The following is a 144,179-nucleotide window of genomic DNA, read 5'->3' on the forward strand; positions in this document are numbered from 1 at the left end:
TCCGTCTACTGTCCTTTATCTCTTCCGCCAATCACCTCTCATCCCATCACCCACTCTCCTTCCCTTGCTCCCTCGGTCCAGTCTCTCCTTCTTCAGTCCTTTCCGCCAATCACCTCCCATCCCATCACCCCACTCTACTTCCATATCTCACTTGGTCCAGTCTCTCTGTCTTCAGTCCTTTATCTCTTCCACCAATTACCCCTCCGCCCATCACCCCCTCTCCTTCCCTTTCTCCCTCGGTCCAGTCTCCCCGTCTTCAGTCCTACCTATCACCTCTCAGCCCATCAGCCCCCTCTCCTTCCCTTCCTCCCTCTGTCCAGTCTCCCCGTCTTCAGTCCTTTATCTCTTCTACCTATCACCTCGCAGCCCATCACCCCCCTCTCCTTCCCTTTCTCCCTCAGTCCAGTCTCTCCGTCTTCAGTCCTTTATCTCTTCTACCTATCACCTCGCAGCCCATCACCCCCCTCTCCTTCCCTTTCTCCCTCAGTCCAGTCTCTCCGTCTTCAGTCCTTTATCTCTTCCACCTACCACCTCTCAGCCCATCACCCCCTCTCCTTCCCTTTCTCCCTCAGGCCAGTCTCTCCTTCTTCAGTCCTTTATCTTTTTCACCTATCGCCCCTCAGCACATCACCCCCTCTCCTTCCCTTCCTCCCTCTATCCAGTCTCTCCGTCTTCAGTCCTTTATCTCTTCTACCTATCACCTCTGAGCCAATCAGCCCCCTCTCCTTCCCTTTCTCCCTCGGTCCAGTCTTTCCGTCTTCTGTCCATTATCTCTTCCAACTATCACCTCTAAGCCCCTCAACCCCCTCTCCTTCCCTTTCGTTCTCGGTCCAGTCTCTCCATCATCAGTTCTTTATCTCTTCCACCTATCACAACTCCGCCCATCGCCCCCCTCTCCTTCCCTTTCTGCTCGGACCAGTCTCCCCGTCTTCAGTCCTTTATCTCTTCTACCTATCACCTCTGAGCCCATCAGCCCCCTCTCCTTCCCTTTCTCCCTCGGACTAGTCTCTCCTTCTTCAGTCCTTTATCTTTTCCACCTATCACCTGTCAGACCATCACCCCCTCTCCTTCCCTTTCTCCCTCGGTGCAGTCTCACCGTCTTCAGTCCTTTATCTCTTCCACCAATCACCTATCAGCCCAGCACCCACCTCTCCTTCCCATTCTCCCTCGGTGCAGTGTCTCCGTCTTCAGTCCTTTATCTCTTCCACCGATCACCTCCCAGCCCATCACCCCCTCTCCTTCCCTTTCTCCTTCCGACCAGTCTCTCCGTCTACTGTCCTTTATCTCTTCCGCCAATCACCTCTCATCCCATCACCCACTCTCCTTCCCTTGCTCCCTCGGTCCAGTCTCTCCTTCTTCAGTCCTTTCCGCCAATCACCTCCCATCCCATCACCCCACTCTACTTCCATATCTCACTTGGTCCAGTCTCTCTGTCTTCAGTCCTTTATCTCTTCCACCAATTACCCCTCCGCCCATCACCCCCTCTCCTTCCCTTTCTCCCTCGGTCCAGTCTCCCCGTCTTCAGTCCTTTATCTCTTCTACCTATCACCTCTCAGCCCATCACCCCCCTCTCCTTCCCTTTCTCCCTCAGTCCAGTCTCTCCGTCTTCAGTCCTTTATCTCTTCCACCAATCACCTCTCAGCCCATCACCCCCCTCTCCTTCCCTTCCTCCCTCTGTCCAGTCTCCCCGTCTTCAGTCCTTTATCTCTTCCACCTACCACGTCTCAGCCCATCACCCCCTCTCCTTCCCTTTCTCCCTCAGGCCAGTCTCTCCTTCTTCAGTCCTTTATCTTTTTCACCTATCGCCCCTCAGCACATCACCCCCTCTCCTTCCCTTCCTCCCTCTATCCAGTCTCTCCGTCGTCAGTCCTTTGTCTCTTCCACCGATCACCTCTTAGGCCAGCACCCCCCTCTCCTTCCCTTTCTCCCTCGGTCCAGTCTTTCCGTCTTCTGTCCATTATCTCTTCCAACTATCACCTCTAAGCCCCTCAACCCCCTCTCCTTCCCTTTCGTTCTCGGTCCAGTCTCTCCATCATCAGTTCTTTATCTCTTCCACCTATCACACCTCCGCCCATCGCCCCCCTCTCCTTCCCTTTCTGCTCGGACCAGTCTCCCCTTCTTCAGTCCTTTATCTCTTCCACCTATCACCTCCCATCCCATCACCCCACTCTCCTTCCATATCTCACTTGGTCCAGTCTCTCTGTCTTCAGTCCTTTATCTCTTCTACCTATCACCTCTCAGCCCATCACCCCCTCTCCTTCCCTTTCTCCCTCGGTCCAGTCTGCCCGTCTTCAGTCCTTTTGTCTCTTCCACCTATCACCTATCAGCCCAGCACCCACCTCTCCTTCCCTTTCTCCCTCGGTCCAGTCTCTCCGTCGTCACTCCTTTGTCTATTCCACTTATCACCCCTCAGCACATCACCCCCTCTCCTTCCCTTCCTCCCTCGGTCCAGTCTCACCGTCTTCAGTCCTTTATCTCTTCCACCTACCACGTCTCAGCCCATCACCCCCTCTCCTTCCCTTTCTCCCTCGGTCCAGTCTCTCCTTCTTAAGTCCTTTATCTTTTTCACCTATCGCCCCTCAGCCCATCACCCCCTCTCCTTCCCTTTCTCCGTCGGTCCAGTCTACCCTTCTTCGGTCCTTTATCTCTTCCACCTATCACCCCTCAGCCCATCACCCCCTCTCCTTCCCTTTCTCCCTCGGTCCAGTCTCTCCATCTTCCGTCCTTTATCTCTTCCTCCTATCACCTCAGCTTTTCATTTCATCCCCCACCTGGTCTCCTATCTCCCACTAGTTTCTATTCCCCCCCCCCCACTTTCCTTTCCTGTCCTGATGAGTGTCGCAGCCCCCAAACATCGGCTGTTTACTGCCCTCCAACGATGCTGCCTGACCTGCTGAATGCCGTCAGAACTTTGCCTTACAAAATCGTGAGGCGTTTGATGGACTGTTCAGAAATCTCATGGTGGTGGGAAGGAAGCTGTTAATAAAACGTTTAATATTTGCCCTCCGTTTCCTGCACTGCCTCCATGATGGTTGACCCGGATGGTGAGGGTCTTTAATGCTTCTTAGAGTGTCAGGAAAACTCTGTCCATGCTGGGGGTCAGCGAGAGACGAGGTGATTCACTGCCCCTTTCCTTTCCAGTCGTGATGAAGGCAATCGGCCCGAAAGATAGACTGTCCTCTCCGTGGATGCTGTCTGACCTGCTGAGTTCATCCAGCATTTTGTGTGAGTTACTCTGTCCATAGACACTGACTGACCTGCTGAGTTCCTCCAGCATTTTGTGTGTGTTACTCTGTCCATAGACACAGTCTGATCTGCTGAGTTCCTCCAGCATTTTGTGTGTGTTTCTCTGTCCATAGACACTGTCTGACCTGCTGAGTTCCACCAGCATTTTGTGTGTGTTACTCTGTCCATAGACACTGACTCACCTGCTGAGTTCCTGCAGCATTTTGTGTGTGTTACTCTGTCCATAGACATTGACTCACCTGCTGAGTTCCTCCAGCATTTTGTGTGTGTTACTCTGACCATAGACACTATCTAACCTGCTGAGTTCGTCCAGCATTTTGTGTGTGTTACTCTGACCATGGACACTATCTGATCTGCTGAGTTCCTCCAGCATTTTCTGTGTGTTACTCTGACCATAGACACTGTCTGACCTGCTGAGTTCCTCCAGCATTTTGTGTGTGATGCTCTGACCATAGACACTGTCTGACCTGCTGAGTTCCTCCAGCATTTTGTGTGTGTTACTCTGTCCATAGACACTGTCTGACCTGCTGAGTTCCTCCTGCAGTTTGTGTGTGTTACTCTGACCATAGACACAGTCTGATCTGCTGAGTTCCTCCAGCATTTTGTGTGTTTCTCTGTCCATAGACACTGTCTGACCTGCTGAGTTCCACCAGCATTTTGTGTGTGTTACTCTGTCCATAGACACTGACTCACCTGCTGAGTTCCTGCAGCATTTTGTGTGTGTTACTCTGTCCATAGACACTGACTCACCTGCTGAGTTCCTCCAGCATTTTGTGTGTGTTACTCTGACCATAGACACTATCTAACCTGCTGAGTTCGTCCAGCATTTTGTGTGTGTTACTCTGTCCATAGACACTGTCTGACCTGCTGAGTTCCTCCTGCAGTTTGTGTGTGTTACTCTGACCATAGACACTGTCTGACCTGCTGAGTTCCTGCAGCATTTTGTGTGTGTTGCTCAAGATTTCCAGCATCTGCACAATCTCTTAGGGTTAGACTGTTGCAGGCTGTGTTCCCGCAGATAAATCCTGGTTAGAAATTTGTAAAGAATCTGTGTTCAGTAATTTCGGTCCTGGACCTGCTCTGATTGGTTACTTCCTCCCAAACCCCACCTTCCCATAGGCTGCCCGTATTTTACCGACCGTCAATAGTCATTGTTATTGGCATTGTTGCTTCCATCGGCTAAAAGTCACAATCGTTGTATCCTGTTGGTTAGTTCTGGACCCAAACTACGCTTTTGTTGGACTATGGCAGAGAAATAATGCCAATGGCCTGTTTCCTGTTGATGAGCCGTGGTCGGGTGGCCGGAGCCCTGACCCTTTTCCACTGACCGCCTGGCCTGCTGGTGTATGTGGATGAGCCGTGCTCGGGTGGCCGGAGCCCTGACCCTTTTCCACTGACCGCCTGGCCTGCTGGTGTATGTGGATCAGCCGTGCTCGGGTGGCCCGAAGCCCTGACCCTTTTCCACTGACCGCCTGGCCTGCTGGTGTACGTGGATGAAACCAGCTCGGGTGGCCCGAAGCCCTGACCCTTTTCCACTGACCGCCTGGCCTGCTGGTGTATGTGGATGAGCCGTGCTCGGGTGGCCGGAGCCCTGACCCTTTTCCACTGACTGCCTGGCCTGCTGGTGTATGTGGATGAGCCGTGCTCGGGTGGCCGGAGCCCTGACCCTTTTCCACTGACCACCTGGCCTGCTGGTGTACGTGGATGAGCCGTGCTCGGGTGGCCCGAAGCCCTGACCCTTTTCCACTGACCGCCTGGCCTGCTGGTGTACGTGGATGAGCCGTGCTCGGGTGGCCGGAGCCCTGACCCTTTTCCACAGACCGCCTGGCCTGCTGGTGTATGTGGATGAGCCCTGCTCGGGTGGCCGGAGCCCTGACCCTTTTCCACTGACCGCCTGGCCTGCTGGTGTATGTGGATCAGCCGTGCTCGGGTGGCCCGAAGCCCTGACCCTTTTCCACTGACCGCCTGGCCTGCTGGTGTACGTGGATGAAACCAGCTCGGGTGGCCCGAAGCCCTGACCCTTTTCCACTGACCGCCTGGCCTGCTGGTGTATGTGGATGAGCCGTGCTCGGGTGGCCGGAGCCCTGACCCTTTTCCACTGACCGCCTGGCCTGCTGGTGTACGTGGATGAGCCGTGCTCGGGTGGCCCGAAGCCCTGACCCTTTTCCACTGACCGACTGGCCTGCTGGTGTATGTGGATGAGCCGTGCTCGGGTGGCCGGAGCCCTGACCCTTTTCCACTGACCGCCTGGCCTGCTGGTGTATGTGGATGAGCCGTGCTCGGGTGGCCGGAGCCCTGACCCTTTTCCACTGACCGCCTGGCCTGCTGGTGTACGTGGATGAGCCCTGCTCGGGTGGCCCGAAGCCCTGACCCTTTTCCACTGACCGCCTGGCCTGCTGGTGTACGTGGATGAGCCGTGCTCGGGTGGCCCGAAGCCCTGACCCTTTTCCACTGACCGACTGGCCTGCTGGTGTATGTGGATGAGCCGTGCTCGGGTGGCCCGAAGCCCTGACCCTTTTCCACTGACCGCCTGGCCTGCTGGTGTATGTGGATGAGCCGTGCTCGGGTGGCCGGAGCCCTGACCCTTTTCCACAGACCGCCTGGCCTGCTGGTGTATGTGGATGAGCCCTGCTTGGGTGGCCCGAAGCCCTGACCCTTTTCCACTGACCGCCTGGCCTGCTGGTGTACGTGGATGAGCCCTGCTCGGGTGGCCCGAAGCCCTGACCCTTTTCCACTGACCGCCTGGCCTGCTGGTGTACGTGGATGAGCCGTGCTCGGGTGGCCCGAAGCCCTGACCCTTTTCCACTGACCGCCTGGCCTGCTGGTGTATGTGGATGAGCCGTGCTCGGGTGGCCGGAGCCCTGACCCTTTTCCACTGACCGCCTGGCCTGCTGGTGTATGTGGATGAGCCGTGGTCGGGTGGCCGGAGCCCTGACCCTTTTCCACAGACCGCCTGGCCTGCTGGTGTATGTGGATGAGCCGTGCTCGGGTGGCCGGAGCCCTGACCCTTTTCCACTGACCGCCTGGCCTGCTGGTGTATGTGGATGAGCCGTGCTCGGGTGGCCGGAGCCCTGACCCTTTTCCACTGACCGCCTGGCCTGCTGATCAATGTGGATGAAATCTGCTCGGGTGACCGGAGCCCTGACCCTTTTCCACTGACCGCCTGGCCTGCTGGTGTATGTGGATCAGCCGTGCTCGGGTGGCCGAAGCCCTGACCCTTTTCCACTGACCGCCTGGCCTGCTGGTGTATGTGGATGAGCCGTGCTCGGGTGGCCCGGAGCCCTGACCCTTTTCCACTGACCGCCTGGCCTGCTGGTGTATGTGGATGAGCCGTGCTCGGGTGGCCGGAGCCCTGACCCTTTTCCACTGACCGCCTGGCCTGCTGGTCAATGTGGATGAGCCGTGCTCGGGTGGCCGGAGCCCTGACCCTTTTCCACTGACCGCCTGGCCTGCTGGTGTACGTGGATCAGCCGTGCTCGGGTGGCCGGAGCCCTGACCCTTTTCCACTGACCGCCTGGCCTGCTGGTGTATGTGGATGAGCCGTGCTCGGGTGGCCGGAGCCCTGACCCTTTTCCACTGACCGCCTGGCCTGCTGGTCAATGTGGATGAGCCGTGCTCGGGTGGCCGGAGCCCTGACCCTTTTCCACTGACCGCCTGGCCTGCTGGTGTATGTGGATCAGCCGTGCTCGGGTGGCCGGAGCCCTGACCCTTTTCCACTGACCGCCTGGCCTGCTGGTTAATGTGGATGAGCCGTGCTCGGGTGGCCGGAGCCCTGACCCTTTTCCACTGACCGCCTGGCCTGCTGGTCAATGTGGATGAGCCGTGCTCGGGTGGCCGGAGCCCTGACCCTTTTCCACTGACCGCCTGGCCTGCTGGTGTACGTGGATGAAACCAGCTCGGGTGGCCCGAAGCCCTGACCCTTTTCCACTGACCGCCTGGCCTGCTGGTGTATGTGGATGAGCCGTGCTCGGGTGGCCGGAGCCCTGACCCTTTTCCACTGACCGCCTGGCCTGCTGGTCAATGTGGATGAAATCTGCTCGGGTGGCCGGAGCCCTGACCCTTTTCCACTGACCGCCTGGCCTGCTGGTCAATGTGGATGAAATCTGCTCGGGTGGCCGGAGCCCTGACCCTTTTCCACTGACCGCCTGGCCTGCTGGTCAATGTGGATCAGCCGTGCTCAGGTGGCCGGAGCCCTGACCCTTTTCCACTGACCGCCTGGCCTGCTGGTCAATGTGGATGAGCCCTGCTCGGGTGGCCGGAGCCCTGACCCTTTTCCACTGACCGCCTGGCCTGCTGGTGTATGTGGATCAGCCATGCTCGGGTGGCCGGAGCCCTGACCCTTTTCCACTGACCGCCTGGCCTGCTGGTCAATGTGGATCAGCCGTGCTCAGGTGGCCGGAGCCCTGACCCTTTTCCACTGACCGCCTGGCCTGCTGGTGTATGTGGATCAGCCATGCTCGGGTGGCCCGAAGCCCTGACCCTTTTCCACTGACCGCCTGGCCTGCTGGTCAATGTGGATCAGCCCTGCTCGGGTGGCCGGAGCCCTGACCCTTCTCCACTGACCGCCTGGCCTGCTGGTCAATATGGATGAAATCTGCTCGGGTGGCCGGAGCCCGGACCCTTTTCCACTGACCGCCTGGCCTGCTGGTGTACGTGGATGAGCCGTGCTCGGGTGGCCCGGAGCCCGGACCCTTTTCCACTGACCGCCTGGCCTGCTGGTGTACGTGGATGAGCCGTGCTCGGGTGGCCCGGAGCCCGGACCCTTTTCCACTGACCGCCTGGCCTGCTGGTCAATGTGGATGAGCCGTGCTCGGGTGGCCGGAGCCCTGACCCTTTTCCACTGACCGCCTGGCCTGCTGGTCAATGTGGATGAAATCTGCTCGGGTGGCCGGAGCCCTGACCCTTTTCCACTGACCGCCTGACCTGCGGAGTTGCTCCCGCATTCCGGCGCTGATCCTATCCGATCTGAATGCCTATTGGTGAACGCTGCTCAGCTGGCCCGGTACTTCTCTCCTAAACCGCGTTCCTATTGGACAGCGCTGCTCAGCTGGCGGTGATGCCATTGGTGCCTTCAGACCCGCATCCGGGCTTTGCAAATGCCCGACCCCTATTGGCCTGTCGCTCTTCTGGCTCAGCCTACCTCTCCAAGCTCTGCCACGCATTGGCCAGCCGGGCTGTGATTGACAGAGAGGGAGGGGGCGGCTCCCGGACAGTGTGAAGCGCTGCGCTGTCCCTGATATTTGCCCGGTAACCCCGGGAGCCGACGGGGAGACGGTGTTGGGGTTGGGCAAATGAGTGGTTCGGCGCTGCTTCGGGTGCCGGTGCCCGAGGGAGGAGGAAAGGACGAAGAAGGGGAAGAGGAAGAGGGGGAGGAAGAGGATGAATTTAAAGTGCACCTGATTCCCAGGTCCTCACCAACTCCGAGGAGGAGAGACAGGAGCTGTGATGAGGCGGAGGACCCCTCCCTCAGCCGTAAAGTCCGCTTTGCAGACACCTGTGGGCTGGACCTGGTGCACCTGCAGTACTATAGTCAATTCGAACCTCTGGAGCCCCTGGGGACAGAGGATGAGGAAGGAGAGCACCGGTTCAGCATCCACCCAGACTTCGCCCTGCCCTCCTCACCCTGCCAGCTGCTGGAGCGGGTGGAGGAGCATGGTGTAGAGCTGGAGTCCATCCAGACGCTAGATGACCCGCTGTCGGTGCGTGGACTGGTCCGGGTGCTGAACCTGGCCTTCCAGAAGACGGTGCAGGTGAGGGCCACCCTGGATGACTGGGCCACCTTCTATGACCACCCGGCTGAGCACGTGGAGACGGCGGCAGATGGCCACACCGACCTCTTCGCATTCGTCTTGTCCTTCCCCTGGCCCTGTGCCCGCCCTGGGGCCAGGCTGGACTTTGTTGTGCGCTACCAGACCCCTGGCAATGTCTACTGGGCCAATAACGGGGGTGCCAACTACTCATTGGTATGCGAGGTCGAGGGGGTTGAGGAGAAGGGGCCTCTTTGTGCTACCAGCCAGGAGGGCAGGGGGCTACGCAGCTGCCTGAAGACCACTTCGCTCAGGTAGGAGGGAAAGAGGTCTCTGGGGTGGGAGGGTGTTTGGCATAGGTTCCACATCCACCCAGACTTCCCTGCCCTCCTCACCCTGCCAGCCTAAAGAGAGTGAGAGGCACAGCCCAGAAATGTGTCCTACAGACCAGTGGCCTACATTATCATGGGAGGGGGGAGACAGGACCTACCTATCTTGTGAAATTCAATCCTCCCCTGCCCTTTGGAATGGTGAGAGAATAGGCTGAGCAGATGGGCCAATTGGTCTGCTCCCCAGCTGTCAGAATGAAGAGCATGCTCAGGATCCTTGCCCAGCATGTTTCACCTCCACTCCCCCCCACCTCAACACCCCACCATCCACTTGTCTCGTTTGTTACTCACAGCCTGGAGGTACCTGCCAAAACTCACCGTTAATGGCCCCTTGAGAAGGTGGGGGTAGTCTTTGTGGGACAGTGTTTCTGGAATGGGGGTGATGGAAATTCTGGTTGGGAGCTTCAGCCAGTGACATGACCCAGAGAGAGGGGTAGAAAAGATTCATTCGAGGGCTCGAGTTACACTGGACAAGCTGGGACTGTTTTCTCCAGAGTGAAGAAGGCTGAGGGGGTGACCTTAAGGAGGTTTATAATATCACAAATGATGTGGGTAAGGTCACAGCCTTTCCCAGGGGAGGGAGAGTCTGAGTCTAGAAGGCACAGGTTTAAAGTGAGAGTGGATCAGAGTGGTGGGTAAGTCAGAGGGAGGGGTTGAGGCGGGTACAGTTACAGCAAATGCCATGTCTGTAATGCACTGTGCTGCTTATGGCATTTAAACACTGGGTATGTCTGCCTTCGAGAGTAACCTTCTACATGACAAACAGGAGCAGGAGCCGGACATATGGCTCATTGAGCCTGTTCTGCCGGTCAGTAAAACCATGATTGATCTGGCTGTGGACTCAGCTCCACCTTCCCACCTTTTCCTCATAACCCTGCTGTGCAAATTCGTTGAGCTGTCTGAACTCTGTTGAATGCAGTTTGCCTCTACTGCTTCCCTAGGCACAGAATTCCACATGTTTCACAGCGTCTGGGAAAAGCAGTTTCTCCTCGTCTCTGTCCTAAAACCTATTCCCCTGAATCTTGAGGCTACGCGCCTCGAGGTAGTGTAACAATTAGCGTAATGCTTTACAGTGGCAGCAATCACCGACTGGGGCTCAATACTCACCTCTCTGTGAGCAGTTTGTACATTCTCTCCCATGGCACCTGGGTTTCCTCCGGGTGCTCCGCTTTTCCTCCCTCAGCCCAAAGACATACCGTTTGTAGGTTAATTGGTCACTGTAAATTGTCACACGATTAGGCTAAGGTTAAACTGGGAGGGATTGCTGGGCCGGAAGGGCCTACCCCACACTGTATCTCAATAAATACATTGTCCCAAACCTATCCTCCTGAACCTCGAGGCTATGCTTCTAGAGGTAGCGTAATGGTTGGTGCTCCAATCTCCTCCCACATTCCAAGGATGTACCTGTTTGAGTCATGAGCATGCTATATTGATGCAGGAAGTGTGACGACACTTGAGGGCTGCCCCCAGCGCTTTCTCAAAGAGTGTTTCTTGTTGATGCAAATGATACACTTCATTGTACCAGTGTGAAAAATGAACACTGTTCCCTCTAACTCACTGAAATGCTCCCACACACATAACCCTTGTTGCTGTGCACTGGAATTTTCTTTTATATAGTGTTGTATGAAAGTGCCTCAGTTTTCAGGCTGTGTAGACAGTTTCCTGCTCACAGCAATAGTTGGTCTTCACAGCTGTTTTTAAAAAATAGAGGAAACATTGCACATAAGGTTATTCTTTTGTGGTTCTAGTCTCACCAGCAGGAAAAATTTTCCTGCCTCTATCTTAATCATTTTCATAATTTTATGTTTGTATAAGATCCTCTCTCATCCATGGATAGGAAAGGTTTAGTGGGATATGGGCCAAATGCAGGCAAGTTTGATGAGCTTGGGTAGACAGCTGGGTCAGAACAGGCAAGTTGGGCTGAAGGGCCTGCACCACCAGGGAGGCCAAGAGTAGTGGGCACAGAAACAAGCCACATCATCCTGATATGGAACTGTATCACTACTCCCTTGCCCTTCCAAGGTTAACACTGTCTCATCTTTCTTTGGCTGTCTCCAGTCTTGGACACCCCGGAGGTGTCCTGGCCAAGCTCCCTCACTCTGACCTCCATCGCCACAAGGGCATTCAGTACTTGTTTTGGTCCGTGTCCAGTCTGACACCCCCTCCCCCATGGATGGGCCTACACTCAGAAAGAGGCCTTTCGGCCTCTTACGTTTTTACTAACTCTACATAAAAGCACCCCAGTGCCTCTTGTCTCTTCTGCAAAGCCTTGCAAGTTTTCTCCTGTCGGATTCCTCTCCAACCTCGTGAACTTTACCATCAAAAGTCTCCCTTAGGCTCCCCTCTGCCCCGGCTACCCTTAACTCCAATCTCTCATTCCTGTTCCCAGCCGCTCATGGTGGGATAGCTCACTCCCTGTGTTGTGCTTGGTCTACCTGCTCTGTGTCCACCCCATCAATCCTCCTACGTTCACTTCGAGTGACCCTGTAAAAGAGTATAGTGGAGATTTACGGGACTTGAGGGCTGAGTTGTGGAGAGAGATTGAGCGGGTTGAGACTTTGTTTATTGAATGAGTTGTATAAAACCATGAGGGGCATAGTTACGGTGAATGCACATATTCTTCAAAAACTAGAGGGTATGGAGGAGAGAGGATTAATGGACTTTTTCACCCAGAGGGAGGTGGCTATATGGAATGAACTGCCAGAGGAAATTAAACCAAAGATATAGGATCATTTGTCCATTTGAGTCTGTTCCATTCCATCATGGCTGATTATTATCCTTCTAAACCCCATTCTCCTGCCTTCCCCCAATAACCTTTGATGCTTTGACTGATCAAGAACCTATCGACCTCCGCTTTAAATATACCCAATAACTTGGCCTCCACAGCTGTCTGTGACAGTGAATTCCACAGATTTGCCATCCTCTGGCTGAAGAAATTCCTCCTCATCTCTGTTCTAAAAGGATGTCCCTCTATTCTGAGGCTGTGCCCTCTGGTCCTAGACTCTCCCACTATAGGAAACAATCCTCTCCATATCCACTCTGTCTAGGCCTTTCAATATAATGATAGGTTTCGATTAGCTCCCTCCTCCTACATTCCTCTCCCCCCCCCCCCATACTTGGACAGGAAAGGTTAAGGTTCTAAAGGAGGGTTTTTCATCTGGGGTTCCACAGAACCCTAGCTGCCTGCAAGAGATTGTGATTTTAAAAAAACATTGTTTTTTGAACTTCACATAATGCCAATGCTCGCAGTGGTGGGTAGCGACTGAGCAGCCCCGTTACCAATCTCAGCCCAGTATGGCAGTGTGCAGTTGGACTGTGTTTATTTGGTTGAGTCCATTCTCAGTTTTTGAAGCCATTGATAATTGGTGAGCGCTGTATTGCACAGAGGGGAGGACAGTAGGCTCTTGAGCATGAAGTGCATTTTCCGAGCATTGAAAGACTTGTCCAACTTGGGCTGTGATGTCATACTCTCCTGTTGCAATTTCCCCTTACATGCCACTGACTGACTTAACAGGAGCAAACAAACTAACAGTGTAGTAGAAAATTGGAGGGAAGTTTGAGGAAATTGGAGGAAAGACAGTCCAGTGTGGTTATTTTTGAAGAGGAGGTGTGAGATGGAAAAGGAGGCTCTAGGCCTAGGCCTGCAGACAATTTGGATAAGGTTAATGATGAAGAATTACAATCTTCTGAGTCACTTCACTGCACTAGTGCAACAACAGACACAAAAAATCTCCATCTTTACAATGAAAGCTCTTCTCAGTGGATTGGTGATCCAGGTTGTCCGATTCCATTGTGCCCAGTCTGTGGGAAACAACTTACTAATGCAGCGACAACATTGAAAAGACACTTCACTACAAATCACAGCCAGTCACAGTCAGTAAAAGGGTCCAGGAAGCGAGTTATTTAGTAGCTTTAAGACCAGTTAACTCGAATGTTTAAAAAACAGTGTGAAAGCCTAAAACTGAGCACGCCAGTCTCCTGCTGCATGCAGAAAACTGGTGGCTTAGCAGGGGAAGAGTTCTCAACAGGTGGTTGAAGCTCAAAACTGAACTGCAGGATTATTTTCAAGAAAATAGCCAGATTTTGATGAGCGATTTGAAGACAAAGAATGGCTGCGGAAACTAGCCTACCTAACAGACATTTTTCATCATTTGAATAAGCCTCTGCAAGACCCTGGAGAAAATGTTTCAACTTCAAGTGATAAGATTCTTGGATTTAAATCTTAAAATGTTTCCACTGCTGGAGAGTGAGGAAAGATATCAGAAAGTCTCGAGTCTTACTGAAAACCACCTGGAAGAACTGCAGAACAAAATTAAACTGTAATTTTCCTCTCTTTCAACACTATTGTATGACTGGGTGAGGGACCCTTTCTTCTGCTCAGCCTGAGAACTTGATTTGAAGAGACGAGGAAGAACTTTGTGAGCTGCACCCTGATCGTGCAGTTCAGATGAGATTTACTGACTTGCTCCTGGATGAGTTCTGGATTTCTGTGAAAGAAGAGTATTCTGCCATTCATAGGAAAGCAATAAATATTTTGCTGTAGTTTTCAACTTCTTACACGTACGAGCAAGATTTTCCTTGTTTAACAAGCATCAAGAGCAAGGATAGAGTTTTCAGTTGAAGGTGAAATCCATGTGTGCTTATCTCAGGTTCGACTCAGAATTGAGAAATTTGTTGTGCTTACCTTATGAGTTGTTAAAATTTATGAAAAAGAATGAAAGATCTGTAAAGAGCTTTGACAATTATTTTTGGATTATTATATCTACAACTTACTGATCACACTAATGTACAGTGTAGATATAATAATTTTTACGTAGGGGTTCCTTGACACCTGACCATTATTTCCAGGGTTACTACAGGGCAAAAAGGTTGAGAAAGGCTGCTGTGGGCCAAACAGGAGATGGGAGGCTTGGTCAGTATATATCAATTATGCAGATGGGCCTGTTTCTGCCTTTAGGACTTTTTGACTTCACCCAGAATCCACACTATTTTTTACTAAGCAGCCCACACCAGTCCAAGTGACTGATTGTTCCCAAGCCTGAGGGTCAACACAGCACTCCATGGCCGCTAGCTTTACCCTGAAGGCCTCCATGGGGCAAGGGTGCAACTTTTCCCATGCTCCTCAGTCCCCAGTCACCACCCCCAGAGGGCAGCACTTCTGGAATCCTTGCCCTTACTTCCTTGGGGAGTATCCTTCTAGTGCTTCCGATCCCTCCTCGTGAACCCAGTGAGGATGCATGTACAGTCCTTAGCTCAACCCTCAGCCTCCCCTCTGGTTACTGACCAGTCCCTCTATCCTTTCCTCTCTGCTCCATCCTTGAGTTTGTGTGTTCCTTTTCTTCTTTGCTCGTGTTTCCTTCATAATTCCCACCCAACTCTGCCTGTGCTCCTCTCTCTGCCTCCCTCTTTTTCTCTCTCCAATTCTCCCTCGCTCTTCCTGTCTCCCCTCAGTCACCCCCTCACTCCTCTTTGCCTCTATCTCACATCACTGACCTTGCCCCGCTGCGCTTCATCTCGCCATGCTCCCTCTTTCCACCCCCCACCATCCCCTCCCTCTTTTACCCTCTCCCTACCTGGTCTGCCAGCTCCCCACCCCCAGCTGATCTCTCTCCTTCTGAACATTCCCAGGGAACTCGATCACCAGCTTAACTTCTCTTTAGTGGGACTCCAGCTGACTCATCTTCATTTTATTAAAGGTCTCCATGCCTCTGTCACTTTTTCCTACTGAGCATTGATCCTAGTTTACCCCTGCCAGCTCTTTTCTCATCCTATTCACACTGGCTCCTCTCCAGCTGAGTATTTTTACCCAAGGAGCGCTCTATATTCCACAGACACTCTCATCTCTGATGGTAACTGCTTCCTGCCCAGCAGCCAGTCGAGCCTCGCTCGCTGGAACAGAAATGCACTGGTGAGGAATTTCTCCTGACTCCAAATGCTCAATGCCCCCTTTGCACCTGAGTTTACAGGGATCTTTTTTTAAAGGTCCTCCACTGCATGATGTTTTCTCTCTGAAAGTGACTGCACAGGTTGATACATCGGTGGGGAAGGCATATGCCATGCTTGCCTTTATTAGTCGAGGCACTGAGTTTAAGAGTCATGTTGCAGCTTTATAAAACTCTAGTTGTGCCGCATCTGGAGGATTGCATACAGTTCTGGTCACCCCATTACAAGAAAGGTGTGGGGGTTTTTGGAGAGGGTGTCGAAGACATTGACCAGGATGCTGCCCAGATCAGAGGGCACAAAGGAGAGGCTGGGCTAACTTGCTTTGTTTTCTCTCAAGCAGTAAAGACTGAGGAGAGAACTGAGGGAGTTTCATAAAATTGTGATAAAGATTAGAGATTAACTAAATTTGTCACACATACGTTGATACGTATAGTGAAATGCATTGTTTACATTAACGACCAACACAGATCAAAGATTGTGCTGAGCAGGCCGCCATGTTGACAAGCTTCCGGTGCCAACAGCTCACTAATCCTAACCACTACGTCTTTGGAAGGTGTATCACCTGGAGGAAACCCACACGGACATGGTGAGAAGCCAACAGCAAGAACTGAACCCTGATTGCTGGTGCTGTACAGCACTACACCACAGGTAGAGTTAGATAGCTGGGATATTTTCCCAGGATTGAAATGACTGATACCAGAGGGCCTGCATTTCTGGTGATGAGTTAAGTTCAAAGGTGATGTGTAGATGGAGGTATGGATATGTGAGAAATGGAGGGATACGGACATTATTCAGGCAGAAGGGACTAGTCTAGCTAGGCATATATTACTAATTTAATTGTTACATCAAAGGTCCTGTTTCTGTGTTGTACTGTCTGCCTTGTTCCAGCACACACTGCAATCCCTGCCCACTTGCTCAACGTCCTGCCAGCTGGCCAGGGTCAGGTCTCGGTGATGCAATCACTCTGTCCTCTCTCTGAGGCACTCCGTATTCAGAGGCACCAGCCAGCCCCTCTCCAAATCACTGTCCACAAGGGCGTGTAAAACCAGTTCATTTCCCCACACCCCTCCCATCATATCCCCAGGAGTGTCCACAGCTCCATGTTGTGTAATCTGCCTCCATACACTCCCCCTTCCTGTCTGCTTCCGTCCAAAAACTTCCTATTACTGCTTCTTATTCCCAATCCATTAGCCTCTTATCCAAGACCTACTTAACTCCAAACCCGCAGCTCATTACTGAGCAGGACCCTGAAACCCCTCGCCATCTCTGTAATCTCTTCCAGCCTTGCACCTTACCCTATCTCTATAATCCCTCCCTATACTATACTCCCCATCTCTGAAACACCTCTGGCCCCTACATCCTTCCCCAATCTGTAATCCGCATCTCTATGATCCGTTCCTCCCCTACACCCCTCCACATCTCCGTAATCCCTCCCTGCCCTACACCCCTCCACATCTCCGTAATCCCTTCCACCCCTACACCCCTCCACATCTCCGTAATCCCTCCCTGCCCTACACCCCTCCACATCTCCGTAATCCCTCCCTGCCCTACACCCCTCCACATCTCCGTAATCCCTTCCACCCCTTCACCCCTCCACATCTCCGTAATCCCTCCCTGCCCTACACCCCTCCACATCTCCGTAATCCCTTCCACCCCTTCACCCCTCCACATCTCCGTAATCCCTCCCTCCCCTTCACCCCTCCACATCTCCGTAATCCCTTCCACCCCTTCACCCCTCCACATCTCCGTAATCCCTTCCACCCCTTCACCCCTCCACATCTCCGTAATCCCTTCCACCCCTACACCCCTCCACATCTCCGTAATCCCTTCCACCCCTCCATGTCTCTGTGATCCCTCCCTCCACTACACCCCTACGCATCTCTATGATCCCTCCCTCCCCTACACCCCTCCACATCTCCGTAACCCCTTCCTCCCCTCCATCCCTCCACATCTCCGTAATCCCTTCCTCCCCTAAACCCCTCCACATCTCCGTAACCCCTTCCTCCCCTAAACCCCTCCACAACTCCGTAACCCCTTCCTCCCCTTCACCCCTCCACATCTCCGTAATCCCTTCCACCCCTCCATGTCTCTGTGATCCCTCCCTCCACTACACCCCTACGCATCTCTATGATCCCTCCCTCCCCTACACCCCTCCACATCTCCGTAACCCCTTCCTCCCCTCCATCCCTCCACCTCCGTAATCCCTCCCTCCACTACACCCCTCCACATCTCCGTAATCCCTCCCTCCACTACACCCCTCCGTGTCTCTGTAATCTCTTCCTCCCCCACACCCCTTTGTGTCTGATATCCCTTCCTCCCCTACACCCCTCCACATCTCCGTAATCCCTCCCTCCACTACATCCCTCCGTGTCTCTGTGATCTCTTCCTCCCCCACACCCCTTTGTGTTTCCATAATCCCTCCATGTCTCTATGATCCCTTCCTCCCCTACACCCCTTTGTGTTTCTGTAATCCCTCCCTCCCCTACACCCCTCTGCTACTCTGTAATCCCTCCTTCCATTACATCCCTCCACGTCTTTGTAATCCCTCCCTCCCCTACAGCCCTCCGAGTCTCCATGTTCCCTTCCTCCCCTACACCCCTCTGCGTCTCTGTGATCCCTCCCTCCCCTACACCCCTCTGTCTCTGTAATCCCTCCCTCCCCTACACCCCTCTGTCTCTGTAATCCCTCCACCCCTCTCCATCTCTGTAACACCTCCAAGCCACTACACCCTTCCTCAATCTGTAATCCCTCTCACCCTTACACCCCTCCCCGTCTCTGTAATTCCACTCTTCCCTACACCTCACCCTCTCTGTAATCCCTCCCCTACACCCCTCCCTATCTATGTAATCCCTCTGCATCTCTGAGACTCCCTCTCTTCCCTAAGCCCCTCACTTCTCTGTGAACCCTATTGGCCCCTATACCCCTTCTGTTACTCTGTGATGCCCCCTTCCCCCTACACCCTTCCCCATCTCTATGACCCTCTCCAGCCATACAAACCTTCCCATCTCTCTAATCCTGTCTTGTAAATGCACCCGTCTCTTTGAACCTCTCTGGTGCATATATATGTCTCCATTCCTGTAAGTCTCTGTGGTCCCTACACTCCACTCCTTCTCTGTGCCCTCTCTCATCCCGACTCCCCTCTCCATCTGTGAACCCATCTGGCCTCTATACCCTCCGATTCCTTCACAACTCCCTGACTCTGCATCCCTCCCTGTCTGTGATCCCCCGCTGGTCCATGCAACCCTCCAAGTCTTTGAGAGCCTGTCAGGATCCTACATCCCACACCGTCTCTGTAAGCTTGTTGGGTCCCTGAGCTTCACCCTGTCTCTGTAAACGTCTCTGGTTCTTACATCACACCCCACCTCTTCAGTCCCTACACCCCTTAATGTCTTTGTAAGCCTCTCTGGGCCCTGCACCCCACACTGTCTCTAAGCTGTACTGGTTGCTGCAGCCTCATCATCTCTGTAAGCCTCTGTGGTTACACCCGTCTCAGTCTCTTTCTGGTCCCTACACATCATGGTGCCTCTGTGACCCCCACCGGCCTCTATACCCTCCCTGGCTCTGCAGCTCAATTTTGTTCTTGCAGAACTCTCCATCTCTGCAACCCTCCAACTGCTACAGCCTAGCCCATCTCTGTTCCATACATTTCAACCAGTCTCTGAAAGTCCCTCTGGTTCATGCACCCTACCCCTTCTCTGTAAGCCTCTCTGGCCCACACATCACTCACCATCTCTGTAAGCCTCTCTGGCCACTACGCTCCACGCTGTCTCTGTGACCCCCTGTTGGTCTCTTCTGGTTCCAACATAACTCTCTGGGTCAGCAAAACCCTCCCCATCACTGTGACCCACTCTGATCCATGCACCCCTCACTGTCTCTGTAAAACTCTTTAGTCCATTCATCCAATCCTGTCTCGGTAAATTCTCTGCTCCATACATCCCAGTGAAACTGTCTGGTCCCTATATCTCTCACCACCTGTGTAAACTTCTCTGGTTCCTGAGCATCACACTGTTTCTGTAAGCCTCTCTCATCCATTCAGTCCACTCCTCTGTAGCCATCTCTGCCAATCAATTTTGTCCATACACCCACCCCGTCTCTGTAACCCACTATGGTCCCTACACATCTCCCCATATCTATAACCCACTATGGTCCCTACACACCTCCCCATATCTATAACCCACTACGGTCCCTACACACCTCCCCGTATCTGTAACCCACTATGGTCCCTACACACCTCCCCGTATCTATAACCCACTATGGTCCCTACACACCTCCCCATATCTATAACCCACTATGGGCCCTACACACCTCCCCATATCTATAACCCACTATGGGCCCTACACACCTCCCCGTATCTATAACCCACTATGGGCCCTACACACCTCCCCGTATCTATAAACCACTATGGTCCCTACACACCTCCCCATATCTATAACCCACTATGGTCCCTACACACCTCCCCGTATCTGTAACCCACTATGGTCCCTACACACCTCCCCGTATCTGTAACCCACTATGGGCCATACACACCTCCCCATATCTATAACCCACTATGGTCCCTACACACCTCCCCATATCTATAACCCACTATGGTCCCTACACACCTCCCCATATCTATAACCCACTATGGTCCCTACACACCTCCCCATATCTATAACCCACTACGGTCCCTACACACCTCCCCATATCTATAACCCACTACGGTCCCTACACACCTCCCCATATCTATAACCCACTATGGTCCCTACACACCTCCCCATATCTATAACCCACTATGGTCCCTACACACCTCCCCATATCTATAACCCACTACGGTCCCTACACACCTCCCCATATCTATAACCCACTACGGTCCCTACACACCTCCCCATATCTATAACCCACTATGGTCCCTACACACCTCCCCATATCTATAACCCACTACGGTCCCTACACACCTCCCCATATCTATAACCCACTACGGTCCCTACACACCTCCCCATATCTGTAACCCACTATGGTCCCTACACACCTCCCCATATCTATAACCCACTATGGTCCCTACACACCTCCCCATATCTATAACCCACTATGGTCCCTACACACCTCCCCATATCTATAACCCACTATGGTCCCTACACATCTCCCCGTCTCTGTAACCCACTACGGTCCCTACACACCTCCCATTATCTGTAACCCACTATGTTCCCTACACACCTCCCCATATCTATAACCCACTATGGTCCCTACACACCTCCCCATATCTATAACCCACTACGGTCCCTACACACCTCCCCATATCTATAACCCACTACGGTCCCTACACACCTCCCCATATCTATAACCCACTACGGTCCCTACACACCTCCCCATACCTGTAACCCACTACGGTCCCTACACACCTCCCCATATCTATAACCCACTATGGTCCCTACACACCTCCCCATATCTATAACCCACTACGGTCCCTACACACCTCCCCATACCTGTAACCCACTACGGTCCCTACACACCTCCCCATATCTATAACCCACTACGGTCCCTACACACCTCCCCATATCTATAACCCACTACGGTCCCTACACACCTCCCCATATCTATAACCCACTATGGTCCCTACACATCTCCCCATACCTGTAACCCACTACGGTCCCTACACACCTCCCCATATCTATAACCCACTACGGTCCCTACACATCTCCCCATATCTATAACCCACTATGGTCCCTACACACCTCCCCATATCTATAACCCACTATGGGCCCTACACACCTCCCCATATCTATAACCCACTACGGTCCCTACACACCTCCCCATATCTATAACCCACTACGGTCCCTACACATCTCCCCATATCTATAACCCACTATGGTCCCTACACATCTCCCCATATCTATAACCCACTATGGTCCCTACACACCTCCCCATATCTATAACCCACTATGGTCCCTACACACCTCCCCATATCTGTAACCCACTACGGTCCCTACACACCTCCCCATATCTGTAACCCACTATGGTCCCTACACACCTCCCCATATCTATAACCCACTATGGTCCCTACACATCTCCCCATATCTATAACCCACTATGGTCCCTACACACCTCCCCATATCTATAACCCACTACGGTCCCTACACACCTCCCCATATCTGTAACCCACTATGGTCCCTACACATCTCCCCATATCTGTAACCCACTACGGTCCCTACACACCTCCCCATATCTATAACCCACTACGGTCCCTACACACCTCCCCATATCTATAACCCACTATGGGCCCTACACACCTCCCCGTATCTATAACCCACTACGGTCCCTACACATCTCCCCATATCTATAACCCACTATGGTCCCTACACATCTCCCCATATCTGTAACCCACTATGGTCCCTACACACCTCCCCATATCTATAACCCACTATGGGCCCTACACACCTCCCCATATCTGTAACCCACTATGGTCCCTACACACCTCCCCGTATCTGTAACCCACTATGGGCCCTACACATCTCCCCATATCTATAACCCACTATGGTCCCTACACACCTCCCCATATCTGTAACCCACTATGGTCCCTACACATCTCCCCATATCTATAACCCACTATGGTCCCTACACATCTCCCCATATCTGTAACCCACTATGGTCCCTACACACCTCCCCATATCTATAACCCACTATGGGCCCTACACACCTCCCCATATCTGTAACCCACTATGGTCCCTACACACCTCCCCATATCTATAACCCACTATGGTCCCTACACACCTCCCCATATCTATAACCCACTACGGTCCCTACACATCTCCCCATATCTATAACCCACTATGGTCCCTACACATCTCCCATTATCTGTAACCCACTATGGTCCCTACACACCTCCCCATATCTGTAACCCACTACGGTCCCTACACATCTCCCCGTATCTATAACCCACTATGGTCCCTAAACACCTCCCCATATCTGTAACCCACTATGGTCCCTACACACCTCCCCGTATCTATAACCCACTATGGTCCCTACACACCTCCCCATACCTGTAACCCACTACGGTCCCTACACATCTCCCCATATCTGTAACCCACTATGGGCCCTACACATCTCCCCGTATCTGTAACCCACTACGTTCCCTACACACCTCCCCATATCTATAACCCACTATGGTCCCTACACATCTCCCCATATCTGTAACCCACTATGGTCCCTACACACCTCCCCATATCTATAACCCACTACGGTCCCTACACATCTCCCCATATCTATAACCCACTATGGTCCCTACACATCTCCCATTATCTGTAACCCACTATGGTCCCTACACACCTCCCCATATCTGTAACCCACTACGGTCCCTACACATCTCCCCGTATCTATAACCCACTATGGTCCCTACACATCTCCCCATACCTGTAACCCACTACGGTCCCTACACACCTCCCCATATCTATAACCCACTATGGTCCCTACACATCTCCCCATATCTATAACCCACTATGGGCCCTACACACCTCCCCATATCTGTAACCCACTATGGTCCCTACACATCTCCCCATACCTGTAACCCACTATGGTCCCTACACACCTCCCCATATCTATAACCCACTATGGTCCCTACACATCTCCCCATATCTATAACCCACTATGGGCCCTACACACCTCCCCGTATCTGTAACCCACTATGGTCCCTACACACCTCCCCATATCTATAACCCACTATGGTCCCTACACACCTCCCTGTATCTATAACCCACTACGGTCCCTACACACCTCCCCGTATCTGTAACCCACTACGGTCCCTACACACCTCCCCATACCTGTAACCCACTATGGTCCCTACACATCTCCCCATACCTGTAACCCACTATGGTCCCTACACACCTCCCGATATCTATAACCCACTATGGTCCCTACACTCCTCCCCATATCTATAACCCACTATGGGCCCTACACACCTCCCCATATCTATAACCCACTATGGGCCCTACACACCACCCCGTATCTATAACCCACTATGGTCCCTACACACCTCCCCATATCTATAACCCACTACGGTCCCTACACACCTCCCCGTATCTGTAACCCACTACGGTCCCTACACACCTCCCCATACCTGTAACCCACTATGGTCCCTACACATCTCCCCATACCTGTAACCCACTATGGTCCCTACACACCTCCCGATATCTATAACCCACTATGGTCCCTACACTCCTCCCCATATCTATAACCCACTATGGTCCCTACACACCTCCCCATATCTATAACCCACTATGGTCCCTACACACCTCCCCATATCTATAACCCACTACGGTCCCTACACACCTCCCCGTATCTGTAACCCACTACGGTCCCTACACACCTCCCCATACCTGTAACCCACTATGGTCCCTACACATCTCCCCATACCTGTAACCCACTATGGTCCCTACACACCTCCCCATATCTGTAACCCACTATGGTCCCTACACTCCTCCCCATATCTATAACCCACTATGGTCCCTACACACCTCCCCATATCTATAACCCACTATGGTCCCTACACATCTCCCCATATCTATAACCCACTATGGTCCCTACACATCTCCCCATATCTGTAACCCACTACGGTCCCTACACATCTCCCCATATCTGTAACCCACTACGGTCCCTACACACCTCCCCATATCTGTAACCCACTACGGTCCCTACACACCTCCCCATATCTATAACCCACTACGGTCCCTACACACCTCCCCATATCTATAACCCACTATGGTCCCTACACACCTCCCCATATCTATAACCCACTATGGTCCCTACACACCTCCCCATATCTATAACCCACTATGGTCCCTACACACCTCCCCATATCTATAACCCACTACGGTCCCTACACACCTCCCCATATCTATAACCCACTATGGTCCCTACACATCTCCCCATATCTATAACCCACTATGGGCCCTACACATCTCCCCATATCTATAACCCACTACGGTCCCTACACACCTCCCCGTATCTGTAACCCACTATGGTCCCTACACACCTCCCCATATCTATAACCCACTATGGTCCCTACACATCTCCCCATATCTATAACCCACTATGGTCCCTACACATCTCCCCATATCTGTAACCCACTACGGTCCCTACACATCTCCCCATATCTGTAACCCACTACGGTCCCTACACACCTCCCCATATCTGTAACCCACTACGGTCCCTACACACCTCCCCATATCTATAACCCACTACGGTCCCTACACACCTCCCCATATCTATAACCCACTATGGTCCCTACACACCTCCCCATATCTATAACCCACTATGGTCCCTACACACCTCCCCATATCTATAACCCACTATGGTCCCTACACACCTCCCCATATCTATAACCCACTACGGTCCCTACACACCTCCCCATATCTATAACCCACTATGGTCCCTACACACCTCCCCATATCTATAACCCACTATGGTCCCTACACATCTCCCCATATCTGTAACCCACTACGGTCCCTACACACCTCCCCATATCTGTAACCCACTATGGTCCCTACACACCTCCCCATACCTGTAACCCACTACGGTCCCTACACATCTCCCCATATCTATAACCCACTACGGTCCCTACACATCTCCCCATATCTATAACCCACTACGGTCCCTACACATCTCCCCATATCTGTAACCCACTATGGTCCCTACACACCTCCCCATATCTATAACCCACTATGGTCCCTACACACCTCCCCATATCTGTAACCCACTATGGTCCCTACACATCTCCCCATATCTATAACCCACTATGGGCCCTACACATCTCCCCATATCTATAACCCACTACGGTCCCTACACACCTCCCCGTATCTGTAACCCACTACGGTCCCTACACACCTCCCCATACCTGTAACCCACTATGGTCCCTACACACCTCCCCATATCTATAACCCACTATGGGCCCTACACACCTCCCCATATCTGTAACCCACTACGGTCCCTACACATCTCCCCATATCTATAACCCACTATGGTCCCTACACATCTCCCCATATCTATAACCCACTACGGTCCCTACACATCTCCCCATATCTATAACCCACTATGGGCCCTACACACCTCCCCATATCTGTAACCCACTACGGTCCCTACACATCTCCCCATATCTATAACCCACTATGGTCCCTACACATCTCCCCATATCTATAACCCACTACGGGCCCTACACACCTCCCCATATCTATAACCCACTGTGGTCCCTACACACCTCCCCATATCTATAACCCACTATGGTCCCTACACATCTCCCCGTCTCTGTAACCCACTACGGTCCCTACACACCTCCCATTATCTGTAACCCACTATGTTCCCTACACATCTCCCCATATCTATAACCCACTATGGTCCCTACACACCTCCCCATATCTATAACCCACTATGGTCCCTACACATCTCCCCGTCTCTGTAACCCACTACGGTCCCTACACACCTCCCATTATCTGTAACCCACTATGTTCCCTACACACCTCCCCATATCTATAACCCACTATGGTCCCTACACACCTCCCCATACCTGTAACCCACTACGGTCCCTACACACCTCCCCATATCTATAACCCACTACGGTCCCTACACATCTCCCCATATCTGTAACCCACTACGGTCCCTACACACCTCCCCATATCTATAACCCACTATGGTCCCTACACACCTCCCCATATCTATAACCCACTACGGTCCCTACACATCTCCCCATATCTATAACCCACTATGGTCCCTACACATCTCCCCATACCTGTAACCCACTACGGTCCCTACACACCTCCCCATATCTATAACCCACTATGGTCCCTACACACCTCCCCATATCTATAACCCACTACGGTCCCTACACATCTCCCCATATCTATAACCCACTATGGTCCCTACACACCTCCCCATATCTATAACCCACTACGGTCCCTACACATCTCCCCATACCTGTAACCCACTACGGTCCCTACACACCTCCCCATATCTATAACCCACTACGGTCCCTACACATCTCCCCATACCTGTAACCCACTACGGTCCCTACACACCTCCCCATATCTATAACCCACTACGGTCCCTACACATCTCCCCATATCTATAACCCACTATGGGCCCTACACACCTCCCCGTATCTATAACCCACTATAGGCCCTACACACCTCCCCATATCTGTAACCCACTATGGTCCCTACACACCTCCCGATATCTGTAACCCACTATGGTCCCTACACACCTCCCCATATCTGTAACCCACTATGGTCCCTACACATCTCCCCATATCTGTAACCCACTATGGTCCCTACACATCTCCCCATATCTATAACCCACTATGGTCCCTACACATCTCCCCATATCGATAACCCACTACGGTCCCTACACACCTCCCCATATCTATAACCCACTATGGTCCCTACACATCTCCCCATATCTATAACCCACTATGGTCCCTACACATCTCCCCATATCGATAACCCACTACGGTCCCTACACACCTCCCCATATCTATAACCCACTATGGTCCCTACACATCTCCCCATATCTATAACCCACTATGGTCCCTACACACCTCCCCATATCTGTAACCCACTATGGTCCCTACACATCTCCCCATATCTATAACCCACTATGGTCCCTACACATCTCCCCATATCTGTAACCCACTATGGTCCCTACACACCTCCCCGTATCTGTAACCCACTATGGTCCCTACACACCTCCCCATATCTATAACCCACTACGGTCCCTACACATCTCCCCATATCTATAACCCACTATGGTCCCTACACATCTCCCCATATCTGTAACCCACTATGGTCCCTACACACCTCCCCGTATCTATAACCCACTACGGTCCCTACACACCTCCCCATATCTATAACCCACTATGGTCCCTACACACCTCCCCGTATCTGTAACCCACTATGGGCCATACACACCTCCCCATATCTATAACCCACTATGGTCCCTACACACCTCCCCATATCTATAACCCACTATGGTCCCTACACACCTCCCCATATCTATAACCCACTATGGTCCCTACACACCTCCCCATATCTATAACCCACTACGGTCCCTACACATCTCCCCATATCTGTAACCCACTATGGTCCCTACACACCTCCCCATATCTATAACCCACTATGGTCCCTACACACCTCCCCGTATCTGTAACCCACTATGGTCCCTACACACCTCCCCATATCTATAACCCACTATGGTCCCTACACATCTCCCCGTCTCTGTAACCCACTACGGTCCCTACACACCTCCCATTATCTGTAACCCACTATGTTCCCTACACACCTCCCCATATCTATAACCCACTATGGTCCCTACACACCTCCCCGTATCTATAACCCACTACGGTCCCTAAACACCTCCCCATACCTGTAACCCACTACGGTCCCTACACACCTCCCCATATCTATAACCCACTACGGTCCCTACACACCTCCCCATACCTGTAACCCACTACGGTCCCTACACACCTCCCCATATCTATAACCCACTACGGTCCCTACACATCTCCCCATATCTATAACCCACTATGGTCCCTACACACCTCCCCATATCTATAACCCACTACGGTCCCTACACATCTCCCCATACCTGTAACCCACTACGGTCCCTACACACCTCCCCATATCTATAACCCACTACGGTCCCTACACATCTCCCCATACCTGTAACCCACTACGGTCCCTACACACCTCCCCATATCTATAACCCACTACGGTCCCTACACATCTCCCCATATCTATAACCCACTATGGGCCCTACACATCTCCCCATATCGATAACCCACTATGGTCCCTACACACCTCCCCATATCTGTAACCCACTACGGTCCCTACACATCTCCCCATATCTATAACCCACTATGGTCCCTACACACCTCCCCATATCTATAACCCACTATGGGCCCTACACATCTCCCCATATCTATAACCCACTATGGTCCCTACACACCTCCCCATATCTATAACCCACTATGGGCCCTACACATCTCCCCATATCTATAACCCACTATGGGCCCTACACACCTCCCCATATCTATAACCCACTATGGTCCCTACACACCTCCCCATATCTATAACCCACTATGGGCCCTACACATCTCCCCATATCTATAACCCACTACGTTCCCTACACATCTCCCCATATCTATAACCCACTACGGTCCCTACACATCTCCCCATATCTATAACCCACTATGGTCCCTACACACCTCCCCATATCTATAACCCACTATGGTCCCTACACACCTCCCCATATCTATAACCCACTACGGTCCCTACACATCTCCCCATATCTATAACCCACTATGGTCCCTACACACCTCCCCATATCTATAACCCACTACGGTCCCTACACATCTCCCCATATCTGTAACCCACTATGGTCCCTACACACCTCCCGATATCTGTAACCCACTATGGTCCCTACACATCTCCCCATATCTGTAACCCACTATGGTCCCTACACATCTCCCCATATCTGTAACCCACTATGGTCCCTACACATCTCCCCATATCTGTAACCCACTATGGTCCCTACACATCTCCCCATATCTGTAACCCACTATGGTCCCTACACACCTCCCGATATCTGTAACCCACTATGGTCCCTACACACCTCCCCATATCTGTAACCCACTATGGTCCCTACACATCTCCCCATACCTGTAACCCACTATGGTCCCTACACACCTCCCCATATCTGTAACCCACTATGGTCCCTACACATCTCCCCATATCTATAACCCACTATGGTCCCTACACATCTCCCCATATCTATAACCCACTATGGTCCCTACACACCTCCCCATATCTATAACCCACTATGGTCCCTACACACCTCCCCATATCTGTAACCCACTACGGTCCCTACACATCTCCCCATATCTGTAACCCACTACGGTCCCTACACACCTCCCCATATCTATAACCCACTATGGTCCATACACACCTCCCCATATCTATAACCCACTACGGTCCCTACACATCTCCCCATATCTGTAACCCACTACGGTCCCTACACACCTCCCCATACCTGTAACCCACTACAGTCCCTACACACCTCCCCATATCTATAACCCACTACGGTCCCTACACATCTCCCCATATCTATAACCCACTATGGTCCCTACACACCTCCCCATATCTATAACCCACTACGGTCCCTACACATCTCCCCATACCTGTAACCCACTACGGTCCCTACACACCTCCCCATATCTATAACCCACTATGGTCCCTACACATCTCCCCATATCTATAACCCACTATGGTCCCTACACATCTCCCCATATCTATAACCCACTATGGTCCCTACACACCTCCCCATATCTATAACCCACTATGGTCCCTACACACCTCCCCATATCTATAACCCACTATGGGCCCTACACATCTCCCCATATCTATAACCCACTATGGGCCCTACACACCTCCCCATATCTATAACCCACTATGGTCCCTACACACCTCCCCATATCTATAACCCACTATGGGCCCTACACATCTCCCCATATCTATAACCCACTACGTTCCCTACACATCTCCCCATATCTATAACCCACTACGGTCCCTACACATCTCCCCATATCTATAACCCACTATGGTCCCTACACACCTCCCCATATCTATAACCCACTATGGTCCCTACACACCTCCCCATATCTATAACCCACTACGGTCCCTACACATCTCCCCATATCTATAACCCACTATGGTCCCTACACACCTCCCCATATCTATAACCCACTACGGTCCCTACACATCTCCCCATATCTGTAACCCACTATGGTCCCTACACACCTCCCGATATCTGTAACCCACTATGGTCCCTACACATCTCCCCATATCTGTAACCCACTATGGTCCCTACACATCTCCCCATATCTGTAACCCACTATGGTCCCTACACATCTCCCCATATCTGTAACCCACTATGGTCCCTACACATCTCCCCATATCTGTAACCCACTATGGTCCCTACACACCTCCCGATATCTGTAACCCACTATGGTCCCTACACACCTCCCCATATCTGTAACCCACTATGGTCCCTACACATCTCCCCATACCTGTAACCCACTATGGTCCCTACACACCTCCCCATATCTGTAACCCACTATGGTCCCTACACATCTCCCCATATCTATAACCCACTATGGTCCCTACACATCTCCCCATATCTATAACCCACTATGGTCCCTACACACCTCCCCATATCTATAACCCACTATGGTCCCTACACACCTCCCCATATCTGTAACCCACTACGGTCCCTACACATCTCCCCATATCTGTAACCCACTACGGTCCCTACACACCTCCCCATATCTATAACCCACTATGGTCCATACACACCTCCCCATATCTATAACCCACTACGGTCCCTACACATCTCCCCATATCTGTAACCCACTACGGTCCCTACACACCTCCCCATACCTGTAACCCACTACAGTCCCTACACACCTCCCCATATCTATAACCCACTACGGTCCCTACACATCTCCCCATATCTATAACCCACTATGGTCCCTACACACCTCCCCATATCTATAACCCACTACGGTCCCTACACATCTCCCCATACCTGTAACCCACTACGGTCCCTACACACCTCCCCATATCTATAACCCACTACGGTCCCTACACATCTCCCCATACCTGTAACCCACTACGGTCCCTACACACCTCCCCATATCTATAACCCACTACGGTCCCCACACATCTCCCCATATCTATAACCCACTATGGGCCCTACACATCTCCCCATATCGATAACCCACTATGGTCCCTACACACCTCCCCATATCTATAACCCACTACGGTCCCTACACATCTCCCCATACCTGTAACCCACAACGGTCCCTACACATCTCCCCATACCTGTAACCCACTACGGTCCCTACACACCTCCCCATATCTGTAACCCACTACGTTCCCTACACACCTCCCCATATCTATAACCCACTATGGTCCCTACACACCTCCCCATATCTATAACCCACTATGGTCCCTACACACCTCCCCATATCTGTAACCCACTACGGTCCCTACACACCTCCCCATATCTGTAACCCACTACGGTCCCTACACACCTCCCATTATCTGTAACCCACTACGTTCCCTACACACCTCCCCATATCTATAACCCACTATGGTCCCTACACATCTCCCCATATCTGTAACCCACTATGGTCCCTACACACCTCCCCATATCTAAAACCCACTATGGTCCCTACACATCTCCCCATATCTATAACCCACTATGGTCCCTACACACCTCCCCATATCTAAAACCCACTATGGTCCCTACACACCTCCCCATATCTATAACCCACTATGGTCCCTACACACCTCCCCATATCTGTAACCCACTATGGTCCCTACACACCTCCCCGTATCTATAACCCACTACGGTCCCTACACATCTCCCCATATCTGTAACCCACTACGGTCCCTACACATCTCCCCATATCTATAAACCACTACGGTCCCTACACATCTCCCCATATCTATAAACCACTATGTTCCCTACACACCTCCCCATATCTATAACCCACTACGGTCCCTACACACCTCCCCATATCTATAACCCACTATGGTCCCTACACTCCTCCCCATATCTATAACCCACTATGGTCCCTACACACCTCCCCATATCTAAAACCCACTATGGTCCCTACACACCTCCCCATATCTGTAACCCACTACGGTCCCTACACATCTCCCCATACCTGTAACCCACTATGGTCCCTACACACCTCCCCATATCTGTAACCCACTATGTTCCCTACACACCTCCCCATATCTATAACCCACTATGGGCCCTACACATCTCCCCATATCTGTAACCCACTACGGTCCCTACACATCTCCCCATACCTGTAACCCACTATGGTCCCTACACACCTCCCCATATCTGTAACCCACTACGGTCCCTACACATCTCCCCATACCTGTAACTCACTACGGTCCCTACACATCTCCCCATACCTGTAACCCACTACGGTCCCTACACACCTCCCCATATCTATAACCCACTATGGTCCCTACACACCTCCCCATATCTATAACCCACTATGGTCCCTACACACCTCCCCATACCTGTAACCCACTACGTTCCCTACACATCTCCCCATACCTGTAACCCACTATGGTCCCTACACATCTCCCCATATCTATAACACACTACGGTCCCTACACATCTCCCCATATCTGTAACCCACTATGGTCCCTACACACCTCCCCATGTCTATAACCCACTATGGTCCCTACACACCTCCCCATATCTATAACCCACTATGGTCCCTACACATCTCCCCATATCTGTAACCCACTACGGTCCCTACACACCTCCCCATATCTATAACCCACTATGGTCCCTACACATCTCCCCATATCTGTAACCCACTACGGTCCCTACACACCTCCCCATATCTATAACCCACTATGGTCCCTACACATCTCCCCATATCTGTAACCCACTACGGTCCCTACACACCTCCCCATATCTATAACCCACTATGGTCCCTACACATCTCCCCATATCTGTAACCCACTACGGTCCCTACACATCTCCCCATATCTATAACCCACTATGGTCCCTACACATCTCCCCATATCTATAACCCACTACGGTCCCTACACATCTCCCCATATCTGTAACCCACTATGTTCCCTACACATCTCCCCATACCTATAACCCACTATGGTCCCTACACATCTCCCCGTATCTGTAACCCACTATGGTCCCTATACACCTCCCCATATCTGTAACCCACTATGGTCCCTACACATCTCCCCATATCTATAACCCACTATGGTCCCTACACACCTCCCCATATCTGTAACCCACTATGGTCCCTACACATCTCCCCGTATCTGTAACCCACTACGGTCCCTACACACCTCCCCATATCTGTAACCCACTATGGTCCCTACACATCTCCCCATATCTGTAACCCACTATGGTCCCTACACACCTCCCCATATCTGTAACCCACTATGGTCCCTACACACCTCCCCATATCTATAACCCACTATGGTCCCTACACACCTCCCCATATCTATAACCCACTACGGTCCCTACACACCTCCCCATATCTATAACCCACTATGGTCCCTACACATCTCCCCATATCTATAACCCACTACGGTCCCTACACACCTCCCCATATCTGTAACCCACTACGGTCCCTACACATCTCCCCATATCTATAACCCACTATGGTCCCTACACATCTCCCCGTATCTGTAACCCACTATGGTCCCTATACACCTCCCCATATCTGTAACCCACTACGGTCCCTACACTCCTCCCCATATCTATAACCCACTATGGTCCCTACACACCTCCCCATATCTATAACCCACTACGGTCCCTACACATCTCCCCATATCTATAACCCACTATGGTCCCTACACACCTCCCCATATCTATAACCCACTATGGTCCCTACACATCTCCCCATATCTATAACCCACTATGGTCCCTACACACCTCCCCATATCTGTAACCCACTATGGTCCCTACACACCTCCCCATATCTATAACCCACTATGGTCCCTACACACCTCCCCATATCTATAACCCACTATGGTCCCTACACACCTCCCCGTCTCTGTAACCCACTATGGTCCCTACACACCTCCCCATATCTATAACCCACTATGGTCCCTACACATCTCCCCATATCTGTAACCCACTATGGTCCCTACACACCTCCCCATATCTATAACCCACTATGGTCCCTACACACCTCCCCATATCTATAACCCACTATGGTCCCTACACACCTCCCCATATCTATAACCCACTATGGTCCCTACACACCTCCCCATATCTATAACCCACTATGGTCCCTACACATCTCCCCATATCTGTAACCCACTATGGTCCCTACACACCTCCCCATATCTATAACCCACTACGGTCCCTACACACCTCCCCATACCTGTAACCCACTATGGTCCCTACACACCTCCCCATATCTATAACCCACTATGGTCCCTACACACCTCCCCATATCTATAACCCACTATGGTCCCTACACATCTCCCCATATCTGTAACCCACTACGGTCCCTATACATCTCCCATTATCTGTAACCCACTATGGTCCCTACACACCTCCCCATATCTATAACCCACTATGGTCCCTACACATCTCCCCATATCTGTAACCCACTATGGTCCCTACACACCTCCCGATATCTGTAACCCACTATGGTCCCTACACACCTCCCCATATGTATAACCCACTATGGTCCCTACACATCTCCCCATATCTGTAACCCACTATGGTCCCTACACACCTCCCCATATCTATAACCCACTATGGTCCATACACACCTCCCCATATCTATAACCCACTATGGTCCCTACACATATCCCCATATCTATAACCCACTATGGTCCCTACACACCTCCCCATATCTATAACCCACTATGGTCCCTACACACCTCCCCATATCTATAACCCACTATGGTCCCTACACACCTCCCCATATCTATAACCCACTATGGTCCCTACACACCTCCCCATATCTATAACCCACTATGGGCCCTACACACCTCCCCATATCTGTAACCCACTATGGTCCCTACACACCTCCCCATATCTATAACACACTACGGTCCCTACACACCTCCCCATATCTGTAACCCACTATGGTCCCTACACACCTCCCCATATCTATAACACACTACGGTCCCTACACACCTCCCCATATCTGTAACCCACTATGGTCCCTACACACCTCCCCATATCTATAACCCACTATGGTCCCTACACATCTCCCCATATCTATAACCCACTATGGTCCCTACACATCTCCCCATATCTGTAACCCACTATGGTCCCTACACACCTCCCCATATCTATAACCCACTATGGTCCCTACACACCTCCCCATATCTATAACCCACTATGGGCCCTACACATCTCCCCATATCTGTAACCCACTATGGTCCCTACACACCTCCCCATATCTATAACCCACTACGGTCCCTACACATCTCCCCATATCTGTAACCCACTACGGTCCCTACACACCTCCCCATATCTATAACCCACTATGGTCCCTACACACCTCCCCATATCTATAACCCACTATGGTCCCTACACACCTCCCCATATCTATAACCCACTATGGTCCCTACACACCTCCCCATATCTATAACCCACTATGGGCCCTACACACCTCCCCATATCTGTAACCCACTATGGTCCCTACACACCTCCCCATATCTATAACCCACTATGGTCCCTACACATCTCCCCATACCTGTAACCCACTATGGTCCCTACACACCTCCCCATATCTATAACCCACTATGGTCCCTACACACCTCCCCGTATCTGTAACCCACTATGGTCCCTACACACCTCCCCATATCTATAACCCACTATGGTCCCTACACATCTCCCCATATCTATAACCCACTATGGTCCCTACACACCTCCCCATATCTATAACCCACTATGGTCCCTACACACCTCCCCATATCTGTAACCCACTATGGTCCCTACACACCTCCCCATATCTATAACCCACTATGGTCCCTACACATCTCCCCATACCTGTAACCCACTATGGTCCCTACACACCTCCCCATATCTATAACCCACTATGGTCCCTACACACCTCCCCGTATCTGTAACCCACTATGGTCCCTACACACCTCCCCATATCTATAACCCACTATGGTCCCTACACATCTCCCCATATCTATAACCCACTATGGTCCCTACACACCTCCCCATATCTATAACCCACTATGGTCCCTACACATCTCCCCATACCTGTAACCCACTATGGTCCCTACACACCTCCCCATATCTGTAACCCACTATGGTCCCTACACATCTCCCCATATCTATAACCCACTATGGTCCCTACACACCTCCCCATATCTATAACCCACTATGGGCCCTACACACCTCCCCATATCTATAACCCACTATGGTCCCTACACACCTCCCCATATCTATAACCCACTATGGTCCCTACACATCTCCCCATATCTATAACCCACTATGGTCCCTGCACACCTCCCCATATCTATAACCCACTACGGTCCCTACACATCTCCCCATATCTGTAACCCACTATGGGCCCTACACACCTCCCCGTATCTATAACCCACTATGGGCCCTACACATCTCCCCGTATCTATAACCCACTATGGGCCCTACACACCTCCCCGTATCTATAACCCACTACGGTCCCTACACATCTCCCCATACCTGTAACCCACTATGGTCCCTACACATCTCCCCATACCTGTAACCCACTATGGTCCCTACACACCTCCCCATATCTATAACACACTACGGTCCCTACACACCTCCCCATATCTGTAACCCACTATGGTCCCTACACACCTCCCCATATCTATAACCCACTATGGGCCCTACACACCTCCCCATATCTGTAACCCACTATGGTCCCTACACACCTCCCCATATCTATAACCCACTATGGTCCCTACACACCTCCCCATATCTATAACCCACTATGGTCCCTACACATCTCCCCATATCTATAACCCACTATGGTCCCTACACACCTCCCCATATCTATAACCCACTACGGTCCCTACACATCTCCCCATACCTGTAACCCACTACGGTCCCTACACACCTCCCCATATCTGTAACCCACTATGGGCCCTACACATCTCCCCATATCGATAACCCACTATGGTCCCTACACACCTCCCCATATCTATAACCCACTACGGTCCCTACACATCTCCCCATACCTGTAACCCACTACGGTCCCTACACACCTCCCCATATCTGTAACCCACTATGGTCCCTACACACCTCCCCATACCTGTAACCCACTATGGTCCCTACACACCTCCCCATATCTATAACCCACTACGGTCCCTACACATCTCCCCATACCTGTAACCCACTACGGTCCCTACACACCTCCCCATATCTGTAACCCACTATGGGCCCTACACATCTCCCCATATCGATAACCCACTATGGTCCCTACACATCTCCCCATATCTATAACCCACTATGGTCCCTACACACCTCCCCATATCTATAACCCACTATGGGCCCTACACACCTCCCCATATCTATAACCCACTATGGTCCCTACACACCTCCCCATATCTATAACCCACTATGGTCCCTACACACCTCCCCATATCTATAACCCACTATGGTCCCTACACATCTCCCCATATCTATAACCCACTATGGTCCCTACACACCTCCCCATATCTATAACCCACTACGGTCCCTACACATCTCCCCATACCTGTAACCCACTACGGTCCCTACACACCTCCCCATATCTGTAACCCACTATGGGCCCTACACATCTCCCCATATCGATAACCCACTATGGTCCCTACACATCTCCCCATATCTATAACCCACTACGGTCCCTACACACCTCCCCGTATCTATAACCCACTATGGTCCCTACACACCTCCCCATATCTGTAACCCACTATGGGCCCTACACATCTCCCCATATCGATAACCCACTATGGTCCCTACACATCTCCCCATATCTATAACCCACTACGGTCCCTACACACCTCCCCGTATCTATAACCCACTATGGTCCCTACACATCTCCCCATATCTGTAACCCACTATGGGCCCTACACACCTCCCCATATCTATAACCCACTATGGTCCCTACACACCTCCCCATATCTATAACCCACTATGGTCCCTACACACCTCCCCGTATCTATAACCCACTATGGGCCCTACACACCTCCCCATATCTGTAACCCACTATGGTCCATACACACCTCCCCATATCTATAACCCACTATGGTCCCTACACACCTCCCCATATCTATAACCCACTATGGTCCCTACACACCTCCCCATACCTGTAACCCACTATGGTCCCTACACACCTCCCCATATCTATAACCCACTATGTTCCCTACACACCTCCCCATACCTGTAACCCACTACGGTCCCTACACATCTCCCCATATCTATAACCCACTATGGTCCCTACACACCTCCCCATATCTATAACCCACTATGGTCCCTACACACCTCCCCATATCTATAACCCACTATGTTCCCTACACACCTCCCCATACCTGTAACCCACTACGGTCCCTACACATCTCCCCATACCTGTAACCCACTACGGTCCCTACACACCTCCCCATATCTATAACCCACTATGGTCCCTACACATCTCCCCATACCTGTAACCCACTATGGTCCCTACACACCTCCCCATATCTATAACCCACTATGGTCCCTACACATCTCCCCATATCTATAACCCACTATGGTCCCTACACACCTCCCCGTATCTGTAACCCACTATGGTCCCTACACACCTCCCCATATCTATAACCCACTACGGTCCCTACACACCTCCCCATATCTATAACCCACTACGGTCCCTACACACCTCCCCATATCTATAACCCACTATGGTCCCTACACATCTCCCCATATCTGTAACCCACTACGGTCCCTACACATCTCCCCATATCTATAAACCACTACGGTCCCTACACATCTCCCCATATCTATAAACCACTATGGTCCCTACACACCTCCCCATATCTATAACCCACTACGGTCCCTACACACCTCCCCATATCTATAACCCACTACGGTCCCTACACATCTCCCCATATCTATAAACCACTATGGTCCCTACACACCTCCCCATATCTATAACCCACTACGGTCCCTACACACCTCCCCATATCTATAACCCACTATGGTCCCTACACATCTCCCCATATCTGTAACCCACTACGGTCCCTACACATCTCCCCATATCTATAAACCACTACGGTCCCTACACATCTCCCCATATCTATAAACCACTACGGTCCCTACACACCTCCCCATATCTGTAACCCACTATGGGCCCTACACACCTCCCCATATCTATAACCCACTATGGTCCCTACACACCTCCCCATATCTATAACCCACTACGGTCCCTGCACACCTCCCCATATCTATAACCCACTATGGTCCCTACACACCTCCCCATATCTATAACCCACTACGGTCCCTACACACCTCCCCATATCTATAACCCACTACGGTCCCTATACATCTCCCATTATCTGTAACCCACTATGGTCCCTACACACCTCCCCATATCTATAACCCACTACGGTCCCTACACATCTCCCATTATCTGTAACCCACTACGGTCCCTACACACCTCCCCATATCTGTAACCCACTACGGTCCCTACACATCTCCCCATATCTGTAACCCACTATGGGCCCTACACACCTCCCGATATCTGTAACCCACTATGGTCCCTACACACCTCCCGATATCTATAACCCACTACGGTCCCTACACACCTCCCCATATCTATAACCCACTATGTTCCCTACACATCTCCCCATATCTATAACCCACTATGGTCCCTACACACCTCCCCATATCTATAACCCACTATGGTCCCTACACATCTCCCCATATCTATAACCCACTACGGTCCCTACACTCCTCTCCATATCTGTAACCCACTATGGTCCCTACACACCTCCCGATATCTATAACCCACTATGGTCCATACACACCTCCCCATATCTGTAACCCACTATGGTCCCTACACACCTCCCGATATCTATAACCCACTATGGTCCATACACACCTCCCCATATCTATAACCCACTATGGTCCCTACACATCTCCCCATATCTATAACCCACTACGGTCCCTACACTCCTCCCCATATCTGTAACCCACTATGGTCCCTACACACCTCCCGATATCTATAACCCACTATGGTCCATACACACCTCCCCATATCTGTAACCCACTATGGTCCCTACACATCTCCCCATATCTATAACCCACTACGGTCCCTACACTCCTCCCCATATCTGTAACCCACTATGGTCCCTACACACCTCCCGATATCTATAACCCACTATGGTCCATACACACCTCCCCATATCTATAACCCACTACGGTCCCTACACTCCTCCCCATATCTGTAACCCACTATGGTCCCTACACACCTCCCGATATCTATAACCCACTATGGTCCATACACACCTCCCCATATCTGTAACCCACTGTGGGCCCTACACACCTCCCCATATCTATAACCCACTACGGTCCCTACACTCCTCCCCATATCTATAACCCACTATGGTCCATACACACCTCCCCATATCTATAACCCACTGTGGGCCCTACACACCTCCCCATATCTATAACCCACTATGGTCCCTACACACCTCCCCATATCTATAACCCACTATGGTCCATACACACCTCCCCATATCTATAACCCACTGTGGGCCCTACACACCTCCCCATATCTATAACCCACTATGGTCCCTACACACCTCCCGATATCTATAACCCACTATGGTCCCTACACACCTCCCCATATCTATAACCCACTATGGTCCATACACACCTCCCCATATCTATAACCCACTGTGGGCCCTACACACCTCCCCATATCTATAACCCACTATGGGCCCTACACATCTCCCCATATCTATAACCCACTATGGTCCCTACACACCTCCCCATATCTATAACCCACTACGGTCCCTACACATCTCCCCATACCTGTAACCCACTATGGTCCCTACACATCTCCCCATATCTATAACCCACTATGGTCCCTACACACCTCCCCATATCTATAACCCACTACGGTCCGTACACATCTCCCCATATCTATAACCCACTATGGTCCCTACACACCTCCCTATACCTGTAACCCACTATGGGCCCTACACTCTTCCCCATATCTATAACCCACTATGGTCCCTACACTCTTCCCCATTTCTGTTAGCCACTATGGGCCCTACACTCCTCCCTATCCCTGCAACCCCCTCCAGCCTCCTACACCCTTGCCCATATCTGTAACTGCCTCTGGTTCATACACCTCAACCCATCTCTGTCAATCTTTCTGGTCAACATAGCTCAACCGATTTTAGTAAGCCTGTCTGTGCCATTCATCCCACCCCTACCCTGTCTAAAATCCCCTCACTGTCTGGGTAAGCCTGTTTGGTTCATACAGCTGACACAGTCTCTGTAAGCCTCTCTGGTTGCTGCAATCCTCACCGTCTCTGTCATCTCCTCTAGTTCCTACACTTCATACCATCTGTGTAAGACTCTCTGGTTGCTGCAATCCTCACCGTCTCTGTCATCTCCTCTAGTTCCTACACTTCATACCATCTGTGTAAGACTCTCTGGTTGCTGCAATCCTCACCGTCTCTGTCATCTCCTCCAGTTCCTACACTTCATACCATCTCTGTAAGACTCTCTGGTTGCTGCAATCCTCACTGACTCTGTAAACTCCTCCAGTTCCTACACTTCATACCATCTCTGTAAGCCTCTCTGGTTGCTGCAATCCTCACCGTCTCTGTCATCTCCTCCAGTTCCTACACTTCATACCATCTGTGTAAGCCTCTCTGGTTGCTGCAATCCTCACCGACTCTGTAAACTCCTCCAGTTCCTACACTTCATACCATCTCTGTAAGACTCTCTGGTTGCTGCAATCCTCACCGTCTCTGTCATCTCCTCCAGTTCCTGCACTTCATACCATCTGTGTAAGCCTCTCTGGTTGCTGCAATCCTCACCGTCTCTGTCATCTCCTCCAGTTCCTGCACTTCATACCATCTCTGTAAGCCTCTCTGGTTGCTGCAATCCTCACCGTCTCTGTCATCTCCTCCAGTTCCTGCACTTCATACCATCTGTGTAAGCCTCTCTGGTTGCTGCAATCCTCACCGTCTCTGTCATCTCCTCCAGTTCCTGCACTTCATACCATCTCTGTAAGCCTCTCTGGTTGCTGCAATCCTCACCGTCTCTGTCATCTCCTCCAGTTCCTGCACTTCATACCATCTGTGTAAGCCTCTCTGGTTGCTGCAATCCTCACCGTCTCTGTCATCTCCTCCAGTTCCTGCACTTCATACCATCTCTGTAAGACTCTCTGGTTGCTGCAATCCTCACCGTCTCTGTCATCTCCTCCAGTTCCTGCACTTCATACCATCTGTGTAAGCCTCTCTGGTTGCTGCAATCCTCACCGACTCTGTAAACTCCTCCAGTTCCTGCACTTCATACCATCTGTGTAAGCCTCTCTGGTTGCTGCAATCCTCACCGTCTCTGTCATCTCCTCCAGTTCCTGCACTTCATACCATCTGTGTAAGACTCTCTGGTTGCTGCAATCCTCACCGTCTCTGTCATCTCCTCTAGTTCCTACACTTCATACCATCTCTGTAAGCCTCTCTGGTTGCTGCAATCCTCACCGACTCTGTAAACTCCTCCAGTTCCTACACTTCATACCATCTCTGTAAGACTCTCTGTTTGCTGCAATCCTCACCGACTCTGTAAACCTCTGATCCATAGACCCATCTCAGTATATGTAAGCTCTCTGTCCCCTATACTCCATGCTGCCTCTTGTGTTCCCCAGCTTGTATACCTTTCCCTTCTCTGTGAGCCCCCCCCCCCACCACCAGTTCCAGCATAACTCCTCAACTCCCTTCAGCCCCTCCGTGCACACCTCCCCATTGCTGTGAGCCCGTCAGGTGCATGCAGCCCACTCTGTCTCTGTAAGCCTCTCTGGTCCCAACACCCCTCACTGTCTCTGTAAGCTTCCCTAGTTCCTACACTTCATACCATTGCTGTGAGCCCGTCTGGTGCATGCAGCCCACTCTGTTTCTGTAAGCTTCTCTGGTCCCAACACCCCTCACTGTCTCTGTAAGCTTCCCTAGTTCCTACACTTCATACCATTGCTGTGAGCCCGTCTGGTGCATGCAGCCCACTCTGTCTCTGTAAGCTTCTCTGGTCCCAACACCCCTCACTGTCTCTGTAAGCTTCCCTAGTTCCTACACTTCATACCATTGCTGTGAGCCCGTCTGGTGCATGCAGCCCACTCTGTTTCTGTAAGCCTCTCTGGTCCCAACACCCCTCACTGTCTCTGTAAGCTTCCCTAGTTCCTACACTTCATACCATTGCTGTGAGCCCGTCTGGTGCATGCAGCCCACTCTGTTTCTGTAAGCCTCTCTGGTCCCAACACCCCTCACTGTCTCTGTAAGCTTCCCTAGTTCCTACACTTCATACCATTGCTGTGAGCCCGTCTGGTGCATGCAGCCCACTCTGTTTCTGTAAGCCTCTCTGGTCCCAACACCCCTCACTGTCTCTGTAAGCTTCCCTAGTTCCTACACTTCATACCATTGCTGTGAGCCCGTCTGGTGCATGCAGCCCACTCTGTTTCTGTAAGCCTCTCTGGTCCCAACACCCCTCACTGTCTCTGTAAGCTTCCCTAGTTCCTACACTTCATACCATTGCTGTGAGCCCGTCTGGTGCATGCAGCCCACTCTGTTTCTGTAAGCCTCTCTGGTCCCAACACCCCTCACTGTCTCTGTAAGCTTCCCTAGTTCCTACACTTCATACCATTGCTGTGAGCCCGTCTGGTGCATGCAGCCCACTCTGTTTCTGTAAGCTTCTCTGGTCCCAACACCCCTCACTGTCTCTGTAAGCTTCCCTAGTTCCTACACTTCATACCATTGCTGTGAGCCCGTCAGGTGCATGCAGCCCACTCTGTTTCTGTAAGCTTCTCTGGTCCCAACACCCCTCACTGTCTCTGTAAGCTTCCCTAGTTCCTACACTTCATACCATTGCTGTGAGCCCCTCTGGTGCATGCAGCCCATTCTGTTTCTGTAAGCTTCTCTGGTCCATACCTTCCATAGCTTCCTACCCTGTCTGTATGAAACTGGTTGGTCCCTACATCTTCACCATCTGTGTAAGCCTCTCTGGTCCATACACCCCAACCTTTGCCTGTAAAACTGTCTGGTCCCAACTCCCCTCTCTGATCCTTACACCACTCATCGCCTCTGTAAGCCCCTCACCCTCAAGTCAATATACCCCTCACCCCTCAATCAGGCTTTTAAAGGCAGAGTTTTCTAGCAGTTTCTCTGAGTTGAGCAACCAGTCAGCAAGACACAGTGTAAAAAGGTTTCTGAAAATGATTCATATGAAGACTGTTTGATGGTTCAAAGCTGAGTTTAATGAAATTTAGAAGAGTGAGGGGTGACCAAAATAAAAACTGTGGAATGGTGAAAGGACATGATAGAGTGGCTGTGGAGAGAATGTTTCCTGTGGTGGAGGAGCCTAATACCAGAGGGGTATTCTTTCAGAATGCTAATAAGGAGGAATTTCTTTTGCCAGAGAGTGGTGAATCTGTGGAATTCCTTGCCACAGGCGGCTGTAGAGCCCAAGTCTGTATGCATATTTAAGGCAGAGGTTGATAGATTCTTGGTAGGTCTGGGCATGAAGGGGTGCGGGAGGGGAAGATAGGAGATTGGTGCTGAGAGGGAAAATGGATCAGCCATGATGAAATGGTGGAGCAGACTCAATTGGCCAAATGGCCGAATTCTGTTCCTTTATCTTTGTAAACCATTCTGGACCATAGAACCTCTGTAAGCCTCTCTGTTCCATACCTGCACACCACACAGTCTCTGAGACCCCAGTTACAACAAAACTGCCCACCTCTGTAACACCCTAAAATACCCCCAACTTTGCCAACGACCATCCAATCCATGCACCCCCTCCACCCATCCGGTCCATGCACCTGGTCCCTCTTCCACCCCCCCCCACCGGCCTGGTCTGTAACCCGTCCTCCTCCCACCTCCACCCATCCGGTCCATGCACCTGGTCCCTCTTCCCCCCCGCTCCCCCCGGCCTGGTCTGTAACCCGTCCTCCTCCCACCTCCACCCATCCGGTCCATGCACCTGGTCCCTCTTCCCCCCTACCCCCGGCCTGGTCTGTAACCCGTCCTCCTTCCACCTCCACCCATCCGGTCCATGCACCTGGTCCCTCTTCCCCCCCCCCCTCCCCCCGGCCTGGTCTGTGCACCCATCCCCCTCCCACCTCCACCCATCCGGTCCATGCACCTGGTCCCTCTTCCCCCCTACCCCCGGCCTGGTCTGTAACCCGTCCTCCTCCCACCTCCACCAATCCGGTCCATGCACCTGGTCCCTCTTCCCCCCCCGCTCCCCCCGGCCTGGTCTGTAACCCGTCCTCCTCCCACCTCCACCCATCCGGTCCATGCACCTGGTCCCTCTTCCCCCCTACCCCCGGCCTGGTCTGTAACCCGTCCTCCTCCCACCTCCACCCATCCGGTCCATGCACCTGGTCCCTCTTCTCCCCCCCCTCCCCCCGGCCTGGTCTGTGCACCCATCCCCCTCCCACCTCCACCCCCTGCCCGGTCTGTGCACCCGTCCCCCTCCCACCTCCACCCCCTGTCTGGTCTGTAACCCGTCCCCCTCCCACCTCCACCCCCTGTCTGGTCTGTGCACCAGTCCCCCTCCCACCTCCACCCCCTGTCTGGTCTGTGCACCCATCCCCCTCCCACCTCCACCCCCTGTCTGGTCTGTAACTCGTCCCCCTCCCACCTCCACCCCCTGTCTGGTCTGTAACTCGTCCCCCTCCCACCTCCACCCCCTGTCTGGTCTGTAACTCATCCCCCTCCCACCTCCACCCCCTGTCTGGTCTGTAACTCGTCCCCCTCCCACCTCCACCCCCTGCCCGGTCTGTGCACCCGTCCCCCTCCCACCTCCACCCCCTGTCTGGTCTGTAACTCGTCCCCCTCCCACCTCCACCCCCTGTCTGGTCTGTAACCCGTCCCCCTCCCACCTCCACCCTCTGTCTGGTCTGTAACCCGTCCCCCTCCCACCTCCACCCCCTGTCTGGTCTGTAACTCGTCCCCCTCCCACCTCCACCCCCTGTCAGGTCTGTGCACCCGTCCCCCTCCCACCTCCACCCCCTGTCAGGTCTGTGCACCCGTCCCCCTCCCACCTCCACCCCCTGTCTGGTCTGTGCACCCGTCCCCCTCCCACCTCCACCCCGTGCCCGGTCTGTGCACCCATCCCCCTCCCACCTCCACCCCCTGCCCGGTCTGTGCACCCGTCCCCCTCCCACCTCCACCCCCTGTCTGGTCTGTGCACCCGTCCCCCTCCCACCTCCACCCCCTGTCTGGTCTGTGCACCCATCCCCCTCCCACCTCCACCCCCTGCCCGGTCTGTGCACCCGTCCCCCTCCCACCTCCACCCCCTGTCTGGTCTGTGCACCCGTCCCCCTCCCACCTCCACCCCCTGTCTGGTCTGTGCACCCGTCCCCCTCCCACCTCCACCCCCTTTCTGGTCTGTGCACCCGTCCCCCTCCCCCACCTGGTCTGTAACCCGTCTCCCCCTGTCAGGTCTGTGCACCAGTCCACCTCCCTCGCCCAGTCTGTGACCCGTCCCCCTCCCCCACCTCCCCTGCCCGGTCTATGCACCCGTCCCCTCTCCCACCTCCCCTGCCCGGTCTGTGCACCCGTCCACCTCCCACCTCCACCCACTGCCCAGTCTGTGCACCAGTCCACCTTCCTCGCCCAGTCCCCCTGTCATCTGTCCCCCTCCCACATCGCCTGCCCAGTCTGTGACCTGTCCCCCTCCCACCTCCACCCCCCCCCCCCCCAACCCGGTCTGTGCACCCATCCCCCTCCAAGCCCCCAGCCCGGTCTGTGCACCCGTCCCCCTCCCACCTACTCCCCACCCGGTCTGTGTGTGTACTCACCCCCCCACCCCCAGTCTGGTCCTACCAAGTTCCAGAAACGTCTAATTTCTTCTGCTGGTTCTCCTCTCTTGCCACTTGCTGTTCTATGCATCCTCCAACCCTTCCCCTCCCCTCCACCCTTGTGCTCTGCTGACTTCCATCGAGCACCAGAAGTGAGCTGGTTCAGGATGCTTTCTCTTCACTTCTGCCCAACTGCTTCGGGCAAACCATCTCTATTGCGAGCACTGGACAACAAAGATTTTGCTTCCTGAATACTTTTGCGTGTATTTTGTGGATTTTGGTTTGCTGATTATGAAAATCACCATGAAATTTTCCAATCACGGACTAGATTTTTTAAAAAATTGCCTATATTTGTTATTTCAATTCATAATTCAAGTCAGATTATCTGATACCAAGATTAAGGAAAGCATTTTTGTTGGTCTACAAATCAAACAGGTCATCGATGACGGGCAATTCGAAGGACTTCTAGTGGGGCTGGAGAAAATTACATGGTAGGCATTCAAGAATGTTGCTGAAAATTTTCTTGGCACAGAGCACCAAACTACACACAGCTGGTTGACAACATGTTTCAAACATACTGTACAAAGCCATGACTTGTCACTAAAGATTCATTTTCTGCGTTCCCATTTAGACTTCTCTGAAAATCTTGGCGCCGTCATTGACGAGCATGGTGAAAGGTTTCACCAGGACATTGCTGTCATGGAGAAATGGTATCAGGCCAAATGGAATCCACCACTGCTGGCTGATTATTGTTGGACATTTAAACGAGAAGCCTCAGACACTGAGTATAAATGAAAATTATCAACAAAACATTTATAGCTTAGTTGAACTATTGCAAAGTGTCAGCATCGTTTATACAATTAAATGCAATAAAAGTTTATTTCTTGTTTCTCCTAATTCCTACGTGATACAAGTAGTCTGAAATTGTATGACAGTATGGTGGTGAAGTGGTTAGCACAACACTTTACAATACCAGTAACCTGGGTTCAATTGCTGTCTTTAAGGAGTTTGTATGTTCTCCCCGTGACCACATGGGTTTCTTTCTGGTGCACTAGTTTCAAAGGTGTACTGATTGATAGGTTAATTGGTCATTGTAAATTGTCCCATGATTCGGCTAGGGTTAAATTGGGGGGCCGCTGGGCAATGTGGCTTGATGGGCTGGCAGGGCCTATTCCACGTTATATCTACATAAATAAAATAATACTTGTGCTCAGTTTCAAGGGTTCTTTGATGAACTGAAAAAAATTGAGGAAGCAGCACTTCTGGGAAAAAAAATTGTTGTCCAGTGTAATTGGATGAGGTATGGGGAGCACCTTAGCAATGAGAGTTGTAATGTGATTACCATTGAGTGCCAAAGACTCATAGCACAGAAACAGGTTCTTCAGCCCATCTGCTTCATGCTGAGCAAGATTAAATTCTGAACTAGTCCCATATCCTAGCATAGCAGTCAGTGTAACTCTTTACAGCACCAGTGACTGTTCAAGTCCCACTGTTGTCTGTGAGGAGTTTGCATGCTCTCCCGAATACTATGTAGATTTCCTCCATGTGCTCCGGTTTCCTCCCACATTTCAAAGATCAGGTTTAATTGTGTTTATTCTACTTAGCGATACAGCACGGAATAGGAGTCGTACCGTCTCAGCAACCCCAATTTAACCGTGACCTGATCGTGGAACAATTCACAATGACGAATTCACCTACTAACCAGTATGTCCGTGGACTGTGGGAGGAAACTGGAGCGCTAGGGGAAAATCCACATATTCCACAGACTCCTTACAGACGATGCTGGAATTGAGCTGTAATAGTGTTGCACTAACCACTATGCTAGCATGGTGCCCAGTGAGTTGTGGGCATGAATGCTGACTAATAAAGCCAATCTTTACTCTTTCCTACCCATGTAGCTGCCCAAGTATCTGTAAATGTTACAGTAGCCTCCTCAACCACTTGCACTTTGTTTCTAATATGGACCACCCTCTATGTGAAAACATTGCCCCTTGGGTTCCTCTCACTTTAAACTTGTGTCCTTTAATTCTTGATTGCTGATCCCTTGCTGTGTACATTCACTATGTGTTTATGTATGCATACTCTCATGATTTTATTCACTTCTGCAAGACCATGCCTCACTCTTCTATGCTCCATGAATAAAGTTAAAGATTCAAAATTGGCTTTATTTGTCACATGTACATCAAAGTGTGTCATTTACATCAATAATTACAATTTACTAATACTCATCCATACGTCTTTGGAATGTAGGGTCAGGGGTGGGGGTGCTGGAGCATACAAATGCTCCAAATTCGTTATAGAAGCATACAAATTCGTTATAGACAGCAGCAGTTGTTGAAGCTGTGTCCACTGACAATGCTAACCGCCACTAACCGTTCGACCTCCCTTCGTAACTCAGTCCCTCAAGTCTTACCAACTTCCTTGTAAATCTCCTGCACTCTTTTCTGTAGCAGGGTGACCAAAACTTCACACAACGTTCCAAAGTGAAGAGTAGTTAATTTGATTCTGTCTCATTGCCTGGTAGTTTGGTGGGGCTGAGCCCCTGTGTGACTGTTATCCAGAGTTCAGTACATGCAGGCATGAGCTGCAGGGTGATTGGGACTGAGTACTGTGTTGCAGTCGCTGACTATCGCCACTCTGGACCCGAGATGGACAGACGGTTACTGATGAAGGAGTCGGAGGTCGCTGGCCTATGGTGGCCCTGTTGCCATGTTCTGGGACCTCCCATGCCCATCTGAGCAGCCTACACTGTGTTGACTATGTGCCTGTGGTATGTTGCAGGTACGGAGAGCGGGATGAGGACCCAGAGGAGCTGAACGCAGGAAATCGTGGTACGCTCCTCCTTCCCATGGTTGCTGCTGGTTCCGGAGGTGGGGGGGGGGGTGGGGTAGTGATGGTCACCCAGTGACCTCAGCACGCTAGATGTTGACCTCATAGTAGCGCAACTCCACACCACGGTGGCAGCACGCTGTGACGATACCAGCAGGAGCGGCTCACGTTTAAGCTGTGCCATGGGTTGGTGTTATGGTGGCGCTGCACTGTGGGAAGAGGTGGGCCAGACCCTCTCTTACATCTTACTGCCTGCGACACATGGTGGCATAACCCCGCCAACACGGGTGGGCAGCGTTGGGAAGGGAGGGGTGGTGGGGGCAAGGAGTGGGACGGGAGCTGGGTCGAGGGGGGACAGGTGGGCAGTGCTTCATGTGGGATGGTCGGGGCACTGAGATTGTGCACCAGCTGGGCTCTCGCTCACCACCTTCTCCTGTTCCCACAGACTGGACCAATGACTCTGAGACGGCTAACCCCCCTCCTCCTGGGAACACTGCCCTACAGGTAAGACCACAGGCGTCTCTCCGTACCCTGCAACTGCCCAGTTGTTCTTGTGCTCCGCAGTCCTCCTTGTTACTTCAGGGTCACAGCATGAAAACAACCCTTCTGCCCAGCTCTGGGCTCACAGGGATCTTATTGGCCATTGAGCCCACTAAGTATGCTCCAGCACTCAATGTTGTCTACCCCATTCACCTGCCCTAACCCCTTATTCAACTCATTCCCCCCCACCCCCTTACGAATCAAGAGCCCATCATCCTCTGCCGGTGACTTAGCCTCCACACCCATCAATGGCAACAGGTTCCACAGATTCGCCGCCTTCTGGTTAAAGAAGCTGCTCCTCTCTGTTCTAATGGGGCATCCCTCTTACTTGAGGCTGTGCCCTTGGCTTCTTACCATCCACTTTATCCAGGCCTTTCAGTATCCGGGAAATTTCAGAGAGATTCCAAACCCCCCCCCCCCCCAAACATACTTCTCAGTTCAAAGTGAAATCCCAGAGACATCAAATGTTCCTCAGAGGTTAAGTCTTCCAACCTCCGAGACTGTTTTCGTAAACTTCCTCTGGACCCTCCCCAGAGCCAGTACATCCTTCCTCGGATACAGAGCCCAAAATCCCAGAGCAGTTATTGATTCAATCCCACCTAGGGTGCCCCTTTGCAACCCTCGTCCAGTCACCAGTAGGTAGATGAGTTGTCCCTGCACCAACCTACCCTGGGTTAACAGATCCCACCATTCTCTGCAATACTGATCCGGTAACAGAACCCCTGGGGGTGGGAACTGATGTTGGGTCTGCTCCACAAGGTCACAACTTGTCCAATCCTTGTCTTTGCACCACTTGCTTGCCTGTACCATGCAGCCCTCCACAGACCATTCATCCTGGTTTTTACCCACACAACTGGGGAATTCCAAGGTACAGGAGAAAATGTTCTCCTCATCTCCATATTTGATAGGTGATCTTCCAATATTAGTCCCCCCACCCCAACCTAGTTGGGGAGATATTGGGGTCCATTACTAAGGATGAGGTTTCAGGGTGCGTACTCAAGAGACACCTGGTAAAATAGGCCAAAGACAGCAAGCTTTCCTTAAGGGGAAATCTTGCTTGACAAATCCATTGGAATTCTTCGAGGAAATAACAAGCAGGAGAGATGAGAGAGTCAGTGATGTTCTTTATTTGAGTTTTCAGAAGGCCTTTGTCAAGGTGTCACACATGAGGCTGCTTAGCAAGATAAGAATTTATGGTATCATCGGAAAAACACGAGCATGGACAGAAGATTGGCTGACTAGCAGGAAGCAAAGAATTGAATAACACAGGCCTTTTCTCAGTGATTTCCGCTGACAATGTTGGGACTGCTTTTTTCATGTTATAAGTCAATAATTTGGATGACAGAATTGATAGCTTATGACTATGCAGTGTAGAACATAGAAATCTACAGCACATTGCAGGCCGCATAGCCCTCTACTTGTCTGAGCTCTATGTACCTATCTAGGACCCTATTGTATTCGCCTCCACCACCATCACTGGCAATTCATTCCATGCACCCACCACTCTCTGTGTGAAAACTTACCCCTGTACCTGTACCCAGCACCTTAAAACTATGCCCCCTTGTGTCAGCCATTTCAGCCCTGGGGAAAAGCCTCTGGCTCTCCACAAGATCAATAGGTAAAGGGGCAAGTAATGTTGGGGAAGCAGGGAGTCTGCAGAAGGTCTTGGAAGATTAGGAGAATAAGCAAAGGAGCAGCAGATGGAATACAGTTTAGGGAAGTGTATGGTCATGCACTCTGGCAGAAGGACCTACCTGGGGGAAGCAACAGTAGCCGTGCCTCTGGCACTGAGTCTGACTCTGTGGCTCAGAAGGGTAGGGAGCTGAAGACGATGGCAGCAGTAATACGGGACTCTATAGTCAGGGGAACAGATAGGCGATTCTGTGAACGCAAAAAGGAAACACAGATGGTAGTTTGCCTCCCAAGTGCCAGGGTCCGTTATATTTTTGAATGCATCCACAATATCCTAAAAAGGGAGGGGCAGCAGCCAAAAGTCTTTGTTCATATTGGTACCAACGGCACAGGTAGAAAAAGGGAGGAAGTCCTGAAAAAAGGATACAGGAGTTAGGAAGGAAGCTGAGAAGCAGGACCTGAAGGTTACTAATCTCAGGATTACTGCCTGTGCTGTGTGACAGTGAGAATAGTAGTTAAGTGTGTGGCTGAAGAGATGGAGCAGGGGCAGGGATTCAGATTTTTGGATAATTGGGACCTCTACTGGGGCACGTCTTACCTCTCTGCGTAAGACAGTCCAGACATCCCAGGAATTAACCTTGTGAATCTACGCTGCACTTCCTCTGCAGCCAGGATGTCCTTCCTTAACCCTGGAGACCAAAACTGTACACGATACTCCAGGTGTGGTCTCACCAGGGCCCTGTACAAATGCAAGAGGATTTCCTTGCTCTTGTACTCAATTCCCTTTGTAATAAAGGCCAACATTCCATTAGCCTTCTTCACTGCCTGCTGCACTTGCTCATTCACCTTCAGTGACTGATGAACAAGGACTCCTAGATCTCCTAGATCCTCATCACATGTCACACTGCCACCCAGCTTAGTATCATCAGCAAATTTGCTGATGTTATTTTCATTGTCTTCATCCAAATCGTTGATGTAATTTGTAAACAGCTGTGGTCCCAATACCGAGCCCTGTGGCACCCCACTAGTCACTACCTGCCATTCCAAGAAACACCCATTCACCGCTACCCTTTGCTTTCTATCTGCCAACCAGTTTTCTATCCATGTCAATGTCTTCCCCCTGATGCCCTGAGCTTTGATTTTACCCACCAATCTCCTATGTGGGACCTTATCAAATGCCTTCTGAAAATCGAGGTACACTACATCCACTGGATCTCCCTTGTCTAACTTCCTGGTTACATCCTCAAAAAACTCCAATAGATTAGTCAAGCATGATTTGCCCTTGGTAAATCCATGCTGGCTCGGCCCAATCCTATCATTGCTATCTAGATGTGCCACTATTTCATCCTTAATAATGGACTCTAGCATCTTCCCCACCACCGATGTCAGGCTGACAGGTCGATAGTACTCTGTTTTCTCCCTCCCTCCTTTCTTAAAAAGTGGGATAACATTAGCCATTCTCCAATCCTCAGGAACTGATCCTGAATCAAAGGAACATTGGAAAATGATTACCAATGCATCCGCAATTTCCAAGGCCACCTTCTGTAGTACCCTAGCATGCAGACCATCTGGACCTGGGGATTTGTCAGCCTTCAGTCCCATCAATCTACTCATCACCGTTTCCTTCCTAATGTCAATCTGTTTCATTTCCTCTGTTAGTCTATGTCCTTGTCCCATCCGTACATCCGGGAGATTGCTTGTGTCTTCCTTAGTGAAAACAGATCTAAAGTACTCATTAAATTCTTCTGCCATTTCTCTGTTTCCCGTAACAATTTCACCCAATTCATTCTTCAAGGGGCCAAAATTGTTCTTAACTATCTTCTTTGTCTTCACATACCTAAAAAAGCTTTTGCTATCTTCCTTTATATTCCTGGCTAGCTTGCGTTCGTACCTCATTTTTTCTCCCCGTATTGCCTTTTTAGTTAAGTTCTGTTGTTCCTTAAAAACTTCCCAATCATCTGTCCTCCCATTCACCTTAGCTCTGTCATACTTCCTTTGTTTTAATGCAATGCAATCTCTGACTTCCTTTGTCAACCATTGTGGCCCCTTTCCCCCCTTTGAATCCTTCCTTCTCCAGGGGATGAACTGATTTTGCACCTTGTGCATTATCCCAAGAATACCTGCCATTGCTGTTCCACTGTCTTTTCTGCTAGGCTGTCCGTCCAGTTAACTTTGGCCAGCTCCTCCCTCATGGCTCCATAGTTTCCCCTGTTCAGCTGCAACACTGACACCTCCTTATCCTTCTCAAATTGCAGATAAAAACCATATAACATATAACCATATAACAATCACAGCACGGAAACAGGCCATCTCGGCCCTCCTAGTCCGTGCCGAACTCTTAATCTCACCTAGTCGTCACCTACCCGCATTCAGCCCATAACCCTCCACTCCTTTCCTGTCCATATACCTATCCAATTTTACCTTAAATGACACAACTGAACTGGCCTCTACTACTTCTACAGGAAGCTCATTCCACACAGCTATCACTCTCTGAGTAAAGAAATACCCCCTCGTGTTTCCCTTCAACTTCTGCCCCCTAACTCTCAAATCATGTCCTCTCGTTTGAATCTCCCCTACTCTCAATGGAAACAGCCTACTTACGTCAACTCTATCTATCACTCTCAAAATTTTAAATACCTCGATCAAATCCCCCCTCAACCTTCTACGCTCCAATGAATAGAGACCTAACTTGTTCAACCTTTCTCTGTAACTTAAGTGCTGAAACCCAGGTAGCATCCTAGTAAATCGTCTCTGCACTCTCTCTAATTTATTGATATCTTTCCTATAATTCAGTGACCAGAACTGCACGCAATATTCCAAATTTGGCCTTACCAATGCCTTGTACAATTTTAACATTACATCCCAACTTCTATACACAATGCTTTGATTTATAAAGGCCAGCGTTCCAAAAGCCTTCTTCACCACCCTATCTACATGAGACTCCACCTTCAGGGAACTATGCACTGTTATTCCTAGATCTCTCTGTTCCTCTGCATTCCTCAATGTCCTACCATTTACCCTGTATGTTCTATTTGGATTATTCCTGCCAAAATGTAGAACCTCACACTTCTCAGCATTAAACTCCATCTGCCAACGTTCAGCCCATTCTTCTAACCGGCATAAATCTCCCTGCAAGCTTTGAAAATCCACCTCATTATCCACAACACCTCCTACCTTAGTATCATCGGCATACTTACTAATCCAATTTACCACCCCATCATCCAGATCATTTATGTATATTACAAACAACATTGGGCCCAAAACAGATCCCTGAGGCACCCCGCTAGTCACCGGCCTCCATCCCGATAAACAATTATCCACCACTACTCTCTGGCATCTCCCATCTAGCTACTGTTGAATCCATTTTATTACTCCAGCATTAATACCTAACGACTGAACCTTCTTAACTAACCTTCCATGTGGAACTTTGTCAAAGGCTTTGCTGAAGTCCATATAGACTACATCCACTGCCTTACTCTCATCAACATTCCTCGTAACTTCTTCAAAAAATTCAATAAGGTTTGTCAAACATGACCTTCCATGCACAAATCCATGCTGGCTACTCCTAATCAGATCCTGTCTATCTAGATAATTATAAATACTATCTCTAAGAATACTTTCCATTAACTTACCCACCACTGATGTCAAACTGACAGGTCTATAATTGCTAGGCTTACTTCTAGAACCCTTTTTAAACAATGGAACCACATGAGCAATACGCCAATCCTCCGGCACAATCCCCGTTTCTAATGACATCTTAAAGATCTCCGTCAGAGCTCCTGCTATTTCTACACAAACTTCCCTCAAGGTCCTGGAGAATATCCTGTCAGGACCCAGAGATTTATCCACTTTTAAATTTCTTAAAAGCGCCAGTACTTCCACCTCTTTAATTGTCATAGGTTCCATAACTTCCTTACTTGTTTCCCACACCTTACACAATTCAATATCCTTCTCCTTAGTGAATACTGAAGAGAAGAAATCATTCAAAATCTCTCCCATCTCCTTCGGTTCCACACATAGCTGACCACTCTGATTCTCTAAGGGGCCAATTTTATCCCTCACTATCCTCTTGCTTTTAATATAACTGTAGAAACCTTTCGGATTTACTTTCACCTTATTTGCCAAACCAACCTCGTATCTTCTTTTAGCTTTTCTAATCTCTTTTTTAAGATTCCTTTTACATTCTTTATATTCCTCGAGCAATTCCTTTACTCCACGCTGCCTATATCTATTGTAGACTTCCCTCTTTTTCCGAACCAAATTTCTAATATCCCTTGAAAACCATGGTGCTTTCAAACCTTTAACCTTTCCTTTCAACCTAACAGGAACATAAAGATTCTGTACCCTCATAATTTCACCCTTAAATGACCTCCATTTCTTTATTACATCCTTCCCATAAAACAACTTGACCCAATCCACTCTCTCTAAATCCCTTCGCATCTCCTCAAAGTTAGCCTTTCTCCAATCAAAAATCTCAACTCTAGGTCCTGTCCTGTCCTTCTCCATAATTATATTGAAGCTAATGCTATTGTGATCACTGGACCCGAAGTGCTCCCCAACACATACATCTGTCAGCTGACCTATCGCATTCCCTAACAGGAGATCCAACACTGCCCCATCTCTAGTCGGTACTTCTATGTATTGTAGCAAAAAACTATCCTGCACACATTTCACAAACTCTAAACCATCCAGCCCTTTTACAGAATGAGCTTCCCAGTCTACGTGTGGAAAATTAAAATCTCCCACAATCACCACCTTGTGTTTACTACAAATATCTGCTATCTCCTTACACATTTGCTCTTCCAACTCACGCTCCCCATTAGGTGGCCTATAATACACTCCTATCAGTGTTAGTACACCTTTCCCATTCCTCAATTCCACCCAAATAGCCTCCCTAGAGGAGCTCTCTAATCTATCCTTCCAAAGCACCGCCATAAGATTTTCTCGGACAAGCAATGCAACACCTCCTCCTCTGGCCCCTCATACTCTATCACACCTGAAGCAACTAAATCCAGGAATATTTAGTTGCCAATCACACCCTTCCTGCAACCATGTTTCACTAATAGCTACAACATCATAATTCCAGGTATCAATCCACGCTTTAAGCTCATCCACCTTTCTTACAATGCTCCTAGCATTAAAATAGATACATTTAAGATACTCTCCACCTCCTCCTCTCTTTTCATCCCTAACAATGCATTCAAATTTATTATCCTTTTCTTTCTTCTCCCCTACATCTTCGGGCTGAGCGCATCCCTTCTCCATCACCTGCCTTTCCTCCCTCACACACTGTCTATTTACTTGCTCTACTGGTGAACTAACCTCCTCTCCCATAGTTTCCTCATATTGATTTCCACCCCCCCATCTCACTAGTTTAAAGTCTGCCCTGTAGCCCTAGCAAACCTCCCCGCTAGGATATTGGTCCCCCCAGGATTCAAGTGTAACCCGTCCTTCTTGAACAGGTCACGCCTGCCCCAGAAGAGGTCCCAATGATCCAGAAACTTGAATCCCTGCCCCCTGCTCCAATCCCACAGCCACGCATTCATCCTCCACCTAATTCTATTCCTACTCTCACTGTCGCTTGGCACAGGCAGTAATCCCGAGATTACTACCTTTGCGGTCCTTCTTCTTAACTGCCTTCCTAACTCCCTATACTCTCGTTTCAGGACCTCTTCCCCTTTCCTACCTATGTCATTGGTACCTACATGTACCACGACCTCTGGCTCCTCACCCTCCCACTTCAGGATATCTTGGACGCGATCAGAAACGTCCCGAACCCTGGCACCAGGGAGGCAAATTACCACCCAGGTCTCCCAATCACCTCCACAGAACCGCCTGTCTGAACCCCTGACTATTGAGTCCCCTATTACTATGGTCCTCTTTCTTCTATCCCTACCCTTCTGAGCTACAGGGCCGTCCTCTGTGCCGGAGACCCGGCCACTGTCACTTCCACCAGGTAGGCTGTCCCCCCCAACAGTACTCAAACATGAGTACTTATTGTCAAGGGGTACAGCCACTGGGGTACTCTCTAGTACCTGCCTCTTCCCCTTCCTGACCGTGACCCATCTATCTGCCTCCCGTGGCCCCGGTGTGACCACCTGCCTGTAACTCCTCTCTATCACCTCCTCACTCTCCCTGACCGGGCGAAGGTCATCGAGCTGCAGCTCCAGTTCCCTAACTCGGTCCCTCAGGAGCTGCAGTTCGGTGCACCTGGCGCAGATGTTGGAGTCCGGGAGGCTCGGAGACTCCAGGACCTCCCACATCCGACACCGAGAACAACAAGCTGCCCTCACACTCATACTTCCCGAAAAACTGAAAAATAACAAGAACTAAAAGATAAGCCTACTGTGCCCTCTTCCGCCTAAGCCCCCTGAGCCCAAGCCCTACACTCTGCTCCCGGCTCACTCCGCTGCCCGCAAACGACGCTGCCCGCTTCTTAAGGCTGCGTTCTTATATATATATCTTCCCTCCTTCCCAGGCCTCCTCACGCGCCTGCGCAGTCCCGCCTCTCAGAACTCCGATTTGAGACACAATTGGACAATTTGAAAATGGCCGCCGCCGCACTTCCTCTCAAAGCCTCGCTGTCCTCTTCCAAAAGAGAACTACCTCACTCAGTCTCTCCTTCTTATATCTTCCTTCCTTCCCAGGCCTCCTTCACACGCCTGTGCAGTCCCGCCTCTCAGAACTCCGATTTGAGACACAATTGGACAATTTGAAAATGGCCGCCGCCGCACTTCCTCTCAAAGCCTCGCTGTCCTCTTCCAAAAGAGAACTACCTCACTCAGTCTCTCCTTCTTATATCTTCCTTCCTTCCCAGGCCTCCTTCACACGCCTGCGCAGTCCCGCCTCTCAGAACTCCGATTTGAGACACAATTGGACAATTTGAAAATGGCCGCCGCCGCACTTCCTCTCAAAGCCTCGCTGTCCTCTTCCAAAAGAGAACTACCTCACTCAGTCTCTCCTTCTTATATCTTCCTTCCTTCCCAGGCCTCCTTCACGCGCCTGCGCAGTCCCGCCTCTCAGAGCTCCGATCTGAGACGCAATTGGACAATTTGAAAATGGCCGCCGCTGCACTTCCTCTCAAAGCCTCGCTGTCCTCTTCCAAAACCTATCATATTATGATCACTACCTCCTAATGGCTCCTTTACTGCAAGATCGCTTATCAAATCCTGTTCATTACATAACACTAAATCCAGAATAGTCTTGTCCCTGGTCGGCTCTCATACAAGCTGTTCCAAGAATGCATCCCGTAGGCACTCTACAAACTCCCTATCCTGTGGTCCAGCACCAACCTGATATTGGACCACTGGAACATTATGTTATGAGTAATGAGGGACAAAGAAATGGCCAATGAACTTAATAAGTACTTTTCATCAGTCTTTAGTCTTGTGCCAGAGGTCTGTGAGTGTCAGGGAGGAGGAGTGAGTGCCATGCTATTAAGAAAGAAAATGTGCTCAGCAAACTGAAAGGTCTTAAGTGGATAGGTCACCTGGACCTGATGGACTACATCCCAAAGTCTCGAGGGTTTGCTGAAGAGATAATGGATGCATTGGTCATGATCTTTCAAGGTTCTTGGGATTACTGCTTGTGACATGCGACAGTGAGTATAGGAATAGAGTGAGGTGGAGGATAAATGTGTGGCTGAGAGATTGGAGCAGAGGGCAGGGATTCAACGCCGTAAAAATTATGTCATTATCTTTATATTGGGACCTCTTTTGGGGCATGTGTGACCTGTACAATAAGGATAGGTTGCACTTGAATCCAAGGGGGCTCAATATCCTGGTAGGGAGGTTTGCTAAGGCTATTGGGGAGAGTTTGGGGAGGAAAAGGCAGCTGGGCTCACAAATAAAGAAAGCTTGTGGGCAGTATGAGAGGGAGGATAGGCAGGTGATAGAGAAGGGATGCGCTCAGACTGATGATTTGAGATGTGTCTATTTTAATACAAGGAGCATCATGAACAAAGTGGATGAGCTTGGAGCGTGGATCTGTACTTAGAGCTATGATGTTGTGTCCATTACAGAGACCATAGAAACATAGAACCATAGAACATTACAGCACAGAAACAGGCCTTTTGGCCCTTTTTGGCTATGCCAAATCATTTTTCTGCCTAGTCCCACTGACCTGCACCTGGGCCATATCCCTCCAAACCCCTCTCATCCATATACCTGTTCAAGTTTTTCTTAAGTGTCAAAAGCATTCACCACTTCATCTGGCAACTCATTCCACACTCCCACCACTCTCTGTGTGAAGAAGCCTCCCCTAATGTTTCCCTTTAAACATTTCCCCCTTCACCTTTAACGCATGACCTCTGCTTTTTTTCTCCCCTAACCTCAGTGGAAAAAGCCTGCTTGCATTCACCCTATCTATACCCATCTTAATTTTATACACCTCTATCAAATCACTCCTCATTCTCCTACGCTCCAGGGAATAAAGTCCTAACCTATTCAACCTTTCTCTGTAACTCAGTTTCTCAAGTCCTGGCAACATCCTTGTAAACCTTCTCTGCACTTTTTCAACCTTATTAATATCCTTCCTGTAATTAGGTGACCAAAACTGCACACAATACTCCAAATTTGGTCTCACCAATGTCTCATACAACCTCAACATTACATTCTAACTCTTATGCTCAATACTTTGATTTATAAAGGCCAATGTACCAAAAGCTCTCTTTACGACCCTATCTACCTGTGATGCCACTTTTAGGGAATTATGTATCTGTACTCCCAGATCCCTCTGTTCTACTGCACTCCTCAGTGCCCTACCATTTACCTTGTATGTTCTACCTTGGTTTGAGCTTCCAAAGTGCAATACCTCACACTTGTCTGCATTAAACTCCATCTGCCATTTTTCATCCCATTCCTCCAACTGGTCCAAAACCCTCTGCAAGCTTTGAAAACCTTCCTCACTGTCCACTACACCTCCAACCTTTGTATCATCAGCAAATTTGCTGATCCAATTTGCCACATTATCATCCAGATCATTGATATAGGTGACAAATAACAATGGATCCAGCACTGATCTCTGTGGCACACCACTAGTCACAGGCCTCCATGCAGAGTAGCAATCCTCCACTACCACTCTCTGGCTTCTCCCATTGAGCCAATGTCTAATCCAATTTACTACCTCACCCTGTATACCTAGCGACTGAATCTCCCCAACTAACCTCCCATGTGGGACCTTGTCAAAGGCCTTAGTGAGGTCCATGTAGACAACATCCACTGCCTTCCCTTCATCCACTTTCCTGGTAACTTCCTCGAAAAACTCCAATAAATTGGTTAAACATGACCTACCATGCACAAAGCCACGCTGACTGTTTCTAATAAGTCCCTGTCTATCTAAATACTTGTAGATCCTATCTCTTAGTATTCTTTCCAATAATTTACCTACTACCAACGTCAAATTTACTGGCCTATAATTTCCCAGTTTACTTTTAGAGCCTTTTTTAAACAACAGAACAACATGATCTATCCTCCAATCCTCTGGTACCTCAACCGTAGGTACTAACCTTTTAAATATTGCAGGGCCCCTGCAATTTCAACACTAGTCTCATTCAATGTTTGAGGGAATACCCTGTCAGGTCCTGGGGATTTATCTGCTCTGATTTGCCTCAAGACAGCAAGCACCTCCTCCTCTTTAATCTGTATAAGTTCCATGACCTCCCTACCTGTTTGCCTTGTTTCCATTGACTCCATTCCAGTTTCCTTAGTAAATACAGATGCAAAAAACCCATTTAAGATCTCCCGCATTTCTTTTGGTTCCATACGTAGCCGACCACTCTGATCTTCAAGAGGACCAATTTTATCCCTTACTATCCTTTTCTCTTAATATACCTGTAGAAACTCTTTGGATTATCCTTCACCTTGACTGCCAAAGCTACCTCATGTCTTCTTTTAGCCCTCCTGATTTCTTTCTCAAGTATTTTCTTACTCTTTTTATACTCCTTAAGCATCTTATTTTCTCCCTGTTGCCTATACATGTTATACATCTCTCTCTTCTTCTTTATCAGAGTTCCAATATCCCTTGAGAACCAAGGTTCCTTATTCTTATTCATTTTGCCTTTAACCCTGACAGGAACATACAAACTCTGCACTCTCAAAATTTCTCCTTTGAAGGCCTCCCACTTACCAACGACATCCTTGCCAGAGAACAACCTGCCCCAATCCACGCTTTTTAGATCCTTTCTCATTTCTTCAAATTTGGCCTTTTTCCAGTTTAGACCCTCAACCCGAGGACCAGATCTATCTTTATCCATGATCAAGTTGAAAGTAATGACCTTATGATCACTGGAACCAAAGTGTTCCCCTACACACGCTTCCATCACCTGCCCTAACTCGTTTCCTAATAGGAGATCTAATATTGCATCCTCCCTAGTTTGTACGTCTATATATTGATTTAGAAAACTTTCCTGAACACATTTCACAAACTCTAACCCATCTAGACCTTTAACAGTCTGGGAGTCCCAATTAATGTGTGGAAAATTAAAATCCCCTACTATCACAAATTTATGTTTCCTGCAGTTGTCTGCTATCTCGCTGCAGATTTGCTCCTCCAATTCTCGCTGACTATTGGGTGGTCTATAATACAACCCCATTACTGTGGTCATATCTTTCCTGTTTCTCAGCTCCACCCATATGGTCTCGGTAGACAAGCCCTCTAATCTGTCCTGCCGAAGCACTGCTGTAATATTTTCCCTGACTAGCAAAGCCACCCCCCCCCCCACCCTTCATCCCTCTGCCTCTATCACGTCTGAAACATCAGAACCCTGGAACATCGAACTGCCAATCCTGCCCTTCCTGTAGCCAAGTTTCACTAATGGCTATGATGTCACATGGTGTCAATCCAGGCCCCCAGCTCATCTGCTTTTTCCATTGAAATAGACACACCTCAGAAGATTATTACCACCACACACAACCTTACTATTTGTGACTTTGTATGAACTACTAACATCGTTTATTTTCACCTCCATTCCACTATCTACTCTGGCATTCTGGAGACTTGGATGGCTCAGGGGCAGGAATGGCTACTTAGAGTGCCAGGCTTTATATATTTCAGAAAGGACAGGGAGGGAGACAAAAGAGGTGGGGGCTTGGCATTGCTGTTCAGAGATAGTGTGACGGTTGCAGGAAAGGAGGAAGTCATGGAGGGATTGTCTGCTGAGTCTGTGATTTGAAGTTAGAAAAAGGAAGGGGTGAATAACTCTACCAGGTGTTTTTATGGACCACCCACCCCCATAGTAACAGGGACATCGAGGAGCAGACTGAGACAGATTCTGGAATGGTGCAATAATAATAGGGTTGTCGTGGTGGGAGATTTTAATTTCCCTAATATTGATTGGCATCTCCCTAGAGCAAGGGGTTTAGATGGGGTGGAGTTTGTTAGGAGTGTTCAGGAATGTTTCCTGACACAATAGGTAGATAAGTGTACAAGAGGAGAGGCTGTACTTGATCTGGTATTGGGAAATGAACCTGGTCAGGTGTGAGGTCTCTCAGTGGGAGAGCATGTTGGAGATAGTAATCACAATTCTATCTCCATTACCATAGCATTGGAGAGGGATAGGAACAGAAAAGTTAGGAAAGCATTCAACTGGAGTAAGGGGAAATATGAAGCTATCAGACAGGAACTTGAAAGCATAAATTAGGAGCATATGTTCTCAGGGAAATGTATGGCAGAAATGTGGCAAATGTTCAAGGGATATTTTCCAATGAGACGGAAAGGATGGCAGGGTACAGAAACCGTGGTGTACAAAGGCTGTTGAAAATCTAGTCAAGAAGAAAAGAAAAGCTTACAAATGATTAAAAAAACTAAGTAATAATAGAAATCTAGAAAATTATAAGACTAGCAGGAAGGAGTTTATAAATGAAATTAGGAGAGCCAGAAGGAGCCATGAGAAGGCCTTAGCAAGCAAGATTAAGAAAAACCCCAAGGCATTCTACAAGAATGTGAAGAGCAAGAGGATAAGACATGACCAATCAAATGTGACTTTGGAAAAATGTGTATGGAACCGGAGAAGGTGGCAGAGGTACTTAATGAATACTTTGCTTCAGTATTCACTGCAGAAAAGGACCTTGGCGATTGTAGGGATGACAGTGGATTGGAGAGCTTGAGCATATAGACATTCAGAAAGAAGATGTGCGAGAGCTTTTGGAAAGCATCAAATTGGATAAGTCTCTGGGACCGGATGAGTTGTACCCCAGGTTACTGTGGGAGGTGAGGGAAGAGATTGCTGAGCCTTTGGCAATGGCCTTTGCATTGTCAATGGGAACAGGAGAGGTTCTGGAGGATTGGAGGGTTGCAGATGTTGTTTCCTTATTCAAGAAAGGGAGTAGAGACAGCCCAGGAAATTATAGACCTGTGAGTCTTACTTCAGTGGTTGTTTAAGTTGATGGAGAAGATCCTGAGAGGCAGGATTTATGAATATTTGGAGAGGCATAATATGATTAGGAATAGTCAGCATGGCTTTGTCAAAGGCAGCTCGTGCCTTAAGAGCCTGACTGAATTTTTTGAGGATGTGACTCTTTGATGAAGGTAGAGCAGTAGATGTAATGTATGTGGATTTCAGCAAGGCACTTGATAAGGTGTCCAGGCAAGGCTTATTGAGAAAGTAAGGAGGCATGGGATTCAAAGGGACCTTGCTTTGTGGCTCCAGAATTATCTTGCCCACCGATTGGTTGTAGACGGGTCATATTCTGGTGTGCCTCAGGGATCTGTTCTTCACTTTGTGATTCTTATAAATGCCCTGGATGAGGAAGTGGAGGGATGGTTAGTAAATTTGCTGATGACACAAAGGTTGGGAATGTTGTGGATCGTGTGGAGGGCTGTCAGAGGTTACAACAGGGTATTGATAGGATGCAAAACTGGGCTGAGAAGTGGCAGATGGAGTTTAACCCAGATAAGTGTGAGGTGGTTCATTTTGGTAGGTCAAATATGATGGCAGAATTTAGTATTAATGTTAAGACTCTTGGCTGTGTGGAGGGTCAGAGGGTTCTTGGGGTCCGAGTCCACAGGACACTCAAAGCTGCTGCGCAGGTTGATTGTGGTTAAGAAGGCATATGGTGTTTTGGCCTTCATCAACCGTGGGATTGAGTTCAAGAGCCGAGAGGTAATGTTACAGCTACATAGGACCCTGGTCAGACCCCACTTGGAGTACTGTGCTCAGTTCTGGTCATCTCACCACAGGAAGGATGTGGAAACTATCGAAAGGGTGCAGAGGAGATTTACAAGGATGTGACCTGGATTGAGGAGCATACCTCACTTACTTTAGGTTGAGTGAGCTTAGCCTTTTCTCCTTGAAGCTGTGGAGGATGAGAGGTGACCTAATAGAGGTATATAAGATGATGAGAGGCATTGATTGTGTGGATAGTCAGAGGCTTTTACCCAGGGCTGGAATGGTTAACATGAGACAGCGGTTTTAACGTGCTTGGAAGAAGGTACAGAGGAGAAGTCAGGGGTAAATTTTTAAGCAGAAAATGGTGAGTCGGTAGAATAGACTGCCGGCAACAGTGGTGGAGGCGGAACCGACAGGGTCTTTTAAAAGACTCTTGGATTGGTACATGGAGCTTAGAAAAATAGAGGGCTATGGGTAACCCAAGGTAATTTCTAAGTTAAGGACATGTTCAGCACAGCATTGTGGGTCAAAGGGCCTGTATTGTGCTGTAGGTTTTCTAATCAATTGATTTTAGCATGGTCTCAGAGGATTGGAAGATTGCAAATGTCACTCCACTCTTTAAGAAGGGAAGAAGGCAAAAGAAAGGAAATTATAGACAGTTAGCCTAAACTCTGGCTGGGATAGTGGGTCATTATTAAAGATGCAATTTCAATGTACTTGGAGGCTAATGATAAAATGTCAAAGTCTATGGTTTCTGTCAAGGGAAATCTGGCCTGACAAATCAATTGGAGTTCTTTGAGGAAGTGACAAGCAGGGTGGACAAAGGAGAGGCAGTGGATGACATTTACTTGGATTTTCAGAAAGCATTTGGTAAGGTGCCACACATGAAGCTGCTTAACAAGATAAGGCATTACAGGAATGCTACCAGCATGGATAGAGGAATAGCTGACGGGCAGGAGGCAGTGAGTGGAAATAAAAGGGGCCTTTTCTGGTTGGCTGCCAGTGAATAATGGTGTTCTTCAGGGGTCAGTATTGGGACTGCTTCTTTTCACATTGTTTGTCAATGATTTGATAATGGAATTGAAGGCTTTGTGCCAAAGTTTGTGGATGATATGAAGATAGGTGGAGGGGTAGGCAGTGCTGAGGAAGCAATGTGATTGCAGCAGGACTTAGACAAATTGGGAAAATGGCCAAAAAAAGTGGCAGATGGAATACAGTGTTCGGAAATGTACGATAATGCATTTCGGTCAAAGGAAAAGTAATGCGGACTATTTTCTAAATGGAGAGAAGATTCAGACATCAGAGGTGCAGAGGGGCTTAGTCCTCGTGCAAGACCCCCAGTAGGTTAATTTTCAGTTTGAGTCTGTGGGAAAGAAGGCAAATGCAATGTTGGCATTTATTTCAAGGGGAATTGAATATAAAAGCAAGGAGAATATGCTCAGCCTTTATAAGACCCTAGTCAGGCTGCACTTAGTGTTATCAACAGTTTTGGGCTCCGTATATCAGAAAGGATGTGTTATCATTGGAGAGAGTCCAGAAGAAATTCACAAGAATGATTCCAGGAATGAAGGGGTTAACATATGAGGAGCATTTGGCAGCTTTGGGCCTGTACTCACTGGAATTTAGAAGAATGCGGGGGAATCTCATTGAAACCTACCGAATGTGAAAGGACTAGATAGGGTGGATGTGGAGAGGATGTTTCCTTTGGTGGGGGTATCCAGAGCTAAGGAGGATACAGCCTCAAAACTGAGGGGCAAACAGAGATAAGGAAGAATTTTTTTTAACCAGAGAACTGTGAATCAGTGGAATGCTCTGCCACAGACTGCAGTGGAGGCTAGGTCTGTGAGTATATTTAAGGTTGATCGTTTCCTGATCGGCCAGGGCATCAAAGGATATGGCAAGAAGGCAGCTGTACTGGATTGAGTGGGATCTCGGATCAGCCATGATGGAATGGCAGAGCAAACTCAATGGGCTGAATGGCCTAATTCTGCTCCTATGTCTTATGGTTTTATGAATAAACATGAGCGAATTGAAAGGCATTCATTTCAAAAGGACTAGAATATAAAAGCAAGGATGTATTGCTGAGGCTATATAAGGCACCAGTCAGGCCACATTTGGAGTTTTGGGCCCGTTATTAAAGTAAGGGTGTGCTGACATTGAAGAGGGTCCCCAGGAGGTTCACAAGAATGATTTTGGGAATGATAGGCTTAAGATGTGAGGAACAATTGATGTTTCTCGGCCTGTAGAAGAATGAGGGGTGATCTCATTGAAACCTAACGAATGCTGAATGGCTTAAATAGAGTGGAAGTGGAGAAGATGTTTCCTATGGTGGGGGTGGAGCCTTGGACTAGAGGTCCACAGACTCCGAATAGAGGGACGTCTGTTTAGAAGAGGGATGAGGAGGAATTTCTTCAGCCAGAAGGTAGTGAACCTGTGAAATTCATTGCCACAGCCAGCTGTGGAGGCCAGGTCTTGGTCTATTTAAGGCAGAGGTTGATAGGTTCTTGATTAGTCAGGCGTGAATGGTTACGGGGAGAAGGCAGGAGAATAGGATTGAGAGGAAATTAGATTAGCCATGTTGAAATGACGAAACAGACTCAGTGGGCCGAATGGCCAGTTCTAGTTCTCCTACATCTTGTGTCTATTTCTGGCAGCCGGTTCCAATATGCACCATCCTTTATGCGAAGAAGCTGCCACAAATGTCCCTTCTAAAATCCCTGCCTCTGACCATAAACCAAACACCCTTTGCCTAGCAGCACACACAAAATGCTGGTGGAACGCAGCAGGCCAGGCAGCATCTATAGGAAGGGTCTTCGGCCCAAAACGTCGACAGTGCTTCTCCCTATAGATGCTGCCTGGCCTGCTGCGTTCCACCAGCATTTTGTGTGTGTTGCTTGAATTTCCAGCATCTGCAGATTTCCTCATGTTTGCCCTTTGCCTATGTGCTTTCACCCTGTCTATGCCCCTCCTGATGTTATATTCCTCTATCAGGTCACCCTTCAATCACCCACAGTCCAGGGAATATGTCAACACAACCTCACCTTGTAATTCAGGCTCCCAGGTCCAGGCAACATCCTGGTACATCCTCTCACACTCTTCCGTATAACGCTGTGACCATACTGTACAGAATACTGCAAGTGTGGCCTCACCAGCGTCTCGTACAACTGCAGCACAACTCGGTGCTTGCACTGTTGAAGGCCAGCGTACCAAATGCCTTTGCTGTTCAAGATGCCCCATCCAAGCTGGTGCCATTTGTCAGCATCTGGCAAGACGTTTCCAGTCTGAGTCCCTGCTTAAACACTAACTATACCAGCCTCTACCACTTACTCTGGCAGCTCATTCCGTACACCCACCTTCTGTGTAAAAGCAAAGGTTTTGTTTTATGGACCTTCGAGCCTCACTGTCCCTGATTTAATCTGAGCCAAATCTCAGGACAATTGACAACGACCAGTAAACCCACCCGTTTGTCTTTGGTCGGTGGAGTGAGACCGGGGAACCCAGAGCAAACCCGCACATCCCACAAGGATGATGTGCAGAGGCTCTTTACAGAACTCTGGAGTGCCCCAGTCTGTAATAGTGTGACGCTAACTGCCACACTGCTATTGGTAACCCTCCTCGGTGAGGGGTAGGATCTGAGGGATGTGAATGTGCGGGACTGGGCTTGCATGGACATGAGGCGCCAAACGCTGCAAGCAAGTCAGGATCCACCCATTCTGAAAGAGTTTCCATTTCTCCGCTCACCACAGATTCCCAGGGTACAGGTCAGCCAGCTCCTGACTCAACCCCTCCCAGACGGAGCAACGGAGAGCACCAACCTGCCCAACAACTTTGCCCCTGCTGAAGAGGAGCAGGAGCTGGAGGCGGGGCGCGGACCCCTGGCCAAGCAGCCTGATCCCCAAGGGCCAATCAGCGAGCCACGGGGCAGTGGGGCAGGCACTCCAGGAGAGCAGAAGGACGGCAGCAATGGGAGTGGTCTCTCCGGAGTCGAGGAGTGGTCCCCGATTGGGGTCCCGGGAACTCCACCCCACTCTCCCCCTGCAGGAACAGACTTTGGCAGAGGGGAGTGGCTGGGAGAGTGGAGGAACAGCAGTGACGATGGCAGTGATCTCCTTGGAGCCGAGGAGTGGGTTCAAATGGGAGTCCCGGAACCCCCACCCTCCTCTCCCCTCGAGGGAGTAAGCTGTGGTGGAGGAGAGTGGTCGGGAGAGGAGATGGGAAGCCATTTGGAACCAGGAGGCGAACCCTCTGCCCCCTCCCCTCCTCCCTCTGCCCCCTCACCTCCTCCCACTCCCCATTCCCCCCCTCCCTCTCCTTGTTCCCCTCCTCTCTTTCCTCCTCCCCTGCAGCCGGAAGGAGTGGCCCAGGAAGAGGAACATCCCGAGGGGGAGGGCGAAACAGGGAGCGGATGGCAGGAGGCCATGTCCAGGGAGCAGGGGAGTCCTGAGGGTGAAGGTGATATGGCAGGACAGCCAGAGGCCAGAGCTGGGGAACTCGATTCCGGGGAGCAGCCTGACCTGCAGTCCCTGGCGGCGCTGAAGGAAGTGGCTGCTCTCGCTTCCCGCTCTCTCCAGGTACTGATCTTCCTGAGGGTGGCCGTGGACAGTGCAGGCTCCCTGCTCTGCTGCACCCTGTATCTACTCTCCACCTTCCTGCCCTAGGACCACCCCCTCCTGGCACCGTGACACAGATCACCTCCAGAGCACAGGTCTCTCCCTCCCCGCCAACTCCACCTCTCCCTCCCTCTTAAACCCATCTTTCCTTCTTTTCACTCCCTCCCCCACCCACCCAGTCCTGCCCCAATTGCCTCCTCTCTCTCCCTCCCTCTTCCCTACCTCCCTCACTCCACTCACCTTCTCCCCCCTCTTCTGTCTCCCCTCCTCCTCCACCTCACTCCTCCCAAATTCAGTGCCTTTTGGAAGACTGCGAAGACTCCTTCCACCCCACAAAATGCTGATCCCCGTCCGACAGATCCTCCCCTCCCCGATCTCCTCTCTACCCTTGGAGTCACCAACCCCTCCCACTCCCTTCCCAAAGTCCCATCCATGGGTTTTTCCGTGAATGTGGGCGAAAAGAAACACAGTTCGAATCCTGCTCCGGACAAACAATGGGGATAGGGACCCTCTCATTGGAGATGCCCCTTCCCCAGACTTGCTGGTATGTAGGTAGGGAAGTGGGGCTTTGTTGGAGGACCCATCAGCCTTGCTAATATCCCCTACCACCTTGTTTGGATCTTGAGACACATCTGCCAGCTCCCACCCCAGCCCTCTTTAACTTGTTCTCACCAAGGCGTGAGTCGCCTTCTGCTGCGGAAACAGGGAGCGGCTAGTCCCGTTTCCCTCCCCCTTCTTGAGGGCAGTCAGGCAGGAATCAGGGAGACTCCCATGGGGAGAGCACTTGGAGAGATGGGGGGAGAGGGAGGGTTGCTCATGACTATGAGAGGGATGGATGGGGAGGCCAGCGTATAAACTCCCTGCACAACATTGGCCTCAATGCTACCCCACCCTCAGCAGACCCCAAATATTTTCACGCCAGCCCACTGTGTGTTAATGTGTGTGTATATACTGTATGTGGGTAAGTGTGTGTGTGAGTGTGTGTCCCATGAAACCTGTACCATTTTAACCAAAGGTAAATAAAACGTTGGCAGATAATCTGGTATCCTGACTGTTTGTCACCACCCCATCTGCTCTTAATCAATCCCCACACTTCCCTGTGTTACATCTTCCTTAAATACTGACCAGACTCGCAGTCTCTGGTTCCCTGAACCTTTCACTGTGTCTGATACCTGTCTACACACCGTTAAACGTAATGTACCAAGCAGGGGCTTTCACTGTCCGGTCACCCCAGGGTTTGGGGGGGGAATCAGCTAACGTTCCTGTACCCCATCACTGCCCAGCAACCCCTGCTGCACTGGGAACGTAGGTGTCTATATCTAAGATCACATTCACGCGTTATTTATGATCAGCATGGTTACACTAAAAAAGAAATCACGATTGAATCGATGTAAGAAGGAACAATTTGCTGCTACTGTGTCAGCCAGTGTTCCTGTTCCCCGTCACAGTCCAGTGACCCCAGAGTTTGAGAGAGGGGGGAATAGCTAAGCTTCTTGCTCCCCATCACTGCCCAGTATCCCTGGGGTGAGACAGAGGACTTGCTCCCCATCACTGACCCCAGTGTGAGGGGGGTGAATTAGCCAGGATTTGTTCTCCCCATCACTGTCCAGTGACCCTGGGGTTAGAAAGTGTTTATCTTCTACAATGGTCTTTCTAAGTGCAGTCGTATGACACTCCAATATTTGGTGAGTGCGTGATATTTCCTTGTGATTTTATCACAAGGTGGATAACACTTACAGAGAAATCCAGGCATCCCCGAGCTGTTAAGCTGGTGAGTTCAAGAGACCAACAAAACAGCTAGATTGGGTTTTATTTGTCTTGGTGAATGTAAGTCACTTAACTTCAGCTGACCAGAGTAAAGGTGTTTGTGGCAGAGAGATTTCCCATGGTTCAGGGAGTGCAGTGGTCCCAGGGTGTGGGGGGGCAAGGGGGGGGGGCTTGGTGAGGCGAGTGCCATAACGGTGCCTTTCAGGCAGTGAGAGGTTGTTGTGGGTCCATCTGGTCGTGTGTACAGCTGACATTCTACAGTATGAATTTGGAGAGCTCTTTTGTGGTTTTAAAGAGCTGGATCCCTGATCCCCAGGTCTCCCACCAGTGAGAGAGGTCAGGTATATGTGCAGCTCTTGGGAAGGGTGTTAGTACATCTCTACCAAAAGAGGTGTAGTACCTGCTTATCCCCCCCAATCAGGGTCACATGAAGCCATTGGGGCAGGTGATGAGACACTGGTGTATATCATAAGTCCTGGTTATGCAACTACTGACGCCAGGCAGACAACCTATGAAGAGTGTTGATAATGGCTGGAGTCACCCATCTTGTAAAGACAATCATCCCTCAGAAACTGATTGGAAAGCTGAGCCTACTGGGCCTGAACACCTCCCTCTGCAACTGGATCCTAGACTTCCTGACTGGGAGACCTCAGTCAGTCCGGATCGGAGCAGCATCTCCAACACCATCTCACTGAGCACGGGGGTTCCCCAAGGCTCAGTCCACTGCTGTTCACCCTGCTGACCCACGACTGTGCTGCAACACACAGCTCGAACCCCATCATCAAGTTCACCGATGACACGACCGTGGTGGGTCTCATCAGCAAGAATGACGAGTCAGCTTACAGAGAGGAAGTGCAGCGGCTAACGGACTGGTGCAGAACCAACAACCTGTCTCTGAATGTGAACAAAACAAAAGAGATGGTTGTTGACTTCAGGAGGGCACGGAGCAACCACTCTCCGCTGAATATTGACGGCAGAGATCGTTAAGAGCACCAAATTTCTTGGTGTTCACCTGGTGGAAAATCTCACCTGGTCCCTCAACACCAGCTCCATAGCAAAGAAAGCCCAGCAGCATCTCTACTTTCTGCGAAGGCTGGGGAAAGTCCATCTCCCACCCCCCATCCTCATCACATTCTACAGGGGTTGTATTGAGAGCATCCTGAGCAGCTGCATCACTGCCCGGTTCGGAAATTGCACCGTCTCGGATCGCAAGACCCTGCAGCGGATAGTGAGGACAGCTGAGAAGATCATTGGGGTCTCTCTTCCCACCATCACGGACATTTACACTACACGCTACATCCACAAAGCAAACAGCATTATGAAGGACCTCACGCATCCCTCATCCATCCTGCCGTCTGAGAAAAGGCTCCGAAACATTTGGGCTCTCAAGACCAGACTATGTAACAGTTTCTTCCCCCAAGCTATCAGACTCCTCAATACCCAGAGCCTGGACTGACTCCTTACTGCCCTATTGTCCTATTGAACTATGTAGAAAACACAGAAAAAAACCACTAGACTACAGCCCTACCCAGGACTGCATAAAGTGCACAAAACAGTGCAGGCATTACAATGAATTATATTGTAATAATAAATTACAATCAATCAATAAATAAAAATAATAATAATAATAATAATAATAATAATAATAAATAATATTGTAATGCTTGCACTGTTTTGTGCACTTTATGCAGTCCAGGGTAGGGCTGTAGTCTAGTGGTTTTTTTTCTGTGTTTTCTAGATAGTTCAGTCTAGGTTTTGTACTGTGTCATGTAACACCATGGTCCTGAACAATGTCGTCTCATTTTTTCTTGTCCTGTATATAGCAGTTATGGTCAAAATGACAATAAAAGTGACTTGACTTGACACTGTTCAGAAGTCAGTGGCAAACCATTTATGTAGGGGAAATTGCCGAGAATAATCATGATAGAAAGACACCTATTGCCCACGACAGTACAGCATGTCACAGAATGATAATGTCGTACCACACAGCACATAATGACAAAGATGACCCAAAGTGAGCAACGGCGGGCTTTGGATTACTGGGTCACTTAGTGCATTGGGTGAGGTGGGATTCTACAGGCTGAGCCAGAATGGTTCTGACATCCATATTTGCTTGTGTTTTTGGGAGGGATACAAGTGTGCATGTACCATTGGGGATCAGGGTAGAGTCCAGTATAGAAAGAAAAGAGTGAGATAGGGGTTTTCTCCTTGGAGTGAAGGAGGATCAGAGCCGACTTGATAAAGATGTATAAGATTACAGGAGATATCAGTGGATAGCCAGAGGCTTTTCCCAGGGAAAATGGTTAATATGAGGGGGCATAATTTTAAGGTGATTGGAGGAAAGTATAGGGCATTTGTGAGAGGTAAGTTTTTCACACGGGGAGTGGTAGATGTGTGGTACACAATGCCAGAGGCATTGGATTTAAAATGCTGAACTCGGATGGGTCAAGGACAGTGGAAGCAGACAGATCTTTGTTCCTGCCATGGAGGCTACCATTTCACATCCTCCTTTTTGTCAGATGGAGTTGCTTTGCCTTCTGTGTTTTAAAGTAGGCACAATGATGTTTCAAGTAATCTGCTGGACTAGAGGTCATTTCCAAACAGGTTTCCTTTTATATAACATAGCATGCAGGTTTGTGAACACTGGGGTTGGTATCTGCCTGGAGTGACTGGAGCTGGTTTACTGAAGAAAACAAAGAGCCACATGTAAGGGTTTCTTTCATGTTACTTGCTAAGACATAATAAAATAACTTCTCTGTAATGTTAGCTGCTGAGGTAGTGGGTTCTCTGTGTAGCAGCAAGTTTGGGTTATAACTAATAATGGGGCTTTGGAATTCAGTGTTAACCAATGGAACAGATGTTATTCTTTCTGTCTGTGTGAAAGTTGTTAGTTTGCACAGGCTTCGGGGAGAAGGCATGAGGAGGATGAAGAGAGAAGACACGGCTTGAGGAGACAGTGGGTGGTGAGACATTCTGGGCCCTGGGCTCAGGGCAGGAGTCCAGCGTCGGCGATGATCGAAGGAGGATCAGTGAAGAGGAAAATCCGTGAGCTCCAACGAGAGTGCTAAGGTTTGGCCAGACGGGGTTATCACCGCAAGATCATGCCACTAGGCAAAGCATAAATTACACATAAATTACTGACTGTCACTTCGTGGGAAGAGGGTAATGGATGCTGACCTGGAGCAGAACCAATAAAAAGGTGTTAAAGGTCAGGCACATGATCTACAGCCAATGACACTGGAATGCAATATTTGAATTGGAAAGGAGCAAGTATAAAAGTGAGCATTTCAGTGTGCAATCAATAATAGCTCTCGTAAGAGACCCGTCATTGTGAGAATGCCAGGGGCTGGTCGTAGAAAGGGTCGATCACCTGGCCACCAGAGATCCCCTGTTTTGGTTTTATGAATTGGAAAAAGTGGTCTGAGTGGGTATTGAGCAGTAGAATTCATGTTCTGAGCTGTTGGCCCAGGGTCAACATACTTCCATTGTTGTTTGTACAGAGGCAATAAAGTGTGAGCTTCAACTAACAATGAGTGGTCAACAGAGGGATATTTAAGAAGTTCTTAGATAGGCACGTGGATGATAGAAAAAAATGGAGGGCTACATGAGAGGGAATGGTTCGAGTAGGTTAAAAAGTTGGCACTGCATTGTTGGCTGAAAGGACTGCCATTAAGAGTGCTGTCCCACACCCACACTTTAGAAAGTCTGGTCATCTGGCTGTACTTCTGCTCCCAGCTTATCGGCAGAGACAAAAGACTGGTATTAGTGATTAGGACCAAGAAGGTATGGGAGGCAGAGGGGTATCTTATAGGAGAGTTTTGAGTCAGTAGATTGTACAATATTCTGGGATTATGAATATGCCGCAGTTAATCAGCAACTTCATCAAGACCTGTGTGGATGAGTGCGTGCCTTTGAAAACATACCAGACATACCCAAATCAAAAGCCATGAATGAACCAGGAAATTCATAGTCTGCTGAAGGGTAGATCTGTGGCATTAAAGTTTGGTGACACAGGACTATATAAGAAGGCCAGCTACAACTTAAGGAGAGTTATCTCAAAGCAAAAACAAATCCAATTGAGGCTGGAGAGGGAACTGGATGCATGTCAACTCTGGCAGGGTTTGCAGGACATTACTTCCTGCAGATCAAAAACCTAACGTGAACGGCTGTGATGCCTCACTCCCTTTAATGCATACTTTGAAAGAGAGAATAAAACCACACCTGTGCGAATCCCCACAGCATCTGGTGCCCCTGTGATCTCGGTCTTGGAGACAGACAAAAACAACTTTGAAGAGGCGTCAGGCCCTGATGGTGTACTTGGTTAGCACTGAAAGCCTGTGCTAACCAACTGGTGGGTGTATCCGAAATCATTTTCAATCTCTGACTGCTACAGTGGGAAGTTCCCACCTGCTTCAAAGGGAAACAAGAAGGACAGGGTGAGATACTTCAACGATTATTGTTCAGTGCCATTCAAATCTACTGTAATGTAGTGCTTTGAGAGATTGGTTATGGCTAGATCCAACTCCTGCCTAGGCAAGGACATGGACCCACTGCAATTTGCCTATCGCCACAATAGGTCTGCACAGATGTAATCTCACCTGGACGATATCAGCCAGGCTGTTTTTTTTTATTGATTACAACTCGGCATTCATCACTTTCATCCCCTCAGTTCTAATCAACAAACTCCAAACCCTGGGCCTCTGTACCTCCCTCTGAACTGGATCCTTGACTTCCTCGCCGGCAGACCACAGTCTGCAGATTGAAAATAACATCGCCACCTCGCTGACAGTCAGCACTACCGGGGATGTGTGCTTCGTCCACTGCCGTATTCTCCACACCCACGCCTGTGTGGACAGGCATAGCTCAAATGCCATCTACAAATCTGCTGACGATACAATTGTCATTGACAGAATTTCAGATGGTGATGAGGTGGAGTGAGACAAATCAGCTGGTTGAGTGGTGTCACAGCAACAATCTTGCACTTACCATCAGTAAGACTAAAGATTTGACTGCAGACCAGAAGGGTTAAGCCAAAGCAACATACACCAGTCACCATCGAGGGGCCAGCAGTGGAAAGGGTGAGCAGTTTCAAGTTCCTGGATGTCATCATCTTTGAGGATATCCTGGGCTGATACAATTACACAGAAGGCATGACAATAGCTACATTTTATCAGGAGTTTGAAAAGACCTGGTATGTCACTAAAGACAATCGCAAATTTCTACAGATGGACTGATTCACCATATAGTGTGGAGGCACCACTACACAGAATTGGAAAAAGTTGCAGGAAATTGTAAACTCTGTCAGCTCCATCATGGGCACTGGCCTCCCCAGCATCAGGACATCTTCAAAAGGAAATGCCACAAAAAGGCGGCGTCCATCTTGACTCTGCACCATCACACAAGACATGCTTTCTTCTCATTGCTTACCATCAAGGAGGAGGTACAGGAGCCTGAAGACATGCCCTCGATGTTTCAGGAACAGCATCTTCCCCTCTGCCATCATATCTCTGAATGGGCAACGAACCCATGGAGACTATCTCAGTATTCTTTTCCTCTCTCTTTGCATTACTTATTTAATTTAATTTTCTTATTTTAATATACAGTGCTGTATTTAGCTAGGGTCCCTAAATCTGGCAGAGGCAAAGGATGTTGGGAATAGTGAGAGTGGAGCACCACGGGAGGGGTGTGGGACAAGTGGCAGAGAAGGAATCCCAGGGGTAGGGTTTGGTGCAGGTGCAAACATACCCACCCCCTGAGACACCAGGCAAGTTCATTTGATTCCAAACAGTTGATCATTACAGAATGGCCCTCTGGTGCTTCCCACTCCCTCTCCCCTCCCTGTCCCACTCTCAGTCCACAATCATCGTCATTATGTGCCATGTTGCATGACATGGTGATCATTCTTGGCAAATTTTTCTACAAAAGTGGTTTGTCATCGCTGCCTCCTGGGCAGTATCTTTACAGGATGGGTGACCCCAGCCATTGTCAATACTCTTCAGAGATTGTCCGCCTGGCGTCAGTGGTCACATAACCAGGACTTGTGATCTGCGCCGGCTGCTCAGAGAACCATCCACCACCCGCCCCCATGGCTTCACATGACCCTGAGCCAGGGGGCTAAGCAGGTCTTGCCCAAGGGTGACCCCCAGCCTAGGGGTGGGAATGAGCGCCTTACATTTCCTTTGGTAGAGACGTGACTCCAGCCTGCCATCCACAATATCAGAATCCTGTTTATTATCACTCACGCACGTCATGAAATTTGTTTTTTTTTTGTAGCAGCAGTACAGTGCAATGCATAAAATTACTGTAATACTGTGCCTAAGACTTTTGCAGAGAACTGTAAATATTTATTGTAATTTATAGTTGTTATTATGTATTGCAATGTCTGAATCTGTTCTGTGCCATGCATAAAGCATGGTGAGGAAGCAGAGCAGAGTTGGGTTATGTTGGGGATGTTGGAGCTCTAGAGGAGAGCGTGACTGTGGGCGCCGACCAGCACATGAAATATTGTTGCTGTCACAGAGATGAGCTTGAATGAACAGTAATCAGATCTGACACTTCAACATCCTAATGGGGAGCGGTGGGTGGGATGCTGATAAGTCTAAGGATGTTCCGCTGATACAGCCTCAAGGTATTTTGTGGCCTAAGGTAGAAGGAGTCAATTTTAGAAAACTTAACACAATTATTTTTTAACATAGTCCCCTCCTACGTTTACACACTTAGTCCATTGGTCGTGGAGCATACGGTTCTTGGACCTCCAGAAAGTGGTGATCGATAAGTTTGTGGTCTAAGGTAGAAGGAGATGAGTCCTCACTCTCAGCCGCAAACTTCAAATCAAACCAAGCGGCTGAGAGTGAGGACTAAAGACATCTGTGTCTTAGTGGACTAAATCAGAGTGGGACGGCTTTGGCTCAACAGGCAGAGGCGAGGGTAGAGTAGGTTCCGGTAAGTTTTGTTTGTTTAGAGTAGAGAGAATGCCAGGCAGGATGTTGGAATGCTCCTCTTGCAGGATGTGAGAAGTCAGGGAGTCCTCCGGTATCCGACAACGACACCTGCAGCTGCAGCTCCTAACAAACCGCATTAGGGAACTGGAGCAGGAGCTGGATGACCTCCGGATCATTCGGGAGAATGAGAAGGTTATAGATAGTAGTTTCAGGGAGGTAGTTACGCCAAAGGAGCAGCACACAGGTAATTGGGTTACCGTCAGGCGAGGGAAGGGGAAAGGGCAGGCAGGGCAGGGCTCCCCTGTGGCCATTCCCCTCAACAACACGTATACCGATTTGGGTACTGTTGGTGGGGATGTCTTACCTGGGACAAGCTGTGGCAGCCGGATCTCTGGCATTGAGTGGAATCTCTGCCGGATTCTGCAGTGCAGAAGGGAGGGGGGAAGAAGAGAAGAGCAGTAATGATAGGGGACTCGATAGTTAGAGGTACAGACAAGAGGTTCTGTGGTTGCAACAGAGACTCCTGGATGGTTTGTTGCCTCCTGGGTGCCAGGGTCAGGGATGTCTCTGATCGCGTGCACAGCATTCTGAAGTGGGAGGGTGAGCAGCTGGATATCATGGTACACATCGGTACCAATGACGTAGGAAGAAAGAGTGAGGAGTCCTGAAGAGTGAGTATAGAGAGCTTGGTAGTAAATTAAAAAGCAGCACCTCGAGGGTGGTGATCTCAGGATTGCTGCCTGTGCCACGTGCCAGTGAGGGTAAGAGTAGGTTGCTCTGGAGGATGAACACGTGGCTGAGGAACTGGTGCAGGGGCCAGGGTTTCAGATCTCAGGATCATTCTGAACTACAGGGGGACCAATATCCTTGCAGGGAGGTTTGTTAGTGCTATTGGGGGTGGTTTAAACTAGATTTGCAGGGGGATGGGAACCAGAGTGCCAGAGTAGGTAGTGGAGCAGGGGTGAAAATAACTGACGTTAAAGGCTTGTGCAAAGTCACAAATAGAAGGGTTGTGTGTGGTGGTAATAATCTTCTGAGGCGTGTCTATTTCAGTGCAAGGAGTATTGTAGGGAAGACTGAGGGTGTGGATTGACATGTAGAATTATGACATTGTAGCCGTTAGTGAAACTTGGCTACAGGAGGGGCAGGACTGGCAGGTTAATGTTCCAGGGTTCCGATGTTTCAAATGTGATAGAGGCAGAGGGATGAAGGATGGGGGGGTGGCATTGCTAGTCAGGGAAAATATTACAGCAGTGCTCAGGCAGGACAGATTAGAGGGCTTGTCTACCGAGGCCATATGGGTGGAGCTGAGAAACAGGAAAGTATGACCACATTAATGGGGTTGTATTACAGACCACCCAATAGTCAGCGAGAATTGGAGGAACAAATCTGTAGAGAGATAGCAGACAACTGCAGGAAACATAAAGTTGTGATAGTAGGAGATTTTAATTTTCCACATATTGATTGGGACTCCCATACTGTTAAAGGTCTAGACGGGATAGAGTTTGTAAAATGTGTTCAGGAAAGTTTTCTAAATCAAGATATAGAGGTACCAACTAGAGAGGATGCAATATTAGATCTCCTATTAGGAAACGAGTTAGGACAGCTGACGGAAGCGTGTGTAGGGGAACACTTTGGTTCCAGCGATCATAACACAATTAGTTTCAACTTGATCATGGATAAAGATAGACCTGGTCCTCGGGTTGAGGTTCTAAACTGGAAAAAGGCCAAATTTGAAGAACAGAGAAAGGATCTAAAAAGCGTGGATTGGGACAGGTTGTTCTCTGGCAAGGATGTCGTTGGTAAGTGGGAGGCCTTCAAAGGAGAAATTTAGAGAGTGCAGAGTTTGTACATTCCTGTCAGGGTTAAAGACAAAGTGAATAAGAATAAGGAACCTTGGTTCTCTAGGGATATTGGAACTCTGATAAAGAAGAAGAGAGAGAGATGTATGACATGTATAGGAAATGGAGCAAATAAGGTACTTGAGTCTAAAAAGTGCAAAAAAATACAAGAAAGAAATCAGGAGGGCTAAGAGAAAACATGAGGTAGGTTTGGCAGTCAAGGTGAAGGATAATCCAATGAGCTTCTACAGGTATGTTAAGAGCAAAAGGATAGTAAGGGATAACATTGGTCCTTTTGAAGATCAAAATGGTTGGCTATGTATGGAACCAAAAGAAATGGGGGAGATCTTAAATGGGTTTTTTGCGTCTGTATTTACTAAGGAAACTGACATGGAGCCAATGGAAATAAGGCAAACAAGTAGTGAGGTCATGGAACCTATACAGATTGAAGAGGAGGAGGTGCTTGCTATTTTGAGGCAAATAAGAGTAGATAAATCCCCAGGACCTGACAGGGTATTCCCTCAAACATTGAATGAGACTAGTGTTGAAATTGCAGGGGCCCTGCAATATTTAAAAGGTTAGTACCTACGGTTGAGGTACCAGAGGATTGGAGGATAGATCATGTTGTTCTGTTGTTTAAAAAAGGCTCTAAAAGTAAACTGGGAAATTATAGGCCAGTAAATTTGACGTTGGTAGTAGGTAAATTATTGGAAAGAATACTAAGAGATAGGATCTACAAGTATTTAGATAGACAGGGACTTATTAGAAACGGTCAGCATGGCTTTGTGCATGGTAGGTCATGTTTAACCAATTTATTGGAGTTTTTCGAGGAAGTTACCAGGAAAGTGGATGAAGGGAAGGCAGTGGATGTTGTCTACATGGACCTCACTAAGGCCTTTGACAAGGTCCCACATGGGAGGTTAGTTGGGGAGATTCAGTCGCCAGGTATACATGGAGAGGTAGTAAACTGGATTAGACATTGGCTCAATGGGAGAAGTCAGAGAGTGGTAGTGGAGGATTGCTGCTCTGCATGGAGGCCTGTGACTAGTGGTGTGCCACAGAGATCAGTGCTGGGTCCATTGTTATTTGTCACCTATATCAATGATCTGGATGATAATGTGGCAAATTGGATCAGCAAATTTGCTGATGATACAAAGGTTGGAGGTGTAGTGGACAGTGAGGAAGGTTTTCAAAGCTTGCAGAGGGTTTTGGACCAGTTGGAGGAATGGGATGAAAAATGGCAGATGGAGTTTAATGCAGACAAGTGTGAGGTATTGCACTTTGGAAGCTCAAACCAAGGTAGAACATACAAGGTAAATGGTAGGGCACTGAGGAGTGCAGTAGAACAGAGGGATCTGGGAGTACAGATACATAATTCCCTAAAAGTGGCATCACAGGTAGATAGGGTCGTAAAGAGAGCTTTTGGTACATTGGCCTTTATAAATCAAAGTATTGAGCATAAGAGTTAGAATGTAATGTTGAGGTTGTATGAGACATTGGTGAGACCAAATTTGGAGAATTGTGTGCAGTTTTGGTCACCTAATTACAGGAAGGATATTAATAAGGTTGAAAGAGTGCAGAGAAGGTTTACAAGGATGTTGCCAGGACTTGAGAAACTGAGTTACAGAGAAAGGTTGAATAGGTTAGGACTTTATTCCCTGGAGCGTAGGAGAATGAGGAGTGATTTGATAGAGGTGTATAAAATTAAGATGGGTATAGATAGAGTGAATGCAAGCAGGCTTTTACCACTGAGGTTAGGGGAGAAAAAAAGCAGAGGTCATGCGTTAAAGGTGAAGGGGGAAATGTTTAAAGGGAAACATTAGGGGAGGCTTCTTCACACAGAGAGTGGTGGGAGTGTGGAATGAGCTGCCAGATGAAGTGGTGAATGCGGGCTCACTTTTAACATTTAAGGAAAACTTGAACAGGTACATTGATGAGAGGTGTATGGAGGGATATGGCCCAGGTGCAGGTCAGTGGGACTAGGCAGAAAAATGGTTCGGCACAGTCAAGAAGGGCCAAAAGGCCTGTTTCTGCGCTGTAATGTTCTATGGTTCTATGATGGGGTGAGTGAAGTTCTCCTCTTTGGGTGAGGGGTAGTGACTGTTCCTGAGCCTGGGGGCGTGAGCCCTGGGGCTCCTGTACTCTCTGATGGCCCTGGGCGGTGGGAGTCCATGGTGATGGATGTTGCTGTCCTGCAACTGCTCCCCGTGCTCAGTGGTGGGGAGGGCTTTGATAGTGAATTTACTTTGAACTTTGGGGCAGCAGGAAATGTAGACAGGGTTGGCTGGTTTGTGTGATGGACTAGGGAAAAGGAAAGCATGTGGTTTGGTTTGTGTTGAAAGTGGGAGTAGAGAAAGCGCGGAAGGACTTTCACACATAGATATAATAATTATATTTATCAAGCACTTTTCATCCAGACTATGTAGTTCAAAGTGCTTTACAATGGGATAAAGTACAAACGTGAAAATAAAAGACAAAAAGATGGCTATAAGCAAGGTTGAATAGCTTTTGAGCTGATGTTTAAAAGTGTCAACTGATTCTGCATCCATTAAAGTTCCACCATTTAAAAGTGTAGTTTAAAATAGCTGACATGTAAGTTATCTTCTGACTGTTTTAATTTAACAGACTGGCAGCAGAAGACTTAAGAGCTTGAGCAGAATTATAAAATGAAAACAATTCTGTGAGGTCCGAACCATTAACAAGAAGTAAGAGAACTTTAAGATCAATTGTAAACAATACTGGAAGCAAGGACGGGAATGATATGTACCCTTATCCGGAGTTTAGCTAAAAGTTTAGCAGCAATGTTCTGAGTGTGGTGAAGTTTGTCAATCAATTGATTTGGAAGGCCAGTATAAGGTGCGTCGCAGTAACATGGTCTATTCAAACCAAAGACGGTAAGATATAGGAACAGAATTAGGCCATTTGGTCCATCGACTCTGCTCTGCCATTTCATCGTGCTTAATCCATTTTCTTTTTCAGCCCCAGTCTCCTGCCTTCTCCCCATATCTCTTCATGCCCTGACTAATAAAGAATCAATCAACATTTGCCTTAAATATACCCAATGACTTGGCCTCCATAGCTGCCTGTGGCAATGGATTCCACAGATTCACCACCCTCTGGCTAAAGAAATCCCTCCTGATGGCTGTTCTAAAGGGACGTCACTATTCTGTGATTGCCCCCTCTGACCTTACACTCCCCCGCCATAGGAAACATCCACTCTAGCGAGGCCTTTCAGCATTCAATAGTTTTCAGTGAGATCCCTCCTCATTCTTGTGAACTCCGGTGAGTGCAATCTCAGAGCCATCAAGCGTTCCTCATGTGACAAATCTTTCAATCCCACTTCAATGGTGTGGAACTGACCAGGACTGCCGCAGGGCAGACAGCCTGATGGGTGGAACGTCCCGGGAAACACTGGACATTCTGTGGGGGAGCACTTTGTAAATATTGTGTGTGGTTCTGGTCACCGACCTACAGGAAAGATATCAGTAAGACTGAAGGAGTGGAGAGTAAATTTACAAGGATGTTGCCGGGGCTTGACCTGAGTTATCGGGAAAGGCTTCATTCCCTGGAGTGCAGGAGCATGATAGGGTGACCTCATAGTCATGTATAAAATCACGAGGGGTACAGTCAGGAAGACCAAAAGCAGAGAGCTGAGATAACGAAGAACTAGGAGCAGGAATCGGCCATCAGACGTGTCAATCCCACTCCACCTTTCGATAAAATGACTGGCGTGTCTCTGGACTCAGCTCCACCTACCCAGAACCGTGAATTCCCCTGTTGTACAGTTGTAAATCTATTTAATGAGGTTTTCCTGGGCAGAGAATTCCACACGTTCACTACTCTCAGAGGAAAGCAGTTTCTCCTCATCAACATCCTAAATCTACTCCCCCGAATCTTAAAGAAATACCTTCTAGTTCTCATCTCACCCACCAGTGGAAACAACTTTCAGTCTATCTTATCCATCTCTTTCATAACTTTGTTTCGTTAAGATCCCCTCGCGTTCCTCCAAATTCCAGCGAGTATAGTCCAAGATAACTCAACCCCTGTTCAACCCCCTCATCCCCAGAATCAACCTGGTGAACAGCCTCAGAGTCAGTGTGTAAGGAGGCCAGAATGGCGTGCAGTACTCCAGATGCGGCCTCACTAATACCCTGCACAGTTGCAACAACCTCCCTGCTCTGAAATTCAATCCCTTTCGCAATGAAGGTCAGCGTTCCATTTGCCTTCTTGATAGCCTGTTGCACCTGGAAACCAGCCTTTTGCGATTCATACACAGGAGAGAGACTTGAGGGCTTAACTTCTTTACTCAGTTAGTGAGTGCCAGAGGGAGTGGTCGAGGAGGGGACTATTTAAGAGACATTTGCAGCGAGCTTAGACTCAGTCACGTACACAATGGGGTCCAGACTGCAACACTGAAGACATCTTCACTGAGGACACGATCCATCACAACTGGGACAAGCCCTTTCCTCTTCACTGCCATCAGAGAGGAGGTTCAGGAGCCTGAAAACACACACTCAGCATTTTAGGAGCAGGTTCTTGCCCTCTGAATAGACTGTGAACTTTATCTCTCTATTTTATCTTACATTGTTGTTAGTATTACAAAACAGCAAATTGCATGACATATATCGGTGATAGTAAACCTCATTCTGCTTTTGGGGTGCATAGAAGGGAGGGGTTCAATGTGGTGCGCAACTGGGATTAACAGTTAAAATTCCAGACCAATCAAGTTCAAGTCAAGTTCATTGTCACTTAACTTAATCAAGTACATGTATACTGCCGAATGAGACAAGCACACAGTAGTACATATAATACACAATAACTAGTAAAGTAAGATTTAAATCTGCAAATACATTATATATCGATAAACAAAGTAAAGTGCATAAACTAAATATTGTAGGGTACCATATCCTAATTCAGCAGCAAGTGGTATCTGTAAACAAAGGAGACACGATACACACGATGAAAGTTGTAAAAGAGTATTTGATCGGACCTGGTCCCTCAATCGACCTCCCTGAATAAGAAGGCACAGCAGCTCCTCCACTTCCAAAGGAGATTGAGGCAAGCGAGGCTACACCCCTCCCACCCTCATACCCCCATCTTCACGGACTTTTACAGGAGCACCAGGTCCTGACAAGCTGCATCTCCATCCATCGAGGACATTTATCGGGAGCGCTGTGCACGCAGGGCCTTGGTATTATTGAGGATCCCACCCGTCCAACCAGCCTCCCCTTTGACTTTCTACCATCGGTCAGGAGACTCCACGCACAAAGACAGGAATAGTCAGAATGGGAGAGTTTCTTCCCTCAGGCCATCAGGCTTCTGAGCTCCCTGCCGCAAAATGCCATCAGTTTATATGAACTGTACCCTAACCCCAATATTTAATTTATGCACTTTGTTTATCTCTACATAATTCATTTGTAGATATAATTCTTACTTTCCCAAGTTATTGTGTGTTATGTGTACTACTTAGCTTTACACCCTGGTCCAGGGAAATGTCTCATTTGACGGGATACATGCATAGTTAAATGATAATAAACCTGACCTCACTTAAAATTCAAAGGTACACATATACAACTGTGAGATTCATGTTCTTGTGGGCATACTCAATAAATCTATAGGATAATAACTATAACAGAATCAATGAAAAATTGCCCATCTAGGGAGTTCGATCAGAGTACAGAAGACAACAAATCGTAAATACAAAAAGAAGAAATAAAAAATAAAAGAACAGTAGATATTGAGAACACGAGATGAAGTGAGCCCACTGGTTGAGAGAAGATTTCAGTGATGGGGCAAATTGATTGGAGGACTGCACAGATGCAACAGGAGTGTTCACGCGCAGGTCTGGCAAAGTGTTTCTAAGAACCCAGTCTCTGTAAGAGAGAGATGTGGCCCTGCGGAGCGGTCATCGTCGGAGTAGTCTTCAGTCAGAGTAGGAAGACTTTGGCTCAACAGGGCCTCTGCGAGAACAGGCAGACTCTAGGTAAGTTAATTCCTTATTCACCACGAGAGAGAAGAGGCAGAAGTGAGAGTTCAGTGGATGGGGATACACGGGTGTGTCGGATGGTGGACGGGGATACACGGGTGTGTCGGATGGTGGACGGGGATACACGGGAGTGTCGGATGGTGGACGGGGATACACGGGAGTGTCGGATGGTCGACGGGAATACACGGGAGTGTCGGATGGTGGACGGGGATACAAGGGTGTGTCGGTCCGGTGGATGGGGATACACGGGAGTGTCGGTCCGGTGGACGGGGATACACGGGTGTGTCGGATGGTGGACGGGGATACACGGGAGTGTCGGATGGTGGATGGGGATACACGGGAGTGTCGGACGGTGGACGGGGATACACGGGAGTGTCGGTCCGGTGGACGGGGATACACGGGAGTGTCGGTCCGGTGGACGGGGATACACGGGTGTATCGGATGGTGGACGGGGATACACGGGTGTGTCGGATGGTGGACGGGGATACACGGGTGTGTCGGATGGTGGACGGGGATACACGGGTGTGTCGGATGGTGGACGGGGATACACGGGTGTGTCGGTCCGGTCGATGGGGATACACGGGAGTGTCGGATGGTGGACGGGGATACACGGGTGTGTCGGATGGTGGACGGGGATACACGGGAGTGTCGGCTGGTGGACGGGGATACACGGGAGTGTCGGATGGTGGACGGGGATACACGGGCGTGTCGGATGGTGGACGGGGATACACGGGCGTGTCGGATGGTGGACGGGGATACAAGGGTGTGTCGGATGGTGGACGGGGATACAAGGGTGTGTCGGATGGTGGACGGGGTTACACGGGAGTGTCGGACGGTGGACGGGGATACAAGGGAGTGTCGGATGGTGGACGGGGATACACGGGTGTGTCGGACGGTGGACGGGGATACACGGGAGTGTCGGACGGTGGACGGGGATACACGGGTGTGTCGGATGGTGGACGGGGATACACGGGTGTGTCGGATGGTGGACGGGGATACACGGGAGTGTCGGTCCGGTGGACGGGGATACAAGGGTGTGTCGGATGGTGGATGGGGATACACGGGAGTATCGGATGGTGGACGGGGATACACGGGTGTGTCGGTCCGGTGGACGGGGATACACGGGTGTGTCGGATGGTGGACGGGGATACACGGGTGTGTCGGATGGTGGACGGGGATACACGGGTGTGTCGGATGCTGGACGGGGATACACGGGAGTGTCGGATGGTGGACGGGGATACACGGGTGTGTCGGATGGTGGACGGGGATACACGGGTGTGTCGGATGGTGGACGGGGATACACGGGTGTGTCGGATGGTGGACGGGGATACACGGGTGTGTAGGATGGTGGACGGGGATACACGGGAGTGTCGGATGGTAGACGGGGATACACGGGTGTGTAGGATGGTGGACGGGGATACACGGGAGTGTAGGTCCGGTGGACGGGGATACACGGGAGTGTCGGATGGTGGACGGGGATACACGGGAGTGTCGGATGGTGGACGGGGATACACGGGTGTGTCGGATGGTGGACGGGGATACACGGGAGTGTAGGTCCGGTGGACGGGGATACACGGGAGTGTCGGATGGTGGACGGGGATACACGGGTGTGTCGGATGGTGGACGGGGATACACGGGAGTGTCGGATGGTGGACGGGGATACACGGGAGTGTCGGTCCGGTGGACGGGGATACACGGGAGTGTCGGATGGTGGACGGGGATACACGGGAGTGTCGGATGGTGGACGGGGATACACGGGTGTGTCGGATGGTGTACGGGGATAAACGGGTGTGTCGGATGGTGGACGGGGATACACGGGTGTGTCGGATGGTGGACGGGGATACACGGGTGTGTCGGATGGTGGACGGGGATACACGGGAGTGTCGAATGGTGGACGGGGATACACGGGAGTGTCGGATGGTGGACGGGGATACACGGGAGTGTCGGATGGTGGACGGGGATACACGGGTGTGTCGGATGGTGGACGGGGATACACGGGTGTGTCGGATGGTGGACGGGGATACACGGGTGTGTCGGTCCGGAGGACGTGGATACACGGGAGCGTCGGATGGTGGACGGGGATGCACGGGACTGTCGGATGGTGGATGGGGATACACGGGTGTGTCGGATTGTGGACGTGGATACACGGGAGTGTCGGATGGTGGACGGGGATACACGGGTGTGTTGCATGGTGGACGGGGATACACGGGTGTGTCGGATGGTGGACGGGGATACACGGGGGTGTCGGATGGTGGATGGGGATACACGTGAGTGTCGGATGGTGGACGGGGATGCACGGGTGTGTCGGATGGTGGACGGGGATACACGGGTGTGTCGGATGGTGGACGGGGATACACGGGAGTGTCGGATGGTGGACGGGGATACACGGGAGTGTCGGTCCGGTGGATGGGGATACACGGGAGTGTCGGATGGTGGACGGGGATACACGGGAGTGTCGGATGGTGGACGTGGATACACGGGAGTGTCGGATGGTGGACGGGGATACACGGGAGTGTCGGATGGTGGACGGGGATACACGGGAGTGTCGGATGGTGGACGGGGATACACGGGAGTGTCGGATGGTGGACGGGGATACACGGGTGTGTCGGTCCGGTGAACGGGGATACACGGGTGTGTCGGATGGTGGACGGGTATACGCGGGTGTGTCGGATGGTGGACGGGGATACACAGGTGTGTCGGATGGTGGACGGGGATACACGGGAGTGTCGGTCCGGTGGACGGGGATACACGGGAGTGTCGGATGGTGGACGGGGATACACGGGTCTGTCGGTCCGGTGGACGGGGATACACGGGAGTGTCGGATGGTGGACGGGGATACACGGGAGTGTCGGATAGTGGACGGGGATACGCGGGAGTGTCGGTCCGGTGGACGGGGATACACGAGAGTGTCGGATGGTGGACGGGGATACGCGGGTCTGTCGGTCCGGTGGACGGGGATACACGGGAGTGTCAGATGGTGGACGGGGATACACGGGAGTGTCGGATGGTGGACGGGGATACACGGGAGTGTCGGATGGTGGACGGGGATACACGGGAGTGTCGGATGGTGGACGGGGATACACGGGTGTGTCGGATGGTGGACGGGGATACACGGGTGTGTCGGATGGTGGACGGGGATACACGGGTGTGTCGGATGGTGGACGGGGATACACGTGAGTGTCGGATGGTGGACGGGGATACACGGGTGTGTCGGATGGTGGACGGGGATACACGGGAGTGTCTGATGGTGGACGGGGATACACGGGTGTGTCGGATGGTGGACGGGGATACACGGGTGTGTCGGATGGTGGACGGGGATACACGGGAGTGTCTGATGGTGGACGGGGATACACGGGAGTGTCGGATGGTGGACGGGGATGCACGGGTGTGTCGGATGTTGGACGGGGATACACGGGTGTGTCGGATGGTGGACGGGGATACACGGGAGTGTCGGATGGTGGACTGGGATACACGGGTGTGTCGGATGGTGGACGGGGATACACGGGAGTGTCGGATGGTGGACGGGGATACACGGGCGTGTCGGATGGTGGACGGGGATACACGGGCGTGTCGGTCCGGTGGACGGGGATACACGGGCGTGTCGGATGCTGGACGGGGATACACGGGCGTGTCGGATGCTGGACGGGGATACGCGGGAGTGTCGGTAAGGTGGACGGGGATACACGGGAGTGTCGGATGCTGGACGGGGATACACGGGTGTGTCGGATGGTGGACGGGGATACACGGGAGTGTCCGATGGTGGACGGGGATACACGGGAGTGTCGGATGGTGGACGGGGATACACGGGAGTGTCGGATGGTGGACGGGGATACACGGGTGTGTGGGTCCGGTGAACGGGGATACACGGGTGTGTCGGATGGTGGACGGGGATACGCGGGTGTGTCGGTTGGTGGATGGGGATACACGGGTGTGTCGGATGGTGGACGGGGATACACGGGAGTGTCGGTCCGGTGGACGGGGATACACGGGAGTGTCGGATGGTGGACGGGGATACACGGGTCTGTCGGTCCGGTGGACGGGGATACACGGGTGTGTCGGATGGTGGACGGGGATACACGGGAGTGTCGGATGGTGGACGGGGATACGCGGGAGTGTCGGTCCGGTGGACGGGGATACACGAGAGTGTCGGATGGTGGACGGGGATACACGGGTCTGTCGGTCCGGTGGACGGGGATACACGGGAGTGTCGGATGGTGGACGGGGATACACGGGAGTGTCGGATGGTGGACGGGGATACAAGGGTGTGTCGGATGGTGGACAAGGAAACACGGGTGTGTCGGACGGTGGACGGGGATACACGGGAGAGTCGGATGGTGGACGGGGATTGACGGGAGTGTCGGATGGTGGACGGGGATACACGGGAGTGTCGGATGGTGGACGGGGATACACGGGTGTGTCGGACAGTGGACGGGGATACACGGGAGTGTCGGATGGTGGACGGGGATACACGGGAGTGTCGGATGGTGGATGGGGATACACGGGAGTGTCGGATGGTGGACGGGGATACACGGGAGTGTCGGATGGTGGACGGGGATACACGGGAGTGTCGGATGGTGGACGGGGATACACGGGTGTGTCGGATGGTGGACGGGGATACACGGGTGTGTCGGATGGTGGACGGGGATACACGGGTGTGTCGGTCCGGAGGACGTGGATACACGGGAGCGTCGGATGGTGGACAGGGATGCACGGGACTGTCGGATGGTGGATGGGGATACACGGGTGTGTCGGATTGTGGACGTGGATACACGGGAGTGTCGGATGGTGGACGGGGATACACGGGTGTATTGCATGGTGGACGGGGATACACGGGTGTGTCGGATGGTGGACGGGGATACACGGGGGTGTCGGATGGTGGATGGGGATACACGTGAGTGTCGGATGGTGGACGAGGATACACGGGTGTGTCGGATGGTGGACGGGGATACACGGGTGTGTCGGATGGTGGACGGGGATACACGGGAGTGTCGGATGGTGGACGGGGATACACGGGAGTGTCGGTCCGGTGGACGGGGATACACGGGAGTGTCGGATGGTGGACGGGGATACACGGGAGTGTCGGATGGTGGACGGGGATACACGGGAGTGTCGGATGGTGGACGGGGATACACGGGAGTGTCGGATGCTGGACGGGGATACACGGGAGTGTCGGATGGTGGACGGGGATACACGGGAGTGTCGGATGGTGGACGGGGATACACGGGTGTGTCGGTCCGGTGAACGGGGATACACGGGTGTGTCGGATGGTGGACGGGGATACGCGGGTGTGTCGGATGGTGGACGGGGATACACGGGTGTGTCGGATGGTGGACGGGGATACACGGGAGTGTCGGTCCGGTGGACGGGGATACACGGGAGTGTCGGATGGTGGACGGGGATACGTGGGAGTGTCGGATGGTGGACGGGGATACGCGGGAGTGTCGGTCCGGTGGACGGGGATACACGAGAGTGTCGGATGGTGGACGGGGATACACGGGTCTGTCGGTCCGGTGGACGGGGATACACGGGAGTGTCGGATGGTGGACGGGGATACACGGGAGTGTCGGATGGTGGACGGGGATACACGGGAGTGTCGGATGGTGGACGGGGATACACGGGAGTGTCGGATGGTGGACGGGGATACACGGGTGTGTCGGATGGTGGACGGGGATACACGGGTGTGTCGGATGGTGGACGGGGATACACGGGTGTGTCGGATGGTGGACGGGGATACACGTGAGTGTCGGATGGTGGACGGGGATACACGGGTGTGTCGGATGGTGGACGGGGATACACGGGAGTGTCTGATGGTGGACGGGGATACACGGGTGTGTCGGATGGTGGACGGGGATACACGGGTGTGTCGGATGGTGGACGGGGATACACGGGAGTGTCTGATGGTGGACGGGGATACACGGGAGTGTCGGATGGTGGACGGGGATGCACGGGTGTGTCGGATGGTGGACGGGGATACACGGGTGTGTCGGATGGTGGACGGGGATACACGGGAGTGTCGGATGGTGGACGGGGATACACGGGTGTGTCGGATGGTGGACGGGGATACACGGGAGTGTCGGTCCGGTGGACGGGGATACACGGGCGTGTCGGATGCTGGACGGGGATACACGGGCGTGTCGGATGCTGGACGGGGATACGCGGGAGTGTCGGTAAGGTGGACGGGGATACACGGGAGTGTCGGATGCTGGACGGGGATACCTGGGTGTGTCGGATGGTGGACGGGGATACACGGGAGTGTCGGATGGTGGACGGGGATACACGTGTGTTGGATGGTGGACGGGGATACATGTGAGTGTCGGATGGTGGACGGGGATACACGGGTGTGTCGGATGGTGGACGGGGATACACGGGAGTGTCTGATGGTGGACGGGGATACACGGGTGTGTCGGATGGTGGACGGGGATACACGGGTGTGTCGGATGGTGGACGGGGATACACGGGAGTGTCTGATGGTGGACGGGGATACACGGGAGTGTCGGATGGTGGACGGGGATGCACGGGTGTGTCGGATGGTGGACGGGGATACACGGGAGTGTCGGATGGTGGACGGGGATACACGGGAGTGTCGGATGGTGGACGGGGATACACGGGTGTGTCGGATGGTGGACGGGGATACACGGGAGTGTCGGTCCGGTGGACGGGGATACACGGGCGTGTCGGATGCTGGACGGGGATACACGGGCGTGTCGGATGCTGGACGGGGATACGCGGGAGTGTCGGTAAGGTGGACGGGGATACACGGGTGTGTCGGTAAGGTGGACGGGGATACACGGGAGTGTCTGATGGTGGACGGGGATACACGGGAGTGTCGGATGGTGGACGGGGATGCACGGGTGTGTCGGATGGTGGACGGGGATACACGGGTGTGTCGGATGGTGGACGGGGATACACGGGAGTGTCGGATGGTGGACGGGGATACACGGGTGTGTCGGATGGTGGACGGGGATACACGGGAGTGTCGGTCCGGTGGACGGGGATACACGGGCGTGTCGGATGCTGGACGGGGATACACGGGCGTGTCGGATGCTGGACGGGGATACGCGGGAGTGTCGGTAAGGTGGACGGGGATACACGGGAGTGTTGGATGCTGGACGGGGATACACGGGTGTGTCGGATGGTGGACGGGGATACACGGGAGTGTCGGATGGTGGACGGGGATACATGGGAGTGTCGGATGGTGGACGGGGATACACGGGAGTGTCGGATGGTGGACGGGGATACACGGGTGTGTCGGTCCGGTGAACGGGGATACACGGGTGTGTCGGATGGTGGACGGGGATACGCGGGTGTGTCGGCTGGTGGATGGGGATACACGGGTGTGTCGGATGGTGGATGGGGATACACGGGAGTGTCGGTCCGGTGGACGGGGATACACGGGAGTGTCGGATGGTGGACGGGGATACACGGGAGTGTCGGATGGTGGACGGGGATACGCGGGAGTGTTGGTCCGGTGGACGGGGATACACGAGAGTGTCGGATGGTGGACGGGGATACACGGGACTGTCGGTCCGGTGGACGGGGATACACGGGAGTGTCGGATGGTGGACCGGGATACACGGGAGTGTCGGATGGTGGACGGGGATACACGGGAGTTTCGGATGGTGGACGGGGATACACGGGTGTGTCGGATGGTGGACGGGGATACACGTGAGTGTCGGATGGTGGACGGGGATACACGGGTGTGTCGGATGGTGGACGGGGATACACGGGAGTGTCTGATGGTGGACGGGGATACACGGGTGTGTCGGATGGTGGACGGGGATACACGGGTGTGTCGGATGGTGGACGGGGATACACGGGAGTGTCTGATGGTGGACGGGGATACACGGGAGTGTCGGATGGTGGACGGGGATGCACGGGTGTGTCGGATGGTGGACGGGGATACACGGGTGTGTCGGATGGTGGACGGGGATACACGGGAGTGTCGGATGGTGGACGGGGATACACGGGTGTGTCGGATGGTGGACGGGGATACACGGGAGTGTCGGTCCGGTGGACGGGGATACACGGGCGTGTCGGATGCTGGACGGGGATACACGGGCGTGTCGGATGCTGGACGGGGATACGCGGGAGTGTCGGTAAGGTGGACGGGGATACACGGGAGTGTCGGATGCTGGACGGGGATACCTGGGTGTGTCGGATGGTGGACGGGGATACACGGGAGTGTCGGATGGTGGACGGGGATACACGGGTGTGTCGGATGGTGGACGGGGATACACGTGAGTGTCGGATGGTGGACGGGGATACACGGGTGTGTCGGATGGTGGACGGGGATACACGGGAGTGTCTGATGGTGGACGGGGATACACGGGTGTGTCGGATGGTGGACGGGGATACACGGGTGTGTCGGATGGTGGACGGGGATACACGGGAGTGTCTGATGGTGGACGGGGATACACGGGAGTGTCGGATGGTGGACGGGGATACACGGGTGTGTCGGATGGTGGACGGGGATACACGGGAGTGTCGGTCCGGTGGACGGGGATACACGGGCGTGTCGGATGCTGGACGGGGATACACGGGCGTGTCGGATGCTGGACGGGGATACGCGGGAGTGTCGGTAAGGTGGACGGGGATACACGGGTGTGTCGGTAAGGTGGACGGGGATACACGGGAGTGTCTGATGGTGGACGGGGATACACGGGAGTGTCGGATGGTGGACGGGGATGCACGGGTGTGTCGGATGGTGGACGGGGATACACGGGTGTGTCGGATGGTGGACGGGGATACACGGGAGTGTCGGATGGTGGACGGGGATACACGGGTGTGTCGGATGGTGGACGGGGATACACGGGAGTGTCGGTCCGGTGGACGGGGATACACGGGCGTGTCGGATGCTGGACTGGGATACACGGGCGTGTCGGATGCTGGACGGGGATACGCGGGAGTGTCGGTAAGGTGGACGGGGATACACGGGAGTGTTGGATGCTGGACCAGGATACACGGGTGTGTCGGATGGTGGACGGGGATACACGGGAGTGTCGGATGGTGGACGGGGATACATGGGAGTGTCGGATGGTGGACGGGGATACACGGGAGTGTCGGATGGTGGACGGGGATACACGGGTGTGTCGGTCCGGTGAACGGGGATACACGGGTGTGTCGGATGGTGGACGGGGATACGCGGGTGTGTCGGCTGGTGGATGGGGATACACGGGTGTGTCGGATGGTGGATGGGGATACACGGGAGTGTCGGTCCGGTGGACGGGGATACACGGGAGTGTCGGATGGTGGACGGGGATACACGGGAGTGTCGGATGGTGGACGGGGATACGCGGGAGTGTCGGTCCGGTGGACGGGGATACACGAGAGTGTCGGATGGTGGACGGGGATACACGGGTCTGTCGGTCCGGTGGACCGGGATACACGGGAGTGTCGGATGGTGGACCGGGATACACGGGAGTGTCGGATGGTGGACGGGGATACAAGGGTGTGTCGGATGGTGGACAAGGATACACGGGTGTGTCGGACGGTGGACGGGGATACACGGGAGAGTCGGATGGTGGACGGGGATACACGGGAGTGTCGGATGGTGGACGGGGATACACGGGCGTGTCGGATGGTGGACGGGGATACACGGGTGTGTCGGACAGTGGACGGGGATACACGGGAGTGTCGGATGGTGGACGGGGATACACGGGAGTGTCGGATGGTGGATGGGGATACACGGGAGTGTCGAATGGTGGACGGGGATACACAGGGTGTCGGATGGTGGACGGGGATACACGGGAGTGTCGGATGGTGGATGGGGATACACGGGTGTGTCGGATGGTGTACGGCGATACACGGGTGTGTCGGATGGTGGACGGGGATACACGGGTGTGTCGGTCCGGAGGACGTGGATACACGGGAGCGTCGGATGGTGGACGGGGATGCACGGGACTGTCGGATGGTGGAATTGGGATACACGGGTGTGTCGGATTGTGGACGTGGATACACGGGAGTGTCGGATGGTGGACGGGGATACACGGGTGTGTTGCATGGTGGACGGGGATACACGGGTGTGTCGGATGGTGGACGGGGATACACGGGGGTGTCGGATGGTGGACGGGGATCCAGGGGAGTGTCGGATGGTGGACGGGGATACAAGGGAGTGTCGGATGGTGGATGGGGATATACGGGAGTGTCGGATGGTGGACGGGGATACACGGGTGTGTCGGATGGTGGACGAGGATACACGGGAGTGTGGGATGGTGGACGGGGATACACGGGAGTGTGGGATGGTGGACGGGGATACACGGGAGTGTCGGATGGTGGATGGGGATACACGGGAGTGTCGGATGATAGACGGGGATACAACGGAGTGTGGGATGGTGGACGGGGATACACGGGAGTGTCGGTCCGGTGAACGGGGATCCACGGGTGTGTCGGATGGTGGACGGGGATACACGGGAGAGTCGGATGGTGGACGGGGATACACGGGAGTGTCGGATGGTGGACGGGGATACGCGGGAGTGTCGGATGGTGGACGGGGATACGCGGGAGTGTCGGTCCGGTGGATGGGGATACACGGGAGTGTCGGATGGTGGACGGGGATACACGGGTGTGTCGGATGGTGGACGGGGATACACGGGTGTGTCGGTCCGGAGGACGTGGATACACGGGAGCGTCGGATGGTGGACGGGGATGCACGGGACTGTCGGATGGTGGATGGGGATACACGGGTGTGTCGGATTGTGGACGTGGATACACGGGAGTGTCGGATGGTGGATGGGGATACACGGGTGTGTTGCATGGTGGACGGGGATACACGGGTGTGTCGGATGGTGGACGGGGATACACGGGGGTGTCGGATGGTGGATGGGGATACACGTGAGTGTCGGATGGTGGACGGGGATACACGGGTGTGTCGGATGGTGGACGGGGATACACGGGAGTGTCGGATGGTGGACGGGGATGCACGGGAGTGTCGGTCCGGTGGACGGGGATACACGGGAGTGTCGGATGGTGGACGGGGATACACGGGTGTGTCGGATGGTGGACGGGGATACACGGGAGTGTCGGATGGTGGACGGGGATACACGGGAGTGTCGGATGGTGGACGGGGATACACGGGTGTGTCGGATGGTGGACGGGGATACAAGGGAGTGTCGGATGGTGGATGGGGATATACGGGAGTGTCGGATGGTGGACGGGGATACACGGGTGTGTCGGATGGTGGACGAGGATACACGGGAGTGTGGGATGGTGGACGGGGATACACGGGAGTGTGGGATGGTGGACGGGGATACACGGGAGTGTCGGATGGTGGATGGGGATACACGGGAGTGTCGGATGATAGACGGGGATACAACGGAGTGTGGGATGGTGGACGGGGATACACGGGAGTGTCGGTCCGGTGAAGGGGGATCCACGGGTGTGTCGGATGGTGGACGGGGATACACGGGAGAGTCGGATGGTGGACGGGGATACACGGGAGTGTCGGATGGTGGACGGGGATACGCGGGAGTGTCGGTCCGGAGGACGGGGATACACGGGAGTGTCGGTCCGGTGGACGGGGATACACGGGTGTGTCGGATGGTGGACGGGGATACACGGGTGTGTCGGATGGTGGACGGGGATACACGGGTGTGTCGGATGGTGGACGGGGATACACGGGAGTGTCGGATGGTGGACGGGGATACACGAGAGTGTCGGATGGTGGACGGGGATACACGGGAGTGTCGGATGGTGGACGGGGATACACGGGTGTGTCGGATGGTGGACGGGTATACACGGGAGTGTCGGATGGTGGACGGGGATACACGGGAGTGTGGGATGGTGGACGGGGATACACGGGAGTGTCGGATGGTGGATGGGGATACACGGGAGTGTCGGATGATAGACGGGGATACAACGGAGTGTGGGATGGTGGACGGGGATACACGGGAGTGTCGGATGGTGGACGGGGATACACGGGAGTGTCGGATGGAGGATGGGGATACACGGGAGTGTCGAATGGTGGACGGGGATACACGGGGTGTCGGATGGTGGACGGGGATACACGGGAGTGTCGGATGGTGGATGGGGATACACGGGTGTGTCGGATGGTGTACGGCGATACACGGGTGTGTCGGATGGTGGACGGGGATACACGGGTGTGTCGGTCCGGAGGACGGGGATACACGGGAGTGTCGGATGGTGGACGGGGATACACGGGAGCGTCGGATGGTGGACGGGGATGCACGGGACTGTCGGATGGTGGATGGGGATACACGGGTGTGTCGGTCCGGTGAACGGGGATACACGGGTGTGTGGGATGGTGGACGGGGATACACGGGTGTGTCGGATAGTGGACGGGGATACACGGGAGTGTCGGTCCGTTGGACGGGGATACACGGGAGTGTCGGATGGTGGACGGGGATACACGGGTCTGTCGGTCCGGTGGACGGGGATACACGGGAGTGTCGGATGGTGGACGGGGATACACGGGAGTGTCGGATGGTGGACGGGGATACGCGGGATTGTCGGTCCGGTGGACGGGGATACACGAGAGTGTCGGATGGTGGACGGGGATACACGGGTGTGTCGGATGGTGGACGGGGATACACAGGTGTGTCGGATGGTGGACGAGGATACACGGGTGTGTCGGATGGTGGACGGGGATACACGTGAGTGTCGGATGGTGGACGGGGATACACGGGTGTGTCGGATGGTGGAAGGGGATACACGGGAGTGTCTGATGGTGGACGGGGATACACGGGTGTGTCGGATGGTGGACGGGGATACACGGGTGTGTCGGATGGTGGACGGGGATACACGGGAGTGTCTGATGGTGGACGGGGATACAGGGGAGTGTCGGATGGTGGACGGGGATGCACGGGTGTGTCGGATGGTGGACGGGGATACACGGGTGTGTCGGATGGTGGACGGGGATACACGGGAGTGTCGGTCCGGTGGACGGGGATACACGGGAGTGTCGGATGGTGGACGGGGATACACGGGTCTGTCGGTCCGGTGGACGGGGATACACGGGAGTGTCGGATGGTGGACGGGGATACACGGGAGTGTCGGATGGTGGACGGGGATACGCGGGATTGTCGGTCCGGTGGACGGGGATACACGAGAGTGTCGGATGGTGGACGGGGATACACGGGTGTGTCGGATGGTGGACGGGGATACACAGGTGTGTCGGATGGTGGACGGGGATACACGGGTGTGTCGGATGGTGGACGGGGATACACGTGAGTGTCGGATGGTGGACGGGGATACACGGGTGTGTCGGATGGTGGAAGGGGATACACGGGAGTGTTTGATGGTGGACGGGGATACACGGGTGTGTCGGATGGTGGACGGGGATACACGGGTGTGTCGGATGGTGGACGGGGATACACGGGAGTGTCTGATGGTGGACGGGGATACACGGGAGTGTCGGATGGTGGACGGGGATGCACGGGTGTGTCGGATGGTGGACGGGGATACACGGGTGTGTCGGATGGTGGACGGGGATACACGGGAGTGTCGGATGGTGGACGGGGATACACGGGTGTGTCGGATGGTGGACGGGGATACACGGGAGTGTCGGATGGTGGACGGGGATACACGGGCGTGTCGGATGGTGGACGGGGATACACGGGCGTGTCGGTCCGGTGGACGGGGATACACGGGCGTGTCGGATGCTGGACGGGGATACACGGGCGTGTCGGATGCTGGATGGGGATACGCGGGAGTGTCGGTAAGGTGGACGGGGATACACGGGAGTGTCGGAAGCTGGACGGGGATACACGGGTGTGTCGGATGGTGGACGGGGATACACAGGAGTGTCGGATGGTGGACGGGGATACACGGGAGTGTCGGATGGTGGACGGGGATACACGGGAGTGTCGGATGGTGGACGGGGATACACGGGAGTGTCGGATGGTGGACGGGGATACACGGGAGTTTCGGATGCTGGACGGGGATACACGGGTGTGTCGGATGATGGACGGGGATACACAGGAGTGTCGGATGCTGGACGGGGATACACGAGAGTGTCGGATGGTGGACGGGGATACAAGGGTGTGTCGGATGGTGGACGGGGATACACGAGAGTGTCGGATGGTGAACGGGGATACACGGGATTGTCGGTCCGGTGGACGGGGATACACGGGTGTGGCGGATGGTGGACGGGGATACACGGGAGTGTCGGATGGTGGACGGGGATACACGGGAGTGTTGGTCCGGTGGACGGGGATACACGGGTGTGTCGGATGGTGGACGGGATTACACGGGAGTGTCGGACTGTGGACAGGGATACAGGGGTTTGTCGGTCCGGTGGACGGGGATACACGGGTGTGTCGGATGGTGGACGGGGATACACGGGTGTGTCGGATGGTGGACGGGGATACAAGGGTGTGTCGGATGGTGGACAAGGATACACGGGTGTGTCGGACGGTGGACGGGGATACACGGGAGAGTCGGATGGTGGACGGGGATACACGGGAGTGTCGGATGGTGGACGGGGATACACGGGCGTGTCGGATGGTGGACGGGGATACACGGGAGTGTCGGATGGTGGACGGGGATACACGGGAGTGTCGGATGGTGGATGGGGATACACGGGAGTGTCGAATGGTGGACGGGGATACACGGGAGTGTCGGTTGGTGGACGGGGATACACGGGAGTGTCGGATGGTGGACGGGGATACACGGGTGTGTCGGATGGTGGACGGGGATACACGGGTGTGTCGGATGGTGGACGGGGATACACGGGTGTGACGGATGGTGGACGGGGATACACAGGAGTGTCGGATGGTGGACGGGGATACACGGGTGTGTCGGATGGTGGACGGGGATACACGGGTGTGTCGGTCCGGAGGACGTGGATACACGGGAGCGTCGGATGGTGGACGGGGATGCACGGGACTGTCGGATGGTGGATGGGGATACACGGGTGTGTCGGATTGTGGACGTGGATACACGGGAGTGTCGGATGGTGGAGGGGGATACACGGGTGTGTTGCATGGTGGACGGGGATACACGGGTGTGTCGGATGGTGGACGGGGATACACGGGGGTGTCGGATGGTGGATGGGGATACACGGGAGTGTCGGATGGTGGACGGGGATACACGGGAGTGTCGGATGGTGGACGGGGATACACGGGAGTGTCGGATGGTGGACGGGGATGCACGGGAGTGTCGGTCCGGTGGACGGGGATACACGGGAGTGTCGGATGCTGGACGGGGATACACGGGAGTGTCGGATGCTGGACGGGGATACACAGGAGTGTCGGATGGTGGACGGGGATACACGGGAGTGTCGGATGGTGGACGGGGATACACGGGAGTGTCGGATGGTGGACGGGGATACACGGGAGTGTCGGATGGAAGACGGGGATACACGGGAGTTTCGGATGCTGGACGGGGATACACGGGTGTGTCGGATGGTGGACGGGGATACACAGGAGTGTCGGATGCTGGACGGGGATACACGAGAGTGTCGGATGGTGGACGGGGATACAAGGGTGTGTCGGATGGTGGACGGGGATACACGAGAGTGTCGGATGGTGAACGGGGATACACGGGATTGTCGGTCCGGTGGACGGGGATACACGGGTGTGGCGGATGGTGGACGGGGATACACGGGAGTGTCGGATGGTGGACGGGGATACACGGGAGTGTTGGTCCGGTGGACGGGGATACACGGGTGTGTCGGATGGTGGACGGGATTACACGGGTGTGTCGGACTGTGGACAGGGATACAGGGGTTTGTCGGTCCGGTGGACGGGGATACACGGGTGTGTCGGATGGTGGACGGGGATACACGGGTGTGTCGGATGGTGGACGGGGATACAAGGGTGTGACGGACGGTGGACAAGGATACACGGGTGTGTCGGACGGTGGACGGGGATACACGGGAGAGTCGGATGGTGGACGGGGATACACGGGAGTGTCGGATGGTGGACGGGGATACACGGGCGTGTCGGACGGTGGACGGGGATACACGGGTGTGTCGGACAGTGGACGGGGATACACGGGAGTGTCGGACGGTGGACGGGGATACACGGGAGTGTCGGATGGTGGACGGGGATACACGGGAGTGTCGGATGGTGGACGGGGATACACGGGTGTGTCGGATGGTGGACGGGGATACACGGGAGTGTCGGATGGTGGACGGGGATACACGGGCGTGTCGGATGGTGGACGGGGATACACGGGCGTGTCGGTCCGGTGGACGGGGATACACGGGCGTGTCGGATGCTGGACGGGGATACACGGGCGTGTCGGATGCTGGATGGGGATACGCGGGAGTGTCGGTAAGGTGGACGGGGATACACGGGAGTGTCGGATGCTGGACGGGGATACACGGGTGTGTCGGATGGTGGACGGGGATACACAGGAGTGTCGGATGGTGGACGGGGATACACGGGAGTGTCGGATGGTGGACGGGGATACACGGGAGTGTCGGATGGTGGACGGGGATACACGGGAGTGTCGGATGGTGGACGGGGATACACGGGAGTTTCGGATGCTGGACGGGGATACACGGGTGTGTCGGATGATGGACGGGGATACACAGGAGTGTCGGATGCTGGACGGGGATACACGAGAGTGTCGGATGGTGGACGGGGATACAAGGGTGTGTCGGATGGTGGACGGGGATACACGAGAGTGTCGGATGGTGAACGGGGATACACGGGATTGTCGGTCCGGTGGACGGGGATACACGGGTGTGGCGGATGGTGGACGGGGATACACGGGAGTGTCGGATGGTGGACGGGGATACACGGGAGTGTTGGTCCGGTGGACGGGGATACACGGGTGTGTCGGATGGTGGACGGGATTACACGGGTGTGTCGGACTGTGGACAGGGATACAGGGGTTTGTCGGTCCGGTGGACGGGGATACACGGGTGTGTCGGATGGTGGACGGGGATACACGGGTGTGTCGGATGGTGGACGGGGATACAAGGGTGTGTCGGATGGTGGACAAGGATACACGGGTGTGTCGGACGGTGGACGGGGATACACGGGAGAGTCGGATGGTGGACGGGGATACACGGGAGTGTCGGATGGTGGACGGGGATACACGGGCGTGTCGGATGGTGGACGGGGATACACGGGAGTGTCGGATGGTGGACGGGGATACACGGGAGTGTCGGATGGTGGACGGGGATACACGGGAGTGTCGTATGGTGGACGGGGATACACGGGAGTGTCGGTTGGTGGACGGGGATACACGGGAGTGTCGGATGGTGGACGGGGATACACGGGTGTGTCGGATGGTGGACGGGGATACACGGGTGTGTCGGATGGTGGACGGGGATACACGGGTGTGACGGATGGTGGACGGGGATACACGGGAGTGTCGGATGGTGGACGGGGATACACGGGTGTGTCGGATGGTGGACGGGGATACACGGGTGTGTCGGTCCGGAGGACGTGGATACACGGGAGCGTCGGATGGTGGACGGGGATGCACGGGACTGTCGGATGGTGGATGGGGATACACGGATGTGTCGGATTGTGGACGTGGATACACGGGAGTGTCGGATGGTGGACGGGGATACACGGGTGTGTTGCATGGTGGACGGGGATACACGGGTGTGTCGGATGGTGGACGGGGATACACGGGGGTGTCGGATGGTGGATGGGGATACACGGGAGTGTCGGATGGTGGACGGGGATACACGGGAGTGTCGGATGGTGGACGGGGATGCACGGGAGTGTCGGTCCGGTGGACGGGGATACACGGGAGTGTCGGATGCTGGACGGGGATACACGGGAGTGTCGGATGCTGGACGGGGATACACAGGAGTGTCGGATGGTGGACGGGGATACACGGGAGTGTCGGATGGTGGACGGGGATACACGGGAGTGTCGGATGGTGGACGGGGATACACGGGAGTGTCGGATGGAAGACGGGGATACACGGGAGTTTCGGATGCTGGACGGGGATACACGGGTGTGTCGGATGGTGGACGGGGATACACAGGAGTGTCGGATGCTGGACGGGGATACACGAGAGTGTCGGATGGTGGACGGGGATACAAGGGTGTGTCGGATGGTGGACGGGGATACACGAGAGTGTCGGATGGTGAACGGGGATACACGGGATTGTCGGTCCGGTGGACGGGGATACACGGGTGTGGCGGATGGTGGACGGGGATACACGGGAGTGTCGGATGGTGGACGGGGATACACGGGAGTGTTGGTCCGGTGGACGGGGATACACGGGTGTGTCGGATGGTGGACGGGATTACACGGGTGTGTCGGACTGTGGACAGGGATACAGGGGTTTGTCGGTCCGGTGGACGGGGATACACGGGTGTGTCGGATGGTGGACGGGGATACACGGGTGTGTCGGATGGTGGACGGGGATACAAGGGTGTGACGGATGGTGGACAAGGATACACGGGTGTGTCGGACGGTGGACGGGGATACACGGGAGAGTCGGATGGTGGACGGGGATACACGGGAGTGTCGGATGGTGGACGGGGATACACGGGCGTGTCGGATGGTGGACGGGGATACACGGGTGTGTCGGACGGTGGACGGGGATACACGGGAGTGTCGGATGGTGGACGGGGATACACGGGAGTGTCGGATGGTGGACGGGGATACGCGGGAGTGTCGGTCCGGAGGACGGGGATACACGGGAGTGTCGGTCCGGTGGACGGGGATACACGGGTGTGTCGGATGGTGGACGGGGATACACGGGTGTGTCGGATGGTGGACGGGGATACACGGGTGTGTCGGATGGTGGACGGGGATACACGGGAGTGTCGGATGGTGGACGGGGATACACGAGAGTGTCGGATGGTGGACGGGGATACACGGGAGTGTCGGATGGTGGACGGGGATACACGGGTGTGTCGGATGGTGGACGGGGATACACGGGAGTGTCGGATGGTGGACGGGGATACACGGGTGTGTCGGATGGTGGACGGGAATACACGGGAGTGTCGGATGGTGGACGGGGATACACGGGAGTGTCGGTCCGGTGGACGGGGATACACGGGAGTGTCGGATGGTGGACGGGGATACACGGGAGTGTCGGATGGTGGACGGGTATACACGGGAGTGTCGGATGGTGGACGGGGATACACGGGAGTGTCGGATGGTGGACAGGGATACACGGGAGTGTCGGATGCTGGACGGGGATACACGGGAGTGTCGGATGGTGGACGGGGATACACGGGTGTGTCGGTCCGGTGAACGGGGATACACGGGTGTGTGGGATGGTGGACGGGGATACACGGGTGTGTCGGATGGTGGACGGGGATACACGGGAGTGTCGGTCCGGTGGACGGGGATACACGGGAGTGTCGGATGGTGGACGGGGATACACGGGTCTGTCGGTCCGGTGGACGGGGATACACGGGAGTGTCGGATGGTGGACGGGGATACACGGGAGTGTCGGATGGTGGACGGGGATACGCGGGATTGTCGGTCCGGTGGACGGGGATACACGAGAGTGTCGGATGGTGGACGGGGATACACGGGTCTGTCGGTCCGGTGGACGGGGATACACGGGTGTGTCGGATGGTGGACGGTGATACACGGGAGTGTCGGATGGTGGACGGGGATACACGGGAGTGTCGGATGGTGGACGGGGATACACGGGTGTGTCGGATGGTGGACGGGGATACACAGGTGTGTCGGATGGTGGACGGGGATACACGGGTGTGTCGGATGGTGGACGGGGATACACGTGAGTGTCGGATGGTGGACGGGGATACACGGGTGGGTCGGATGGTGGAAGGGGATACACGGGAGTGTCTGATGGTGGACGGGGATACACGGGTGTGTCGGATGGTGGACGGGGATACACGGGTGTGTCGGATTGTGGACGGGGATACACGGGAGTGTCTGATGGTGGACGGGGATACACGGGAGTGTCGGATGGTGGACGGGGATGCACGGGTGTGTCGGATGGTGGACGGGGATACACGGGTGTGTCGGATGGTGGACGGGGATACACGGGAGTGTCGGATGGTGGACGGGGATACACGGGTGTGTCGGATGGTGGACGGGGATACACGGGAGTGTCGGATGGTGGACGGGGATACACGGGCGTGTCGGATGGTGGACGGGGATACACAGGCGTGTCGGTCCGGTGGACGGGGATACACGGGCGTGTCGGATGCTGGACGGGGATACACGGGCGTGTCGGATGCTGGACGGGGATACGCGGGAGTGTCGGTAAGGTGGACGGGGATACACGGGAGTGCCGGATGCTGGACGGGGATACACGGGTGTGTCGGATGGTGGACGGGGATACACAGGAGTGTCGGATGGTGGACGGGGATACACGGGAGTGTCGGATGGTGGACGGGGATACACGGGAGTGTCGGATGGTGGACGGGGATACACGGGAGTGTCGGATGGTGGACGGGGATACACGGGAGTTTCGGATGCTGGACGGGGATACACGGGTGTGTCGGATGGTGGACGGGGATACACAGGAGTGTCGGATGCTGGACGGGGATACACGAGAGTGTCGGATGGTGGACGGGGATACAAGGGTGTGTCGGATGGTGGACGGGGATACACGAGAGTGTCGGATGGTGAACGGGGATACACGGGATTGTCGGTCCGGTGGACGGGGATACACGGGTGTGGCGGATGGTGGACGGGGATACACGGGAGTGTCGGATGGTGGACGGGGATACACGGGAGTGTTGGTCCGGTGGACGGGGATACACGGGTGTGTCGGATGGTGGACGGGATTACACGGGTGTGTCGGACTGTGGACAGGGATACAGGGGTTTGTCGGTCCGGTGGAAGGGGATACACGGGTGTGTCGGATGGTGGACGGGGATACACGGGTGTGTCGGATGGTGGACGGGGATACAAGGGTGTGTCGGATGGTGGACAAGGATACACGGGTGTGTCGGACGGTGGACGGGGATACACGGGAGAGTCGGATGGTGGACGGGGATACACGGGAGTGTCGGATGGTGGACGGGGATACACGGGCGTGTCGGACGGTGGACGGGGATACACGGGTGTGTCGGACAGTGGACGGGGATACACGGGAGTGTCGGATGGTGGACGGGGATACACGGGAGTGTCGGATGGTGGACGGGGATACACGGGAGTGTCGAATGGTGGACGGGGATACACGGGAGTGTCGGTTGGTGGACGGGGATACACGGGAGTGTCGGATGGTGGACGGGGATACACGGGTGTGTCGGATGGTGGACGGGGATACACGGGTGTGTCGGATGGTGGACGGGGATACACGGGTGTGTCGGATGGTGGACGGGGATACACGGGAGTGTCGGATGGTGGACGGGGATACACGGGTGTGTCGGATGGTGGACGGGGATACACGGGTGTGTCGGTCCGGAGGACGTGGATACACGGGAGCGTCGGATGGTGGACGGGGATGCACGGGACTGTCGGATGGTGGATGGGGATACACGGGTGTGTCGGATTGTGGACGTGGATACACGGGAGTGTCGGATGGTGGACGGGGATACACGGGTGTGTTGCATCGTGGACGGGGATACACGGGTTTGTCGGATGGTGGACGGGGATACACGGGGGTGTCGGATGGTGGATGGGGATACACGGGAGTGTCGGATGGTGGACGGGGATACACGGGAGTGTCGGATGGTGGACGGGGATGCACGGGAGTGTCGGTCCGGTGGACGGGGATACACGGGAGTGTCGGATGCTGGACGGGGATACACGGGAGTGTCGGATGCTGGACGGGGATACACGGGTGTGTCGGATGGTGGACGGGGATACACAGGAGTGTCGGATGGTGGACGGGGATACACGGGAGTGTCGGATGGTGGACGGGGATACACGGGAGTGTCGGATGGTGGACGGGGATACACGGGAGTGTCGGATGGTGGACGGGGATACACGGGAGTTTCGGATGCTGGACGGGGAGACACGGGTGTGTCGGATGGTGGACGGGGATACACAGGAGTGTCGGATGCTGGACGGGGATACACGAGAGTGTCGGATGGTGGACGGGGATACAAGGGTGTGTCGGATGGTGGACGGTGATACACGAGAGTGTCGGATGGTGAACTGGGATACACGGGATTGTCGGTCCGGTGGACGGGGATACACGGGTGTGGCGGATGGTGGACGGGGATACACGGGTGTGTCGGATGGTGGACGGGATTACACGGGTGTGTCGGACTGTGGACAGGGATACAGGGGTTTGTCGGTCTAGTGGACGGGGATACACGGGTGTGTCGGATGGTGGACGGGGATACACGGGTGTGTCAGATGGTGGACGGGGATACAAGGGTGTGTCGGATGGTGGACAAGGATACACGGGTCTGTCGGACGGTGGACGGGGATACACGGGAGAGTCGGATGGTGGACGGGGATACACGGGAGTGTCGGATGGTGGACGGGGATACACGGGCGTGTCGGACGGTGGACGGGGATACACGGGTGTGTCGGACAGTGGACGGGGATACACGGGTGTGTCGGATGGTGGACGGGAATACACGGGAGTGTCGGATGGTGGACGGGGATATACGGGAGTGTCGAATTGTGGACGGGGATACACGGGAGTGTCGGTTGGTGGACGGGGATACACGGGAGTGTCGGATGGTGGACGGGGATACACGGGTGTGTCGGATGGTGGACGGGGATACACGGGTGTGTCGGATGGTGGACGGGGATACACGGGTGTGTAGGATGGTGGACGGGGATACACGGGAGTGTCGGATGGTGGACGGGGATACACGGGTGTGTCGGATGGTGGACGGGGATACACGGGTGTGTCGGTCCGGAGGACGTGGATACACGGGAGCGTCGGATGGTGGACGGGGATGCACGGGACTGTCGGATGGTGGATGGGGATACACGGGTGTGTCGGATTGTGGACGTGGATACACGGGAGTGTCGGATGGTGGACGGGGATACACGGGTGTGTTGCATGGTGGACGGGGATACACGGGTGTGTCGGATGGTGGACGGGGATACACGGGGGTGTCGGATGGTGGATGGGGATACACGGGAGTGTCGGATGGTGGACGGGGATACACGGGAGTGTCGGATGGTGGACGGGGATGCACGGGAGTGTCGGTCCGGTGGACGGGGATACACGGGAGTGTCGGTCCGGTGGACGGGGATACACGGGAGTGTCGGATGGTGGACGGGGATACAAGGGTGTGTCGGATGGTGGACAAGGATACACGGGTGTGTCGGACGGTGGACGGGGATACACGGGAGAGTCGGATGGTGGACGGGGATACACGGGAGTGTCGGATGGTGGACGGGGATACACGGGTGTGTCGGATGGTGGACGGGTATACACGGGAGTGTCGGATGGTGGACGGGGATACACGGGAGTGTCGGATGGTGGACGGGAATACACGGGTGTGTCGGATGATGGACGGGGATACACGGGAGTGTCGGACGGTGGACGGGGATACACGGGAGTGTCGGACGGTGGACGGGGATACACGGGTGTGTCGGACGGTGGACGGGGATACACGGGTGTGTCGGTCCGGTGGACGGGGATACACGGGTGTGTCGGATGGTTGACGGGGATACACGGGAGTGTCGGATGGTGGACGGGGATACACGGGAGTGTCGGATGGTGGACGGGGATAGACGGGTGTGTCGGTCCGGTGGATGGGGATACACGGGAGTGTCGGATGGTGGACGGGGATACACGGGAGTGTCTGATGGTGGACGGGGATACACGGGAGTGTCGGATGGTGGACGGGGATACGCGGGAGTGTCGGATGGTGGACGGGGATACACTGGAGTTTCGGATGCTGGACGGGGATACACGGGTGTGTCGGCTGGTGGACGGGGATACACAGGAGTGTCGGATGCTGGACGGGGATACACGAGAGTGTCGGATGGTGGACGGGGATACAAGGGTGTGTCGGATGGTGGACGGGGATACACGAGAGTGTCGGATGGTGAACGGGGATACACGGGATTGTCGGTCCGGTGGACGGGGATACACGGGTGTGGCGGATGGTGGACGGGGATACACGGGAGTGTCGGATGGTGGACGGGGATACACGGGAGTGTTGGTCCGGTGGACGGGGATACACGGGTGTGTCGGATGGTGGACGGGATTACACGGGTGTGTCGGACTGTGGACAGGGATACAGGGGTTTGTCGGTCCGGTGGACGGGGATACACGGGTGTGTCGGATGGTGGACGGGATTACACGGGTGTGTCGGACTGTGGACAGGGATACAGGGGTTTGTCGGTCCGGTGGACGGGGATACACGGGTGTGTCGGATGGTGGACGGGGATACACGGGTGTGTCGGATGGTGGACGGGGATACAAGGGTGTGTCGGATGGTGGACAAGGATACACGGGTGTGTCGGACGGTGGACGGGGATACACGGGAGAGTCGGATGGTGGACGGGGATACACGGGAGTGTCGGATGGTGGACGGGGATACACGGGCGTGTCGGATGGTGGACGGGGATACACGGGTGTGTCGGACAGTGGACGGGGATACACGGGAGTGTCGGATGGTGGACGGGGATACACGGGAGTGTCGGATGGTGGATGGGGATACACGGGAGTGTCGCATGGTGGACGGGGATACACGGGAGTGTCGGTTGGTGGACGGGGATACACGGGAGTGTCGGATGGTGGATGGGGATACACGGGTGTGTCGGATGGTGGACGGGGATACACGGGTGTGTCGGATGGTGTACGGGGATACACGGGTGTGTCGGATGGTGGACGGGGATACACGGGAGTGTCGGATGGTGGACGGGGATACACGGGTGTGTCGGATGGTGGACGGGGATACACGGGTGTGTCGGTCCGGAGGACGTGGATACACGGGAGCGTCGGATGGTGGACGGGGATGCACGGGACTGTCGGATGGTGGATGGGGATACACGGGTGTGTCGGATTGTGGACGTGGATACACGGGAGTGTCGGATGGTGGACGGGGATACACGGGTGTGTTGCATGGTGGACGGGGATACACGGGTGTGTCGGATGGTGGACGGGGATACACGGGGGTGTCGGATGGTGGATGGGGATACACGGGAGTGTCGGATGGTGGACGGGGATGCACGGGAGTGTCGGTCCGGTGGACGGGGATACACGGGAGTGTCGGTCCGGTGGACGGGGATACACGGGAGTGTCGGATGGTGGACGGGGATACAAGAGTGTGTCGGATGGTGGACAAGGATACACGGGTGTGTCGGACGGTGGACGGGGATACACGGGAGAGTCGGATGGTGGACGGGGATACACGGGAGTGTCGGATGGTGGACGGGGATACACGGGCGTGTCGGATGGTGGACGGGGATACACGGGAGAGTCGGATGGTGGACGGGGATACACGGGTGTGTCGGATGGTGGACGGGGATACATGGGAGTGTCGGATGGTGGACGGGGATACACGGGAGTGTCGGTCCGGTGGACGGGGATACACGGGTGTGTCGGTCCGGTGGACGGGGATACACGGGTGTGTCGGATGGTGGACGGAGATACACGGGAGTGTCGGATGGTGGACGGGGATACACGGGAGTGTCGGATGGTGGACGGGGATAGACGGGTGTGTCGGTCCGGTGGATGGGGATACACGGGAGTGTCGGATGGTGGACGGGGATACACGGGAGTGTCGGATGGTGGACGGGGATGCACGGGAGTGTCGGTCCGGTGGACGGGGATACACGGGAGTGTCGGTCCGGTGGACGGGGATACACGGGAGTGTCGGATGGTGGACGGGGATACACGGGTGTGTCGGATGGTGGACGGGGATACACGCGAGTGTCGGATGGTGGACGGGGCTACACGGGTGTGTCGGTCCGGTGGATGGGGATACACGGGAGTGTCGGATGGTGGACGGGGTTACACGGGAGTGTCGGATGGTGGACGGGGATACACGGGTGTGTCGGATGGTGGACGGGGATACACGGGAGTGTCGGATGGTGGACGGGGATACACGGGAGTGTCGGATGGTGGACGGGGATACACGGGTGTGTCGGTCCGGTGGATGGGGATACACGGGAGTGTCGGATGGTGGACGGGGATACACGGGTGTGTCGGATGGTGGACGGGGATACACGGGTGTGTCGGTCCGGTGGATGGGGATACACGGGAGTGTCGGATGGTGGACGGGGATACACGGGAGTGTCGGATGGTGGACGGGGATACACGGGATTGTCGGATGGTGGACGGGGTTACACGGGAGTGTCGGATGGTGGACGGGGATACACGGGTGTGTCGGATGGTGGACGGGGATACACGGGTGTGTCGGATGCTGGACGGGGATACACGGGTGTGTCGGATGGTGGACGGGGATACACGGGAGTGTCGGATGGTGGACGGGGATACACGGGAGTGTCGGTCCGGTGGACGGGGATACACGGGAGTGTCGGATGGTGGACGGGGATACACGGGTGTGTCGGATGGTGGACGGGGATACACGGGAGTGTCGGATGGTGGACAGGGATACACGGGAGTGTCGGATGGTGGACGGGTGTGTCGGATGGTGGACGGGGATACACGGGTGTGTCGGATGGTGGACAGGGATACACGGGAGTGTCGGATGGTGGAAGGGGATACACGGGAGTGTCGGTCCGGTGAACGGGGATACACGGGTGTGTCGGATGGTGGATGGGGATACCCGGGTGTGTCGGATGGTGGACGGGGATACGCGGGTGTGTCGGATGGTGGACGGGGATACACGGGTGTGTCGGATGGTGGACGGGGATACACGGGAGTGTCGGTCCGGTGGACGGGGATACACGGGAGTGTCGGATGGTGGACGGGGATACACGGGAGTGTCGGATGGTGGACGGGGATACGCGGGAGTGTCGGTCCGGTGGACGGGGATACACGAGAGTGTCGGATGGTGGACGGGGATACACGGGTCTGTCGGTCCGGTGGACAGGGATACACGGGTGTGTCGGATGGTGGACGGGGATACACGGGAGTGTCGGATGGTGGACGGGGATACACGGGAGTGTCGGATGGTGGACGGGGATACACGGGCGTTTCGGATGGTGGACGGGGATACACGGGTGTGTCGGATGGTGGACGGGGATACACGGGTGTGTCGGATGGTGGACGGGGATACACGGGTGTGTCGGATGGTGGACGGGGATACACGGGAGTGTCGGATGGTGGACGGGGACACACCGGTGTGTCGGATGGTGGACGGGGATACACGGGAGTGTCGGATGGTGGACGGGGATACACGGGTGTGTCGGATGGTGGACGGGGATACACGGGAGTGTCGGATGGTGGACGGGGATACACGGGAGTGTCGGGTGGTGGACGGGAATACACGGGAGTGTCGGATGTCGGACGGGGATACACGGGTGTGTCGGTCCGGTGGACGGGGATACACGGGAGTGTCGGATGGTGGACGGGGATACACGGGAGTGTCGGATGGTGGACGGGGATACACTGGTGTGTCGGATGGTGGACGGGGATACACGGGTGTGTCGGATGGTGGACGGGGATACAGGGGTGTGTCGGATGGTGGACGGGGATACACGGGAGTGTCGGATGGTGGACGGGGATACACGGGAGTGTCGGTCCGGTGGACGGGGATACACGGGTGTGTCGGTCCGGTGGACGGGGATACACGGGTGTGTCGGATGGTGGACGGGGATACACGGGAGAGTCGGATGGTGGACGGGGATACACGGGTGTGTCGAATGCTGGACGGGGATACACGGGTGTGTCGGAAGGCGGACGGGGATACACGGGAGTGTCGGATGGCGGACGGGGATACACGGGAGTGTCGGAAGGCGGACGGGGATACACGGGAGTGTCGGATGGTGGACGGGGATACACGGGTGTGTCGGATGGTGGACGGGGATACACGGGTGTGTCGGATGGTGGACGGGGATACACGGGTGTGTCGGTCCGGAGGACGTGGATACACGGGAGCGTCGGATGGTGGACGGGGATACACGGGAGTGTCGGATGGTGGACGGGGATACACGGGAGTGTCGGATGGTGGACGGGGATACACGGGTGTGTTGGATGGTGGACGGCGATACACGGGAGTGTCGGATGGTGGACGGGGATACACGGGAGTGTCGGATGGTGGATGGGGATGCACGGGAGTGTCGGATGGTGGACGGGGATACACGGGAGTGTCGGATGGTTGTCGGGGATACACGGGTGTGTCGGATGGTGGACGGGGATACAAGGGTGTGTCGGATGGTGGACGGGGATACACGGGTGTATCGGATGGTGGACGGGGATACACGGGAGTGTAGGTCCGGTGGACGGGGATACACGGGAGTGTCGGATGGTGGACGGGGATACACGGGTGTGTCGGTCCGGTGGACGGGGATACACGGGAGTGTCGGATGGTGGACGGGAATACACGGGAGTGTCGGATGGTGGACGGGGATACACGGGTGTGTCGGATGGTGGACGGGGATACACGGGAGTGTCGGATGGTGGACGGGGATACACGGGTGTGTCGGTCCGGTGGATGGGGATACACAGGTGTGTCGGATGGTGGACGGGGATACACGGGTGTGTCGGATGGTGGACGGGGATACACGGGAGAGTCGGATGGTGGACAGGGATACACGGGTGTGTCGGATGGTGGACGGGGATACACGGGAGTGTCGAATGGTGGACGGGGATACACGGGTGTGTCGGTCCGGTGGACGGGGATACACGGGTGTGTCGGATGGTGGACGGGGATACACGGGAGTGTCGGATGGTGGACGGGGATACATGGGAGTGTCGGATGGTGGACGGGGATACACGGGAGTGTCGGACGGTGGACGGGGATACACGGGAGTGTCGGATGGTGGACGGGGATACACGGGAGTGTCGGACGTTGGACGGGGATACACGGGTTTGTCGGACAGTGGACGGGGATACACGGGTGTGTCGGATGGTGGACGGGGATACACGGGATTGTCGGATGGTGGACGGGGTTACACGGGAGTGTCGGATGGTGGACGGGGATACACGGGTGTGTCGGATGGTGGACGGGGATACACGGGTGTGTCGGATGCTGGACGGGGATACACGGGAGTGTCGGATGGTGGACGGGGATACACGGGAGTGTCGGATGGTGGACGGGGATACACGGGAGTGTCGGTCCGGTGGACGGGGATACACGGGAGTGTCGGATGGTGGACGGGGATACACGGGAGTGTCGGATGGTGGACGGGGATACACGGGAGTGTCGGATGGTGGACAGGGATACACGGGAGTGTCGGATGGTGGACGGGTGTGTCGGATGGTGGACGGGGATACACGGGTGTGTCGGATGGTGGACAGGGATACACGGGAGTGTCGGATGGTGGAAGGCGATACACGGGAGTGTCGGTCCGGTGAACGGGGATACACGGGTGTGTCGGATGGTGGATGGGGATACCCGGGTGTGTCGGATGGTGGACGGGGATACGCGGGTGTGTCGGATGGTGGACGGGGATACACGGGTGTGTCGGATGGTGGACGGGGATACACGGGAGTGTCGGTCCGGTGGACGGGGATACACGGGAGTGTCGGATGGTGGACGGGGATACACGGGAGTGTCGGATGGTGGACGGGGATACGCGGGAGTGTCGGTCCGGTGGACGGGGATACACGAGAGTGTCGGATGGTGGACGGGGATACACGTGTCTGTCGGTCCGGTGGACAGGGATACACGGGTGTGTCGGATGGTGGACGGGGATACACGGGAGTGTCGGATGGTGGACGGGGATACACGGGAGTGTCGGATGGTGGACGGGGATACACGGGAGTTTCGGATGGTGGACGGGGATACACGGGTGTGTCGGATGGTGGACGGGGATACACGGGTGTGTCGGATGGTGGACGGGGATACACGGGTGTGTCGGATGGTGGACGGGGATACACGGGAGTGTCGGATGGTGGACGGGGACACACCGGTGTGTCGGATGGTGGACGGGGATACACGGGAGTGTCGGATGGTGGACGGGGATACACGGGTGTGTCGGATGGTGGACGGGGATACACGGGAGTGTCGGATGGTGGACGGGGATACACGGGAGTGTCGGGTGGTGGACGGGGATACACGGGAGTGTCGGATGTCGGACGGGGATACACGGGTGTGTCGGTCCGGTGGACGGGGATACACGGGAGTGTCGGATGGTGGACGGGGATACACGGGAGTGTCGGATGGTGGACGGGGATACACTGGTGTGTCGGATGGTGGACGGGGATACACGGGTGTGTCGGATGGTGGACGGGGATACAGGGGTGTGTCGGATGGTGGACGGGGATACACGGGAGTGTCGGATGGTGGACGGGGATACACGGGAGTGTCGGTCCGGTGGACGGGGATACACGGGTGTGTCGGTCCGGTGGACGGGGATACACGGGTGTGTCGGATGGTGGACGGGGATACACGGGAGAGTCGGATGGTGGACGGGGATACACGGGTGTGTCGAATGCTGGACGGGGATACACGGGTGTGTCGGAAGGCGGACGGGGATACACGGGAGTGTCGGATGGCGGACGGGGATACACGGGAGTGTCGGAAGGCGGACGGGGATACACGGGAGTGTCGGATGGTGGACGGGGATACACGGGTGTGTCGGATGGTGGACGGGGATACACGGGTGTGTCGGATGGTGGACGGGGATACACGGGTGTGTCGGTCCGGAGGACGTGGATACACGGGAGCGTCGGATGGTGGACGGGGATACACGGGTGTGTCGGATGGTGGACGGGGATACAAGGGTGTGTCGGATGGTGGACGGGGATACACGGGTGTATCGGATGGTGGACGGGGATACACGGGAGTGTAGGTCCGGTGGACGGGGATACACGGGAGTGTCGGATGGTGGACGGGGATACACGGGTGTGTCGGTCCGGTGGACGGGGATACACGGGAGTGTCGGATGGTGGACGGGAATACACGGGAGTGTCGGATGGTGGACGGGGATACACGGGTGTGTCGGATGGTGGACGGGGATACACGGGAGTGTCGGATGGTGGACGGGGATACACGGGTGTGTCGGTCCGGTGGATGGGGATACACAGGTGTGTCGGATGGTGGACGGGGATACACGGGTGTGTCGGATGGTGGACGGGGATACACGGGAGAGTCGGATGGTGGACAGGGATACACGGGTGTGTCGGATGGTGGACGGGGATACACGGGAGTGTCGAATGGTGGACGGGGATACACGGGTGTGTCGGTCCGGTGGACGGGGATACACGGGTGTGTCGGATGGTGGACGGGGATACACGGGAGTGTCGGATGGTGGACGGGGATACATGGGAGTGTCGGATGGTGGACGGGGATACACGGGAGTGTCGGACGGTGGACGGGGATACACGGGAGTGTCGGATGGTGGACGGGGATACACGGGAGTGTCGGACGTTGGACGGGGATACACGGGTGTGTCGGACAGTGGACGGGGATACACGGGTGTGTCGGATGGTGGACGGGGATACACGGGTGTGTCGGTCCGGTGAACGGGGATACACGGGTGTGTCGGATGGTGGACGGGGATCCACGGGAGTGTCAGTCCGGTGGACGGGGATACACGGGTGTGTCGGATGGTGGACGGGGATACACGGGTGTGTCGGATGGTGGACGGGGATACACGGGTGTGTCGGATGGTGGACGGGGATACACGGGAGTGTCAGTCCGGTGGACGGGGATACACGGGTGTGTCGGATGGTGGACGGGGATACACGAGTGTGTCGGATGCTGGACGGGGATACACGGGTGTGTCGGATGCTGGACGGGGATACACGGGCGTGTCGGATGGTGGACGGGGATACACGGGTGTGTCGGATGGTGGACGGGGATACACGGGAGTGTCGGATGGTGAACGGGGATACACGGGAGTGTCGGATGGTGAACGGGGATACACGGGAGTGTCGGATGGTGGACGGGGATACACGGGAGTGTCAGATGGTGGACGGGGATACACGGGAGTGTCGGATGGTGGACGGGGATACTCGGGTGTGTCGGATGGTGGACGGGGATACACGGGAGAGTCGGATGGTGGACAGGGATACACGGGTGTGTCGGATGGTGGACGGGGATACACGGGAGTGTCGGATGGTGGACGGGGATACACGGGTGTGTCGGTCCGGTGGACGGGGATACACGGGTGTGTCGGATGGTGGACGGGGATACACGGGAGTGTCGGATGGTGGACGGGGATACACGGGTGTGTCGGATGGTGGACGGGGATACACGGGAGAGTCGTATGGTGGACGGGGATACACGGGTGTGTGGGATGGTGGACGGGGATACACGGGTGTGTCGGATGGTGGACGGGGATACACAGGAGTGTCGGATGGTGGACGGGGATACACGGGTGTGTCGGTCCGGTGGACGGGGATACACGGGAGTGTCGGTCCGGTGAACGGGGATACACGGGAGTGTCGGATGGTGGACGGGGATACACGGGAGTGTCGGATGGTGGACGGGGATACACGGGAGTGTCCGTCCGGAGGACGGGGATACACGGGAGTGTCGGATGGTGAACGGGGATACACGGGAGTGTCGGATGGTGAACGGGGATACACGGGTGTGTCGGACGTTGGACGGGGATACATGGGTGTGTCGGACAGTGGACGGGGATACACGGGTGTGTCGGACGGTGGACGGGGATACACGGGAGTGTCGGATGGTGAACGGGGATACATGGGAGTGTCGGACGTTGGACGGGGATACACGGGTGTGTCGGACAGTGGACGTGGATACACGGGTGTGTCGGACGGTGGACGGGGATACACGGGTGTGTCGGTCCGGTGAACGGGGATACACGTGTGTGTCGGATGGTGGACGGGGATACACGGGAGTGTCGGATGGTGGAAGGGGATACACGGGTGTGTCGGATGGTGGACGGGGATACACGGGTGTGTCGGATGGTGGACGAGGATACACGGGAGTGTCGGATGGTGAACGGGGATACACGGGAGTGTCGGATGGTGAACGGGGATACACGGGAGTGTCGGATGGTGGACGGGGATACACGGGAGTGTCAGATGGTGGACGGGGATACACGGGTGTGTCGGATGGTGGACGGGGATACACGGGAGTGTCGGATGGTGGACGGGGATACACGGGTGTGTCGGATGGTGGACGGGGATACACGGGAGTGTCGGATGGTGGACGGGGATACACGGGAGTGTCGGATGGTGGACGGGGATACATGGGAGTGTCGGATGGTGGACGGGGATACACGGGAGTGTCGGATGGTGGACGGGGATACACGGGAGTGTCGGATGGTGGACGGGGATACACGGGTGTGTCGGACGGTGGACGGGGATACACGGGAGTGTCGGATGGTGGACGGGGATACACGGGTGTGTCGGACAGTGGACGGGGATACACGGGTGTGTCGGTCCGGAGGACGGGGATACACGGGTGTGTCGGTCCGGTGAACGGGGATACACGGGTGTGTCGGTCCGGTGGACGGGGATACACTGGTGTGTCAGATGGTGGACGGGGATACACGGGAGTGTCGGATGGTGGACGGGGATACACGAGTGTGTCGGATGGTGGACGAGGATACACGGGTGTGTCGGATGGTGGACGGGGATACACGGGAGTGTCGGATGGTGGACGGGGATACACGGGAGTGTCGGATGGTGGACGGGGATACACTGGTGTGTCGGATGGTGGACGGGGATACACGGGTGTGTCGGATGGTGGACGGGGATACACGGGTGTGTCGGTCTGCACATCATTATTCTACGTGCCCCTCCCCGTGTTTGTAACCCACCCAATGTGAGTCATTCTTGTAACACTCCCTGTGTCTGTCACTTCCTACAGTGATGATAAGTTGGCAGACTGGCAGATACATCTCCTCTCTCTTTAACCCTTGTTGATGGGGCAACAACTTGTAGCAGGAACCTTCTCTGATTCTCCTCCTCCCCTCACCCTCTCTCGATCACTACCCTGAAATTACAGGGCTGTGATGGGGAGCAGGATACCCAGCTTATTCCCTATTCCCTCTCCCCTCCTCCTCCATCCCCATCTCTCTCCCCCTCCCCCTCTCTCTCCCCTTCCCCTCTCTCTCCCCTTCCCCTACCCTTCTCTACCTCCTCCGCCCCTTCTACCTCTCTCCCTTTCCCTCCTCCTCTCCCCTTCCCCCACCCCTCCCCCTCCCCATCTCCTCTCGCCTCCCTCACCCTCTCCTTCTCCCCATCTCCCCCTACCTCACCCCTTCCCCTCCCTCTCTTCACTCTCCTACCTCCCTCCCTTTCCATCCCTCTCATCCCTCCCCCAACCATCTCCACCTCTCCATCTCTCTCTATACCTCCCTCTCACCCCTTCCCATTTCCCCTCCCCCCTCCCCATTTCCCCTCCCCCAGTCTCCCCTCCCCATCTCTCTCCCCTCTCTTCCTCCGCCCGCCCCCTCCCTCACCCCTCCCCCTCCTAGTCTCCCCTCTCCCTCTCACCCCCCTCCCCTTTCCATCTCTCTCTTCCTCTCCACCCTCATCTCTCCCATTCCCCATCTTTCTCTCAACCCTCCCCCTCTCCCCTCTCCCATTCCCCCTCTCCCTTTCAAACCTCCCCCTTCCTCTCTCTCTCCAGACCTCCCTGTGGTGCAGTCTGTGAAATCTGTTGTTTTGTGACAAGGTCTGAAAATTCCCATTTATTCACTGCTTTACTGAGATTTAGGGCAGAATTGGTCCTTCCAGCAACCCCGGGGTTAACCCGGCCTGGTCACAGGACCAATTAACCCACCAGCCTGTAGCGTCCGTCTGTGGACCGCGGGAGGAAACCCACGCGGTGACGGGGAGAAGGTGCAAACTCCTCACATGCGGCTGGGAATTGAACCCGCGTCAGCTGCACCGTGAATCACTGCCTTTTAACCGAGCTGAATCTAATCCCTCCCTCCCTCCTGCAACCGGCAGGGCAGTTCCATGCTCTCTGCGGAAAGAACTTACCCCCTAAACTTCTCTCCAAACACCTTAAATTTATGTCCCCTCTTGTTAGCTATAATAATCTAATTAAACTAAACTCATGCAAAGGCGAGCAGAGGTTCGTGGGTTCAAGAGCTTTCAGACACCTGATACTGGGAACCTACCCAGTTATTTGGGTCTCCAACCTCCGAGGCATGTGAGGCAGAGAGCTGCCTGCCAGGACGGTGAGAGGAGCATGGGGAGTGTGTCACTTATGGGGTGGGGGCGCAGAGAAAGTTAATACCTTGGGCGACAGCTGTGGGGGCAGGCATGTCTGATCTCACCCTGCATTCATCCCTGCCTTGTCGTCTCCATTCCAGCCCCAAGGCCTGGTGTGCAACTGCAACCCCTGCTGGCTATTAATAAATAGGCCTTTGCAGAGTCAGAAGAACTGAATAAGGCCATTCTGTCCATCATGGCTGATTTACTATCCCTCTCAACCCCATTCTTCTGCCTTCTCCCCATATCTTTACTAATCAATCATTGCTTTAAATATACCCAGTAGCTTGTTCTCCACAGCTGTTTGTGGCAATGAATTCCACAGTTTCACACCCTCTGGGTAAAGGAATCCCTCCCCATCCCCGCTCTAAAGGGACGTCCCTCCATTCTGAGGCCGTGCCCTCTGGCCCGAGACTCCCGCTCCATGAGAAACGTTTACTCCGCAGCCACTCTTGTCAACATCTGATAGGTTTCAATGATGACCCCTCATTCCTCTAAACTCCAGCCAGAGCCACCAAAGTCTCCTCATATGTTAACCCTTTCGTTCCCGGATTCATTCTGGTGAACGTCCTCCCCAATGTCAGCACATCCCGGACCAAAGTCGCTGACGGTGCCCAAGTGGGACCTCACCACTTCCTTATTACGTCACAGCAGTACATCCTTGTCCTCATGAAATGAACGTTATATCGCTTTCCTTACCACCATCTCTGGGTGGAGGGGTGGAGATACATCTCTCCTAACTCCCCGGCCTGCAGGCCAACCTTGGGCAAGGGTTACCACCTGCTTAGACCCATACCCACCCACAACCCCAGTCAGGGTCATATCAAGCTACAGGATCAGGTCTGTAGAAAAATTTGCCAAGTTGTCAAGTCAATGATTGCCCACCTGATACAAAATCCACATGATATCTCAATCTGCAAGTTAACCTTTAGGAAATCCTGCATGAGGCCTTTTCACCTCGGATTGCTGAATTCTTTCGCCCGTTTAGAAAATAGTCGATGCCTTTATTCCTTCTACCAAAGTGCATGACCGTACACTTTCCTACACTGCATTTTCTGAAGAAGGGTCTCGGCCCGAAACATCAACTGTTCATTAATTTCATTGGATGTCATCTGACCTGCTGAGTTCCTCCAGCATTTTGTGTGTGTTACTCTGTCAATAGACACTGTCTGACCTGCTGAGTTCCTCCAGCATTTTGTCTGTGTTACTCTGTCCATAGACACTGCCAGAACTGCTGAGTTCATCCAGCATTTTGTGTGTGTTACTCTGTCAATAGACACTGTCTGACCTGCTGAGTACCTCCAGCATTTTGTGTGTGTTACTCTGACCATAGACAGTGTCTGACCTGCTGAGTACCTCCAGCATTTTGTGTGTGTTACTCTGACCATAGACACTGTCTGACCTGCTGAGTTCCTCCAGCATTTTGTGTGTGTTTCTCTGTCCATAGACACTGTCTGACCTGCTGAGTTTCTCCAGCTTTTTGTGTGTGTTACTCTGTCCATAGACACTGTCTGACCTGCTGAGTTTCTCCAGCTTTTTGTGTGTGTTACTCTGTCCATAGACACTGTCTGACCTGCTGAGTTCATCCAGCATTTTCTGTGTGTTACTCTGTCCATAGACAGTCTGACCTGCTGAGTTGCTCCTGCAGTTTGTGTGTGTTACTCTGTCCATAGACACTGTCTGACCTGCTGAGTTTCTCCAGCTTTTTCTGTGTGTTACTCTGACCATAGACACTGTCTGAACTGCTGAGTTCCTATAGCATTTTCTGTGTGTTACTCTGTCCATAGACACTGTCTGACCTGCTGAGTTCCACCTGCAGTTTGTGTGTTACTCTGCCCATAGACACTGTCTGACCTACTGAGTTCCTCCAGCATTTTGTGTGTGTTACTCTGTCCATAGACACTGTCTCACCTGCCGAGTTCCTTCAGCATTTTGTGTGTGTTACACTGACCATAGACACTGTCTCACCTGCTGAGTTCCTCCAGCATTTTGTGTGTGTTACTCTAACCATAGACACTGTCTGACCTGCAGAGTTCCTCCAGCATTTTGTGTGTGTTATTCAATCCGTAGACGCTGTCTGAACTGCTGAGTTCCTCCAGCATTTTGTGTGTGTTACACTGACCAGAGACACTGTCTGTCCTGCTGAGTTCCTCCTGCAGTTTGTGTGTTACTCTGACCATAGACACTGTCTGACCTGCTGAGTTCCTCCCGCAGTTTGTGTGTTACTCTGACCATAGACACTGTCTGACCTGCTGAGTTCCTCCAGCAGTTTGTGTGTTACTCTGACCATAAACACTGTCTGACCTGCTGAGTTCCTCCAGCATTTTGTGTGTGTTTCTCTGTCCATAGACACTGTCTGACCTGCTGAGTTTCTCCAGCTTTTTGTGTGTGTTACTCTGTCCATAGACACTGTCTGACCTGCTGAGTTTCTCCAGCTTTTTGTGTGTGTTACTCTGTCCATAGACACTGTCTGACCTGCTGAGTTTCTCCAGCTTTTTGTGTGTGTTACTCTGTCCATAGACACTGTCTGACCTGCTGAGTTCCTCCAGCATTTTCTGTGTGTTACTCTGTCCATAAACAGTCTGACCTGCTGAGTTCCTCCTGCAGTTTGTGTGTGTTACTCTGTCCATAGACACTGTCTGACCTGCTGAGTTCCTCCTGCAGTTTGTGTGTTACTCTGACCATAGACACTGCCTGACCTGCTGAGTTCCTCCAGCATTTTGTGTGTGTTACTCTGTCCATAGACACTTTCTGACCTGCTGAGTTTCTCCAGCTTTTTCTGTGTGTTACTCTGACCATAGACACTGTCTGACCTGCTGAGTTCCTCCAGCATTTTCTGTGTGTTACTCTGTCCATAGACACTGTCTGACCTGCTGAGTTCCACCTGCAGTTTGTGTGTTACTCTGCCCATAGACACTGTCTGACCTACTGAGTTCCTCCAGCATTTTGTGTGTGTTACACTGACCATAGACACTGTCTGACCTGCTGAGTTCCTCCTGCAGATTGTGTGTGTTACTCTGACCATAGACACTGTCTGACCTGCAGAGTTCCTCCAGCATTTTCTGTGTGTTACTCAATCCGTAGACGCTGTCTGAACTGCTGAGTTCCTCCAGCATTTTGTGTGTGTTACACTGACCAGAGACACTGTCTGACCTGCTGAGTTCCTCCTGCAGTTTGTGTGTTACTCTTACCATAGACACTGTCTGACCTGCTGAGTTCCTCCAGCAGTTTGTGTGTTACTCTGACCATAGACACTGTCTGACCTGCTGAGTTCCTCCTGCAGTTTGTGTGTTACTCCGACCATAGACACTGTCTGACCTGCTGAGTTCCTCCTGCAGTTTGTGTGTTACTCTGACCATAGACACTGTCTGACCTGCTGAGTTCCTCCAGCAGTTTGTGTGTTACTCTGACCATAGACACTGTCTGACCTGCTGAGTTCCTCCTGCAGTTTGTGTGTTACTCTGACCATAGACACTGTCTGACCTGCTGAGTTCCTCCTGCAGTTTGTGTGTTACTCTGACCATAGACACTGTCTGACCTGCTGAGTTCCTCCAGCAGTTTGTGTGTTACTCTGACCATAGACACTGTCTGACCTGCTGAGTTCCTCCTGCAGTTTGTGTGTTACTCTGACCATAGACACTGTCTGACCTACTGAGTTCCTTCAGCATTTTGTGTGTGTTACTCTGACCATAGACACTGACTGACCTGCTGAGTTCCTCCTGCAGTTTGTGTGTTACTCTGACCATAGACACTGTCTGACCTGCTGAGTTCCTCCAGCAGTTTGTGTGTTACTCTGACCATAGACACTGTCTGACCTGCTGAGTTCCTCCTGCAGATTGTGTGTGTTACTCTGACCATAGACACTGTCTGACCTGCTGAGTTCCTCCAGCATTTTGTGTGTGTTACTCTGTCCTTAGACACTCTCTGACCTGCTGAGTTCCTCCAGCATTTTGTGTGTGTTACTCAATCCGTAGACGCTGTCTGAACTGCTGAGTTCCTCCAGCATTTTGTGTGTGTTACTCTGACCTTAGACACTGTCTGACCTGCTGAGTTCCTCCAGCATTTTGTGTGTGTTACTCTGTCCATAGACACTGTCTGACCAGCTGAGCTTCTCCAGCATTTTGTGTGTGTTACTTTGTCCATAGACACTGTCTGTCATGCTGAGGTCCCCCAGCATTTTGTGTCTGTTACTCTGTCCATAGACACTGTCTGACCTACTGAGTTCCTCCTGCAGTTTGTGTGTTACTCTGACCATAGACACTGTCTGACCTGCTGAGTTCCTCCAGCAGTTTGTGTGTTACTCTGACCATAGACACTGTCTGACCTGCTGAGTTCCTCCTGCAGATTGTGTGTGTTACTCTGACCATAGACACTGTCTGACCTGCTGAGTTCCTCCAGCATTTTGTGTGTGTTACTCTGTCCTTAGACACTCTCTGACCTGCTGAGTTCCTCCAGCATTTTGTGTGTGTTACTCAATCCGTAGACGCTGTCTGAACTGCTGAGTTCCTCCAGCATTTTGTGTGTGTTACTCTGACCTTAGACACTGTCTGACCTGCTGAGTTCCTCCAGCATTTTGTGTGTGTTACTCTGTCCATAGACACTGTCTGACCAGCTGAGCTTCTCCAGCATTTTGTGTGTGTTACTTTGTCCATAGACACTGTCTGTCATGCTGAGGTCCCCCAGCATTTTGTGTGTGTTACTCTGTCCATAGACACTGTCTGACCTACTGAGTTCCTCCAGCATTTTGTGTGTGTTACACTGACCATAGACACTGTCTGACCTGCTGAGTTCCTCCTGCAGATTGTGTGTGTTACTCTGACCATAGACACTGGCTGACCTGCAGAGTTCCTCCAGCATTTTGTGTGTGTTACTCAATCCGTAGACGCTGTCTGAACTGCTGAGTTCCTCCAGCATTTTGTGTGTGTTACACTGACCAGAGACACTGTCTGACCTGCTGAGTTCCTCCTGCAGTTTGTGTGTTACTCTGACCATAGACACTGTCTGACCTGCTGAGTTCCTCCAGCAGTTTGTGTGTTACTCTGACCATAGACACTGTCTGACCTGCTGAGTTCCTCCTGCAGTTTGTGTGTTACTCTGACCATAGACACTGTCTGACCTGCTGAGTTCCTCCTGCAGTTTGTGTGTTACTCTGACCATAGACACTGTCTGACCTGCTGAGTTCCTCCAGCAGTTTGTGTGTTACTCTGACCATAGACACTGTCTGACCTGCTGAGTTCCTCCTGCAGTTTGTGTGTTACTCTGACCATAGACACTGTCTGACCTACTGAGTTCCTTCAGCATTTTGTGTGTGTTACTCTGACCATAGACACTGACTGACCTGCTGAGTTCCTTCTGCAGTTTGTGTGTTACTCTGACCATAGACACTGTCTGACCTGCTGAGTTCCTCCAGCAGTTTGTGTGTTACTCTGACCATAGACACTGTCTGACCTGCTGAGATCCTCCTGCAGATTGTGTGTGTTACTCTGACCATAGACACTGTCTGACCTGCTGAGTTCCTCCAGCATTTTGTGTGTGTTACTCTGTCCTTAGACACTCTCTGACCTGCTGAGTTCCTCCAGCATTTTGTGTGTGTTACTCAATCCGTAGACGCTGTCTGAACTGCTGAGTTCCTCCAGCATTTTGTGTGTGTTACTCTGACCTTAGACACTGTCTGACCTGCTGAGTTCCTCCAGCATTTTGTGTGTGTTACTCTGTCCATAGACACTGTCTGACCAGCTGAGCTTCTCCAGCATTTTGTGTGTGTTACTTTGTCCATAGACACTGTCTGTCATGCTGAGGTCCCCCAACATTTTGTGTGTGTTACTCTGTCCATAGACACTGTCTGAACTGCTGAGTTCATCCAGCATTTTGTGTGTGTTACTCTGTCCATAGACACTGTCTAACCTGCTGAGTTCCTCCAGCATTTTGTGTGTGTTACTCTGTCCATAGACACTGTCTGACCTGCTGAGTTTCTCCAGCTTTTTGTGTGTGTTACTCTGTCCATAGACACTGTCTGACCTGCTGAGCTCCTCGAGCATTTTGTGTGTGCTAATCTGTCCATAGACACAGTCTGACCTGCTGAGTACCTCCAGCATTTTGTGTGTGTTACTCTGTCCATAGACACTCTGACCTGCTGAGTTTCTCCAGCTTTTTGTGTGTGTTACTCTGACCATAGACACTGTCTGACCTGCTGAGTTCTTTCAGCATTTTGTGTGTGTTACACTGACCATAGACACTGTCTCACCTGCTGAGTTCCTGCAGCATTTTGTGTGTGTTACACTGACAATAGACACTGTCTGACCTGCTGAGTTCCTCCAGCATTTTGTGTGTGTTACTCTGTCCATAGACACTGTCTGACCTGCTGAGTTCCTCCAGCATTTTGTGTGCGTTACTCTGTCCATAGACACTGTCTGACCTGCTGAGTTCCTCCAGCATTTTGTGTGTGTTACACTGACCACAGACACTGTCTGACCTGCTGAGTTCCTCCTGCAGTTTGTGTGTTACTCTGACCATAGACACTGTCTGACCTGCTGAGTTCCTCCTGCAGTTTGTGTGTTACACTGACCATAGACACTGTCTGACCTGCTGAGTTCCTCCAGCATTTTGTGTGTGTTACTCAATCCGTAGACGCTGTCTGAACTGCTGAGTTTCTCCAGCATTTTGTGTGTGTTACTTTGTCCATAGACACTGTCTGAGCTGCTGAGTTCCTCCAGCATTTTGTGTGTGTTACTCTGAACATAGACACTTTCTGACCTGCTGAGTTCCTCGAGCATTTTGTGTGTGTTAATTTGTCCATAGACACAGTCTGAACTGCTGAGTTCCTCCAGCATTTTGCGTGTGTTACTCTGACCATAGACACTGTCTGACCTGCTGAGTTCCTCCATCATTTTGTGTGTGTTACTCTGACCATTGACACTGTCTCACCTGCTGAGTTCTTTCAGCATTTTGTGTGTGTTACACTGACCATCGACACTGTCTCACCTGCTGAGTTCCTCCTGCATTTTTTGTGTGTTACACTGACCATAGACACTGTCTGACCTGCTGAGTTCCTCCAGCATTTTGTGTGTGTTACTCTGACCATAGACACTGTCTGACCTGCTGAGTTCCTGCAGCATTTTGTGTGTGTTACTCAATCCGTAGACGCTGTCTGAACTGCTGAGTTTCTCCAGCATTTTGTGTGTGTTACTCTGTCCTTAGACACTGTCTGACCTGCTGAGTTCCTCCAGCATTTTGTGTGTGTTACTCAATCCGTAGACGCTGTCTGAACTGCTGAGTTTCTCCAGCATTTTGTGTGTGTTACTCAATCCGTAGACGCTGTCTGAACTGCTGAGTTTCTCCAGCATTTTGTGTGTGTTACTCTGACCACAGACACTGTCTGACCTGCTGAGTTCCTCCAGCATTTTGTGTGTGTTACTCAATCCGTAGACGCTGTCTGAACTGCTGAGTTTCTCCAGCATTTTGTGTGTGTTACTCTGACCACAGACACTGTCTGACCTGCTGAGTTCCTCCAGCATTTTGTGTGTGTTGCTCTGTCCATAGACACTGTCTGACCTGCTGAGTTCCTCCAGCATTTTGTGTGTGTTACTCTGACCATATACACTGTCTGACCTGCTGAGTTCCTCCGGCATTTTGTGTGTGTTACTCTGTCCATAGACACTGTCTGACCTGCTGAGTTCCTCCGGCAGTTTGCGTGTGTTACTCTGTCCATAGACACTGTCTGACCTGCTGAGTTGCTCCAGAATTTTGTGTGTGTTACTCAATCCGTAGACACTGTCTGAACTGCTGAGTTCCTCCAGCATTTTGTGTGTGTTACTCTGTCCATAGACACTGTCTGACCTGCTGAGTTCCTCCAGCATTTTGTGTGTGTTACTCTGACCATATACACTGTCTGACCTGCTGAGTTCCTCCGGCATTTTGTGTGTGTTACTCTGTCCATAGACACTGTCTGACCTGCTGAGTTGCTCCAGAATTTTGTGTGTGTTACTCAATCCGTAGACACTGTCTGAACTGCTGAGTTCCTCCAGCATTTTGTGTGTGTTACTCTGTCCATAGACACTGTCTGACCTGCTGAGTTCCTCCAGCATTTTGTGTGTGTTACACTGACCATAGACACTGTCTGACCTGCTGAGTTCCTCCAGCATTTTGTGTGTGTTACTCAATCCGTAGACGCTGTCTGAACTGCTGTTCCTCCAGCATTTTGTGTGTGTTACTCTGACCTTAGACACTGTCTGACCTGCAGAGTTCCTCCAGCATTTTGTGTGTGTTACTCTGTCCATAGACACTGTCTGACCAGCTGAGCTTCTCCAGCATTTTGTGTGTGTTACTCTGTCCATAGACACTGTCTGAACTGCTGAGTTCATCCAGCATTTTGTGTGTGTTACTCTGTCCATAGACACTGTCTGACCTGCTGAGTTCCTCCAGTATTTTGTGTGTGTTACTCTGTCCATAGACACTGTCTGACCTGCTGAGTTTCTCCAGCTTTTTGTGTGTGTTACTCTGACCATAGAAACTGTCTGACCTGCTGAGCTCCTCCTGCAGTTTGTGTGTGTTACACTGACCATAGACACTGTCTGACCTGCTGAGTTCCTCCTGCAGTTTGTGTGTTACACTGACCATAGACGCTCTCTGAACTGCTGAGTTCCTCCAGCATTTTGTGTGTGTTACTCTGACCTTAGACACTGTCTGACGTGCTGAGTTCCTCCAGCATTTTGTGTGTGTTACTCTGTCCATAGACACTGTCTGACCAGCTGAGCTTCTCCAGCATTTTGTGTGTGTTACTCTGTCCATAGACACTGTCTGAACTGCTGAGTTCATCCAGCATTTTGTGTGTGTTACTCTGTCCATAGACACTGTCTGACCTGCTGAGTTCCTCCAGCATTTTGTGTGTGTTACTCTGTCCATAGACACTGTCTGACCTGCTGAGTTCCTCCAGCATTTTGTGTGTGTTACTCTGTCCATAGACACTGTCTGACCTGCTGAGTTCCTCCAGCATTTTGTGTGTGTTACTCTGACCATATACACTGTCTGACCTGCTGAGTTTCTCCAGCTTTTTGTGTGTGTTACTCTGACCATAGACACTGTCTGACCTGCTGAGCTCCTCGAGCATTTTGTGTGTGTTAATCTGTCCATAGACACAGTCTGACCTGCTGAGTTCCTCCAGCATTTTGTGTGTGTTTCTCTGTCCATAGACACTCTGACCTGCTGAGTTTCTCCAGCTTCTTGTGTGTGTTACTCTGACCATAGACACTGTCTGACCTGATGAGTTCTTTCAGCATTTTGTGTGTGTTACACTGACCATAGACACTGTCTCACCTGCTGAGTTCCTCCAGCATTTTGTGTGTGTTACACTGACAATAGACACTGTCTGACCTGCTGCGTTCCTCCAGCATTTTGTGTGTGTTACTCTGTCCATAGACACTGTCTGACCTGCTGAGTTCCTCCAGCATTTTGTGTGCGTTACTCTGTCCATAGACACTGTCTGACCTGCTGAGTTCCTCCAGCATTTTGTGTGTGTTACACTGACCATAGACACTGTCTGACCTGCTGAGTTCCTCCTGCAGTTTGTGTGTGTTACTCCGACCATAGATACTGTCTGACCTGCTGAGTTTCTCCAGCATTTTGTGTGTGTTACTCAATCCATAGACGCTGTCTGACCTGCTGAGTTCCTCCAGCATTTTGTGTGTGTTACTCTGACCACAGACACTGTCTGACCTGCTGAGTTCCTCCAGCATTTTGTGTGTGTTACTCGGTCCATAGACACTGTCTGACCTGCTGAGTTCCTCCAGCATTTTGTGTGTGTTACTCTGACCATATACACTGTCTGACCTGCTGAGTTCCTCCGGCATTTTGTGTGTGTTACTCTGTCCAAAGACACTGTCTGACCTGCTGAGTTCCTCCGGCATTTTGCGTGTGTTACTCTGTCCATAGACACTGTCTGACCTGCTGAGTTGCTCCAGAATTTTGTGTGTGTTACTCAATCCGTAGACACTGTCTGAACTGCTGAGTTCCTCCAGCATTTTGTGTGTGTTACTCTGTCCATAGACACTGTCTGACCTGCTGAGTTCCTCCAGCATTTTGTGTGTGTTACACTGACCATAGACACTGTCTGACCTGCTGAGTTCCTCCAGCATTTTGTGTGTGTTACTCAATCCGTAGACGCTGTCTGAACTGCTGAGTTCCTCCAGCATTTTGTGTGTGTTACTCTGACCTTAGACACTGTCTGACCTGCTGAGTTCCTCCAGCATTTTGTGTGTGTTACTCTGTCCATAGACACTGTCTGACCAGCTGAGCTTCTCCAGCATTTTGTGTGTGTTACTTTGTCCATAGACACTGTCTGACCAGCTGAGCTTCTCCAGCATTTTGTGTGTGTTACTCTGTCCATAGACACTGTCTGAACTGCTGAGTTCATCCAGCATTTTGTGTGTGTTACTCTGCCCATAGACACTGTCTGACCTGCTGAGTTCCTCCAGCATTTTGTGTGTGTTACTCTATCCATAGACACTGTCTGACCTGCTGAGTTTCTCCAGCTTTTTGTGTGTGTTACTCTGACCATAGAAACTGTCTGACCTGCTGAGCTCCTCGAGCATTTTGTGTGTGTTAATCTGTCCATAGACGCAGTCTGACCTGCTGAGTACCTCCAGCATTTTGTGTGTGTTACTCTGTCCATAGACACTCTGACCTGCTGAGTTTCTCCAGCTTTTTGTGGGTGTTACTCTGACAATAGACACTGTCTGACCTGCTGAGTTCCTCCAGCATTTTGTGTGAGTTACTCTGTCCATAGACACTGTCTGACCTGCTGAGTTCCTCCAGCATTTTGTGTGTGTTGCACTGACCAGAGACACTGTCTGACCTGCTGAGTTCGTCCTGCAGTTTGTGTGTGTTACACTGACCATAGACGCTGTCTGAACTGCTGAGTTCCTCCAGCATTTTGTGTGTGTTACTCTCTCCATAGACACTGTCTGACCAGCTGAGCTTCTCCAGCATTTTGTGTGTGTTACTTTGTCCATAGACTCTGTCTGACCAGCTGAGCATCTCCAGCATTTTGTGTGTGTTACTCTGTCCATTGACACTGTCTGAACTGCTGAGTTCATCCAGCATTTTGTGTGTGTTACTCTGTCCATAGACACTGTCTGACCTGCTGAGTTCCTCCAGCATTTTGTGTGTGTTACTCTGTCCATAGACACTGTCTGACCTGCTGAGTATCTCCAGCTTTTTGTGTGTGTTACTCTGTCTGTAGACACTGTCTGACCTGCTGAGTTCCTCCAGCATTTTGTGTGTGTTACTCTGACCATAGACACTGTCTGACCTGCTGAGCTACTCGAGCATTTTGTGTGTGTTTCTCTGTCCATAGACACTCTGACCTGCTGAGTTTCTCCAGCTTTTTGTGTGTGTTACTCTGACCATAGACACTGTCTGACCTGCTGAGTTCTTTCAGCATTTTGTGTGTGTTACACTGACCATAGACACTGTCTCACCTGCTGAGTTCCTCCAGCATTTTGTGTGTGTTACACTGACAACAGACACTGTCTGACCTGCTGCGTTCCTCCAGCATTTTGTCTGTGTTACTCTGTCCATAGACACTGTCTGACCTGCTGAGTTCCTCCAGCATTTTGTGTGCGTTACTCTGTCCATAGACACTGTCTGACCTGCTGAGTTCCTCCAGCATTTTGTGTGTGTTACACTGACCATAGACACTGTCTGACCTGCTGAGTTCCTCCTGCAGTTTGTGTGTTACTCTGACCATAGACACTGTCTGACCTGCTGAGTTCCTCCTGCAGTTTGTGTGTGTTACTCCGACCATAGATACTGACTGACCTGCTGAGTTTCTCCAGCATTTTGTGTGTGTTACTCAATCCATAGACGCTGTCTGTCCTGCTGAGTTCCTCCAGCATTTTGTGTGTGTTACTCTGTCCATAGACACTGTCTGACCTGCTGAGTTCCGCCAGCATTTTGTGTGTGTTACACTGACCATAGACACTGTCTGACCTGCTGAGTTCCTCCTGCAGTTTGTGTGTGTTATTCTGACCATAGACACTGTCTGAACTGCTGAGTTCATCCAGCATTTTGTGTGTGTTACTCTGTCCATAGACACTGTCTGACCTGCTGAGTTCCTCCAGCATTTTGTGTGTGTTACTCTGTCCATAGACACTGTCCGACCTGCTGAGTTTCTCCAGCTTTTTGTGTGTGTTACTCTGACCATAGAAACTGTCTGACCTGCTGAGTTTCTCCAGCTTTTTGTGTGTGTTACTCTGACCATAGACACTGTCTCACCTGCTGAGTTCCTCCAGCATTTTGTGTGTGTTACACTGACAATAGACACTGTCTGACCTGCTGAGTTCCTCCAGCATTTTGTGTGAGTTACTCTGTCCATAGACACTGTCTGACCTGCTGAGTTCCTCCTGCAGTTTGTGTGTTACTCTGACCATAGACACTGTCTGACCTGCTGAGTTCGTCCTGCAGTTTGTGTGTGTTACACTGACCATAGACACTGTCTGACCTGCTGAGTTCCTCCTGCAGTTTGTGTGTTACAGTGACCATAGACGCTGTCTGAACTGCTGAGTTCCTCCAGCATTTTGTGTGTGTTACTCTGACCTTAGACACTGTCTGACCTGCTGAGTTCCTCCAGCATTTTGTGTGTGTTACTCTGTCCATAGACACTGTCTGACCAGCTGAGCTTCTCCAGCATTTTGTGTGTGTTACTTTGTCCATAGACACTGTCTGACCAGCTGAGCATCTCCAGCATTTTGTGTGTGTTACTCTGTCCATAGACACTGTCTGAACTGCTGAGTTCATCCAGCATTTTGTGTGTGTTACTCTGTCCATAGACACCGTCTGACCTGCTGAGTTCCTCCAGCATTTTGTGTGTGTTACTCTGTCCATAGACACTGTCTGACCTGCTGAGTTTCTCCAGCTTTTTGTGTGTGTTACTTTGTCCATAGACACTGTCTGACCAGCTGAGTTCCTCCAGCATTTTGTGTGTGCTACTCTGACCATAGACACTGTCTGACCTGCTGAGCTCCTCCAGCATTTTGTGTGTGTTTCTCTGTCCATAGACACTCTGACCTGCTGAGTTTCTCCAGCTTTTTGTGTGTGTTACTCTGACCATAGACACTGTCTGACCTGCTCAGTTCTTTCAGCATTTTGTGTGTGTTACACTGACCATAGACACTGTCTCACCTGCTGAGTTCCTCCAGCATTTTGTGTGTGTTACACTGACAATAGACACTGTCTGACCTGCTGAGTTCCTCCTGCAGTTTGTGTGTTACTCTGACCATAGACACTGTCTGACCTGCTGAGTTCCTCCTGCAGTTTGTGTGTGTTACTCCGACCATAGATACTGTCTGACCTGCTGAGTTTCTCCAGCATTTTGTGTGTGTTACTCAATCCATAGACGCTGTCTGACCTGCTGAGTTCCTCCAGCATTTTGTGTGTGTTACTCTGTCCATAGACACTGTCTGACCTGCTGAGTTTCTCCAGCTTTTTGTGTGTGTTACTCTGACCATAGACACTGTCTCACCTGCTGAGTTCCTCCAGCATTTTGTGTGTGTTACACTGACCATAGACACTGTCTGACCTGCTGAGTTCCTCCAGCATTTTGTGTGTGTTACTCAATCCGTAGACGCTGTCTGAACTGCTGAGTTCCTCCAGCATTTTGTGTGTGTTACTCTGACCTTAGACACTGTCTGACCTGCTGAGTTCCTCCAGCATTTTGTGTGTGTTACTCTGTCCATAGACACTGTCTGACCAGCTGAGCTTCTCCAGCATTTTGTGTCTGTTACTTTGTCCATAGACACTGTCTGACCAGCTGAGCTTCTCCAGCATTTTGTGTGTGTTACTCTGTCCATAGACACTGTCTGAACTGCTGAGTTCATCCAGCATTTTGTATGTGTTACTCTGTCCATAGACACTGTCTGACCTGCTGAGTTCCTCCAGCATTTTGTCTGTGTTACACTGTCCATAGACACTGTCTCACCTGCTGAGTTTCTCCAGCTTTTTGTGTGTGTTACTCTGACCATAGAAACTGTCTGACCTGCTGAGCTCCTCGAGCATTTTGTGTGTGTTAATCTGTCCATAGACACAGTCTGACCTGCTGAGTACCTCCAGCATTTTGTGTGTGTTACTCTGTCCATAGACACTCTGACCTGCTGAGATTCTCCAGCTTTTTGTCTGTGTTACTCTGACCATAGACACTGTCTGACCTGCTGAGTTGCTCCAGAATTTTGTGTGTGTTACTCAATTCGTAGACACTGTCTGACCTGCTGAGTTCCTCCAGCATTTTGTGTGTGTTAATCTGTCCATAGACACTGTCTGACCTGCTGAGTTCCTCGAGCATTTTGTGTGCGTTACTCTGTCCATAGACAGTGTCTGACCTGCTGAGTTCCTCCAGCATTTTGTGTGTGTTACACTGACCATAGACACTGTCTGACCTGCTGAGTTCCTCCTGCAGTTTGTGTGTTACTCTGACCATAGACACTGTCTGACCTGCTGAGTTCCTCCTGCAGTTTGTGTGTGTTACTCTGACCATAGACTCTGTCTGACCTGCTGAGTTCCTCCAGCATTTTGTGTGTGTTACTCAATCCGTAGACGCTATCTGAACTGCTGAGTTCCTCCAGCATTTTGTGTGTGTTACTCTGACCACAGACACTGTCTGACCTTCTGAGTTCCTCCAGAATTTTGTGTGTGTTACTCAATCCGTAGACGCTGTCTGAACTGCTGTGTTCCTCCAGCATTTTGTGTGTGTTACTTTGTCCATAGACACTGTCTGACCAGCTGAGCTTCTCCAGCATTTTGTGTGTGTTACTCTGTCCATAGACACTGTCTGAACTGCTGAGTTCATCCAGCATTTTGTATGTGTTACTCTGTCCATAGACACTGTCTGACCTGCTGAGTTCCTCCAGCATTTTGTCTGTGTTACTCTGTCCCTAGACAGTGTCTGACCTGCTGAGTTTCTCCAGCTTTTTGTGTGTGTTACTCTGACCATAGAAACTGTCTGACCTGCTGAGCTCCTCGAGCATTTTGTGTGTGTTAATCTGTCCATAGACACAGTCTGACCTGCTGAGTACCTCCAGCATTTTGTGTGTGTTACTCTGTCCATAGACACTCTGACCTGCTGAGATTCTCCAGCTTTTTGTGTGTGTTACTCTGACCATAGACACTGTCTGACCTGCTGAGTTCCTCCTGCAGTTTGTGTGTGTTACTCCGACCATAGATACTGTCTGACCTGCTGAGTTTCTCCAGCATTTTGTGTGTGTTACTCAATCCATAGACGCTGTCTGACCTGCTGAGTTCCTCCAGCATTTTGTGTGTGTTACTCTGTCCATAGACACTGTCTGACCTGCTGAGTTTCTCCAGCATTTTGTGTGCGTTACTCTGTCCATAGACAGTGTCTGACCTGCTGAGTTCCTCCTGCAGTTTGTGTGTTACTCTGACCATAGACACTGTCTGACCTGCTGAGTTCCTCCAGCATGTTGTGTGTGTTACTCTGTCCATAGACACTGTCTGACCTGCTGAGTTCCTCCAGCATTTTGTGTGCGTTACTCTGTCCATAGACAGTGTCTGACCTGCTGAGTTCCTCCTGCAGTTTGTGTGTTACTCTGACCATAGACACTGTCTGACCTGCTGAGTTCCTCCAGCATTTTGTGTGTGTTACTCTGTCCATAGACACTGTCTGACCTGCTGAGTTCCTCCAGCATTTTGTGTGCGTTACTCTGTCCATAGACAGTGTCTGACCTGCTGAGTTCCTCCTGCAGTTTGTGTGTTACTCTGACCATAGACACTGTCTGACCTGCTGAGTTCCTCCTGCAGTTTGTGTGTGTTACTCTGAGCATAGACTCTGTCTGACCTGCTGAGTTCCTCCAGCATTTTGTGTGTGTTACTCAATCCGTAGACGCTATCTGAACTGCTGAGTTCCTCCAGCATTTTGTGTGTGTTACTCTGTCCATAGACACTGTCTGACCTGCTGAGTTCCTCCAGCATTTTGTGTGTGTTACTCTGTCCATAGACACTGTCTGACCTGCTGAGATCCTCCAGCATTTTGTGTGTGTTACTCTGTCCATAGACACTGTCTGACCTGCTGAGTTCCTCCAGCATTTTGTGTGTGTTACTTTGTCCATAGACACTGTCTCACCAGCTGAGCTTCTCCAGCATTTTGTGTGTGTTACTTTGTCCATACACACTGTCTGACCTGCTGAGTTCCTCCAGCATTTTGTGTGTGTTACTCTGAACATAGACACTTTCTGACCTGCTGAGTTCCTCGAGCATTTTGTGTGTGTTAATTTGTCCATAGACACAGTCTGACCTGCTGAGTTCCTCCAGCATTTTGTGTGTGTTACACTGACCATAGACACTGTCTGACCTGCTGAGTTCCTCCAGCATTTTGTGTGTGTTACTCAATCCGTAGATGCTGTCTGAACTGCTGAGTTCCTCCAGCATTTTGTGTGTGTTACTCTGTCCATAGACACTGTCTGAACTGCTGAGTTCATCCAGCATTTTGTATGTGTTACTCTGTCCATAGACACTGTCTGACCTGCTGAGTTCCTCCTGCATTTTGTCTGTGTTACTCTGTCCATAGACACTGTCTGACCTGCTGAGTTTCTCCAGCTTATTGTGTGTGTTACTCTGACCATAGAAACTGTCTGACCTGCTGAGCTCCTCGAGCATTTTGTGTGTGTTAATCAGTCCATAGACACAGTCTGACCTGCTGAGTTTCTCCAGCTTTTTGTGTGTGTTACTCTGACCATAGACACTGTCTGACCTGCTGAGTTCTTTCAGCATTTTGTGTGTGTTACACTGTCCATAGACACTGTCTCACCTGCTGAGTTCCTCCAGCATTTTGTGTGTGTTACACTGACAATAGACACTGTCTGACCTGCTGAGTTCCTCCAGCATTTTGTGTGTGTTACTCTGTCCATAGACACTGTCTGACCTGCTGAGTTCCTCCAGCATTTTGTGTGCGTTACTCTGTCCATAGACACTGTCTGACCTGCTGAGTTCCTCCAGCATTTTGTGTGTGTTACACTGACCATAGACACTGTCTGACCTGCTGAGTTCCTCCTGCAGTTTGTGTGTTACTCTGTCCATAGACACTGTCTGACCTGCTGAGTTCCTCCAGCATTTTGTGTGCGTTACTCTGTCCATAGACACTGTCTGACCTGCTGAGTTCCTCCAGCATTTTGTGTGTGTTACACTGACCATAGACACAGTCTGACCTGCTGAGTACCTCCAGCATTTTGTGTGTGTTACTCTGTCCATAGACACTCTGACCTGCTGAGATTCTCCAGCTTTTTGTGTGTGTTACTCTGACCATAGACACTGTCTGACCTGCTGAGTTCCTCCTGCAGTTTGTGTGTGTTACTCCGACCATAGATACTGTCTGACCTGCTGAGTTTCTCCAGCATTTTGTGTGTGTTACTCAATCCATAGACGCTGTCTGACCTGCTGAGTTCCTCCAGCATTTTGTGTGTGTTACTCTGTCCATAGACACTGTCTGACCTGCTGAGTTTCTCCAGCATTTTGTGTGCGTTACTCTGTCCATAGACAGTGTCTGACCTGCTGAGTTCCTCCTGCAGTTTGTGTGTTACTCTGACCATAGACACTGTCTGACCTGCTGAGTTCCTCCAGCATGTTGTGTGTGTTACTCTGTCCATAGACACTGTCTGACCTGCTGAGTTCCTCCAGCATTTTGTGTGCGTTACTCTGTCCATAGACAGTGTCTGACCTGCTGAGTTCCTCCTGCAGTTTGTGTGTTACTCTGACCATAGACACTGTCTGACCTGCAGAGTTCCTCCAGCATTTTGTGTGTGTTACTCTGTCCATAGACACTGTCTGACCTGCTGAGTTCCTCCTGCAGTTTGTGTGTGTTACTCTGAGCATAGACTCTGTCTGACCTGCTGAATTCCTCCAGCATTTTGTGTGTGTTACTCAATCCGTAGACGCTATCTGAACTGCTGAGTTCCTCCAGCATTTTGTGTGTGTTACTCTGTCCATAGACACTGTCTGACCTGCTGAGTTCCTCCAGCATTTTGTGTGTGTTACTCTGTCCATAGACACTGTCTGACCTGCTGAGATCCTCCAGCATTTTGTGTGTGTTACTCTGTCCATAGACACTGTCTGACCTGCTGAGTTCCTCCAGCATTTTGTGTGTGTTACTTTGTCCATAGACACTGTCTCACCAGCTGAGCTTCTCCAGCATTTTGTGTGTGTTACTTTGTCCATACACACTGTCTGACCTGCTGAGTTCCTCCAGCATTTTGTGTGTGTTACTCTGAACATAGACACTTTCTGACCTGCTGAGTTCCTCGAGCATTTTGTGTGTGTTAATTTGTCCATAGACACAGTCTGACCTGCTGAGTTCCTCCAGCATTTTGTGTGTGTTACACTGACCATAGACACTGTCTGACCTGCTGAGTTCCTCCAGCATTTTGTGTGTGTTACTCAATCCGTAGATGCTGTCTGAACTGCTGAGTTCCTCCAGCATTTTGTGTGTGTTACTCTGTCCATAGACACTGTCTGAACTGCTGAGTTCATCCAGCATTTTGTATGTGTTACTCTGTCCATAGACACTGTCTGACCTGCTGAGTTCCTCCTGCATTTTGTCTGTGTTACTCTGTCCATAGACACTGTCTGACCTGCTGAGTTTCTCCAGCTTATTGTGTGTGTTACTCTGACCATAGAAACTGTCTGACCTGCTGAGCTCCTCGAGCATTTTGTGTGTGTTAATCAGTCCATAGACACAGTCTGACCTGCTGAGTTTCTCCAGCTTTTTGTGTGTGTTACTCTGACCATAGACACTGTCTGACCTGCTGAGTTCTTTCAGCATTTTGTGTGTGTTACACTGTCCATAGACACTGTCTCACCTGCTGAGTTCCTCCAGCATTTTGTGTGTGTTACACTGACAATAGACACTGTCTGACCTGCTGAGTTCCTCCAGCATTTTGTGTGTGTTACTCTGTCCATAGACACTGTCTGACCTGCTGAGTTCCTCCAGCATTTTGTGTGCGTTACTCTGTCCATAGACACTGTCTGACCTGCTGAGTTCCTCCAGCATTTTGTGTGTGTTACACTGACCATAGACACTGTCTGACCTGCTGAGTTCCTCCTGCAGTTTGTGTGTTACTCTGACCATAGACACTGTCTGACCTGCTGAGTTCCTCCTGCAGTTTGTGTGTGTTACTCTGACCATAGACTCTGTCTGACCTGCTGAGTTCCTCCAGCATTTTGTGTGTTTTACTCAATCCGTAGACGCTATCTGAACTGCTGAGTTCCTCCAGCATTTTGTGTGTGTTACTCTGACCACAGACACTGTCTGACCTTCTGAGTTCCTCCAGAATTTTGTGTGTGTTACTCTGTCCATAGACACTGTCTGACCTGCTGAGTTCCTCCTGCAGTTTGTGTGTTACTCTGACCATAGACACTGTCTGACCTGCTGAGTTCCTCCTGCAGTTTGTGTGTGTTACTCTGACCATAGATACTGTCTGACCTGCTGAGTTTCTCCAGCATTTTGTGTGTGTTACTCAATCCATAGACGCTGTCTGACCTGCTGAGTTCCTCCAGCATTTTGTGTGTGTTACTCTGTCCATAGACACTGTCTGACCTGCTGAGTTCCGCCAGCATTTTGTGTGTGTTACACTGACCATAGACACTGTCTGACCTGCTGAGTTCCTCCTGCAGTTTGTGTGTGTTACTCTGACCATAGACACTGTCTGACCGGCTGAGTTCCTCCAGCATTTTGAGTGTGTTACTCAATCCGTAGACGCTGTCTGAACTGCTGTGTTACTCCAGCATTTTGTGTGTGTTACTCTGTCCATAGACACTGTCTGACCTGCTGAGTTCCTCCAGCATTTTGTGTGTGTTAATCTGTCCATAGACACAGTCTGACCTGCTGAGTTCCTCCAGCATTTTGTGTGTGTTTCTCTGTCCATAGACACTGTCTGACCTGCTGAGTTTCTCCAGCTTTTTGTGTGTGTTACACTGACCATAGACACTGTCTGACCTGCTGAGTTCCTTCAGCATTTTGTGTTTGTTACACTGACCATAGACACTGTCTCACCTGCTGAGTTCCTCCAGCATTTTGTGTGTGTTACTCTGAACATAGACACTGTCTGACCTGCTGAGTTCTTCCAGCATTTTGTGTGTGTTACTCTGTCCATAGACACTGTCTGACCTGTTGAGTTCCTACAGCATTTTGTGTGTGTTACACTGACCATAGACACTGTCTGACCTGCTGAGTTCCTCCAGCATTTTTTGTGTGTTACTCAATCCGTAGACGCTGTCTGAACTGCTGAGTTCCTCCAGCATTTTGTGTGTGTTACTCTGACCTTAGACACTGTCTGACCTGCTGAGTTCCTCCAGCATTTTGTGTGTGTTACTCTGTCCATAGACACTGTCTGACCAGCTGAGCTTCTCCAGCATTTTGTGTGTGTTACTTTGTCCGTAGACACTGTCTGACCAGCTGAGCTTCTCCAGCATTTTGTGTGTGTTACTCTGTCCATAGACACTGTCTGAACTGCTGAGTTCATCCAGCATTTTGTATGTGTTACTCTGTCCATAGACACTGTCTGACCTGCTGAGTTCCTCCAGCATTTTGTCTGTGTTACTCTGTCCATAGACACTTTCTGACCTGCTGAGTTCCTCGAGCATTTTGTGTGTGTTAATTTGTCCATACACACAGTCTGACCTGCTGAGTTCCTCCAGCATTTTGCGTGCGTTACTCTGACCATAGACACTGTCTGACCTGCTGAGTTCCTCCAGCATTTTGTGTGTCTTACACTGACCATAGACACTGTCTGACCTGCTGAGTTCCTCCTGCAGTTTGTGTGTTACTCTGACCATAGACACTGTCTGACCTGCTGAGTTCCTCCTGCAGTTTGTGTGTGTTTCTCTGACCATAGACTCTGTCTGACCTGCTGAGTTCCTCCAGCATTTTGTGTGTGTTACTCAATCCGTAGACGCTATCTGAACTGCTGCGTTCCTCCAGCATTTTGTGTGTGTTACTCTGACCACAGACACCGTCTGACCTTCTGAGTTCCTCCAGAATTTTGTGTGTGTTACTCAATCCGTAGACGCTGTCTGAACTGCTGAGTTCCTCCAGCATTTTGTGTGTGTTACTCTGACCATAGAAACTGTCTGACCTGCTGAGGTCCTCGAGCATTTTGTGTGTGTTAATCTGTCCATAGACACAGTCTGACCTGCTGAGTACCTCCAGCATTTTGTGTGTGTTACTCTGTCCATAGACACTCTGACCTGCTGAGTTTCTCCAGCATTTTGTGTGTGTTACACTGTCCATAGACACTGTCTCACCTGCTGAGTTCCTCCAGCATTTTGTGTGTGTTACACTGACAATAGACACTGTCTGACCTGCTGAGTTCCTCCAGCATTTTGTGTGTGTTACTCTGTCCATAGACACTGTCTGACCTGCTGAGTTCCTCCAGCATTTTGTGTGCGTTACTCTGTCCATAGACACTGTCTGACCTGCTGAGTTCCTCCAGTATTTTGTGTGTGTTACACTGACCATAGACACTGTCTGACCTGCTGAGTTCCTCCTGAATTTTGTGTGTTACTCTGACCATAGACACTGTCTGACCTGCTGAGTTCCTCCTGCAGTTTGTGTGTGTTACTCTGACCATAGACACTGTCTGACCTGCTGAGTTCCTCCAGCATTTTGTGTGTGTTAATAAATCCGTAGACGCTATCTGAACTGCTGATTTCCTCCAGCATTTTGTGTGTGTTACTCTGACCACAGACACTGTCTGACCTTCTGAGTTCCTCCAGAATTTTGTGTGTGTTACTCAATCCGTAGACGCTGTCTGAACTGCTGAGTTCCTCCAGCATTTTGTGTGTGTTACTCTGTCCATAGACACTGTCTGACCTGCTGAGTTCCTCCAGCATTTTGTGTGTGTTACTCTGTCCATAGACACTGTCTGACCTGCTGAGTTCCTCCAGCATTTTGTGTGTGTTACTTTGTCCATAGACACTGTCTGACCAGCTGAGCTTCTCCAGCATTTTGTGTGTGTTACTTTGTCCATAGACACTGTCTGACCTGCTGAGTTCCTCCAGCATTTTGTGTGTGTTACTCTGAACATAGACACTTTCTGACCTGCTGAGTTCCTCGAGCATTTTGTGTGTGTTAATTTGTCCATACACACAGTCTGACCTGCTGAGTTCCTCCAGCATTTTGCGTGCGTTACTCTGACCATAGACACTGTCTGACCTGCTGAGTTCCTCCAGCATTTTGTGTGTGTTACACTGACCATAGACACTGTCTGACCTGCTGAGTTCCTCCTGCAGTTTGTGTGTTACTCTGACCATAGACACTGTCTGACCTGCTGAGTTCCTCCTGCAGTTTGTGTGTGTTTCTCTGACCATAGACTCTGTCTGACCTGCTGAGTTCCTCCAGCATTTTGTGTGTGTTACTCAATCCGTAGACGCTATCTGACCTGCTGAGTTCCTCCTGAATTTTGTGTGTTACTCTGACCATAGACACTGTCTGACCTGCTGAGTTCCTCCTGCAGTTTGTGTGTGTTACTCTGACCATAGACACTGTCTGACCTGCTGAGTTCCTCCAGCATTTTGTGTGTGTTAATAAATCCGTAGACGCTATCTGAACTGCTGATTTCCTCCAGCATTTTGTGTGTGTTACTCTGACCACAGACACTGTCTGACCTTCTGAGTTCCTCCAGAATTTTGTGTGTGTTACTCAATCCGTAGACGCTGTCTGAACTGCTGAGTTCCTCCAGCATTTTGTGTGTGTTACTCTGTCCATAGACACTGTCTGACCTGCTGAGTTCCTCCAGCATTTTGTGTGTGTTACTCTGTCCATAGACACTGTCTGACCAGCTGAGCTTCTCCAGCATTTTGTGTGTGTTACTTTGTCCATAGACACTGTCTGACCTACTGAGTTCCTCCAGCATTTTGTGTGTGTTACTCTGAACATAGACACTTTCTGACCTGCTGAGTTCCTCGAGCATTTTGTGTGTGTTAATTTGTCCATACACACAGTCTGACCTGCTGAGTTCCTCCAGCA

General features: G+C 52.3%; 1 protein-coding gene across 1 annotated transcript; it reads left to right on the top strand.

Moving 5' to 3' along the window:
- Window positions 1–8,443: 8,443 nt before the first annotated feature.
- Window positions 8,444–71,025, top strand: LOC132385508 (protein phosphatase 1 regulatory subunit 3F-like). Its single transcript, XM_059957632.1, has 4 exons — window positions 8,444–9,307; window positions 49,692–49,741; window positions 50,185–50,243; window positions 68,763–71,025. The coding sequence occupies exons 1-4, from the start codon at window positions 8,538–8,540 to the stop codon at window positions 69,672–69,674; spliced, it is 1,791 nt and encodes a 596-aa protein (XP_059813615.1). The 5' UTR covers window positions 8,444–8,537; the 3' UTR covers window positions 69,675–71,025.
- Window positions 71,026–144,179: the final 73,154 nt, after the last annotated feature.

Source organism: Hypanus sabinus (genome assembly GCF_030144855.1).
Source record: "Hypanus sabinus isolate sHypSab1 chromosome 24 unlocalized genomic scaffold, sHypSab1.hap1 SUPER_24_unloc_4, whole genome shotgun sequence".
Taxonomy (NCBI): domain Eukaryota; kingdom Metazoa; phylum Chordata; class Chondrichthyes; order Myliobatiformes; family Dasyatidae; genus Hypanus; species Hypanus sabinus.

Excerpts from the sequence above, each read along its gene's own strand:
- LOC132385508 (XM_059957632.1), top strand. The coding sequence starts at position 8,538 with ATGAGTGGTTCGGCGCTGCTTCGGGTGCCGGTGCCCGAGGGAGGAGGA. Across the intron at positions 9,308-49,691 it reads CTGAAGACCACTTCGCTCAG|GTACGGAGAGCGGGATGAGG; the intron begins GTAGGAGGGAAA and ends GGTATGTTGCAG. Across the intron at positions 49,742-50,184 it reads GCTGAACGCAGGAAATCGTG|ACTGGACCAATGACTCTGAG; the intron begins GTACGCTCCTCC and ends CTGTTCCCACAG.